Consider the following 115,106-nt stretch of genomic DNA (forward strand, 5'->3'; position numbering starts at 1 on the left):
AAACTCAAGTAGGGGCAAATCGAGCACCGGCACCTCGATTTTTTTTCTGCACCACCTAGGAAAAATACCACGCGACGCACTGGTACATTGCATTGATATTTTAGACAAAAATTTTATGTTTCTAACTTACTATACACTTATTTTTCTAACCTCAGAAAAAAAAAATTGTAACTGCACAAAAACTGTCTTTATGGTTTTCAACGGCCAAAAATAATAGAGAATTATGTTAAATTCCAAGTTTGAACTTAAGTAAAATGATTATATTTGATTGTTACAATTCTAGCTATTCTCTTATATCAATAATTATTAAAAGGTTTTTTTACTGATTAAGAGTACAATAGGCAATTTTATTTCAATAGATCTAGTAAGAATTAGTATGCCTTTTAGAACTAATTCATCAAAAACAAAATGAATATTTAGTACAAAAGCTATTGTATTTCATAGTTTTCTAGTTATGTCATCTTTCTTTTACTGAAAACTAATACTTCTACTTGATTTTATATCAAGTTTAGTAAAATTTATAATTTCAGCAAAAAATTTATGTGAAGAAATTTTCTTTTAACATATTGTTTTTTTTAAACCTTATCTAGTATATCAGTTGCTTCATGTTCGAACAAGTAGTTATTTTGTTACTAGCTTTCAATAACTTATTGATTTCAAATTTACTTCATTACTTAAAACTTAGTTGGTTTAAGTTATAAATATAATAAACTGAGTTTATTGATGATTCAAAAATAAACCTGGAGTGTCTAACAAAAAACAAGTCAACTTTTTTTGAAAATAGTTTCTAAACTCAAAACTTTATTTACAAATTTAATAAAGAAAATATTTTTTAGCAGAGTTTTCTGATTAGTTATTTACTATCTTTAAAACAATTGCTTTCCTTGTATTTACAAACATTTATTGATTTCGGTTTAAAAAGTAGTTCTAAAAATCTAATTATTTTAGTAGTTATTAATTTTCATGAACAATACACTAAACAGGGGAACGGGTCAAAATTGCACGAAGGGTTAATTTTGCACGAGTGACTATTTTGTACCGAGGGTCATTTTTCCACAAGAGTAAAACAAAACTAAAAAATAATTTTATTAAAAAAAAGTTACCGACCGAGGGTTAGGGGTGATAGTAAGAATAAAAATTAATTTAAAAAGAAAACAAGAAAAGTAAATTAAAAAAAACTACCGAGGGTAAGTGGTAACATTGATGCTAAAAAGTACGCTTAACTTTTATCTAGCTCACAAACTAGTGGTAGTTAGTACAAGAAAAAATAATTAAGCTTTAGTTATACAATCTCATTAACTTTTAAGAGTTCAAAAAAAAGTTAGGCAATGAAAAGATGAACAAAAACTGTTTTTTTTTTTAATAACACAGCGTTAACAAATATGAAATAAGTTTTAGTAATAAGCTTCTTTTTATTTTTAAGATTCACTTAAAAGTAGTTTTATTAGAATTTTTTTCTTTGAAAAACTTTTATGAAGTTATTTATAAGTGCTACCGAGACTACAACTCGGTTCACAGTTCTGTGTGCTGAACATTACACCATAGTGCCGCACATTCTGAAGATTTAGCAAGTTCTTACATCATTATGAGAAATGTTTTATTAATAAGTACCATAAACAACTATCAAGTTTTGAAATGATAAAAACAGAGCGAAGCTTAGAAATATTGATTGAGGAAGAACGGCCTAAGTTAAACACGCTAATATTATTAAATGGAAAAGCAAAACAATCATCAAATTACTAGTTGAGTATCTTTACTTAAGTTTTATTTATATAATGTACTTACTTATTTTTGTTTAAATCCTTTATTCATTCGTCATAACTTTCAAACTGTCTACTAAATATCTTAAAATTCATTTATTAGTTGAAAAAGAAACGTTTGTGAAATAAAGAGTTATAAATACATACATAGTTGCAAATGGTATATAAATACTTAAAAAAACTTTAATGATTTTTTTTTTTCCAAAATTTCGGAAAGAAAGCACAAGCAAATTCACTAAAACAAGTAAAATTATATAATTAAACTATGTTTTTGTTAAATAATTAAAGTTTTCTACTTTTTCAGTGGTCGCACAGGCTGAAGGAAACTAGTCTAAACACGCCCCTGAAGAATAATAACTTATTATAATTGTTTAAGAAAAATTAAAAACAGTATATGTGCTAATTTATTATTTCTTACCTTAATACTTTTTTTGGTAAAGTTTAAAACGGAACATCATTTTATTTGCAAACCAACGGAGTTGTTACCGGAGAAAATGTATATTTATGAATACATAATATTACAAGTCACAACAACTTTTAAAAGATCAGCACCCTATATAAAGTTATATTGGTGAAACTATCTTTTTAACTTGATCAAGAAAAACCACAGACAAATTAAAAAATTTTGTCTGAAAAGTATGACTTGAACCTTATTTTTAGAGAAATTTCTTTTTAATTTAAACATAGAACTAGAGTTTATCGATGTGTCACACCATAAAAGAATATAAAAAAAAGTTTGAATTCTATTGCAAAAATCATGTAAACAAACCGCTAGCAATAGGGTTTGTATCAATGGAAAATCTTGTCCATTTACAAATTTTCTGTATTTAGCGAATCAGTAAAAAGGCTGTGTGATTTCTTAGAAGCTTTGAGTATTTAATATATTTCTAAGAACGTATGCATAAAGTCAGACTTTTAAGAAGATTTTGTAACGTCGTACTTTTTCAAATTCAAAAAAGAACACAATAGTTAATAAATCTAAGAACGCTTAAATCAAAACATATGACGTATTAATAGATAACATTTGTTTTTGAAAGACATGTTTATAACTTGTAAATGCTGTTATTCTACTGATATTCCTTATTTGCAACTTTACATTTATAATTTGTTTAATAATAAAATTTAGTAATTTCACAGTTGTTTATAATGTATTAGTGATCTTTACTAGTAATTTAATGATAGTTTTATTTATCTGTATTTATATATAGTTATTTAAAATTATTAAGATGTTACCATATTCATACTATTATTAAATTTCAGTTTGGTATTCATATTGGTTTTCAAATTGGTATTAAATTGGCATTTATAAATCTCATTCTCATATTTGTTATCTTGTATGTAAGAGTATATTTTGATGATCGCAAGTGACTTTGAGGTTGTTCCGCTGGACGAATTCTAACCCTCGGTTTGTATATTTCACTTGTATCAAAACTCGATATTCACAATGATAGTTGTGAAAAGTAAAAACAGGACTTAAAAACCTAACTAAGTAGTAAAGATTTTAATAAACTTTAAATAAACAGTTAATAGACTAAAAGATATACCACAACAAACAAAATAGTTTTATTTTTTATCTGATCAATGTATTTGTTATAAACCATTAAGTTAATTTAAACATAATGGATTAAATAATTATATAATTGTAATAAAATCTTAACTTTTTTACTTATTTTTTAGGATTAGTTTAATTTAATAACGACTAAATAAAGTTAAAGTTTTAATCGTAATATCAGTTATTAATGTGTACTAAAAAAGAATTTAACATAAAAAATAAAGTTGGAATCGTCTAAATAATTTGAAATCAACGATAATTGTTCTAAAGCAAACTTTATAACTTAAAAATTTTTTTTACAATAAAAAGTAATTGACGTTAACAAAATCGATCAATTAATAAGTAGTTAAATAAATGTAATAAAATATTAACTTTTAACTAATTTTAAAGTTTTTAGCTAACTTTTTAAATTTAATTTGATAATAACTAAATAAAATTTTATTGTATAATCAGTTATTAAAAACTATTACAAAATACTTTTAAGTTTGTTAGTGAAACTAAAATTGTGTAACTAATTTCAATCTACGATAAATGTACTGAATTAGAGTATGTATTGTAAGATAATTTTCAAAGAACAATAAAAATCAATTAATTTTTGAGATATAACAATTTTTGTAAAATAATTCCGATACAACCGTACTAAATTGAAAATTTTTGATGGCTATTTTCTCAAAATTTTAAAAATTCACTGAAAATCTGTCTCCTTTTTCATTTTTAAAGCAATTTAAATTAAAATTTTAGGAAGTGTACTTTTCAATATTACAAACAACTTGTAGGATTAAAAAAAAGTCATAAAAAAAATTATGACCAAAATTGAAAAAAAAAATGTTTTTTTTTTTTTCTATAAAAAAAAACTTGTTTAAAAAAGTTATAAAATCTGTTTCATACAAATTGTTTTAAATTTATTAAAAACTAAAACTACTCTGAAAGTTTCTTTAAACAATTGCTCAAAAAATAAATTAAGAGATAGATTTTTAGTGAAATAGTCTATTTTTGCTCTTTTAGTTTGCACATCCTATAAGCTAAAACAAAAAGATACTTTTTTTTGGTATACACTTAACTTTTATATGACAAATTATTTTTTGAAAAATACTTCGAATACTTGGCGAATACTACACTAAATGCTGCAACGTCATTTTTACTATTATCAACTTGTTGACATTTATAAGTTTACATACTTGCTTAGTCAGCAAAACAAGGGGAATTCCGTAGAATTAACAATCGGACCCGTCGGGAATGGTTTTATATTGCACGAAGAGAAAATTGCCCGTGGTTAATAAATTTCATGAGGGGACTAAACTGTCCGAGAACAAAACTGCACGAATCCAAATTTGCGCAAAGCCAAATCTGCATGAGGGCACAAAACTGCACGACACGATTTTGCACCAAGGGTCAATTTTGAACGAGCTACATTTTTGCAGGAAAGTTAAAAAATGTAAGCAAGAAAAAAAATATTAAAAAAAACATGAAAATAAACTTAAAGGTAATTTAAAAAAAACAGAAGAAAAAAAAACTTAATAACCTAGAGCAAGGGTTAGGGGTAACAGTGATAGTAAAAAAAAACTTATAAAAGTTATTATTTAAATAAAAAAATAATTAAAAAAAAAGCTATCGACCGAGAGTTATAGTTAAAGGTTACAATGTTAGTGAAAAAAACCTAATTAAAAATAAAATTTACAAAATAAAAACTAAAAAAAAGCTACCGACTGAGGGTAAGGGTTAGACTTAGGGGTAACAGTGAAAGTAAAAAAAAAACACTTAAAACTAAAAATATAAAAAATAAAAACAAACTAAAAAAAAAAAACTTACTGACGAGGCTAAGGGTTAGAGGTAATAGTGATAGTAAAAAAAAAGAAAAAAAACTAAATTGAAATTATGAAAAAAAATAATCCGTGCAAAAATGTCTCCGTGCAAAAGTGCCTTCGTGCAAAAGTATCTTCGTGCAATATTGTGCACTCGTTAAATTTTTTACGCTTGTGCAAATTTGACAGCTACCCAAAATCTGCGGCCCGCTAGGTACTTTTTAACTAAAAATATGCCTTTTAAAATTTTGAAAAGAAAATATTTTTCGGTAAACACTTAAAATTAAATTTTTAAATTAATATCTAGTTTATTGAACGAGAAATAAAAACAACGCTCAAAATATTTGGTCCTAATACTTAGTGTACAAAGAACCTTGCGGTTATCGACTACTTTTAATGACTACTTTTACTAGTGCTTTTTATTGTTCAAATTGCTTTTTTATTAAATTGTTTATTTTAAATACTACAATAGTTTTTAAAAAACTTAATCCGTGGAAAAGTTTTTTTTCTTAAGATTGCGCCCCGCGACTTAAAACAAGCTGTCGAGTGCCGTTCCCTGATATAGATACTAATGTAAGCAGCTGCTAGTTTCAATCAAGCATCTTTAAACATCTACTGAAGAGTGAACTAATTAATACTATGCATGAATGACTTTACTTTAACTTTTGTTTGGGAGTGGGCAAGTTATATATAAAACCAGGAAGTCATGTGTCTTCAGGATAATGTGTCTGGTATCCCTTCATGCTACTGTCAATTTATTTGATAACTACTTTTTTCTTAATAAAAATTTGTCAATAATTTTTATGAAAAATGAATTGACTATTTTGTAAAAAAATATCGTGTATTATTTATAAAAAAAAAAAATTACATTGTCAATTTCTTAGATTGTTAATTAAAAGTTTCAATTTTTCAAAATAAATAACTTTGGATTAGTAGCAATTTAAATAAAATATTCAGAGTTAATTAGAAATTGTGAAAAAAACATGTATTTTAAAAATTTAGTAAATATAAACCTGGAATTCGATATTTTTTGAAAAAAAAAAATATACAAAAATCATTAATAAACCTAAAACTTGGAGTTTTAATTAATTTTTACATGAATTTTTTTTTTTGAAAATTAAGCTCAATTGAATTTCTAAATAAGTCTTAGGCTAGTATAACATAGTATTTAGGTTTTAAAGCTTGATTAACAGTGCTTTTTTATTTTTTTTGCCTTTTATTATTATTTTCATTTTTTTTTATAAGATATGTCTAGCCTTTTTGCTTCAAAGAATCGCAACCCTGACTAAAAATTGCTTTTAAAAATTGTCTTCTTTTTTAAACTTGTTGAAAAATGTTTTAGTAAACAATATTTAGTAAATAATATTTAAAAAAGATATTTACTAACATCCAAAACTAATGTACTGGGATGATAACTTGCAAATATAAAAAAAAAATCCGATAAGTTAAAACATAATTTTATTTTTATACCTAGAAATTAATAATAATCTTCTGGTAGAAGAAACTAGTAGTTTATAGGGTAACAAAAGATTTGGCAGTAAAACAAACAAAGTAAAGAACATTTTTTCCTTTACCACCAGAAAAACATCAAGACTTACTCTTTACTCTACAGCAGGGTTTCCCAAACTTTTTTGCAAATAGCCCCCTCTAAAGAAATTAAAAAAGCCATAGCCCCCTTCAACAAGATTACTCATAAACTACCTTTTTTTTTTGTTTTTTAATCTTCATCTGCAACTTGAGAATATCTAGTGTAAGTTTCTAAACTACTATAAAAATCCCCTAAGACCTTTTTTTTGCTCTTCATCTGCAACTCAAGAATATCTAATGTAAGTTTCAAATTATGACCTCATGGCCCCCCTGTGGATCCTTTATTGCTCATGGCCCCCCCTCTTGCCCCTATGCTGCTCGTGGCCCCCTGAGTATCTGTCATGGCCCACTTTGGGAAACCCTGCTCTACAGCAATAAACATATTTTGAAGGTCTGTATTTTGTGTAAGAAAATAATAAATTTATCTGTAGTTTGTCCTCCCCCTTTAAAATTAAATTTAAATTATCCAAAAATGAATAAAAACTATCCATTTAAGTAAAAAAATCCCTTAGTGACACATTATTTGACAAACACTCAAAAGGTTAAAATCTAAATGTTGAAGACCTCAAAGTGTAAGAAAATAATAAAGCTCAAATCTCCAAGCAAATATCTGCTGTTGCTGCAACAAAAAACACATCAACAATCCAACCATATGATTACTGCCACCACTAGGAACTCATAATCAGCTGTTATTAATTTTTAGTAAAGTAAGTTACAAAAAAATATTATTGTCTATAAAAATAAAGCAAGAAAAAAAAAAGTTTACAAATTCATTCAGCTCCATCCTTTTAGTTCATCTACAAAATATTTTCTTACCTCTTTCATTTCTTTCTGATAAAGAGGGCTAGTTGTTATGTTGATCAATGTTAACATTTTCAGGTTCTACTTGCAAATTTATATTTCTATAGTAGTGCCTTTATTACTAGTGCTCAGGAAATTACCTAGCCTGCATTGGCTGAGGGTAATGTAAATAGGGGAACGGGTCTAAATTGCAAGAAGACAATAGTGCACGAGGTTACTAAATTGCACTAGAACAAAATTGCACAAAGACAATTTTGCACCAAGGTTCAATTTTGCAGGAGTTAAATTTTTGCACAAGAGTAAAAAATTAAAGAAAAAATAAAAAATAAAACAAAAAAAAAGATAAAAAAAAAGAAGTTACTGACCTAGGGTAAGGGTTAGGGGTAACAGTGATAGTAAAAATAAAAAATAACTAATAAAAACTATTGTTAAAAAAAAGAAAAGCTACCGACCGAGGGTAAGGGTTAGGGGTAACAGTGATCGTAAAAAAAAAACAAATAAAAAACTAACAAATAATAATTTACAAACCGAGGGATAGTAACAAATAAAAAAACTAAATAAAAAATTAAAATTAATACAGAAATTGAAAAAAAAAAATAATCTGTGCAAAAATGTCTCCAGACCAAATTGTCTGCTCGTGCAGAAGTGTCTTTGGGCAAAAGTGACCCTTTGTGCAAAAGTATTTTCATGTAATTTTATCTTTGTGCCCTTGTGCAAAAGTATCTTTGTGCAGTTTTGTCTCCTAGTGCAATTTTGTACGCTTGTGCAAATTAGACAGCTACCCGTAAATAGTGGTATAACTTGTCTGTTTCAGCATTTTTTTTGTTGCTAATCTATTATTGCAATCTAGTTACAGGATACGATACACACAATGTATTGTCAATTTTAGCTTCCTTTTAATAAATGTTTGACAAAGTCCATGTTTTGCTCTTGATCAACATAGGTAGTATTAATAATTGACTTTGTGAATGTATTGTTCAATGTTTATGTAATAAAAAGGGTTTCTACCACATCAAAAAACTGAAAAAATAATATTTTTTGAAGCTTTAGTAAAAAAATATTGAAATAAGTAAAAAAATGTATTATAAAGTTTATTAGAATTTAATTATCTAAAATAAAGTTTTAAATGTAAGTAAGATATTGAAAATAGATAAAGATTTTGAATATATGATAATAGTATTAAATAAAGCTTAAATATAAATACACAAGTACTTTAAACATAATTATTTTTAGTCTAGGAGTTTAAAATTTTGTTTAATTTCTTTAATCTTATGCAAAAAAACTTCACAACAAATAACTTAACAATAAATAAAATAGTATTTTAGTTCTTTAAGATAGATCAATATTTGATGGCTTTCATTTTGAATATATGTTTCAGTTTAATTCTTAACAATAAATAATTTAATAACTTAAATTTTTTGTGATAGAAAAGTCCTTGTATTTTGTAAATTTATCTATAAAAGCCTCAAGTATTTTAGATTTGCTGATCTGTTCTTAGTAACAAAAGTTATTTTTTCAGACTACTATAATCTCCTTTCTATAAGATTTACAGTAATACAAATAGTGGTAGACTTTTAAATATTGTTGTATTATAAATTTTGTTGTTTTTTAGGATATGTTTACCTTAACTACAGGTTTCATACAAACTTCTATGCTGGTTTTTTTTTTCTAAATTATTAGTCATATAAAACTAAAGGCCAGAATTATCTTTAAAATTTACAATGCCTTTGCACAGAAGTAGAGTATATTTAAACATCAAGTTATAGAAAGCTTATGTATTTATATACTACAATTTAGCAGATTTTTTCTAACTACATCTTAAGTATGAATTTTTTTTTTCTGAGGGTTTTTTTTTATACAATGTTTACAATAAATAAACTAATTTAAGTATTTTTATTAAATTAGCTCACAAAATTGTGTTATTTTTATGCATAAAAATAACTTACTCTCAAAAAAAAAAAAAAAAAAACTTTAAGAAGTATGACTCCTATATACTTTTCTACTTTAAAAAATGAGCACTAGTGGTGACTTGTGAAGTCATAAGAGGAATAGAGAGTTTAAGATTACCTTAAATACAGTTATGTCACAAATCGTAATTTGTCTTTATTAAAATTTTTTATACAGTTTTATGATAAATGCTTACTGTGTGTTTTAATTAAAAAAACATTTTAAATTGTTTAAATTTCTCTGCGCCCCTGTGGCATCAGCATGCAACATTTAAGCATGTAAAATAGATTAGCAATATCAGTAAACTTATCTTAATTATTAAAACCTTACTACATTTAAGCATTTAAAACACATCTCTGTTTCATATTTATTTTAAAACAGCAGAAAAGTGTTTAAAAAAAAAAATTCTGATATTTTTTGAGTATCATTGAATGATTTTTCTCTTTTCAATTAAAAAATATTTTGTAACCATAATAAATATTTAATTTTTCCTAAAAATAAACTAGTTGTTTTCTTATTTTGCTGACTAAAAGTGCATCCTAAAAATATAAAGGACTATTCAATGTTTAGTGTTTTCTGAAATGAAATAGTTTTTATTTTTAGCTCTTCTAAAACAAAACAATTTGTTTAAAATACCCTACTTTCATGCATCAATAGTTAATTAGCTTCACATTAAAGTTATTTACATGCACAGAAGTTGTATCAAAAATGTTTATGCATGCTGCTGCTAGAATTTACATAATTTAACTAATTTTGTGTTTTGCCACAAGTACTTTAATAAAATTTAAGACAGTTTGTAATTAGCTGGCTGTAAATATAAAATCAAAGTTTAGAGTAAAATCTAGTTTTCAACTTACAGGTATATAACTTGTTTCAACTATTTAAAAAATTTTAAAGGTAGTTATATAAAAAGATTTTTTTTTTAATTTAAATTCCTATCAATTTGAATTACTTTGTGTATTATGAAACTTAGTTCATGTGAAATAATCAAATAAAACGGTCTCCAAGTGACATCTTTAACAACTCACAAAAATTTTAAATTTCAGAAAAAACTGGAAAGATTCATTTTTGTCTGAACTTTTTAGAAGCATTTATAAAAACTCTTGCAAACTTTTTAAATATTTTATTTTTTAAATTTGTAAGAGGCTAGTATTTTTGTTGTAAAATTAAAACTAGTTTTTATGTAAATTTTAATAAATTTATGATTAAAATTATGGTAAAAATTTTGATTATTTAAAGCTTGCCACACGTTCAGGATAACTCAGGATATTTAGTATATAATTTTTAAACTCAGGCTGACTCAGGACAGTTTTTCTAATAAAAAATCCAGAATATTTTTGATATTATTACATATCTCAGGATGGTTTTTTTTTACAAGTTTCGATTGAGATTTAGTTGATTAGGTTGCAGTATTTGGTTATTTTAAAACTAGTTTTGTTGAAGAACTTCATTTTTATTAATTTTGAAAATAGTTTTTTTTTAAGTTTTGAAAAACCTCAGGACAACTCAGGACAGTTTTTAGTCACTCAGGACATATTTTTGACTCATACAGTGACAAACCTATCATTCAAACTATTTTACATCTCATTGTATTTAAGCTGTAATCATTATTATCTTGCAAATACTACTACTCTAGGTATTACAATTTTATTACTTAAACTTATAATTTAAGCTTGTTTATAGTGCTTTAAAGTTTTTTATTTAAAAGAGTAACACACCTTAAAAATAGTACCCTATTAATAGTTCCTTTATCTCTATTCAGAATTAAATATAGAATCCTATAGTTTGTTAAAACTTTAGGACAATTACATTGTATTTTGATTATTAGTTTTCAAACATGGTACTTTTTGCTTAAACACTTTTTCAAAAGTAATATATAGTCATTTTACAATCTTCTATTTGAACTTGTTTACTAACTTTTGTTTCAATTTTTTGTAGTTATGAAATTTTATCCTTTACTTTTGTAAGTAATTTAAGGCAGAAATTTAAAATAATTTTTTTTAGAAAACTTTTTTTAGACCTTTAGTTTTACTTATAAATTTTTTTAAAGCTTAAAAACAAGAATTAACAAATATAGATTTTAGTATGATCATTTCTTTATAACAAAGTATATTTTTGCAGAAATTTCTTAATAAACCTTTAAATATAAGTTGGAAGAATGGTTAGTATACTTTTATTGTTTTAAGTTAAATATACTACAGTTTAAAATTAATCAGAAATTCTTTATTTAAGAAAGATTGTTGATGTATAGTAAACTAATTTTTTCCTTTATTTCTAGAGGTAGAATTTAAATTCTTACTATAAAAAAAAGATAAAATTAACGTTTTTTATATAATAAAACTTGATATGAATTTAACAGGTTAAAAATTGTTTATGATTACATATTTGTAGTAGTTATTAATGTACTTAATCTTTTAAAACCATTTGTGTTTTTGTATTTTTTTAAAGTAATTGTAAGACAATCTTTTTAAGTAGTTAATTATTGTAATCCTGAGTTTAAATAAGAACTTTTTACTAATAATAGTTAATTAAAATAAATTATTATGTATTTAAATAGATATTGTGTTTATATAATAAGTTTAACAGTTATATAGCTTTTAAGTTATTTATGATAGTAAATACATTATGCAAGGTGTTCAAAAACTGATCTACTAACATACAACTAAATAATATTTTTAATTTTTATAAAAAATTTAAACATTTTTATTGTAGTTCAACACTAATATATTTTTTTATAAATAAGAACAGGTTTCTCTTTAACGCAAGCTACATTGGCTATTTAAGTCTCTGTAGAAAATTTTTGAAATTTGTTTTTTTTGCTATGTAGTACTCATTTGTTTTATCAAATAAAATTTTCTTATGGCCCTTGCCATATCGCCCTAAATTTTTTTTTTAAACTTTTTATAAGGAAAATTTTTACTAGTTGGTGCTAGTTTTGACAAGTTTTTGGTAGTTCAGACAAAATGTTTCTTTATTAAATTTCTATATATAAGTAGATGTATTGTTATTATTCGAGTAATTTCCTATATTAAATCAAAATATATTAAGTTTTCATACATTTAGTAAACATTTATCTATATACATTTAATTTTATCACAATAAATCCAGGAAACAGTCAGGTGGTTTGAATAATTTTTGAAGTTTCATCAAATGAATTATCAATAAAAAACTTATTATAGCAATTTTATAAAGTTGCTTTTGCAAATTAAAAGTTTAAACTTTTTTAGAGTTATTCTCTCACTCAGTAAACATTATATAATGTATAACTTGGAAGAGTACTCTAAAGTACTAAACACTAATGATGTGCAAAAACAATTTTGTATATTTTTTATAATAAGAATTTTTTAATTGAATATTCATACAAAAAGTACAATTTTAAGATTACTGTTACTATCTTAATGTATCAAAAGTACTAAACATTAAAAAAAAAATCCTTAATTGAGTAATTTTTAAAACTTGTTTTAAACAATTGTAAAATTTTATTCAAATAAAAATATTCCACTATTAAAATTTCTTTTGTTCAGTACTTAATAAACACAGCAAAATTATGTGCAAATATCTAATAGTATTTTATTATATTTGTATTAAAGATGTGATTGGCTAAGCTATTTGAATAATGCAAGCTTGAATAACATGTAAAAAATAATTAAATAATAAAGTTGTTTTATCCTCAAAAATGTTAAAATTTTTTTTTTGCTAAAAAATTTGCAGAATAATGTTTTACCTTTTTTGTTTTTTTTATTGTTATGTTTTTAAGATTTTAATTTTACAATCATTAGTGTTGTTTTAAGTTTATGAAGTTATAAAATTAAGAAAGTTTACAAATGTGTATTACCTTATTTTTCATTGATTTAACTCAGAAGCTGGTTTCTTCGTAACTTAATAAGTTTACGTGAACTGCTAAAACCTTTCTCTATTTAATTTTATGGGTTTTTAATAAAAAGTATTTAACACAACAAAAACTTCATAGTTATTTTTTTTCAGGCGGATTTAGATCAGCAACTTGATGCAGCTTTAGAACTGATGAGGAGACTTCCTCCGCAAAAAAGTGAGAAAAACCTGTCAGACATCATTGATTTGGTGCCAGAGCTGTGCGAGGATTTGCTCGCCTCTGTTGATCAGCCATTAAAAGTACTAAAATGTACTGAGACTGGCAAAAACTTCTTGCTGTGCGACTATAATAGGGATGGTGATTCCTACAGGTTAGCATCAATATCTAGATTTTTACTGTTCTCTCTATGTAATCTTGTTTTAAAATATTTAGATGTTTTTTTCAATTATATTGCTTTTTTCACGGCTGCACTACTATTCAAATTCAGACAGTTTAAATTCCTTTATTTCAAGTGTTAATAATTTCGTGTTATTGTTTATATCTTTATTAATAAATGTTAAACACCAAATATATTTACCATCATAGTTTTACTAATTTGATCTACATTCAGTTTTTTTTGGGAAATGGTCAAAATAAGTTTAAAAATATAGAAATTTTTAGAAATTTTGAAAACTCTTTTATTAAGATTTTTTTTCTCATTATCATAGTCTTAATAATTAGAATATTAAGTTAGTATAAGGTTTTTTTTAATATATATTATATTCTGAGATGTAGTTCTATGAATATTTTTTGAGAGTTTGCATTTTCATAAAAACATTTTTTTTATTATTATACAGTTTTGTATACGTTGTAAGATTCTATATTATTATGTTTTTTTTAAACTTAATTTTGATAATAGGCTGTCTTAAAACCACCAAAATATTGTGTTTCTAAAAAAAGTTTTTGATATTGTAATTTGTTCTAAATTAAACAGTATTAAAGTTCTCAACTTAAGTAACTTTACACTGTTTTGTTTATTATAATCTGTGAGAATAAAAAACAATTTTTTGAGACTAATAAAAAAAAAGTCTACTTAAATGTTTTAATAATAAAGAAACCCTATAAAAAAGATAAATATCTGTTTAAATTTTCAAATTATTTCATTTATAGGTTTTATGTAAAATGTTTTTTGGGTCATTTATTGATAAAGCTTTGAAAAATATAATTTTTTGTTGGTATGTATATTTTATGAAAATGTATACTAAAGATTTAATTGTAAAATTTTGTACTTTCAGCTTTAAATGTTCTTAACAAATTTGGTTATATTGTTTTTTAAATAACTTTTTTAAATAAATTGATAGTGTTTTTTCAATTTAATTCTTAAACACAGGATTGCCAATATACCTTGTTTTCAAAACTGGAAAAACCTGGAGTTTGACAATTTAGGCTAAATAACCTGGAAAAACATGGAGTTAGAGAAATTTTATTTTTTGTCATCATTAAACTTTTTTTTATTAAAAAATCTATTTAAAATAGCTTTATAGTATATTTTCAATGTTATATACTATTTAACAAAGTTTCTTACCTTAAACTTAATTTAAAACTAAAAATTGATCCAAAGATGTGTACTGTTAAAAACCTGGAATGTAAGTTTGAAAACCTGGATGAAATTTGCCAAAAAAATTTGGCAACCCTGTGAAAACTATTTAAAGTTTTGTGCAGAAAATTATATGTCTAAACTAAAGAAAATGTTAATGAAAATTTACAAGTTTTAACTTAATAGTTCAAGTTTATACATAGTTATACCTCCTATATATAGTTAATACTTTGTCAAATCATCTTATAAAAACTGTAAAACTTTACAATACTCTACTAGAAAGTAAAACAAGTATTTCTTTAAAATATTTCCTACTTTTTAACTTAATGTGTCGATCTAAGTAAGTATTTGAGTACATAGAAATAGCTAGTTTATGGTAAACATCCTAAAAAAATAACTTAATATGTTACCATTGTAGACTTAGTTGTAACACATAGTTTCTGTTGACTTTAATATTAGTGAAAAAATGTTTTAAGCAGTAAACATCACTGAGATGTTAGATAAGGATAATTTTAGATCTTTCTTAAGATGATATCAAGTTTAGTAAGGGCAAAGATGCTACATAAATGTCATAACATTTACTAATGAATTTTTCAATAGTAAAAATAACTCTTTTTTTTTTGTATTTATCTATTAGGTCACCACATTCGAATGAGTATCAAGATCCAATTGATGATGGAGCAAAACCTTCTGATGAAATCAGAGAACTTGAAATTCAAGCTAACCAAGCCTTTGATTCATACAGAGATTTGTAAGTAGTTAAAACTAGAAATAGTAATTTTTTGGTTGAAAAATATATTATTTTTTTTTATCAAATTAAATTAGCTCCGTGACACCTTGTTCTTTAAGTTTTAATTTACTTAACTTTGTGATTCGTTCAATTATAAGTCACTGAAGATTATTCTTGTTAGTGAGTAAAAATTTTGAAAATTAAATTCCCTACTAGCATTACACTGTAAGTTAAAAAAAAAATTACTTGTGAACAACTCGCAGGTACTACGACGGCGGAATATCCTCGGTGTACCTGTGGGACTTGGCAGACGGTTTCGCTGGCGCCATTCTCATCAAGAAAGCTGGCGACAACAGCAGCCCGATCAAAGGGTGCTGGGATTCCGTTCACGTGATCGAAGTCAAGGTCTTTTTTAGCTTAGATATTTTAACTGAATAACTTTACTGCATAACCGTCACGATATTTAAATTTTGTGGTGTTAGAAAGTTTAAATGCCACAGGTTGTTTGAACACAACTTTTAATGATTTTGTTACTCAATGTTCAAAACGTTAAACTTAACAATTAGATATATTTTTTTTGCTATTTATTTTTTATTTTTTTAGTATCAATATACAGTGTTATTATATTTGCAAGGCAAAAATAAGCTTTATTTTTTATTTCTAACTATCAATAAGTTATATCTAAAAAAGCAAGCAAGTATTTCTTTCCAAGTTTTATAAGAGTTTATAAAGACAAATTTTTATTCAACTTCCCAAAAAAAAAAGATACAATATTGCTTTTTTCGAGAATAAATCTTTTCAGCATTTTTGTTAAAAAACATTTTTAATTCTGAATAAAATTTATACAAGTGTTGGATTTAAGTACAACGATTTATATTTAGTTACAAAGCGTACATTAGTCGTCTTGTTTATTTGCTTTTTAGTTAAGTGTAAAATTCTTTATTTGTTATTACATGGTTGACAAAAAACCTTGAAACCTAGGATTTGACAATTTAGGCACTAAAAACTTAAAAAACCTGGAATTTGAGATATTTAAAAAACATGAAAAACCTAGAAATTTGACCAAAAATTACTAGCAAACCTGGAATTTAAACAATATTTTCATGAAAAATAAGTAAATTTAGATAAGATACGAATAGTTTTATTATATAATTTTTTTTTGTACTATTTATTTAATTATATGTGTTGTAAAACACATTTAAAGTAGCATTACAGAATATTTTTAATGTTTCTATCTTATTGCATACAGTTTTTTAACTTTACACTAAATATGCACAAAAAAATGTAATTTAAAAAAACCCGGAGGAAATTCAAAAACCTAAAAAATATTAAAAGAAACTTTGGCAAATCTGTTATATTTCAAAAAATTACTAGCTTTTGGAACTTTTTTGTTTGTTTTATTTAATAAAAAGAATTACATAATTCTTTCACATTTATTATAATTACAAGTTTAAAATAGACAAATTCCTTAGTTAGCGGTCGATCCAACCTTTATTATACTTTAGTTTACTTTTTATTACAGGTGAAGCCTAAGGTTAAATCAGCCACTTACAAGCTAACATCTACAGTTATATTGTGGCTTCAAACTACCAGGGCAGCTTCTGGCATAATGAATCTGTGTGGTCAGCTTACTAGACAGGTAAACTATTTTTTGGTTTGTAAATAGTTTTATTAATTTCTGTACTCTTTGCTTTGATAACACCATAAAGTAATTAAAGATTGTTATGGCTTCATAGTTATTATACAAAAGATAAGATATCAAGAAGACAATTATTTTCTGAGATTTAATCTATTTAATTATGTATTTTTATATTTTTGGCATAAACAGATCTTAGAAAAAGTTGTTGTGCAATATATAAACATTTTCTAACTGCATTATAGTTGGATTTATTAGCAGTTTTATACTATATCTTTTATTTCTGGATTACAAAGCGTTTTATTTGATATTTTTTGATAAGACCAAATACAAATTTATACTGCTTTTTCACTAAATTTACATTGAACTTAGAGCATGAATTCAATGTAAACTCAGTAAAAAAAGTATTTATAAGTTTTATTTGGTTAAAACATTTCATAAAAAACTTTAATTTTATGTAATACACTTTTAAAACACATTTTATGTGTAATTCTTTATTTGTTTTAAATAGATTTTGAATATTTTTACTAGAATTTAGTTTATATACAACTTTAATTATTGTTGCTATTTTTTTTCGTGCTTGTAATATATGAATACTTTTTGCTCGATTTCTTGAATAAGTTTTTTAAGAAGATTGATATATTTTAAAGTTTTTTAAATTATCCTGCTTTTATTTCTTGAAAGTGTTTACACTTTTCTTCTGGATTGGCTAATTTTGATTAGGTTAATATTATTAATGACATGGGTTAGTTAAAATTTTTATCAGGGTTATAATGATTTTTACAAAAATTACCAATAGCTTTTATATTATTTGCAATGATTGATCAAGTTTTATCATAAATATATATTTATTGTACGTAAATTATTCCAAGCTTTTCTAAGCTCTATATTCTTATTTTTTACTATAACTTCAAAATGACACCGTTTATTTGGAGTATATATTCTTGTGAGAAAATACTAAGAATATGTAGATCAGGGTTCGTGCGCGTCAGGCTAAGTCAGGCTAAATCAGTTTTTTTTTTTAAAGTTGAAAAACGTCAGGCTAAATCAGTTATTTTATTAAAAATTTGTCTTATTTTATTGAGTTGTAACTAAGCTATGAGTTGCTTTTTGCAGATTTTTAAAGCTCAAAATATTTTTGAGATAAAGCTGGTTGAAGTCGGAGACTACAATAGTACTAATCAAGACCCCCCAATACCTAAAACGACTTCCAAAGGGTATTTTCTTTACTTTGAAAAGATGTCAGGCTAAATTGGTCTCAGTTAGGCTAAATGAAAAAAAATTTCGCGCACGAACCCTGGTAGAAGTATTTTAGGGTATAAGCATTTTTAATGCACAGAAATTTTTATTGTAAAAAAAAAATAAGTAAAACTTGTTTCTTATCAAATTTATTAAAATTACATGGTTTTTCCTATAATTTAAAATTAATCTTGATGATTTAAGATGTAAGCTAAGAAAAAATACAAATTTAAAAGATTATATAAGACACAAACTAATAAGCTTTAGCAGATGTAGAATTAATTTAGGAAGAAAAAATGTCTAACATTACCTTATTTTTTCTAGAACTATAATTTTTATTTTATTTTAATAGCCTAAAAATAAACAGTTCCAGTGTAGTTTTTAAATAAAGTATTTTTAATTTATACATACATAATTTAAAACAAATGTGTTATTTGAGTTGAAAAAACTCAATCCATAAACTTCAAGCTTGTAGTTTAAAATTTTCAAAATTAGTTTAGTCTTGAAAAGATATTAAATGAAGTTTTCGACCTGGGAATATATATATATAATAATAAGATTTTTTTTATCCAAAATAATATTCAAAATACTTATGATTTGTTGCACTCAAATCTTACTTATTTCACTAATTAATCTTAAAATATGGTAAATATCAAAATACCTGTCTATTCTCTCACTGACAAAACGAACTTTATACTACTTGCACTGCGAACTTTAGGTGGAGAAAGACGAGAAAATAAACGAGAAAGACGCGAACCAGCACATAGTGAACATCGGCAGGCTTGTGGAGGACAACGAGAACAAGATGAGGAACACATTGAACGAAATTTACTTCAGCAAAACAAGAGATGTCCTCAACGATCTCAGGTTACATATATTTAACATATATAAGTGTTTGATGGATTACAAAATGATTAGATTGGTAAAAAAGTAACAGTTTTCAACACAATAAAATTGTTTAAAAAGTATTTTGTGATTAAGTATTTTAATCCGTGGTAATTTAAATGACTGTATTTAATTAAATTAAGTGGTTTTAATCTTATGCTTACATTACTGGTTTATAAGTAGTTATTAGATAGTAATCTTTGTTCTGTGTTTATCTTCATACAAAAAATGTTTATGTAAATCTCTCAACAAACATAGCTGAACAAAAAAATGAGAAAAAAAAATTCTTTTGCAAAAGCATATAACTTTAAAACAGTCTTTATGAAGCTTAATCAATAACCGTATTACTATTAATATTTTTTACTTGGACTTTAACCTCAAGAGTACACCATAAGTGTAAAGTTCTTTGTTTGTAAAAATGGTTTTAGAATTTTTGAATAGATTTTCTTAATAATTTTAAATTTAAGAAAGTTTAGCAACTGGCTTAATTAAGGCGTAGTTTGAGAAAATAAGTAATGATTTTAATATTGTTGCCTTAATGATTAAAATAAATTTAAATTGTTGCTTTTACATAAAAATCTGTTGTGACTTAGAAAACCAGGTAGTTAGATAAAGAGACTAAAATCTTTTTTTTTATTAGTTAAAAACGCTTAGTACTAATTGACATATTATAGCTAAACATCTGGAAGTTGAAACATCTTTGATTGAGAAATTTATTTCTTTATTATTGTCTCAATATTTTTTAAGTATTTTAATATCACAAATTGTGTTTTTAAAAGATTAGATTTAAAAACGGCTTACAGTTTATATAAAATTATAAATAAGCCTTTTTGCTTGTATACTTTTTTGGTAACTATGATATGTGAACTTTTAAATTTATTTTATTCAAGTATCAATATTAATAATGATTATAAAAATAGTTAGCCAATAAAAATAGAATCAACTAAGTTAAATGTTTTCTTAAATGTTTAAATTTTTGTAAACCTGTGTTAACGTAATTTATATAGCATTATCAGCTGTACAAATAAGTTATATTGAAAATCTAACTATTTTTATTTTACCTTTACTTATTTGGTAAAGAAAATAGTTGCATACAATGTTTTAATTTTTTGTAACTTTTTAGGTTAATAATACAAAAACTTGAAGTTTTATTTAACTAACTATAATTTATTATTATATATTTGTGTTAATAATAAATTTGCTTCCATTTTGACTTTTTATTTTAATGCAATCGTGTTTTATTTAAAGTTTTGTAAATTGTGATATTTTTGTTTTGACTATTAAGATTATATTTTTTATTGGTTTATACACGAATAGCTTATTATGCATGCACAAAAATGAAAATGCGTTGAACATTTTGTATACTACAAGTAATAACAAGTTAGTTAAATATAATGTAATGTAATATTATGATTATACATATACTATAAAAGCAGTTTAATTTTTTATTTTGTAAGTAATGATACCGGATACTTTCAGATCTTCCTAATAAATTAAAAAGATAATTTCCTTAGCGTTGTAGTTTTAATTTTGTATTCTTGTAAATTACACAATAAATTTGAATTGTAGCAAAATACAACAGTATCGATAAATCAAACATGCCTTTAAACCTGTTCTCTCTAGTTCCTTCAAAATGCGTTTTCTAAACCAACAAAAAATAACCGTCTTTATTTACCTAGTAAAAAAAATGTAGCTATCAAAAAATTGTAGCTATCGCTAAGGACCTATGATTCTAAATGATTTAATGTAGATACATTTTGTACATGTGATACTCATTAAAAAAATATAACTAAGCGTTTTAAAGCAAATACTCATACTATATAATTATTCTCATCAGATCCACTACATCATTACAAAATAACTACATTTTTAACATTTATTTTATTCTTAATTATTAATTTTTTCTTTCGTTTAACCATTTGACATGAATTTTAATTACAGCAAAATACTATAGTATCATTAACTCAATATTTAAAAAAAGATGTTCTGACTAATTCCTACAAAATGTGTTTCATAAACTTACAAAAAATTGAACGTCTTGTTTTACTTCTTAAAAGGGTATTGCTAGCTACCTATAGTTCTAAATAGATAAATAAACATACATTCTGAACATGCGCTACTTATTTAAAAATAGTATGTGATTTACCTAAACGTTTAAAAGCAATCTCCTGTACTGAATAGTTGTTTTCATCAGGTCCACCACCTCCCTAGCTGAAAAGGACAATCAGAAGAAGGTGGCCGAGGAACTGAGACAGAAGCTTTCAACACAGCAAAGTGCCAAATAAGACGGCTGTATTGATTACAGACCCACAGCGACCAAATCTTCCGTTCACACAACACAACGTATGAATTAAATGCAGCTCAAAATTTTCGACCTGAGTATTTTTTCTCGCTCTCTTGAAAAAAGGTTCTTTCTATATCAAGTTTTTTATACCAAACTTTTTCTGACAATTTTTTTTCTGAAGTTAAAAAGCGAGTGTATTTTTATTTTGGTTGCCTACTATTATTATGCTTGTTAGCTTTTTCTGCATCTATTGACAACCAATTATAGTCAGTACTTGTTTAATTGTACCTATGGTAGTTTTTTAGTTACATATTTTCAAATACAGAGGTTTATAAGTTCTTCAATTTTTCAAAATAAATTTCCGAATAAAACTATAATTTTTTGATATTTTTACACTTTTTTATAAACGAATTGCAATCAGTTACAGCTAAAACTAATTAAACAAAAATATACTATAATTTATTATGTTTTACATTTTATTTCGTTCGTATTTTATTTAGTCGGTGAATTTTATACTTTTTTCATCTACAAAATAAATAGTTTATCATCTGCTTTTCTTTATAAAGTATGAAAAAATTATATTTATTATGTTTAGAAATTTAATAATAATGTGTTATGTTGTAAATTCTATTATTACTCATCATTGATTACATCATCATTATAATACAAAGGCTACTTTTGCAAGCAAATTTTTTTAAGTTGTAAAAGTTTGTATTAAAAAATATTTTAATTACATAAATTGAACTCCTAGTATTACATAATTGAAACTTTTATAAATATAAATCGCTATGAGTATTTTTTATATTTTACTTTTCATTAAAACAATGAAATGAAACAATTTATTAATATATAATTCTAAAATGATATTTTTTATTTCTTGATAATAATAATATTACTATTTAATTAACATATATTAGTAAAATATTTTGTTAGTCAACATAATGATATACCCATTAAGTTAATGCTGTACTTGAATAAAAAAATAGTTTTAAATTATTTAAACCTAGATTTATCATCTCAACACATTTTATTAGTTTACGCAAGGAGAAAATAGATATTTACAAATTCATATAGAAAATCAATGAAAACTTTCTTTAATAGTTGCAACAGAGTTACAATCAAAATAACTAATCTCAAAAACTCTTTTATAAAGTTTTTGATTTAAGTTGAGTGTTATTTTAAACTTTACTGAAATGATTAAATGCATTACAAAATTGAAATAAAATTATTGAGAAATAATTTACAAACGTCTTAACACTTTCTAACAAAGGATAATCAAATTGTTGTGTTAAGCAGAGCGTTTTATACAATTAGTAACAGATTGTCCTTACTAAGTCTTCCAGTGGTACCAACTGTTTACCGCTGGCTCTCACATCTTTAGATGGGTTGCTCAAGTCTACGTCTGGTTTTTGTACCTGAGTGATTAAGACAATTTTACAACCTCTACAGAAATATGAATGTTTTTTAAAGAAATGAAAAATGCTAAAATATTCAGAGACACTATATATATATAAACTTGAAACTCAAAACACCGAGTAAACCTCGCTACAGATTCATAGCATGTAGTAGAATTTTTACCGTATTTGTAAGTTGAACTAGTTGCTGCAAATTTTATTTAGCTAAATGAAATTTAAAACTTAAAAAAAAAATACTTTTTAATAAAGTTTTACTTATTTTTAAGCAACTGAGAGTAAAAAAGACATTTTGACTTAAAAAATCGGCTTTAAGACTAAACTAAAAAAGCCTCTTGGGAATAAATAAAATTAGTTATTTTTCTAAAACTTTCATAAAGATCATTTAATAAAAAAAACAAACCTTAATTAGTTGGTCGTGTTGTTTGAGATCTGATATAAACTGTTTTGCTGCAGCCTTAGCCAACTCATTGCTGAAGTTGTACTTAGTATCGACTAATTGCAAGTTACAAGCTGGATTGGGTATAAAGTCCACAAAAGCATTGAAAAAACTCCTTAATTTCGTTTTATGATGTTATTGCAGATAACGAAATTATAAATATTTTTATTCCTTATGCTTTTTAATAGCTCTATGTATGATAGTTTTAGAGTTGAAATAAATTTTATAATACACAAACGATGAAGAGTTTTTTAGAAGTTTTATAAAGATGTTTTTACATGTACAAATTTTTATAAAACTTAAAATATAAAAAAATAACAGAATAAACTTTTACATACTAAAAAGCTATGGAATAAGTTTTTTTTTTAAGTTTTACAAACTTAAATGGTTTCTTAGTACTTATAAATTCTCAAAGCTTTAATTCGTTTTTGTAGATTACTATAAATGAAACCTAAGAAAACTTAGATATACCAACAAGTAAAACTAATTTACAAGGTATTTAAAAACTTTGCTATTTTCTTTTCAATTTTTATAATGTATACCTGTAAATAAAGTCAATATGTATATTGAATAAAAACGGTGCTTGACTTTCGTTGTTACTGAGTTGATCGGTACAATTCGAATTTACAGATTTTACATCAACTTAACTTACAACTAAGTAACCGAGTTTTTAAAATAAAAGAACGCACCATATATTTTTATTTAAGAAGATCTGTTACTATAATGTGTTGAGCAGGGTTGTCACACACTTAGAAAAATTGAACATTTTTGAAATTATCAGGCTGACTTATGCTAAGTTTGTTTTTATTTGAATAACTTAGACTAGTCTTACGATTTTGCAAAATCTCAGGTTTATTTTTGTTATACTATAAATGAGCTTTAGTACATAAAATTTTAAACTTAACTTATATTCTACTGATTCATTTTTGTTAGTTTCAAAGTGTTCATTTTAACTGCCAGCTAAAAGTTTTAGTCTAACGACTGGATGTTCTTAAATACAACAAAAGTGTTTTTCATAGCTCCTTGTTATTAGAAAGTGCCTGCATGTATTCCAGTTTTTCAGATTCCAAAAGCTAATAGGTTCTTACTAGATAAGTAGTAAGGTATAAATTTGTAAGGCCCTAAAATAACCTGCTAAGTAAATCAATGATAAAAATTTTATGCACAGTAGATAGTTTAACTTTTTTATTAATAAAAACTTTTAAAAAACTTTAGCTGTCTTTGTAGTTGAATAACGCGTACTAATACTAGCTAACAACTATGATGAAGAGAACAAGAATGATTAATTTTATATTTAAGCTTTATTTTACATTAAAATTATTTATGTTTGTAAAACTAAAATACATTATAAATCTAATTAGTGTGCACAATGCACACTTAGCTTAAAAATATGTGCTTAAAGATATTTCTAAGGTGTTCTAATAAACTCAAACTATGTGTTTTATCTTAAAGTATACCTACCCTACTTAACTAAACCTATAAACCTAAGTGCAAAAATGAAAGAGCAACAAAAAGAATTACAAGCGTATTCAAGTCCCACGAATTTAATACTTCTGTCGAATGTAATTTAATCCAAACGGATTTTTTAGACATTAGCATGAGCTTAAGTAGTAACACCTTTGCACCAAATAAAAAGGATAATTCAAACGTAAAGTACATAAATAACGGGTCTAATCATCCTAAAATAATAAAAAAAGGCCTAAGCTCAATGATTAATAACAGACTAATCAAACTCTCTAGTAACAAGAAGATATTTAAAAGTATCAAAATAGATTATAATGTCAAGCACTAATATAAAACGAACATGATAAGCTAAAAGACTATGATAAAAACAATCTGAATTCTAACTTGTAAAAAAAAAAAAAAAAATAAGAAAATCATATATTTCAATCCTCCGTTTTGCAATTCTGTAAAAACCAATACAGGTAAGAAAACTTTGGATTATGTTCGTCTACATTTTTCCAAAAATTAAATTTTTATAAGAATTTTGACAGGAAAACAATCAAAATCTCGTACAACTGTTTGCCTAATATGAGAAAAATCATCAACTCATACACCAAAAAAAATTTTAGAGGCTGAAAACAAAATGAACAGAACTTGCAACTGCTAAAACAAGATGAACTGCCCATTTAATGGAGAATGCCTCTTAAAAGGTGTATAAAAAAAGTTAGCGATAATGAGTTCATTGGTTCTACAGGAGCTTCTTTCAAAACAAGGTGGCAACAACGCAAGCACAGCAAGCATCCTCAAGAAAATAAAAACAACAGCCCTGGCTAAATTTACCACATCAAATAACATTAAATTCTCCGAAATCGAGTGATAAACACTATTTAGAATAAACTGCTTAGTACCATGAGAGACAGATAATTGCTCCAACTGCAATCTATAAAGAATGGCCATTGCCGAAGCGGACAGAGATAAAGCACTAAATATAAAAAAAAGAACTAGTTTCGACATACCCCCATTTTAGATCTAGCTATTTTTAATGTTTTATTATACCATCCTAAGTTTTATTTATTCAGTTGTTTATAAATGTCAGTTTATTTTTCAAAGTATTACATTATTTTATTTGTCGAGTGTTTTTGCTAAGTTTTCTTTTTACAATTAATTAATCAATTTCCCTTATATTTACTTAAGCACGTAATTACAATGACTAGTTAAATACTAACTAATTACTTTCTCATTACCTGATCTCACTATATATATTTGTGTGCTTTGTGTTATTTATTGTTACTTAAAAAGCTCTAAAGATCCTTTTAGGAAAAACAATGTTAGCTTATATGACAAACGTTGAATAAAAAATTACTTTATAAATTAAGCTCTTATATATTGAGCACTCAGTTCATACAGTTTAATAACTTATGTAAACCTATAAACTAAAAACTGCCTATTATTGTGAATGCTGTACAAGATCGACTTCTAGATCTCACCAAAATTGTAGAAATATCATTATATTTTGATATAAGAGTAAACAAGTTTAAAAAAAGATTAACTTAAGCAAAATCATTACGCATTTTGTTTTATATGTGCTTTTAGTATCAATAGTAGCTTTTAGTTGAATCTAGTAATACAAAGTATAAAACATAAGGTTTTTTTTTCAAATAAATTTTTAATGATATAACTTGCAATTTAATTGCTGCTACTCTGAATCAAATTGGTTTTGTGACTTATGTATCTAAAACTTTATGGTATATTTAACCTTAGGCTTCAGCTAGTAACTTATTCATCAGTTTTTTTTTATAACTAACAGCGTTTTATACTTTATACTATTCGAAAAGTATCATTTTTTTATGCCACAAATCACCTCGTCCTCATTATATCACCAGTGTCCAGCAGCCAATGTAGGTTTGACATGATGTTTTTCACATCAGTAACGCAAGGTATGTCTTTCAAAACCGAGTTCCAATGCTCCTTGTCGTTGAAATCGACAAAAGGAAATCTGAGCGAAATACTCCCGTGCTTCCATCCGAAATACCGTAAGAACGAGTTGTGATCAGAAAAATGAATAACTCCTTGCTGAAATAATTATCTAAAGTCACAACTATGAAAAAACGTTATGTTAGAAAAGTACTTTTTATGACCAAAAAACTTTTTGACAAGCTTTACTACAAATCGTTTTAAAGGGTTTCTTAGTTTTATTTGTATAATAAAAATAAACTTCTTAAGTTTTCGCTACTTTCAACGTATTTTTCTTGTTAAATTCAGATTGTTCTAATTTTTATGAAATTGTTTTGGCACATAAATATATTTTAGGTTTTTTATAGGCAAATAAACTGTTCGGGAACTATGTTTGGGATTAAATAACTTAAACTGTGTGTAAAACAAAAGGCCTAAGCTATATAAGGTTTATCTTAAAATGTTTTAGTTTTTATAAACAAAAGTTTCAGCTGTTTTTTGTATAAAATATATGTTAAACATTTATAAATAAAGAAAACTGTTTCTACTTCAACATATTAAGTTTACGAGTAAGATATGACAAACAGTTTTAAATATTAAAATTTTCACCTCAATTTATCAAAAGCCAACTTCATAACTTAGTGCTTTTCTTTTTACTATAAAAGGTCAAAAACTGTTTTTCAATAGTATAAAAACATGATTTTAATGTTAAATGTTATTGTTTTGATTAAATTATAACTTAAAAATGTGCTTGTGTATAATTTTTAAGGTTAAGAGATAGATATTACAAATAATAAACACAGAATATTTAATATAAACTACACAACTTCAAATTTTTTCAAATAGAAACTATTGTTACTATTTAAATGTAATAAATTAGGAACAAAACTTATAAAATACTGTTTATACCTTAGAGCTATTATACTTTTTGAAAAAATACTTGGTGAAAAAGTTGTCTGCTTTTAAAATCTAGGTCGTATGATCAAAATATTCTATTTAGTTTTTTAAGTGTTATGTCGGAAGTTTTTAAATAGTTTTTACATGTTTTACATAACAAACATGTTTTACATAACAAACAAACTTGATGTATAAATGTCGTTATACCATTTATCATGTCAACTCTATCGAATCTTGGAACATGTTCAGCTATTTTCTTCGAAAAACGTTCATACTCCTCTCTAAATAAGTGCATTTTTGTTTTTTATCAAACAAATTTATTACGAAAATTCTCTAGTAAGTACAAAACATTAGTTTATCTTACTCTAAGTGCTTTGAAAACCTACCTGTCAATTAGCGGGGCAATTGAAGAAACAAACTTTTTAACTACTTTGTAGTATCCATTTAAATAGTCCATGTAAGGTATCTAAAAAACAGTTAGCATACTTTTATGCTTATATAAAAAAAGTAATTAAAGTCTAAAAACACTCAGGTAACTAATGAAATAAAAACTAGAACTACTATATGTTATAGCTCTATGGTAATTCTTTTTATTTTTTAATTAGAATTTTTTTTAATCTTTATAATAAGTTGCCTTTCATATAATAATCTATATATACTTAACTATATTTATTTAAAATTTACTTTGTTTATACTAGGATCCGATGTAAACTGTGGTGGAAAAATCATATGGTTTCGCTGATCTTCTGTAGAATCTGAATCTTTATTGCCATCTTCATTAGTTTTTTGCTAAAAAGAGTTTTTAAACATTAATTAACTTTTTTGTATGATAAACTTTTTCTTGTACACTTTTTTTTTCTGACTTATTTTTACTTTTAGTATAAAAATGTTCGATTACTTCAACTGCTGAGTAATCTTGGTCTCCGAGATGGTGGTAATGCTTTTCACACTTCCTCGCAACACCGACCACAAATTGCTCCCTGTTGATTGGGAATGGTTGCCACGTGACCACGGTTTTGTCCAATAAGGTGTTATTGTTGTCCGTTGCCTGACCGACTTGCAGAGCCTTAATATATTTGCTTAAGCTCGACAATAATTAATTTAATGTTTAAGAAACATGCACAAATAATAAAAGTAGAAATTAAAAAAAAAGTTTCCATTTTACCTGAAATACTGGAAGCAAGAGCTAACCTGAAAATTTATGGCCGTCGTGAACCTTAAATGCGGTGCAAGCAAGTTGTACAGGACTCCTTCTCGGTTCAACACCTGATTGGCGATCACACTCACAGTGCTTGGAAAGACAAAATGAATGTGGTTGTGTGCAAGACCAGGAGCGTAGTGTGTCATGCATACCTTAGTTGTATTTTTTTTTACTGATAAGTTGTTATTGAATATCATTGCAGTCTAATTGAAAAACTTAAAACAAACTAAAGTGTAAAAAATTTTGCTTTTTTAAATATTGAGTATTGAATCTAAATAGTTCATTAATAAAAGTACTAATACCAACTTTTTTTGATGAGTTATAAAAAGCGAAAAGGTTTTACCTGGAGGTGAAGTTTAGCTTGATCAAAATTTGCTCTTTCCTCAAAAGTGTTGCAGTCGGAGCTATACTCTTTGCCGTCAAACATAACAATAACTATTTTCTTTAAATCTTCAGAAATGTAAGCTTCTCGAGCATCCCAGTAAAACCCCTGTAAAAAAGAAGGTAACTAAAATAAACTCTTGATAGAAAAAAAAAAATAAATACACAGCCAACCCTATTTTGTTACAAAATAGCTATTTGTTTGTGTAATGGTTTTTTATTTCCGAATGAAGTAAGAACTAGTGAATTGAAAAATTTTTAGATAAAATTTAATTTTTTGTTGCTTTCTTTGAGCTAAATTATTTGAAAATAGACTCTTAAAAACTAAAACTGTGTATACTATCTATCCTTTTATGAAATAGATATATCTACTTTTATTGCTATAAAATAAAAGTAAAAAACATATTTCAAGTTAATTTATTGCACATACTTGGTATAGAACTAGTTCATCGAAACCAATCATTTTAAAGTGAAACATTTTTCTCTCCTCATTCCAAGTTGTTGAATGACCAAAAACGGTATTCAAGATTGAATAAATAAGTTGTTCATCACTTACTAAAGGGGCAGTTTGCAACCTAAAGGTGTTCAGCTTTACAATTTTTTAAGTATGTTAAAAAAAAGTTATTAAAAAAGCTATCATGCTGCAAAGTTTACTCATGCTAATTTACTAATTGGTAGTGTATAGTATAAGTTTAATAACTGAAAACAAGTTTACTAATTAAGCATGTAAGTTGTTTATTATAACAAAGTTTTCGGAAGTTTTGAAAAAATAAACTTGAACACAGGTAACTATTTTTTTAATTTGTATAGTTTTATGAAAGTCATATGTTGTTTTAGTAATAATTTTATGTAAATTTTATTATATCAAGTACCCAGAAAGCTTCTTAGCAACTTCAAGCTGCGACCATAGAGTGAGTCGTGAAACATACACTGGAGCTCTGTGTGTCACAAAGTCAAGATGCTCTTCAGTAGATACTTGTGCTACGTCACTTATCTAGGCATTATTTAAACTTTTATATTTAAAAATTAAAATCGAATAAACAATAAATTTATGATTTTCATGAGTTTCTTTTACATTTACATTTCACATTTTATACCTTTTGAATTCTTTTAGTATTAACAATTTTGTATCAATATAAAAGAGTCTAAATTTTATTTATACGAAGAGTTAAAAAATATAAATGTTTATAAATACGAATGATTTTGAGAAAAAAGTAACTAAAGTTTAGTGTATAAATTTAAGTATGATAAGAAATATTTAGCTTAAAATGTATTATATAAATTTTCTTGTAATGAAATACTTAAAAAAAAATAAAATTAAACACAAAAAATTAGCTGAAAGCGATTTTTGATAGAAACTATAAATAAATGATTCCATATTTTAACTAAAAATTTCTATTTCGTCTTAAAGCTTTACTTTTAAAATAAAAGAATATTTAAAATTCACAACATTATATTAATTAAGACATATAAATTACCGGGTACTTTCTGCAAACTTTGTTCAACTTTGCTGGGGTGTTTTCTTGAAACAAGTACTTGCTTAATTTCGTTTTCATAATCTTACACTTAACACCAATGTTCATCACAGCGTACAAAGGCACGTACACTGGAGTGAGAGCTACTAGCCAAACGTACTTCATCAAATAGCGCACATGGTCACGATTGATCCCCTAATAAATTGTTTTGAAATTGTCTATTTGCGCATTTACTTGTAATCGATAAATAGAAAAACGAAAAAAAGTAGGTGTTTTTATCGTAATAACTTGTTTCTTGATAGAATGTAGAATTAAAAAACTTAGGTAACAAAAAAAATTCAAAGCTCCAATTTTTTTCTAGTTGAGATAACAGTCAAAGTATTGAAAATAACTTAAAATTATGGCTTCGCATTTTTCTTAAGTGACTTTCAAGAATAATTAAAAAATATGCTTTTAATTCTGTCGGTTTTAAAATACTATTTACTTTAACAAAAAGTTGTTTTTTTTTAGAAACTATAATAAAAAACAATTTAGATTTTTTTTTAATATACAAGTATGTAAAGAAAACTACAAGATCTAAAAGTTTTATTTCTAATATAAAAAACCTGTAGCAAACTGTTTTTTAGAACCATGAATTTCTTATAATTTTAAAATAATCTTTAAATCAAATAGCTGTTAAAACAAAATATATTACACGATAACAAAAAATACCATTTACATATTAAGTTTATTAACCAAATTTTTTATGTAACTCGCGATAAAAATGCTATAAAATTCAAATACATAAAAAAAATTATAATTTTATTTCAAGAGCAAAAATATTAGATAATTATTTAAACCTAAGTATAAACATAATTAAAGTTATATACTAAAGAAGACATTATAAAACTTAAGATATTCTGTTTTAAGTTAGTAACACACCTTTTTTATTAGTTGTTAATAAAAATGTTTTTTACAAGTTTACTAGAAGTAATAAAATTAATAATTGAACAATATTTGTTTACCTCTATAAAGATTTACTAATCACCATAGTTTCTATTAGAACTATATGCAACAAAAACTGAAAGTGTAGAGATTTTACTAACCAATAAGTCAGTGAGGAAAAACCTGGTCAAAACTCCGTTGTTTGCATAAATTCTACTTTGAAGGTTAGAAAAATGCATTTTGTATATTAAAAATAGTCTTCAGACAAACGTTTTTCTCAGTAATATAATTTCTGTTTATAGAGTTGTGAATATACTTATTTATTTTCTTTTTATGTTTTTTATATCGAGAATAATTTTTATAACTGAGTTTTTGTATGTTATTTCATATAAAAAACAACTTAATCGGTTTAAAAACAGCTAAACAATCTGAAAAAATAGTTTTTTTTAATCATGTGTACAAAAATATTTTTTTGACCTTTATATACAAACGAATTTAAACTTTTGTTTTTCAAAAAAACAATAAGTTGAAATTGATGTTGTTTTTTGGAAGACAATTCTAATCTGCTTTTTTTATTTGTTGTAAACTTTAACTTTGCAACAGCTGAGTATTAGAATATTGCGTGTAAAATATTAAAATATATACATTAAGTTATGCAAATGAAAGTTATTCATTAACAAAGTTGTGTTGCATTTCAATATATAAAAAGCTTTGCTATAATTTTGATTAAAAAATGCTTACAAAAATTTGTTTAGATCTTAAATTGCTTTAAGATCATATGTAATTTTGTAAATGATATTGATTGCTATTTTTACTAATCACGGCATAAATTTGTTTGTTTTTAATTATAAATACAAAATTTACTTATATTAAAGCTACTTGTTAAGTATAATATTAACTATTTATAGGTACTTAAAGCTAATTGTTATTTAAAGTATTATTTTGATCAAAAAAAAAATTAAAAATACATGTCATACATATTGTTTATAAACTTTTTCATAAATATTTGATTATAACTTTGGATATACTCATATAGAATAAATATATCTCAAATCGTTTTTAGAATAACGTATTAAAAGTATTCACCATAACACAAGTTTACTGTCATTTTTTTCTTAAACATTACTTTGTAAATTTGCCTATTAACAAGTTTTATTGTTTAATGAAAATAAAACGAAAAAAATCGTGCTAAAAAGTTATTTTCAATTTTAACTGCTACCTTAAATAGTCACGACAAATAAAAATAAAATATTTACATTAGTCGTATTTTGTGAACTTTGGCTGAACTGTTATAGTTATTCCAAAATACATGTATTTATACACTTCAAAAAAAAATCTGTAACTAGTATTAAAATGAGAAAAAACACATTTTGCGTACTTTTAAACGTAAAACTAACGTTTATAAAATTATACGCAAGTTTTGACCTACCTATTTCCTTTGTAGCTCATAATTAGTTCTTTAAAAAAATCCTACACAAAAACTTTTTATCAGTAGTATCTTATTTGAAAATAACAGTAAACAAAGTATTATATTTCTAAAAAAATACTTTTTTTTGTTTAGTACATTAATAAAAGAAAATTGAAATTTGACCTTTTTTTATTTGTGTTTTTTCTTCTCTTAATAAGCTCATATCTAAAAACAAGTTAATTGAGAAGCAAAAACATTAAAAGTTTTATTTTATAACCGGTCAGAGGTGTTAAAATAATGTTGAAAGCATACCATTATGTTTTTTATGGAAGCTTTTTCTAAAAAAAGACGCTGAAAACTACTAAAAAAAGGTTTAAGTTGAACTTTTTCTTGACAAAAACAAACAACAAGGTTTTAATAAGTTTTGTCATTCGTATTTCTTATTAAATGATAAAGTGTAAACTAAAATGAAAAGTTTTTAGCGATTAAATTGTATTACTTTAAACAGTATAATGCAAACAATAGCTTTTTAAACTGGTAGCTAAGTTTTTCTTTATGCATGTAAAATTGAACAAGTTTGATGCAGCTATGAACTATTGGTATTTAACTTGACCTAAATAATAATTCACATCTTAATTTTCATGTAAATTATACGCTAATTACGAAATTAAAAAAAATGTTTTACATTCTAACAATTTATTGATGATTTAAAACAGTATTAGCGTTTTTTTACAACTAGTTCTAAACAAGTGTTTATATTATTTAACGCTTAAATGCTTTTTTTATACTTAATATAAACAGTTTAACACCTAATAAGCTTTAAAGTCATTTTTAATCTTTGTATTTTTTTTCTTCCAGGGAATAGATATTTTATTATGTTTTTTTATTGAAAATTTTGTTACACTAAAAAAATAAGTAGAAATCTCCGTTTTCAAGACAAATATTTAAGTAATTATATGATGTTATTATAAACTCAACTAAATATATACTGTTTTAAATAAATCGTAACACACTTTTTCTATGATGTGATCAAAATTTCAAACTTAGTTTTTTAAGAAACTAAGTTAAGCTTTTTCTCTTAATGTTTTTATTACTTATTTAAATTATTTAAACTAAGATATTTAGCTAATTATCTTCTATTATTTTTATAATTTTAGTCATATAAAGTTAAATAGAAAATTATGAATTTTAAAAAATTCAAAAGTACTTTTATTAGAATCAACTAAAACTACAGTTGTTTAAAAAACTCTTTATATGTATAAATAACTTCATGACACCTTCTATGATTGATAAGCTTTGTTTTAAAAGACACATTTTTCAAAACGCAGTACGTTTAAAATGCAAAATAAGCTATACTGCAGCCATAAATATTAGGGTACTTAGTAGTACTGTAAAGTATTAAAACAGTAAGTTTTTGTTATTATGTTTCATTAATTTATACATAAAGTAGGTTTTGTTTCAGTTAACTACATCAAAAAGTTTTGCTACATTTTTAAGAAAAATTTATACATAAAAATTGTTCACAATTTTTTATTAAAACCTTTAATGACTGCAATATAATTTTGAAACTATTTGAAATATTATTTATTACATTTAATAAACATAGTATAAGTTAATTTAGTTATGATTTTCTTTATATACTAAAAATATTTATCAAAACTTTAACTTTTAAATAAAGTAAACGCGAAATATTTAAGTTATACTTTACGTTTATAAACTTAAGAACAAAATTATAAAATTTTAGACTAATTTACGTAAATGCAATATGTCTTAAAAGTTTTTAAATATAATATTTTAATTTTGATTACAATTTTTTAAAAAGTATTTGTTATTATTTTTTGATACATTTTACAAATAACATATTCTAATAATTTATCTTACAGTGTTTTTAAAACATAATTTTTTCATTCTATTCATCATTACAGATCTTTTACTTTCATTTTATAAAATATTTTCCTAAAAAAATTTGTTTTTAAATTTACCTGATAGTAAGTTTTATCGCTAAATGAAAAAAAAAAACAAATAATGTTATATTAAAAAAAATAGTAAAGTTCTACCTTAAAATACCTTTATTAAACTCAAACCCACGCTATTTATAGTAAAAAATCTTCATCAATTATTTTTTGTGAACTTTTTCTGACTAAACTGTTATAGTAGTTTTAAAACACTGGTATTTATACTTTTAAACGAACTTCTCTAACTTGTGTTAAAGTGATAAGTCATATATTTTGCGTACTTTCAACGTAAAACTTACATTTAAATAAATCAGTATGCAAATGTTGACCTACTTATTTCCTTTTATGCTAATAATTAGTTTTTAAGTTTATCTCACTCAAACAACCTTTTGTGAATATTTTTTTATAATATAAAACATTAAACAAAGTACTGTCTTCCTTATTTGTTTCAATTACTATACTTAACAAAGTACAAACTTATATAACTTAAAATTATTTTCTAAATATTTTATTGCTTTTTATTTAAATAAGCTAATATTTACTGATATATTGTTTAGGATAGATTTTTATGAAACTCAAACAGAAAAAATAAATACTTTATTACCTGTCGGAGGTTAAATGTGTAAAAATTTTTAAAGCATAGCAATTTTTTATAAAGCAAGTTTTATTTGAAAAATAAAAACGCTGACAACTAATTAAAAAATTATCATGTTAAAACTATTATGATGAACAGGTTTTTAATAAATTTAGAATACACATCTTTTTTATTCCATGGTCAAATTAGAAATTTTTTGAAAACTTTTTATTTAAGTAATTTTTTTTTTTCGAAATTGTAATATAAAGTAAATATAAAGTTACATAAACTGTTAGCTAAATTACTCATAAGGGATATAAAATTTAAGAAGACTGTAAAAGCTATATACAGGTGTTGAACTTGATTTAAATCATAATCAACACCTAAAATTACATAAAAACTTTACGCTATTTTAGAAGTCAAAAACTCAACACTATCAAATAAAAAAATTTAAATGCTTTATATTGGTATAAACATTTGGTTACAATTAATTCTAAAATTTTGTTTAACATGTATAAATGAAAAATGCTTTATTAACTTGTATACTTGAGATATACAATCTAAAACCTATAGAAGTATTAGAATATTTTCGAAGTTTCATTTTAGTTTGTTTTATAACGAAAAAAAATGCAAAAAATATGATGAATAATTTGAGCTATACACACTAAAGAGCATAAATCAAATGTTTATAATCTTTATGTAAGTTTGTTGTATTTTTGTTTTTTTTACTATTTCGCTTTAAAACATGTAAAAAACTAAATTCAAGAATAGGTTTTGTATAAAACTATGCTTATAAAAAAGTTGTAAACCAAGCTTGTCATAAAAGCAATAACATTTTAACTTTATTAACTCATTTAGATATTTTTGCAGCATTAAGTATAGTCTTATAAACTATTTTAAATAAGTTAATAAAAAAACTAAAAATTAAAATAAGTACTTAACTGAGAAAAATCTGACGTAGAAAAACTATTGAAAAAGTCTAAATAGTTTTTTGAAAGCAAAAATAACCTTTTTTTTTGTCTTTGATCAAAGTTTTAATTTAGATTTTTTAAATGATTAGTTTTAGTATTTTAACTTACATTTTAGTCCAAATTCTAACGATTTTAAACAAGATACAATGATAAATATAAATTATGCTTTATCATTTTTTATTTATGATGTAAGTCAAATAAAATTTTCATGATATTAAACTTGTTTAGATCACTAAAAATTTTTATAAATTAGATTTAACTAGAAATAAACTAGTTGAAAAACAGCTTTTAAAACTAACGATAAATTAACTTTTAGTGCCAAAATTATAATGTTATATTGATATTTGACTGACAAATATATGCTACCTAGCACATTCTATAGAAAAAAATTTGTTGTTGACAGTTAAGCTTGTTAGATGACACATAATTTTTTTCTAAACAACTGCAAATTATCAGATATACGTCATGTATTGTTCTAATTTTTAATAATAGGTTAACGTGAATGACCTAAAATAATGATTATGAATCATATCTTTTTAATTCTTTAATAGATTCACAATTGTGCACGTAGTGTTTTGTACAAAATTACGTATATGAAAAAGTTCTAACATTTAGTTCTAATATATCACCAGGTTTTGAAAGCTGACATTAACTAGGTCACTAAAACACATTGAAGTAACTTCATAAGCTATGTTTAAACAAAACTATGAGCATAATGAAAAGTTTAATTTACAATTTAACAGCAAAGCGGCTTAGTTTTTAAATAAATGTAGCTTTTACAGTAAAAAAAAACAAATTGAATACATTTTTTTTTTGTAAAACCTAAACAGAGCTATGTTAAAAGTAGTTTATACAACAATTAAAGTTTTGATAAAAGCTATTGTTATTACGATAAGTGCTGACATATAAAACTTTTATCTTATTAGGTTTTATAATTGTTATTTTAAAAGCAGTTTCGCGCAAAACGTAATGCTTTACCTTGTGATCCAAATTTAAAACTTTTATTACATTTTTCAAAAACATAAAAAATATTGCTTCAATATATTTTACTTTTAATATTCAAAAAAATTAGTAATTGTTTTCAGTAAAACACGAAATAAAGCGTCTTTAAATTTAATAACTTTAAGTCCGCGGTCAAGATTCGCCGCAGAGCAGAGTTTTGTCGTATGGGACAATTATTTAGCTATAAAGCAACAAGCGTAAAACAGGCAATTTTAAAATTTATTTTAAAATATGCCAACAATTTAATTTTCAGCAAACATTAGGGCTTTTAAAAACTTATTAGTCTCTTAACAAACTTTCTAATAACCTGCAGATAAAATGTAAAAAAGGAATTATAATATTGCAAAAAGAATAAACAAACAGTTAGAGTAATACTTCACAAGTCATTACTCTTTTTTAAGTAAATCTAAAGCTCTAACTTTAAATAATTAAAATTTAATATAAACTTCAAAAAATTTTAAACCGAACTTATCTTCATGTAGTCTCGATTTTGTTGTGTATACTTTTTTGCAATAGTTTAAAAGTTGAGCTGTCTAGCGAAGACTTTTTTCTAGAAACTTTTTACCACAAAATTATTTTTTTACTTAATATCACCCGTCACTTGTAAGGCTGCTGACGCATTCACAAAAATAACAAAACTTATTCTAAAATATTTTTTAATGACATGTATAGTTTGCTAAATTTAAGAAACATACATCATAGAATAAATTAGTTATGGCCGTTTTTTACTACAATTTTAAATTTATAAACATTAAACACCATTTTTATGTGTTTTTTTTTTCTAACAATTAACAAAACAACTAAACATATAGTTATATAGCCTTTATTTAATATGTGTAATATATTGGTTAGACAACTATTTATTTAATTATCTTAAATATAAAAAAATATTTAACATTAAAAGAACAGTAAGCTAGGTAATTGGAAAGGGAATTAGTAACTAAGTTAAACCAATTGTTCTATTAAGTATTTGGTCCTACCAAAACTATCCGTTTACAAACTAGTAAAGTCATATGAACTAACATTATGAACAAATAATACTTAATATAGTTAATTTATAAGCTTAAATAAAAAAACACTATTCTAAGAAATGCGTCAATTTTATTTTAAATATTCATTTACTATGCATAGAAAATCATACCAAAAATTCCTATTTTTCAAATTTTAAGTACTCATAACAAAGTGTTTTGTTCATCTTTTTCCATACGAAAAAATTAACAGAAAAGAAATAGATGATAAAAGTTGCTTCATAAATTTCATACTTCTAATTAAACATCCTTTCGTAGTAAAATAAGTAGATGCATGTGCTTTAAGTGGATACTCAAATATTCAGTTTGGTCTGTAGGCTTACCTGAAATTAGTTAGTATTCAGACCACTAAATAACATACTCTGCTTCAAAAAAGGTGAATATTTTGCTAGTCATAGATCAAGGTCTGCTACAGATATTTCTCAATTTTGTGATTAAACTATGTTTAAAAAATTAACGTGCTTAGTACAAAGATTAGAAATAAAAGTGATTTTTTGCTATTTCAAATAACTTAATTAAGTAAACCTATAATTCCTAAACCCAAGTATAGTCCCTGCTAAGTATGTAAGTTATTTTGATGACATTAATCCAGTCTAGGTTGTAAAAAGCACGATCATTTTATAGTTTGAGTATTTCATTTGAATTATATTAAGACTATAACTAAAAGTTATTTTCAAAACTTAATATTTTGTTCGCATAAGTACAATTAAAAATCTTTAATACAGTTGATCTAAAAATGTTAACCAATATTTGTTTCGGCTATAATCAACAAAGTAGAGATGTTTGCGCCATAAAGAATAATGATCTTCACCATACGACCAACAACAACAGTATCCGAGACAACCTACGACCGGTTTTGACCTTATTAAGACTAACTAAACAGGCATAGTCGCGAGAAACCGCTGTTAAGATCCTACCAAGCGGGATTAAGCAAAAAGTATTGAAGCGACCGTTTACGGTTAAAGTTGAAAAAGTTGCTGTTGTTGGTTGTGTGGTGAACTTCATTATTTTTTCTTGACGCGAACATCTCAACTTTGTTTATAATAGCCGAAACAGATATTGGTTAAAACTGATCGAACGACAACAGACTATAATCTCACAACAAGCAGACAACTTATGAGACTTTGAGCTGTGAACGATTTAGCTGTGTCAAATTTTCAATTGTACCCACAAACGGTCGCTTCGGTACTTTGTAGCGGTTTTTCGCAACTATGCCTACCTAATGAGTCTTAATAAGGACGAAACCGGTTGTAGGTTGTCTCGGATGCTGTTGTTGGTCGTGTGGTGAAGTTCATTACTTCTTTTAAATATGTTAAGTAATTAAACTATTAACTAAATTACTGTTATTAAACAGTTGAACATATTATAAGTAAATTTGTATTTGTTCTTTATTAAGAAAATGTTGTTAAAAATGCTTAGTGTATTTCATATGCTTTTTTATTACGTTGTTTATCTTGATATAATTGAATCTATAGTTGTAGGCATATATTTACAGTTTTATAAAAACCACCTATTTTCAACTTGCTTACAGCTGTTTCAAAGCTTAAATGCGTCTTTTCAGTCTATTCTCTTCGCTCTGAATATGTTTACAGAACTTTTTGAAAGACAAGAGCCCTAAGTTATTGTTCTAGACCAGGTTTTCTCAAACTTTATTTCATAAGACCCCTTTCGAAGAAAATATAATGCAAAGAACCCCTCCGATAAGTTTATCAAAAAACTACCCTTTAATTTTTTTGGTCTTAATCACCAACTCCTGAATATCTATTTTAAGTTTCAAATTATGGCCTCCTAACTTTCTGAAATTGCCCACTTTGGGAACCCATAGCCTAGTGTTAATTTCAAATTTTCCTGCTATATCTGGTGTAATTTTTTTTAAAGTACCCTTAAATACGCTAAGACCTTTTTCTGTTTTTTTTTGCTCTTAAACATCAACTCCAGAATATATAATATAAATTTCGAAACAACCCTTAAATACGCCTATGACCTTTTATTTTTCGCTCCTCATCATCGACTCCAGAATTTCTAGTATAAGTATAAAAATTACCCTTAAGTATGCCTAAGATCTATTTTTGCTCTTGATCATCAGACCTTGTAGCACCTTTGCTCGTCACGCCCCCTTTGCCCATTTATAGCTGCTTATGGCCTCTTAAGTTTCTGAAATGAATCCTAAGGGGACCACAGGAATCCACTTTGGGAAACCCTGTTTTAAGCAAACATTTATTTCACCTACTAAATACACTTATTTTTTCATGATAATTTATTCTGAGTGGAATATCATATATATTTTTTTTTAATCTTTTAATATGTTTTTCTTCTTATGTATTTTATTTCATAAAAAAACAAACTTTTTATTTTAAATGATACATTTTTATTTCTCTTTATTTTATAACATAATATATATAAAGTAAATAATTGATAAGTTGTGCAACAAACAAAAGATCTTTCTGTTAACCAAGTTCTCTGACCAAAATTTTTGAACTAACTCTTTTTTGAAGGATTTTTTTCACTGGCGAGAGTATGTTTCTTTTAATACTTTAAGCACTAGTTTTTACCGATTAAAAAAGTCAATTTATACATTCATAAATTTTATTGTTATACATACCAGTTGCAAGCTAAACAAAACCGAAATAAGTGAAATAGGAGGGTTTATTTCCGTTCTTTATTATTATTACTTGGTTATAAGTTATGTCATATTATGCATAAAAATACCGATAGTACATTTTAAGTTCAACTGTTTTTGCAATTACAAAACAGCGTGATGCATCCTTAAAAAAAAAAAATTAAAGAAGACTATACCGAAAAAAATATTAAAGGCATATGTACGAGAGCAGACAAATAGATGATAATTAAGATCTTTCTTAATCAACGACAGTAGTAAGTCTTACCTCATACAGTATTTTAAAAGTTTACTTTAAAAAAATTTAAGTTGGAAAACTAAAATGACTCTGCACTAACAACAGCGATGGACCTAAATCAGGGTTTCCCAAAGTGGGCTAATGACAGATACTTAGTGACTATGAGCAGCAAAGGGGCGGGGGATGAGCAGTAAAGGAGCCACAGGGGGGCCATGAGGTTATAATTTGAAACTTATATTAGATATTCTGGAGTTGTTGATGATGAGCAAAAAAAAGTCTCAAGTGTTTTTAATGGTAGTTTTTTGAGTAATCTTGTTGGAGAGAGCTATGGCTTTTTTAATTTCTTTAAAGGGGGCCATTTGAAAAAATTAATTGGGAAACCCTGACCTAAACTATCCTTTCCAACAAAAAGTCTAATGATCTACAAAATAATACACAGTGACCATATACTTTTTTTTCTGCTTTGAAATATGCCTTTTTTTAACAGTTTTATAACCTTTTTATGTAAAATATGGTTTTATAATGAATATAAATTCAGGAAGACACAACATTTTAGAAAATTAAAAAAAAACTTGGACATACTTTAATCTGTAAAGTAGTTTTGCCTCTCTCATAATTTGTATATATACATATACTTAAATATAAACAAACATACCTAGCTGTCTCTTACTGGTTTTCCTTTTTGCACTGATTTTTTATCCTGTGTAGTCTTTTAAAATTTCATTAAAACAAATATGTTTCTTATTCAGCCGGATAAAAACTATTCAATTTAAACTAGGGGTAGGAGTTTGTATGCACGAAGAGACACTTTTGAACGGATTAAATTTTTTTTTTTTAACTATCACTTACCTCTAACCTCAGTCGGAATTTTTTTTTTAATTAATTTTTTTTGATTAATAATTTTTTTTTGGTATATATATTTTTCTTTTAAAACATTAACCCCTAACCCTCGCTCAGTAACTTTTTTTGTTAATTTTAATTATTATTTTTTCTAGTTTTTACTATCACTGTTACCCCTAATCCTCAGTCGGTAACTTTTTTTTTGTATTTCTAATTAATCGTTTTATTCTCTTATTAATTTTTTTACGTTTTTATTTAAATCTTTTTTTTTTTTCTTGTAAAAATGACCCTTCGTGCAAAAGTTTCTTCGTGCATATTTGATTCGTTCATGTAAACTGATATTACTAGATTTGTTTAGAAATAATATAAATGCTAAATAAGACTACAAGCTATTTAACTTACAGTTTTAAGCTTCTCACAATCTTTCGTATGTAATCTTAGACAGTTTGATCTGCGTTTACCATGTCAAATGGCAGAATACTGTGGTTTGAATTTGATGGTTATAGCGTTTTAATTTTTTTTAAACAGACTTTTTTCAAAAGATAAGTCTAGTTATCAAAAAGGTTATTGAACACAAAAACCAAAATGCTCAAAAAAAGGTCTAAGGACTTGCAGTGCAAAAAGACTTCTCGGTCAAAAGTAATAAATAGAAATAAGTGATAAATTTGTATTTTCTATTAGAAATGTATGTTTTAACAACTAGTGTTCAAGGTTTAAAAACACTTAATTATAAACCCAAATAGTATATCGTATGTTTTTATCACAAATTAAAAAGCTCAGTCAAAAACGCTAGATGTTTAAAGTAGTGGCTACCACATTTTTATTATAACATACATTATGTTTTTTTCAATACTTTACAAACTTTAAACTAAGTTAAAGTAAAAGTTAAAAACAGTTAAGTTACAAGTTAAATAAAACCATTTTATTTAAATGATTTAGTTGAAAAACAAGTTTTAAAATTTTATAAAAAAAAAAACTTTACGTCGATATGTAATAGCTTTATAAAACATTCACATGCACTACAAGTATTTTTAAACTATTACAGACTAAATTGATAAAAAGTATACAAAAATTTAGAGTTCATTACAGTTCTCATTTTTATAGGTCATAATTTAACAACAAATCTTACAGCTTTATATTTAAAAATTCTCGACTAATTTAAGCTATATTTTTGAAAATCGCGATATTTAGGACATGGTTATTTAACTAAAATAGAATAAAAACTTAAGGTTTTCTTATCTTGGAAATTTGTTTTGTTTTTTCAAAATTAAAAATAAAAGTAACTTTGTTTTTAGAGCACAAAAATAATACAATAGCAGCCTAAGAAAAAATATAAATCGTTCTGCTAGTAAACATAAAAACTAAAACATAATACACAAACTTTAAAAAACATATAATTGTGTAGCAATTTTATAAAATTGGCAACTTAAATACATCTTTAAAGTATAATAGTTTGTACAACTATTTTAAAGTTTTGACAAAAAATATTATTTTTTAGCAAAACAGTAAACACTATAGACATTTCTCTAAAACTAAATATCAACAGCAGTCTTTAGTGAGCTATTTTTATTATTAGCAAGAAAATATATTCTTTTTTAAAGATGTTAAAAATGATAAATTTATAATTAACTAGTTTTTTTCATTGAGTTTTAGTAGTTTTGTTTTTGACGAAGTCAATTGAACATATTACTGATTGTAGAATTGTTGACTTCGTTGCTGGGCATGTATCCTTGATATGACTTGTTTCACAGTCATTTTTCTGAAGCTGGTCAGAATTTTCGTCAAAACGGTGCTTGTCCACATACTCGTATTCATCCATTTGTTCTTTGGATAAAATGATATATATTCAATATAAACAAAAATATATAAAAACTTAAAACCTTTCTACTTTTACCTAAACATTAATAAATATAGTTTTTTAACTCTTTCAGGCATAAAAAATTAGCATCAGCGACTATAAACTAGCTTTTTTTATTTAAAATTCAAAAATAAATTTTAGCCTTTGTACACAGTAGTGTGCATGCTTGTGGTATACTTCACTGTGCATAAAAAATACTATTATTAAATCATTAAAAAATTGTTTGAATAAAACGTGAATTCAGCTTTATTAAGTTTTCATATTTTTAATATTTAATGCAGCTTTAAAAACAACTAAACCTTAAAAAGAGTTAAAACTTAATTACCCACTACGAACATATTTTTAAGGAGTCGAGAAAACATACTTAACTAAATTTTGAATCACTAGATCAGAACTTTAAATATACGTTTTTACACTTAAAACTTGGAAACTTTAAATTATTCAAGAAATTTTGTAATAATTAACAGGGTTACCAAAGGTTTTTTTATACATTTTAGAGGTTTTTAAAAACAAGTTTTCTGGTACATTTTTAGTAAAGAATATAAGGTAAAAATTTTTGTTTATGAATATAACAGATAATGTAAAGCTACTTTAAAGTGTTTTTTAACAAAAAATTTAAATTAACAAACTGTTATCTTTATGGTATATTTTTTGTTACTTTAATTGATAGTATAATAATAAAAGAGCAAATTAACTTTTATATTTACTACCAGGTTTCGGTGTGAAAAAAATCCGACCTTGTCAAGTAAAAAAAAGTTTACTATTTTTTTGTACTTGACACGGTGGGACTTTTTTTTCCTATAGAAACCTGGTAGTACAAATATATCTATTTGCTCATGAATTATTAAATTCAAATAAAAATTTTACTTTCCAGCAATATTTTTTAGTTAATACAAATAACTATATTACTTTACATGTAAAAATTGTTTCAAATTCCAAGTAGTTTTCAAAAATTTCTCAATTTTCAGTTTTTCGAGGATTACAGGCTTTTTGGCAACCCTGAATTAAGTAGAGGTAGCATCAAGGCTAAAGTTAACCCAAATAAGTATTAAAACATAAGTTATTATGAAAAATTAAATTATTTAGAATTAGATGAGATCAAAATAATTAAATATATAATAAAATCTAGTCTGCGTTTTTCATAACATCTCAAAAAGATTGAAACTAGCATAGTTTAGCTTGAGATTTTTACCAATTTTAAACAAGTCTGAGTATTTAGAGCAACTCTGATATATATAAATCTTTGTAACAAATTCTATAAGACATACATAACACTTAGTTTTAAATTAATTTCATAAGTACTTAGTTTGTAAAAATTAAGCTTAAACATTTTTTTGCTCTAAAACTGTAGCAATATAGAGTGTTCTTTTCAGTTTTGATTTTTTTTCTTAATTAAAGGTATATATTAGAACAAATCATTTTAATTTAAATATTAAATAACTAGTTTCATTAACAAAAATTTCTATTTAGTTAGGTTTATAGATTTTGTGTAACAAAACTATTTTCATTGTTTCAAAACAAAACTAACTTTTTAAGGAGTATGCATTTAACAATCCAATTATAAAATACAATATAAAGAATCCAATTATTGTTCCGGATATCAAAGAAGGTATTACAAGAGCCCAATATCTACGAAAATATATAACAAACTTGAAGAAATAAGTTGATTATGTATCACATTGTAGCAAACATTATCTGACAAAAGCAGTTGAATAATTTAAATCAACTATTATCTTTTATGAGACATAGATATCTTAAATATAAAATTGTAATACCTTAATTTTGAAACTATAAACTGCTATACGTTTATTACCAGTTTAACTTAATTTAAATTATTAAAATAAAAAATAATTACCAAAAAATTTTATACAACAAAATGTATAAAATGTTAAGAAAACTGTAATTAAAAAAACCTTTTTAGTACTTAATTTTCTAACAAAAATCGAGTATATAATATTAAAACTAAACATTATATGTGTATACTATTAGTATGTCTTCTCTATAGAATTGATTTAATTGTAGTTAATTTTAATACATTCAGTGAACTATTTTTAACTGACACTTTCATTAAAAAATAATAACTATGCGGTAACTTATATAAGATACAGATATCACTTGTAAATAAGTTTTTTTTTAAGATTTATCTAATTAGTTTACCTATTAACAATAATTACTTTTTGGGAAAATAAGTAAGTTCAAGCTCTCGTAACTTTTCTTTTGGGACAAAGGCCCATATGCAGTAAAGACCTGAAATTATACAACTATAAATATAGAATTATTAAAAAAAAAATTCCAAACTTTATTTCTTAAAATTAAAACATTATCTAAATCTGTGTGTTTCAATTTTTTAATTAAAGTTTATTATACATTACTGTTGAGACAGAAAATTATTGATCAACCTACCGAAAAAAATGTAGCTGAATAGGTACAAAACAAATCCATACATGGCTCTTTGAGGCGTAGGAGCTGGGCTAATAACAGCAGACATACTAGTTAGTTTGTTTGAATATCACATATCCTATTAAAAGAAAATAAATAGTTTAAATAGTTACTTAATGTTCTGTAACCTAAAAATATATAGCTAGCAAATTTTAACTATTTTACAAAAAACCATACCAAATTACATTGTAAATAAATAAAAGTAAACTAACTTAATTTAAATCTTTTTTTTATACAAAACTGATAAAGAACTTTAGAATTTTAGTAAACTTATATACAACAAATAATCATCAAACCATTACAGTAATTTTAAGTTTTCAACATTTTATTTTAATCACTACATTTACCAGCATAAAATATTCATTTTATATAATTACATCACATAAATAGTTTAGACAAACTTTATTGTAACTAAACTAAAAGCTATTTCAGAGTTGCCACAGATCAAGCTGAGAAAAATTTTCTGACTTTTTACTAAAATTTTCCTGAGTTTTCTAAATAAAACTATTAATATAAACTTATTCTAAAATACATAATTAAACACTTGAAACTATATAAAGATTTCAGTTTTATTTTTTGACATATAAAGCAACAGTATTTTTGCTGAATTCAATCATTATTTTAATAGAAACATTTAGCAGTTTTATAATAGATATCTTACCAATTTTTACCAGATGAAGGCATTGAAAACTAAGCAACTTCGTAAATTTCTAGAAAAATTTTGCAATTTTTGTCTGACTTTAAAGAACTTTTTACCATTTGAAGACTTTGACAAACAAGGAATTTAGTAAATTTGAACTAACTAAATCTGACGTTTTTTCAAATTTTGTCAAATTTCCTGACTTATTTTCAAAAACCCCCCTTTTTCCTAACTTTTGTCATTTTTTTAGTTTATCCTGACTTTCCTGACCTTGTGACAGCCCTGCTAATACTATATATTAACAAAAAATTTAAAGATTAAAAATTGTTAGTATAAAATATTTTTTTTAATTTACTAATTTTTTTTAAATAAAAAAGTATACAAAAAACTAACTACAGTTTAAATTATTTAGTCAACAATATTTTAAGACTAAAAACTAAAAAACATTATTTTCTATATAAAACTTACTTAATATTATTGAGTAAAACTAAAATTTCTTTAAAAACAATCAAATTAATCTAATGAAAATACAGTTGGTTTATAAATATCTTCAGGCATAAAACGTTGTTCAACTTGAGTTCTATTTAAAACAGATATTCTTCTTCCTTTTTCAATATGTTCTCCATTGCATACAGACTCTTCATCTTTTAATATTTCATGGGTATATTTATACCTAGCATCTCCTTCCATGAGATACAATGATCTTCTTGGTAAAATAACTTTGAACCACATATTTTCATCTTCTTCGTTAACAAACTTCATTACTGATGAGGATAATAGGCTTATACCGGCAATAGCTCTACCACAAAACTTTACAGAGTCTACATGTGGTTTGATAAAGCCATTTTCAGATAAATCTAGTACATGTGTTAATGATAGACACTTATCATTTTCGTTAAATGCTGTTAGTTTTAAAGAACTCAAAACTTTTGTAATATCTTCAGACCAGTTACGATCTTGGATTTCCAACTCTCTATACCCCACAATAGCATTGTCCCAATGACCCTCTTGGTATGATATTCTTGAAATTCTTTTATCTATTTCTTCGACAAACTTATTTTCCAAGTCAGAGGTTATGAAGTCTTTCCAAATCTTAACTCCTTTTATGTCTTGACACTTCATCTCATCAGAAACTTCAACTAGTTGTTTTATATCAGAGCAAGTTGATATGCTTCTTTTAAAATTTTTATCAACAAGTAAAAGTGAAACACTTTTTCTGCATCTAAATGAAATCATTTTATATTTTTACCTATAAAAAAAGTCTTATGAATTCAGTTATCGAAACAAACTAATATTTAAACACATATGTTAATATTTTTATTTACTGATTTAAGGTCATAAGGAAGTCAACAATTTTACTTTACAAAAATTAACATTGGCTCTTACATGACAACTTTAAGTATAAACTACAAGCCAGTTTTTATAGAATTTAAAATTATTTACTTACTTTTGAGATGTTTAAACGTTTGTAACAAGTTTTCTGTACAAACATATGGACCACAGATTTTTCAGAGTCAATTTTTCTGAAATTTAAAGATTCACTAAAAATCTATCTTCCCCTTCATTTTTGAGCTAGAAACTTAAACTTTTAAGAACCATTTCTTTTATACTTTAAAAATCTTCTAATTTGAAATTGAAAAATATTTAAAAAAAGCGCATTTTTTTTATAAAAAACTTGTTTCAAAATTAAAAAAAAATCCTGCATTGAAAGGAGTTTGGTATAAGTAATGGGCTAACTGTAAAAATTTAAAGAAGAATAGTTAAAAATGAAAGAGAAACCAGATTTTAGTAAAATAGTCTTTTTTGAATTTTTAGTTTCCTTCTTCTACAAGGAACCTATTAAGTTCACTAACTTTTATTGATTATATCTTTAAAGTTACTTTTAATTTTGATAAGAATTTAAAAATATCTGTTAGCTAAGATAAAACTCTAAAAAATACAATCAAGTTGTTAAAATCAAGGTGTAGCACAATTTGGCATATATATAACATTTTAAAACAATTTAAAATGCATATTACAAACAACGAGTAAAGATTATTTTAACTCTAAAAGTTTCTTATCTAATTAAAGTTAAACAAAAATGGACTCCATAAACTTTTGACTGGTAAAGTAAAAGAGCAATTGTATCTACCAACTGTGAATTATATTTATACATCCTTTTAATTCTTGTTCCAAAACTTTTTCAGTATTTAGAAGGTTGCCTTTCTTTGAAGCAAAAAATCTAGTTTAAGTGAACAAAAACTAGCTTTAATTTGTGAAAAGGCTAAATAAAAATATTAAAAAACTAAAACTAAACAACTTACTTATAACCAAGGTTAAACATTTTTAAAATTGTATTAGAAGCAAAACAAGTAATATTTAGAAGAAAAAACTTTGTTTTTAAGGAAAAAAAGTCCTTAAAGCAAGCCTAAGATTTCCAAAAAAAAAAAATTGACTGGCGTAACTTACGCGTAAATTTTGCAAAAAATTGCAAACAAGCCTGAATCAGGTAAGTTTTTTTTAACTTGAAAAAATTTTACTAGCATGACAATCTGAGTCAGCCTGGGTACCCTAATTGTGTGGAAACCCTGAGTTTTTTAGACCGTAAACAAAAATTAAGTTTTTTTAACGACAACCTTTCTAAAATTGGTGGTTTGTAATTTTTTGTCAACACAAAATGTACATTAAGGATTATAATTTAGAAAAATCATCAATAAAGTATTTAATGTAATAAATGCTATGTTAATTAACCAATTAAAATAAATAATGTACAAAGACTAACTAGTTTATGTCAGTCTGTTTAAAAATTGTTAAAACATAAACTTTATATATTTAACTTTAATCAAGTTAAAATTGTTGAAAAAACTTCATAAAAGATAGAACAAGAGAACAATATACAACAAAAGAAAACTTAAACAGTTTTTTAGGCAAAAAATTAGACTTTTATCAATAGAAAAATAATAGTTTTTTTTTAATTGTCAAAAAAACAATTAAAGTATTTATATTAAATAAATAAAGGGAGATTTTATACAGATTTTTAAAGTATGTAATATAATCTTTGATTTAATAAAAAAATAATTAATAACTAAATAATTTTTTTTGAATAAAATTTTACAATTGTTAAACTTTTTTGATAAAAGCCAGTGTTTATACATATTCTAAAAATAAACATTGTTCATTTTCCAATTGTGTTATTTAATGTATGGCATCTTAAGAGCTTTTAGTATAATGCAAATTTTTTACTTATATTTAAAATTATTATTTGTAATGAAAAGGCTAAAAAATTCAATTAAAGTTAGGCATATTGGTATTTTATGGTTGCCTTACACTATAATAAAAATTATTAAAATGTTTAAAAATAAAACTTATCCTGCCTTATACAGTTAATGTTCTGCTTGTAACCAAATGGTTTTAACTTTCATATATTATGTAAGAAATGAATAATTCTTCTTTTTTAAGGTGGAGTACAAAGATGTGCTCTTCAAATTTATCTTTTTTATTATGATACTAAATTCTATAAACAAAAAATTACTTTAAAGTACACTACCTCTGGTATAAAGTTTAAAAGAATTGTCTTCATTTACGAATATTAGCAAATTTATAATTTAAGTTATTATAAAACCAAGAAACTTAAAAAATAGAGCATAATAACATTTACATATATCTTGCTATAAATATAAATTTGTCATTTTTTCAAATAAATAAAAAATATTTTATAAAAGTAACTATAAAAGCATTTTAATATATGTTACTCAAGTATTTATATAACAGCTTTTCTCTAAAATCTAGATAACTTCTTGCATATCCAAAACCTTAATTTTACACAAAAATTATCTAATTTACTAAACAAAACTTGCAGGGTTGCCACTTTGTAAAAAAAAAAAACAGCCTACCCTGTATAACATCAAAATAGCTTGAGTTTATAAAAAAACAGAAAAAAAAAACGTGAGAAGTTTACTGTTACTTAAGCATAAATACTTTGAAAAACACTATCAATAAAAAAAGCAACTATTCTTTAAAAAAAGCTTACTAAATTAAAACAACACAAAAATTAAAGTTATACAAACTGACCTGGGGTTATGGACAAATACCAAAACTTGCTAAATTTTGCAAAAAACTTTAAAAAAGGCCTTATTCACCTTGGTTTTTTAAATTAACCTAGGAAATGTTTTAAACAAGTCTTAAGTATTTTTTTATCTTGAACTGAATTAAGTTAGCCTGAGTGTGAAACAACCCTGAAATTGAAAGAAGAGTTCCAGACTTACAAATCAACTATACTCTATATCTAAACAACCCCTTTTTTAAAATTACTATAAAAAGTATCCTAGTTGTTTACACACTAATGAATATAAAATGTAAAACCTAATATTATTACTTCTATCAGGCTAAATTGACCTACATTTTAACATAATAATTTCTATAAATAAAAAAAAGTTTTTATTTATTTATTTCATATAAAACTTTTTCATCTATAACTGCATTGGTCCTTACTAATCGGCACCAAATGTTGATTTACATGCACAGTACCCCAAATTTCTCAATCTAGTGACTACTGTTTTAACGCTTGGGAGTTCTTGAGCCTGATCTGGCTTGAATATCAAAATACTTTGCAGTTTGGTCCATTTTCAAACTCCAACCTTGATTGGTAAATTGGCTTTGAAAAAACTTATATCTTACTAACAAAATATCTTCTTTGTCAGTAACTATACTTCTTTTACAACAATTTAAAATACATGGCAACATGCTTTTAGGAAGACATAAACTTTCAAAGAGTAAATTTCTATACAGATGTAAAGTCTTTGTGACATAAGCCACTTTTTTAAGTAGTTTGAACTGCTCACTAATTAACTTACTGTTATAATTTTTCCACTGTACAAAAGACGTAGTAAAACTGGGCTCAGTTTAGTGTTTTGATTTTTGAAAGAATTGTCAGCTTTATCAATAGTGTTCAAGTACTTTCTTTAATCTATAAACTTCCACTGCATGCTCCAACTGCAATGAGCCAAATGCTTAATCAATTTGCTGCACTTACCAACCAGCTTTACGTCTATCCTCACCTCACACACAACGCAGGGTTGCCACTTGTTTTTTCAATTTTTTTTCCAGATTTTCCAAATTTCTTCCAGGTTTCTAAAAGTACACATCTTTTGGTTTGTTTTTAGTTTTAGGTTATTTCTATAAAAGAAACTGTATTAAATAGTATAAAAACATTGAAACGATATAGTGAAGTTACTTTCATTGTGTTTTTTAATAAAAAAATTTTTTGATGATAACAAAAAAATCTTATTTATACGATAGATTTTAAGTGTCAAATCAAAATTTTACTACTGATAAAGTTAAAATTATCAAAAATTCCAGGTTTTTCCAGGTTTTATGATCAAATTTCCAGGTTTTTCCAGGTTATTTTTGCCTAAATTGTCAAATTCCAGGTTTTTCAAGGTTTTTCCAGGTAAAGTGGCAACCCTGATAACAGCAATACTACCATTATTTGACGCTGCACAACTTTTTACATCAATCCCCTTGCTGAACTTTGCTGCTGCCCTGACCATGTTGCAGACCACTGTCCTTATGTTCATCTCTGCTATGTACTTCGTTGTTTGCAGTGTGGAGCCATACAGCTTGAAAGTTGCTTCAGGGTCACTGCTGGTCAACAAGGGCAAGTCATACACTGTTACGACAATGGAGCCTTTGTTGTTGATTGACTTGAAAGCTGCTTCTAAATATTGCATGGTTGACTGTAAAGGTGCTAAATAAATAAAATCAAATATGTTCTCTTGCAAGAGCATGTTTGTGTCTTCATAGAATACTTTGTATTTCTTCAGAGTTAGAGGAGTTTTTTGCTCTTTCTCAAAAATACTATTTATTGTATTCTTCACATTCATGTTTATATCAACTTGCTCTTCATTCAACAAAGATGCCCATTGCAATGGAGCCATTTCTAGACCTGCAAATCCGTCAAACACCTTAACTTTGCCAGTTTTGTTTTTGCAGAGGACTAATAGGGAAGTAAGAGCAAATTATCTGCTGAAGTGCAATGATTTCAACTTTTTATATGTTTGTTGAGAAACAAATGATTCTTTGCTGGAGTGAGAAGCTGTGCTCTTCATAAGTGACTTTATTCATGTTTAAAATATTAAAGTCTATAAAGTAAAAACTATTATTTTTTATGTTTCATGGATCAGGGTAAAATTATACTATTTTCATATACTTAACTTTGACTTAGATCTTCAAAACTTTTTATTTTTTTTACTTTTAGGTCTTATTATTAAAGGGTACTAATGTAATTGATTATTGGACCATTTTTTTATGAATAGTGATGTGTCTAATGTATAGTATTTTTACTGTATGATTTATTGTTTAATAATAATTTAACAATTGTTTTTATTTTATTTCATATACTCAACTTTAATTTAGAACATTGAAATTTTTTATTTGTACACTTTTAGTTCTTAACTATTAAGTGCATAGTGGGGTCCACCTTGATTTTTACAAGCTGATCTTATTTTATGGAGTTTTATTTGAGCTATCAGACATTTTTAACCACTTGAAAAAAACCAAACAAGTTTTTGAGATATGAGAGACCAAAGTCAGTGACCTCAGTTTCTAATTGAAGGCACAATTTAAAATCACAAAAAAAGACCATTTCACTAAAAATCTATCTCCTCCTTCATTTTTTAAGCAATCTTCTTCAAACTTTCACAGAAAGTCTATTATAAATTTAAAAAGATTGAATGCAGAATTTTTTTAATTGAGAAAAATAAATTAAAAAAAAAAACCACCTATTTATTTTGTTTCTTTTTTCTACAATTTTTATTTTTTAATATTTTAAAACCGCAACATCCAATGTTTTTAAACTATAAAAAGAACATTTCCTAAAAGTTTGAGTTCTCTAGCTCAAAAAATGAATGAAAAAATAGATTTTTATTGATATTTTAAATTTCCAAGAAAATTGACCACAAAATATTTGCTGTATTGGAAACTTTTTATTATAATTATAATATCTCAAAAGTTGAATAAGATTTTTTATTATTTAAAAACTAGCTTGTAATTTGTACTTCAAGCTTTCATATAAGATCCAATTCTATTTTTAGTAAAAAAAAATGTCAGACTCCCCTATTTCCTTAATTCAGTATTAATTTAACTGGTCATTGGACTGTTTTCATGTAAATGGTGACATGTTTAATACAAAGCATGTTTACTACTTAATTTAATGTTTAACAAAAACTAAACACTATCCTACCCTTCTTAAAGTTCATTCCAAGGTTAGGTAATAAGGTAGAAATTAGTAAGAAATTTGGGAGCGGATCAGAATTAAACTGTACATTGTTTTAACACAATGGGTCACTTTTGCAAGAAGGATCACTTTTGAATTGAACTAACATGCTAAAATGACACTCTGAGCTAAAGTTTTTTGCTCTGCTATCTGACACCCACACAGAAACTCTGCCAATTCGGCTTGAGCAGGCCAGTAAAACACAAAGTGAACTAGCCACTTAAGTTATGACTTATATTATTTACACAGGACAAACCATTTAAACTGAACTGTCTTAAACTTACTTCTGTTTGTCAGTCAGAAATAGTCTAGGGAAAAATGTAGCCCACCTCTACTTAAAAATTAAAAGGGTTCTACAACTTTAATGTTTAAGCAAAATGCTTGATTATATTTAAAGTTTATTAACAAAATACACTAATTTTTAGCACAATAACCAAGTTTTTCTAGAACAATTGTAAGAAAAAAAAACTTTTTTACTTAAACAAAATTAGTTTAACTAACAAACCAGTATTCCAAAAGAAATTAAGCTATCAACAATTGGGAAAAATCTTGTCATGGACAAGACAAAAACTGTATCCAATTGGTATACAACTTGATAACCAAAAATTTTCTTTTTGTACAGTAGGTACCTAGACCAAAATTTTTGGGTAATTATTTATGCTATTCAATAAACAATTATCTATTATGTCCTGGACATGACAAGGTATCCATGGTGTGCAACTTGATAACCAAAAGGTTCTTCATACACCAGGTCCTAGGACCAAATATTTTGAGCATCTTTTTATATCCTGCAATAAACTATATATATCATGTAATAAGATGTAACATTAAAAGGCGTTAAATCCTAGAGATCCTGATAAGCTAAGCTTAACGGAATGTATACCACATATGTTTTTGTATTAAAACTTTATTCTGACCAACGGCGTTTCACTGCTCTCAAGTATGTAGATCTGTTCTTAAATTATTTTGAGAGCAGTGAAACACCGTTAGTCGAATAAAATTTTAACACAAAAACATATATGGTATTGTATGTAATATAAACTAATTAAAGATTTTTATACGAGCATAAAGTTAATTTTATAGGCAAATTTATTAATTTTTTAAAAAACATAAAACTTTTTATAGGAAGGTTTTTGAACGTATTTATATACCATTTGCAACTTAATATGAATAATTTATTCATTTTGTTTTTTATATTTTATTACACAAAGCTTTTCAAAATCATACAAGATTTCTTTGTCAAGTGATAAATTTTAAATGAAATTTGAAAAAATGTTTGTTAAGTGAGTAGCTTAAAAAATAACTTTAAATTATGACGTATGAATAAATTAAAATAAATACAAAAATTAGAGATTCAGTAATTAAAACTAAAGGTATGTTTATTAATAGATTGTTAATAATTTTGTTTTACCATTTAATGCTACTTGCGTATTTAAGTTAGGTCGCTCTTCCTCAATCAATATTGATTCCAGGCTGTAAAGTTCGCTTTTCTTACATCGTTTTAAAATTTCAAAATTTTGAACAATGTCAGATTTTAATTGCACATCCTGTCAAAACTCTGACATTGTTCAAAATTTTGAAATTTTAAAACGATGTAAGAAAAGCGAACTTTACAGCCTGGAATCAATATTGATTGAGGAAGAGCGACCTAACTTAAATACGCAAGTAGCATTAAATGGTAAAACAAAATTATTAACAATCTATTAATAAACATACCTTTAGTTTTAATTACTGAATCTCTAATTTTTGTATTTATTTTAATTTATTCATACATCATAATTTAAAGTTATTTTTTAAGCTACTCACTTAACAAACATTTTTTCAAATTTCATTTAAAATTTATCACTTGACAAAGAAATCTTGTATGATTTTGAAAAGCTTTGTGTAATAAAATATAAAAAACAAAATGAATAAATTATTCATATTAAGTTGCAAATGGTATATAAATACATAAAACTTTAATGTCAATTATTTTCCTTATCTTAAAAGCTATCTAAATATTTTTTATTTTATTTTAGAGAACGCACCTTTGTCTTTAATTTAAAAAAAAAATATTTGGTTTGGGGTTGGAATTATTTCATGGGGTCCCTCCAAAAATAAACGTTTTTTTTGTTTTTTTTCCTTAAATGGTATTAAAACCAAAAATAAATATTTTTTTTTTAATTTTATTTTCTTTTTCCCTTAGTTTGCATGTTATTTAAACTCTTAAATGTTTTTTTTATAAATAATGTTAATACCTTTTACGATTTGGCCCCAATCAAAATGTAGTATATTACACTATCATTTGCCTTGGCCATTTCCTAGATAAAAAATTGATAAAAGGGAAAAAAAAGTTATTAAGAATGTGAATTACATCAAATTTAATTAAAATAAAATAATTTAATTAAATTTGTTGTAATTCACATTCTTATAAATTATTTTTTTCCTTTTATCAATTTTTTATCTAGGAAATAAATGGCCATGGAAAATGATAGTGTAGTATACATCATTTTGATTTGGGGCCAAATCGTAAAAGATATTAACATTATTTATAAAATAAACATTTAAGAGTTTAAATAACATGCAAACTAAGGGAAAAAGAAAAAAAAAATTAAAAAAAAATATTTATTTTTGGTTTTAATACCATTTGATGAAAAAAAACTAAAAAAAAACTTTATTTTTGGAGGGACCCCATGAAATAATTCCAACCCCAAACCAAATATATTTTTTTTAAATTAAAGACAAAGGTGCGTTCTCTAAAATAAAAAAAAAATTTTTAGATAGCTCTTAAGATAAGGAAAATAATTGACATTAAAGTTTTATGTTTTTTGAAAAAATTATAAATTTGCCTATAAAATTAACTTTGTGCTCATGATTTTTATTTTTCTTCAATTTTTTTTTTAAATATAGCTTTAAACTGTTTCTAGATAGGGAATTATTGAAGTATTGCAAATGTACATAATGAGTTCTATGCAACGAGACTGATAATTTTAACATTGACTGCAGTTCCAAGGTCCCTTCTGAATGGCTAATATTTTACTTATTTGTACTTTAAGTTTTAGGTAACTAAACTTTTTTTTTTGGTTTATTTTTTATACATATAAGTAAGTTAGGTTAGGAATAAGGGTTCATAAATGTTCATAATGTTCTGCTGTATTATCAATTTTCCCATTTGCATAAATTTGCATTATGTATGAATGAAAACAGTTCCAAAAACTTACAACGACGGGTAGCTGTCAAATTTGCATGAGCGTACAAAATTGCACGAAGGGTCTTTTTTGCACGAAGAAACTTTTGCACGAGCAGACAATTTTGTGCAGAGACATGACATTATTGCACGGGTTTAACTTTTCTTTTTTATTATTATTTTTTTTTTTACTATTACTGTTGCACCTATGACCTAACCCTTAGACTCCCTTACCCTCCGGTCGGTAGCTTTTTTTCTTATTATAGTTAATAATAATAATAATTTTTATTACTTATTTTCTTTATTTATTTTTACTATCACTTTTACCCCTAACCATCTCGGTCAGTAGCTTTTTTTTTTAATTTTTATTAGTAATAACAAAAATTTTAATTAGTAATTTTCTTTATTCATTTTTAATATCACTGTTACCCCTAACCCTTACCTTCAGTCAATAACTTTTTTTTTTAATTATCTTTTAGTGTTTTTTTTTTTTACTCTCGTGCAAAAATTCAACTTGTGAAAAATTGACCCTTGTCGCAAAATCGTATTTGTGCAACTTTGTAACCTCGTGCAGATTTTGTCTTCGTGCAATTAGACCCGTTCCCATAAGGGATGTAGCAAATTGATGTTATAATAACGTGTTTTTCAAATTTAAACGCAAAAAATTTTTGAGAGATTAGTGGTATACTTTTACTTCACCTTTTTTTTAATAAAAAAACTAATTAAAAAAGTGGGGGAAAAAAAGTTTTAAATTTACTTCAATTTAGTAAAGTATATGAGAAAAATATATAGACACACATTATCACAAAAACTAAACACTGCATTTAAATAAGTAGAATGAAATATGTCCTTGACAAGGCATTAAACTGTATTTGTGGAATATGACTTGATAACCGAAAAACATTTTAGTTTACCATTAACCAGATCTGAGAACCAAAATTTTTAAGCGCTTTTCTTTTCGCTCAGTTAACAATATGAAAAACTTTACTTTAAATAGTGATTCAAAAAAGTGCAAATTTCCACCGATTATTAAATAACTATCATAAGTTTCAGAACTTGAAATTTTCTGGTCAAACAACTTTTCAATGAAAAACAAAAAATATATTGATAGGCAAAAATATATTTTTCAATAGTTTTTTTTATTAAAGTTTATAGTTTTTGTGTAGTTTATTATAGTTTATTGAACGACGAAAGCTAAAAATAATTGGTCCTAGGACTTTTGAGATGTAATTATTTTTTTTACTAAAATATATTATTAAATTTTTAATTTTATAATTTTTTTTTTTAAACTTATAAATAATTTACTTATACTTAATTTAGGTTTATAAAACACTGCAAGCAATATTTAAACATAATAATGTTATATTTTAAAGTAATTACTAAGTGTTTTATTAATTTCTCCTAAAAATATCAAAAAAAAAGTTTTTATTGAAATAAAAAATGTGTCGCTTTTAAACCTTTTAATGTTTTTTTTTACAAACTTAGTATTATATTTTGCAGGTATTATAATAACTCAATATGTTCATTGAAATTAATTAAGTGTTTTATATTTAAGTTTAAAGCTCCAGTTTTTTCAATGCGTAACATGCACAAGAGTAAAAAATTGAAGTAAATAGTTAAAAATAAAACTATCACCAACATTTCGTAGGTTACTTTAAACATATTTTGTTTCTACTTATAATTTTTAATGTTTTTATTTATTTAGAACATAAAGTTAATTAATAACAAAGTTTTCAGATTCCATGTGCATTTCCCTTTAAAATTACTCGAGGATGATATTTCAAGTAGAAAAAACAACGGTTATTCTGTATTCCAAATTTTTTATATCTGGAATTCTGGCATCCCTTTTTACTAGTATGCTACAGGTATAAAACCAGTTTATGCTTTATCAATAAATAGAATAGATTGTACTTGTTTAAATTTTTGTGTGTTAGATGTTACCTAAACACTCACACACTTGCTTGTCCCTGAAAACTTTTACAGTTGCAAAGGGAAAAATTTGATACTGATATTTTTACTATAAAAAAAGGAACCAGTCTTTAAAAAAAATTTCCAAATTTATTTACTTAATCGTCAACTTGGTCGGTTAAAAATTACCCACTATGACTGACTTTGTAGAATGCTATTTAGTTTAAGTATAGTTGAGTTTTATGCTACTGAATTTTTATGATTTCAATGTAACAAACTATAATGTTCTTTTTCGTTCAAGTTTATACAAGGTCAATCAATAAAATAAAAAAGTAGAATAGTTTGTTTCATTAGAATAACTGCAAAGACTTCTCTGCTCTATTTCTGTCTCTTCTTGAAGCCGCTCAACTTATTCTTACAGAATTTATTGTCTAGTTTGAGAATCATTACTATTAACAATACCTCTGTAAATGGTTGTATTTAATTTGAGTACAGAGGTGTAAATCACCGCTTTAAATTGTTTACAGTATACTAATAAACGGTTAAAGTATATACTTTGTATTATTACAAAGAATATCATTTGTATTAAATTTTTTTCAACTGCGTTACTTTTTATGCTAGAAGCAAAACTTTTTATAATCAATAAATATTGAGCAAACTGTATTTTTATAGTAGTTAGTTATAAGTTATTGTTAGGATTTTACTGATTAACGAAAGCTTTAAAGTTTAAATGCCAACGACAAGTCAAAAAAAGTTTTTTTTTGAAATTACACACTTAATAATTTCATATTTTATATACTGAAACTAAATTAAAATATATTTTTTATATTAAAATGTTTAACTGCGATTACACTGGATATAAAATTTAAACAAATAAAATAAAGACAAAGGACTTTAAGTTTTTGCTTAATTGGTCCGCACTTTATTTTGTTGTTAAACTTTTTTTTCATAAAAACCTGAAAAAAATGTTTCTAGGTGAACTTATTTTAAATGAAAATTAGCTATATTGAAATTGTATAGTTATTTCACCGTAACATGGCGTTGAACAAATTCTCTTTCATTTTAACTAAAAATTTTCTATAAATCGGTGACCCTCGATTAACTTTATCTTTCATACCATAATGTTAGATTTTTGAGAAATAAATTTTCTTATAAATCCTGCCTGTTACTTATATAGTTACCGAACTTTTAAAAATTTGTTTTTTATGCATCATGTTTCTTTGGAAAGTTTACATAGCAACAGAATTTAAATTTTAATAAAGATTTATATAACAGTTTTGTATACTTTGTTCATTTGTTGCCTTGTCAAATTTTGTACCAGTTTAACTTAGCATGTTATTTCCAATAGTTTGATCAAAGTAATTACAAGTATTCGTTGCTCAACATGACTTACTCGCTTCAGCCAGGAACATTTGAAACCTACTGGAAAAAAATCCTTCATCAAGAATTTTTGAAGAGAATTCAAAGAACAGCCAAACATGATTTTGACGATGCTGAGTTTCATGGGTTTGATATTTTTATACTTAACTCATCTTTGTTTGATGATAGTTTATAATTTAATTTTTTTTTAGTATAATTGTTTATATGTTTCAGCGTCCATTGTAGTTTAAGTCTCTCGAAAATTGTTAATGTTATCAAAAGTTAAAAAAAGCTTTTTTTTATGCAAGTTGCATGTTTTTCTACTAAATTTACTTTGATTTAATATTGTTTATTTAACGACAAAAAATCCGTCAAAAAGTATGGTCTAAGGACCCGGTGTACGAAAAACTTTTCTTGCTCTTTTTACATAAAGAGTAAATCTTATACACACGTTATTCATTTTACATTGTAATATCATTTTATTGACCTTAAGCTTTTACATCGTTTTGTTAAAAAAAACTTCAAAGCAGTATTATTGTAAGTTTTGAAAAATAACTGTTAGACCAGAAGGATATGGAGATCAATCTCCTATTCGCCCGATAAATCCTGAAGCATTAACATACGAGACGTCTGATCGAATAATTGAGCTTTCTAAACCAAAACCTGACCTTATGCACGAATGCCATGTAAGTTTGATAAATCAACTAATTAATTGAAACATAGATAGACATAAATTTTAACTCCTTTAACTTATTGAATATTGTTTTGAATTCAAATTATGAAAATATTATGTAATTTTTTATTTCTATTACGTCAGTGGTATGAAATTTGGAGAAATAATTCATTTAGGCAAAAGTTTAAGATTTATTTAATGATTTTTACAAACTAATTTTGTGGAAACTTTTTAATTGCATAAGGATTGAAATGAATTGACAAGTTTCAAAATGTTTTTTCCTGTTTTTGAAAATACTAAAGCATCATCTATAAACATTTTTACAACTTGCCATATCAATTGCTGCTTTAATTTTGTAGTGTTCAAACTGACTAAGTAAGTACTTTTACAACCTTTCCTTAACTTCAGACATTTAAATAACACAACTTTATGGTTTAATTAGTTTTTATTAAGCAATATGTCTTAAACTTTATAGCTAGAGCTTGTTATAGTGTTGAATACTTAAATAGTTGTAAACAGCGAAAGTAATGTTTTAAGATAAAAAACTTTAATTGGTTTAAGTTATTATTTGTAATTCAGTAAATACTCATCATTCGCTATTTGATATTTTAACATTTGATCTAGTAAGGTTTGTGACATCTGAATGGGAAGTAGCTTAAATCATTTAAGTGTTATCTATCATATAAAACTGGTATTTTAAGAAGGTTTGACATAACTAAAAATATTAATCTTTGGATATTTTTTTCATTTTCCGTTTGTATATAACTTTATGTTGGGAAATAAATTAATGAAAATTAATATCAAAATAATGTGTTTGTAAAACAGTTTTTTACTCTTACAAAACACATTATATTGTAAGACATTTTGTTTACTAAACATTTACTTTATTAAGATTTTATTATCTATGTGTGTAATTAAATTCTTTATATCTAAAGTAGCAATAAAATGTTCTTAATGTTTAAAAATTTTATAAGAAATAGTAAAAAGTATTGTTTATTTTTAAACCAAAACTATAAAAAAAGGATTAACAAGTTTAATCAATATAGGTCTTTCTATACGTATGCAGTAAAGTTTTGTAGATTTAAAATTATTTTGAAGTTTTTCTTAACTTTATGTTTTTAGTATAAAGCTCTTATACAGTTTTGTAATAAACACTTTTATCTTTATTTAAACTAAAATTTAATTATAATAAAGTACATTTAAGAATAATGAAGTTAAGTATTAGCATCAAATCGAACTTTAGGACCATCAACAAGAATCCAAGACATTCTGCGACCTAATTCGACCTCATTAGTACTTATTTGAACCAAGTCACAGAATGTCATGTTGATTTTTGTTGATTTGTTTACGGTTCAGTACAATCCTAATTGTAATAGCGGTAAGACATCTAGGTTTTACCGAAGATAATGAAAAAAAACGTTACTACTAAGTTATTAGCTGAAATTTAATCTGTAATAGATATTATTTAGTTATATATATATTTACATACTTAAAAAAATTGCGACTGCTATGATATGCAACTGTTTATATATATTTGTTTGACAACAGAAACCTGCTGTCAAATCATACATTTCAAACAAAAATGGAAATAAACGGTATATTACAGAACATATGAAGAAAGCTGTTGAAAAGTTTAGTAAACCAAAACAACACTTGTCAACCGAAAAGTTAGTAAAGTTTTGTAGAAAAATAAAAATAAAATTCGAGAAAAATACTTAATTTATAACTTATATCAATGTATTGCTTGTGTAACCAAATAAAGTATACATAAAGTTAAACAAGTTAGAATTTTACAAAAAAAAACCAAGTTTGCAAAAATTATTACTTAATTACACTTTTGCTTTATAAAATATTTGTTTATTTTACTCTTCTACAGGGTAACTTCTTCTAAAACTAAGCAGAAGATACAAAAGTCGAAAATAAACAAACTCTCTAAACCAAAAGAGATTAATCAACAAGAAATGTGCCGTACAGTTAGCAATTGTTTATAGATATAATAAAGAAGACTTTTTTATTTTCATTCTTTAACTTTTAAAGTGACTAAAACATATTCTGTTTATAATAGATATTAAGACAGCTTTTTTTTTATGACGAGTGATTTTAAGTTTTAAGGTTAAAAACTAGTTTGAAAGTAAATTTTTGACAGACTTCATTTAATTTTGATAACCGTAGATTAAGAAACACATACACTAAATAAGATTAACAAAAAATTTTAAGTTTCCTGGATAATGACGTTAAACTGTATAAAAGTGGTGTTTGACTCGATAACCGAAAGGTTCCTTAGTACACCAAGTCTTTGGACTAAACATTTTGGGCTTTTTGTCGTTAAGTAAACAATATTAAGCCTTCTTTTTAAAAGCATAAACAGATAATGTAGTTTAGTGTAGTAATAAACATTTAGAGTAGTTTTTTTTTTTACTTTTAACAAGTTTTGTCATAATGATATTTTAAATAACTATTGCTACTCTTATTGCAGATGTTATTACAAAAAATGGTTATAAGGTTAAACTTTCTAGCTTTCTAAATTTATATAGCGTTTAAGTGTTGAATAAAGTAAAATTTAAACTTTTTTATATTAAGAATTCCTTCATTTACAAAGTAAAAGAGAATGCGTTATATTATGAAGCCTCTGATCGCGTTAAGAATCTTTCAATTCCAAAAACATATACACTTGATAACTATTGGACGCCTTCAAAGACGCAGGTTTCTGGAAAACAAGTCAACATGAATCGTATTAAAAACCTTGCTAAACCAAAAGGTTAAGCTATGGTTTTTAAAATTTGAATAATATAAAGATTTATGTAGTTTGAGATTAATTCGCAGGTTTTTTTAATAGAAAATGCATGTATATTATTTTGGATTACATTAAATGAAGCTAAAGCTTTTTAGTAGTAAAGTTAAATCGTCTTCTAATTTTATTCAATTTTAAGACTGTTCATTAGGGAAACATTAATCTCTTAGACTTACTTACAAAAAGATATCTTTAAACTAAATGGAATTAAACAAAACCTAATTTCAATTTATTAAGTATAATGTTTTTTGATTTTATATCATAAAAAACTTTACAGTTCTATTTTGTGATATGTATGGTAGAATGATACAGCAAAATTATATAATAGATCATTTATAAAACAATATACAACTTTTAGGATTTCATCCGGATCATAAACCATCCAAAAACCTAAAAGAAGCGTATGAAGTTTCACCTACAGCAGTCAACTACCACCCTAAAACTAAAAGATTTGATCAGCTTTCACAACCAATTTCTAGGTATTGAATTGTCTCATTAGTAAACAATTTTGTAAAAGGTTAACATTGACTATAGTGTTTATTTAACAACAAAAAGCTCTCAAAAAACCTTTCGGTTATCGAGTCTCACTTTTGTTGGATACCGTTTAACGTCATGTCCAAGACAACATGAATGTTAGATTAATACTATATAATTAGTTTAACGTCTTGTGACTAAAAATTGGCAAAAAGCTATTTCAAAAACTTCAGGCGACATTTCTAAAGATTCTTATTCAATTTAAAACGATGTATTATTTTGAAGATTAAGCAACCAAAAAACAATAATCAAAAAACAAGTCCGAGTTAATAATCTCAAATGTTAAAATTTATGTTTGTTTGTGAAATGTCTACTGTACTATCTTAAATTTTCCAAGGTCAACGGTCTTTGTAAAAAATATAAATTATCTCATGATCTAATTTCACATATGGTAATTTTAAAGTTTACTTACTCTTTTATCAAAAACTTTAGTCTTCAACAAAAAACTTTTTATTAATAGCTAAAATATTCTTATTTTTAGGATAAACCTTTGACAACACTGCTTTAAAAACCATAAAAACTAAATTAAAAGAGTATTTTTAAAGTGAGTTTGTAATAACATTGTTTAATTTTTCTCCTATAACTTTTGGTTGTTTTTATAAAATAATTTCTTGTTGTTTAGTTTATTTTTTAGAGTTTTATCTGCTAAAAGCACTTTTAATTTTAATTATATTTCTTTAATGTTAGTTTTCATTATTATTCATTTATTTTACTACAGTTTAAAAATTTAAATCAGTTTTTATACAGTTTTTACACTTAAAATAACAATTAAAAATAAAAGTTTCAAAAATAAATAAGTTTAAAAATTATGAACGAAGTTATTTTTTGATCTGATTAAATCTAAAAAAAAAGTTTAGTTGTTTAACCTGATCTTAAATTATATTTTAAACTATTTATATCAATAAAAACACTTATTACTTTTATGTTTATTGTTTCTATTTTAAGTTGAAAATAATTTAGTATAAGTCAGAATTTTTAAAAACCCAAAAAAAAAAAAAGAGTAACCTTTTTTTTTTGAAGCTAGTCTGTAGTAAATAATATTTTAATTTAAAATATTTTGACAGACCGAACCCAAGAATAATAAGGTTTAAATCTGATGCATACTTAATATCTCCAAATGCACTCAAGGCTGCACCAACATACAGAGTGGTAGAACTGGCTAAACCTATCACAAGAGACTGATAAACAATAAATGTAAATCTTTTAATTTTTAGCATGATCTTCTTTTTAGTTGTAGACAAAAACGACCGAAAAAAACATAGAATAAACTTAAATACCGTAAGCTTAAAACTTTAAATGTTATATGCTATGCTTATAAAAAATTTTAAGTTGAAAACTAAGTCTTTTTTTTTTGTTTAACTGTAGAATGTTTGAATTTTACAAAGTAAGTAAACTTTTATAAACAACAAAGCATTGTAGGGTGCTTAAACAATAACTCTTACGTTTAAGTGTAGTGTACAACCACACTCTACACCATAATTAAACTTTCAACATATTTTATACTAAAAAATACTTAAAGCTATTCTCTACTACTTATACTAACTAGGCATTACTTTTGGTGGTTATGTTTTATATTAAAGAACATATCAAACGCTATAAAAAAGAATACCATACATTAGAAAATACTTTAAATGTGGTCAAAACTTTCATACAAGAATTAACTCTAACAGGAATATAATTTAACAATTTATAATTAAGTTGAGAATAAACTACTTAGAATTAAAATCAAAAAATTGCTTATACGAAATAACATTGTTTAAAAAACAGCTTTACAATAAACAACAAATGTTACAAATGTCTAGTTGTAAATTGGTAAAACCAATTAGAGGTTAAGTTTTAATCGAAACTGTTCTCTGAAATTAAGTTTAGTCTTACTAAGGTTTTAGAAGTACAGTGTACTATAAAGTTTTATAAGCTTTTGTACAATTTATTTGTTAAATAAACAATGCAGTTAGTTAGAAATAGTACTAGTCTAAAAATACCTTTTTGTATAATTAATTAAATAATTTTTGACAAAGTGAGATAAAAATTATTTAGATTGCTAACTTTTTGAAACTGATACAGTAGAAATTTAAACAGTGTAATAAAAGTCTACTATAAAAAAAATTAAATTTGCACATTTCAATCTTGTGAATTCATCAAAACATCTTTGAAATCGATATTTTCAAGTAAACCTACCTAATGATCTATAATTTTATTAATTTTACTGGTTATTTACATATTAATTTTATATCCAGGTAATCACTTTAAAAATAAACTTTAAATAGTAACTTTACTTATTCTTTTACATACAAACCTTTACATAAAAAATGCTTACTATTCAAAAAATAAATCAATTTATAAATAGGGTAGATACTTATAAACAACATTCTCCAAAAAATAACTTAGTGGGCTTATCTGCGTTCAAAAACTTTTTTTCCGAAGAGTTTTATTTGTATGGGATTTTAGAAGTAAAACGCCTTATTACTCTATCTCTAATATTAACTTACAAATAAAATTTTAATTAATTTGAATAATTTGTCGGAAATTCAACTATAAAAATGTAAGATAAATTATTTCACGTCATAATTCTGAAAACCTTAAGCTGAATTCGTTTCTTTTTGTACATATTTTGTAATTCTACTTAGCTCTGATTTTAAAAAAATTTTAAAATCAAGATGCAGATAGAATGAAATTTTGTTTAATTATAATATAATTTTGTGGAATGAAACGGTTTGAAAACAATGCCTAAAAAAAAAAAGAGTTCATCCAATTTAAAGAAGGATAAAAAAAAGAAAACTCCTTCAAAACCATCAATTGACCCCGGGTTAAATAGCCAAAAAAAAGAATCTGAAAACAATGTTCAAAACGATGAAAGCCGTAACAAAAAGGTTGGAATTACAAGTAGTTTAAAAAAACCTTCAAACGAAAATAATCCGTACAGTTCTCATAGTAAAGTGAGCTTTCATCCAGATGTATCGAACAGTCATAAAACTAGCAAGGCTGATTTTAGCAGCGATACAAATAACCTTTCTAAAATAAGTTCGTTTGATAACACAGCAGACCACCATAACAACTTCGACACGGTATACCGTAACACAAGTGAAGGTGAGAATGTTTCAAATGTAAGTTTAAATGAATCTAAACAAAAAAGAGACAAGGAATCGTCAGTTAAAAAATCACATGACAGTTTAGTTGAGAAAAAAAGTAGCACTCGGTTCGTCAACAAATTAAAATCAAAGCTTTCCAAACTGAGTTTCAAAAAAAAGAAAAAAAATAAGCATAATGAAACGCATACTGATACAAGCAGAAAATTTAAAACTATGTGCAATAACAATCCTTTTAACAGTTTTTGTTTCCCTGACTCGTTTTATACATACAGTTTGATGAACCAAGACTATGCCTGCAGAAGTTTCACTAGAGACATGTATCCTTGTGATAGAAACAATCGTTCTTGCTCAAACACCGGTCCTCACAAAGAAGAGAAAAGGTTGAAAATTTTTGACATACTTCCGCAGAAAAAGTACACCCCGGAAAACCTCAAAGATCTGCAGATGCTTTCTGAGAACCTGGTCAGATTTTGCGAGGACTTGTCGGAAGCAGAGAGGATCGTGAGTTGCAGGGAACAGAGCCAGTTCGTTCACATTGAGACGATGGTGGAGATTGCCAGCAGAAATTTCGTCGAAGACTTGATCCGGCTCGACGACAGCTTGGAAAGCACTCTTGTTGACGGTCGTTTGCATAAAAGGTAGTTCTACACTTATTTTTATTTTATTGATTAAAATTGAAGCTCGGAAGTTTCAAGTCGAGTTTTAACATTGCTTGACTGGGTTTCCATTTGCAGTTTATTCCATTGCCGAGGTTTAAGTTAACCTAAACCTAAATTATAAGAAGAAAAAATAGAGTAATAAGCCCGTTTCCAAAAAGTAAAACTGTTTTAGTGTAAGAGTAAAGTATGTTTTGTTCCTCGTGTAAAAGGTCTTGTTACTTACAACTATTTCCTTTGATAATATTTTTTTAGTTTATTTCTTTTGATGGCACTATAGATTTAAAAGGCACAGTTTAATAATATTAACTTTAGTGTAATTATAAACCTCTCCAAAACAGAAATACAATTGTGAAACTTTTTAAAGTTTGTTAAAAACGATTATGTTCTTAAAACAAAACATTTAGAATATTTAGATATTTTTTTTAGTTTACCTATCAAAAACTCTAAAATGTTATATATTTTGTTCTATAGTACAAGGGTAGGCAATATACGGACGCAAACTAGATTTTTAGTTTTTATCTTAAAATTTTAACTCATGTTTTCGATTTTTGTATAAAATAAATGTTTTGTGTTTACTTTTCGTTTTTGTCTCTTTTCGTGTATCTTTCAGATTAGGTGACCCAGGATTTAATGCCTGGGTCAATCGTTTAACAAAAATTTTTTTAAATTTATGCCATCTCTATTCCATTTTAGTAAGTACTTTTAAGAGAATAAAATATGTAGCAACAGGTCATACGCTGGTATATTATTGCCAAAATAATAATTGTCATAATATTGCCAAAAAGCTTCTAATTATTTTATTAATAAAATAATTTTTTTTTTTAGTTAACTATTCTATTACAGATCGATATTCGAACTGCGCAACAAAGTCAACGACTCAAAAGGAGTGCTGCCGAAAGACATGGTCGAGATGGCGTTCGGAATAATGCGGACTGTCAACAACTTCCCCACAATACAATCTTCCCCCGGGTGCGCAACCGTCCTCGTAACGTCTTCGCTGTCAACCTACATCAAGGGGCTGTTCAGGCAGGTGTTTCTCCTGAACAAGGAAGTCAGCCTGCTCGCCGACACCGTCGTCAGGCTGAACTTATACCGCGGCGACCGCCACGCCTTTAAAACTCGCCGCAACAAAAGAAAAAAGAGTTCGGTTCGAAAGCTCAGCCGCAGCCTGTCAAAGTTGTCGAAGAAGATTGAGAAGATGAGCGATGCAAGTTCGAGAGAAAACAAATATCACAAGTATAACAACAGCAGTTTAAACAAAAGTTCTTCATGTGATTGTAGTTTGAGCAGTTGTTCGAAGAGTTTAGGCAGTAGCCGGTCTGCCGCGAAGTTTTCGCAAATAAGTAGCACGACAGGTGATAGAGAAGAAAACACTTCGAATTTTTCGGATGCTTCTTGTCAGTGCGACAAAATACCTTTGAAAAATAAAAGGTACTACAACATAGAAATAAAATGTTCAAGAAACAAAATCTGTAGTATCTCGGGCTCTTGCAGTGAAAAATCGTCAAGTAGCTCAAATTAAAACATTTTGTCTAAAGACTTCTTCCTCTTTTTTAGAAGCAACTAGTTTTTAGAACAAGTTCGATTAATAACAATATTTAATTTTAGATCTAAGTTTAAGTAGTGTTTTAATAAAAAATATTTTCTGAAAGATTTGTAGCTTTAAAAAAGATATATATCACGCAAAAACGGTATGACTAAAAAAAAACTATTCAAAATTAGAACACAAGTATTAAGTTATTTTGCAACGTTAAAGAAAGATAAATATAATGTATACAAAAATGTTGGCTACTAATCTTATGGAAAACTGTTCGGTCAATTTAAGAAATGAAGTTATGTTGACTACACTTTAATTAGTCACTAAACTTTCTGTGTACAGTATAAACAAATTGTGATATAATTGATTAATATTGCATTTTTAGATAATTAGAGAGAAACTTTTAAATTATTAGTAAACAATTTGTACATGATAACATATCAGAGGTTTTAGTCAAAGAAACACTTCATACTTTTAAAAGATTGTTGTTTGACTAAAACTATTTGTTTGTAAACATTTATCAGTGACAGTATATGATTTAACTTATTATATAGTTTTTATAAATGTTTTCGGGGAACAAGTTCATCACGATTAATTAGGATGCATTTTAAAATTTTTCTTTCAATACGAAAAGAGATTTGGTTTGTAATTAGTTATATTTGCCTGGAAAAAAAGGTCATTATATAAATATTGATCTACTAATCCCTGGGACGTAGATACTAGAAAGGATTGTCAAATGTTTAAAAAAAAAAAATCAGGTTTTCTAAATTTCTTTCAGAATTTTTAAAATATAAGTTTTTTAATCTACTTTTAGTAAATAATTAAATTAAGGTCTAAAAGGGTATAAAAATGTTATTAAGCTACTTTAAATATGTTTTATAATAAAAAATTTCTAAATACTACAAAAAAAGTCTTGTATATGATAGATTTTTCATACCTAGTCTAAGTTTTGTTGTTTTACATGTAAAAGTTGTTTAGTGATGCTTGTTCTAAATTTCGGAATTTTTTCATAACTACTCAAATTCTAGAGTTTTCCTTTTTTTTACCTAAATTGTCACATTCCAGACAACCATGTATGTACCAGACTTAAAATGTTGGTGTTCATCGGACTAGGTCTAATGTTATTTTAAACTTCTAGTGTACTGGTAAAAGTTGTATCTCTTCTAAAAAACATTTATTAAGTTTAAAAACATAACATTTTTTAGCCTAAGTAAATGTTTAATTACCGTAGCTTTTATACAGAAAATTAAGAAAGTTACATGTTATTTATGTTACATTGTTATAAATTAGCAATTTTTGGTATTACAATTAAAATTTTGAAGACTCTTTGACCTTAATAACGATTTGCCGACGACAATAGTAAAAAACAACTAAAAATCAAAGATATTAGTTTGTATAACAAGTATACTATCTCGCATACTTAAGTTACTAATTTACAAAACTTTATATTTTCTATGCGTATATTAGGTTGTGCTTGACAAAAAAAAAACCAATCTATAAATTTTTTAATAGTTTATTAAAACTTCAAAGTATAGTAAAACAAAACAAGGACACTTGGTTGTTCAAAAACTGCAAATAACCTTCGTATTATTGTGCATTTAAACATGATAATTATGCAAAGTTACATACGCATAGGCCGGATATAAGAAGGACGGAGAAAATAAATAAAAATTATCAATTTTGAAATAAAAGCGAGGTCTGAAGTAAAAGTTATCGTTTTGATATGAAACGTTAAAAACACTTGTACCGGAAACAACAGTTGTAAAACCGTACAACAAACGAAAAAATTAAAACAATAAACAAGAGGTTTATGATTTCACTCAACTTTGTAAACATTAATTAATGCATATCCATAAAGCTTTGATATAGAAATTAAGTCACCATTAAACGAATTAATCTTTAAGTACATCATTGTGGAAAGCGGTAAAAACAAAGAATATTTTAAATTTGTACCTAGAAACAATGTAAGCGACTATCAGACATGATTAACAATCGCTGTAAAGTCACAAAAAGAGCAGCAATTCGTGACATGATAAAATGCATTCTAAACTTCTTCACTTCTGGAATTCACATTATCAACTCCCCGAATATTTTCTCCTCACATTTGGTCTGCAAACTCGATTGCTACTTCGTAGCAGAACCTGTATTGCTCCTGTTAAAAAAAAAACTTAAATTTTAAGTAAAACGTAACTTTTCTGTAAAAAAAATTGCATTTAATTAGTTTATAATATAGAACTTAATTTTAAAACAAATGTACAGCTTTCTTTATCTACTTATTTCTGAAAAAGAGATCCTTTAAAAATAAAGCAGACATCAAAAACAAACAAGAGTTTCGACGAGGTGGGGCCTGATGTTTCTCAGCCTCTGCACCACATTGAACACGTCACAATGGTAATTTCCGTCGGCAATCTGCTCGCACAAGTTGTGGCAAGCCACGTACGTTCCGCTCCTTCCCGCGCCAGCTCTGATATAAAAAATCAGTGTTAATACATAAAAAAACGTAATAAAATAAGATAATTTTGTATAAAAATCGAGCAAACTAACACGCAGTGCACCAACGTCTTCCCATTGTCGTCTCCCTGCTTCATGTTCAGCTGCACGATCCTGAGCAGGGCGTTCCTGTTGTACGGCACCGGAGCAGACGCCTCCCAGTTCAGCAGCTGCGTCTGCCGCACGTACCTCGACTCCTGTGACGTCATAAGGGTCAGCTTGAACGTGCGGATGACGATTTCGAGTTCGTCGCGCTTGTCGACGAGCTCCACTCGGAACAAGTTGCTGTAAATGGCGCTGCCTTCCTCCGGCCAGTACACTGCGCATGTCTGTGAGAAAAAATAAACTGAAAAGTTTTTGTTTCCTACTAAATGTTAAAACTTTTATCTTTAGATTAGCCTTGGGCAGTTAAAATATTTTAACTTAGTTTTAAATATTTATATAAATATCTTATTGTATAATCACTACGCGGTTTTCTAACACTTTCAAAATTCGAAAATAATTTAATTTAAAAAACTAAAATTCTAAATTGGGAATGTCTTGTTAGCTCAAGAAATTAATAAGTGATTATAACACAAAATAGAAAACTTTTTATAACAAAACTGGTAACTGTAGAGCACTGTGAAATCAAGTGAACCATTGTATTCAAAATAAGATCACCTTTTGTTTCAAAAAGATTTTTGTATTTTGAAGGAAAAAATAAACACAATATAAATGAGTTAGTTTTACTGAAAACAGGTTTGAAATCATAGTTTTTTTTATTAATTAATTATTAATTATAATTTTTCAATTAAAGCAGTATAACAAACACAAATGTTACACATTAAACAGATAAATAGATATGGTATTTAGAAATATATTTTCTCTATGTTAACAATTGTCGTAAAATTAAATTTATACCATTAAGTAATAGTTTTTTTAAAGTAAAAAATAAACATTTAACTTAAATTCTGCAAATTGGCAGCGCAAAAGTTATTTTTAACTTACATGGTCATGTTCAGTGTGATGATTCATGACGACAATATTTTGAACATCGTGATCCCATATAAGTCTCCAAATGTCAATCACTGTAGACTGAAGTGGCATCTGTGTCACTATGAAAGCATTTCTTCTCTTGTAGCTCTGCAGATAAAAATAACTCGTATAATATTTTTTCATTCAACATACTTTTCAAATTGAAATATTTAACTGATAGTTATGTAGACTTATTTTGTAACAACAATTTCACAGTAATTTTCAAAAGCTAGTTGTAACAATATAATGTTCATTTACGGTTTTTTCTCTTTGGATTCAGAAAAGTATTAGCATAGCCTTAAGAAATATTTTCTAAACTAACAAACACCTTAAAAATATTCAAAATGTATAACTAACATCGACAAACACAGCGTTAATGTACGAGTTGCTACGGTCGTTGCTGGGATCAGGAGTATTTAGGTGGGCAAGATATCGGTCGTTAGGAAGGACATCGTTGAACCTGTTACAGTTTCTGTTTCTTGGCAACCTGGATATGGAGCAGTCTTCGTCTTGGAGACGCGGAGTAATCAAGTTTAGTGTCTGTATAAATTTTGTACACATTATTGAAATACTGAAAAGATTTAAAATCTTTCGTAAAATATTAAATATTTTTATAAATATATACCAAATCCCAACAAAATTCTTCTTTATATTAAAAAATTGTTCAAATTAAATTTCAGTATTGAAATATTATATCATGATTGACTATAAAAATATTTACTAGACTAAAAACAATCAGTTTTATTTTTCAAAATATGAATAACTATAAATCAAAAAAATAAACTTCTTAGCCATACTTTACAAATAGCTTTACCTCAAACTCGTCTTGGATTGGTGCAAGTCCAGTGACGTCATCAAGCGATATAATTTCGTCATAATGAAGAGCTAATTGATCGGGAGTGACGGAAGTTTCGCCGCAAATAAGAGCTTCTAGTACTGATTCATGAATGAAAACGTATTGCTCCTGTTCAAATACGAATCATTATATATTATAATTTCGATAAAGCTAGAGCTGAATTTTTTTATTTTGAAAATAATGTTAAAAAGGATTTTTCTACTACCCATATATTGGTTACAATATTGATTTTTTAAATAGTCAACTGCTTTTTTTTTAGTATTTATAAAAGACTAAACTGCAATATTTTTGTTGAAATTGGAATCAACAGTTTTGTTAGTTTTACGGTATTTTTGTCTTACTTACAATAAACATATTTTTCTAAAGTATTAAAGCCTTGAAAACCTTGTTTTATATATATATATATACATTTATACCTTACTCTGCTGATTTACAAATTATTTTTTTTTGGAAAAATCATTGTTGATTTTACATTTAATTAAAATAAAAACTTTTTAATTATTTTGCAAACGGCAAATCTTACAGGCGAAAGCTGATTATGCAACAAATCTTACTTCTGTTTGCACCATGTCCATCCTGCTCTTTCTCAACTGCTTGACAGTGTTGTACACGTCCACCACTTCCTCCTCCCGCGCCATCTGCAACGCCATGTCGATTGTGACGTAACAGCCGCTTCTGCCGCTTCCCGCGCTGCAGTGGACCACCGTGGCCCCGTCTGTTTGCAGTTAAGTGGATAGTAGTTATTATTATATTTTTTATTGTACAATGTTAAACTCAGGCATTTTAAACCTGAGCCACTTAAACAAGACACACAAGATTTTTTTTTTAATTAAACATTTTTTATCACCCTGTATATAATTTTATGATAACCGTACTAACTAAATATAATTCAGTAAGCTTTTACTCGCCATTGTTAAAAATAACTTTTTATAATTTTTAAGAATTTGGTCAACATACCGTTAGGCTCAAAAGACTTGACAGTGGATATGAATGTGAGAATGTTTGTTGGTCTGGATGGAAGGCCGTGATCCGGCCACTGAAGGAAGTGAAATTGCCTAACTTCGCGAACATTAAACTTTCCTTGCTGTGAAATTATACTAGTTGAGAAAAAAAGAAATAAATTAATTAAACAACTTTCGAAGAAAGCTAGTTGTTCATAAACTTTAAAAAAAACCAAAGCTTGAAAGTAAAACTATTAAACTGATAACTATTGATTTTGTTAAAATGTTAAGGACTATAAAATCAATACTCTTGTAATTTTTACAAAGTTCAAGTATCTTTGGTTTTTGAGAGGTACAGAAATGTTTTATAATAAATACAATATTCACAAGTGTTTCATAAATGTCAACAATAGTAACTTTACGAGAAAAAAACTTAACTTACTGTAATACTTGTTTTCAGAAACGATTTAGAATACTTTAAACAATCAAAAATTTTAATTGTACTTTTCTTTAATAAGCTTCATTTAAAACTAGTTTTGCAAACGCTAGAAAATATTACATTTTTACAACTTCAATTTTTAATAACTCTATGAACAACTTAAAGTTTTTTTAACTAAAGTTATAGATGCTTATATTTGTTCGGTAGCTATAATAATTTTAACACAGCAAAAAAAAAAAAACTTTCCTAGCTATACAATGAAAATCAATAATCTTCATCTCAAAAAATTAGCACAACAAACCTCTCTGACGACAAAAGTTCTGACAACATAGTCGGCAGTTTTTTCTTCGCAAGTGCAACAAACTTCGAGGTGTCCGTAGTGGCACTCGTCACCTTGAGACGTTATATCGGGCCAGTATTTGTAACATTTCATCTGAAACGTAAAAAAAAAGTACTGATGCATTTATTTCCTGACAAACACTCAACTTAAAATAAAAATTCAAACAGCAGAACTTATTTTTTATTCTGAAAGTAGCATCATACCTTGCCAACTTCCATGATGTTGCAGAGCATGATGACAACAGAACACTTCTCCTGCCAAATCATCTGCCACATGTCGTTAGCTGTTTCTTCGGTTGGTGCCTGGGTCGCTATGTACGTCTGCGGAGTTTTGTATCCCTGTTTGTGGTTATTAATGATTTGATAACCATCCTCTATGTTACTGCTTTATGTATCAGCGTTATGTTACTAAGGGATTAAGTAAAAAATATATCTTAGAAATTCGAAAATTTTGGAAAGCTGGAAACGATTTCAACTTAAATTCGTAAAATTTTCAGGAAAAACTTTAAAAAGATTTATTTTACTACAGCCTCACTCAAACAAATAAAAAATAAAAGGTATCAAGTTTGGATATTAATAACGACAAACTTGTAAGTAGGAAGCATTGATGTAGTCCGATTGACTGTTGTCAGAAGAAGTAGATCTCTTGTTACCGAAAAACACCTGATCTTCAGCTGATGACGTAACGTCTTCCCTATTGTGACGTAACACAACTCTACTATGATCGTAAGCCATGACGTTCGTGTACCTATTCCGACGCTGTAAAAATTTATAATATTTGATAAAGCTTTTACAAACTATAAAGTTCTACAGTAAAATAAATAGACTATAAAAATAAAAAACTTTTAAAAAATGTTTTAAATTTTTCAAATAGAAAATAAAGTATTTGTTAAATTACTGTATTCTTAAATTTACTTATAGTTTTTTCAATTCTCTATATCGTTAACACATATACTTAAAGACATACTATCTAATAAATATTTTTTTGTTGGCAAAAAATTTGAAATAAAATTATTGGTAAAACTTTTGAATTGCTTTAGTGAATATAATTAAGGTAAAGTATAACAAACTGCTTAACAAAGGTTAACATACAATAAACTTTAATTTATTTGTCTTTTGATTAAGAAGTTAAAACCCAGTTTTTGTTACATTATATAGATATCATGACTTTTTTAAAAACTACGTTCTTTGAAGATTTTGTCTTAATGAATGCACAAATTTCAAAAAATTATAAATAAAAATCAATCGATAAAAGGTTCAAAAACATTTTATATGCTGAACCTAAACTTTTGTAAAACCAAACACTCGTGACAAAATCCAACAACTAAAAAATAATTAAAGCAAATACAAAAATTACAAAACAAAAAGCATTAATTAACACGAACCCTGTTAACGGTGTGCTGGGCGACGGTGCAGGGAAACTTCTGACCGTCGGGCAGCAGCAGGAACTCCTCCCTGAACCCGAAGTAGTCCTGCTGCTTCATCTGCTGCACGTGCAGGTGGAAGTCGTCCACACGGATGGCGAACTTCTCCTCCTCCTGTGACGTCACACCGGCCTGGAAATCGCCCTTCGTCGGCTCGCCGTCTGCGTAACGTCATAATGCGTTTTGAAATTTGTTAAAAGTAATCAAAACGTATATTTTGGACCAATTAAGCATTTCTAAAAGGTATAGAATTAATTATAATAAATTTGCGATTCAGCTAAATCAAATTAGATTTCACGAATTAAGCTGTTAAAAATTATAGATTAAAAGTAGACTTTATAAATTACAACTAATCGTTGGTGTTTATATTGTTTTAAATTGTTTTTTTTTTTTGGTATGTGAATCTTTTGTTTAATTTTTAAATTATAACTGCCGAATATTTTAAATAAAAAATTTAAAATATAACATTTAAGTAGTTAAGTAAATAAACAAATTAAGAAGTTACCAAATGAACAAAAATAACACACTTTTTTTGAATAAAATTCTGGCATAGCTAAGTTATGTTATCAATAAAACTTAAAACAATATTTTAAGTTTCTTACGTAAAACTAGCGTTCATTCTCAAAAACTAATTTTATACTAACACTTAAAAATGAGTTTTCACATCAACTAAAAAAAAAGCACCAAAGTAGGGGAGAAAAATTCAGTTTTAAGACAAAAATTTCATATTCTTAAACAAAAAAAAAAGGGATCTGATCACTTTATACCCTCACTTGAATTAGAAACATGCTAAATTGAAATCATTACGCTTAGATCTGATTTAAGATTAAAAAAATGATGCTTTTAAAAAAACAAAAAAATTAAGATGTATAAACTTATGCTACGCGACAGGCATTAGTGAAATCATTTTTGCGTACTTTTTAGATAATAAATTCAGTATTACAAATTTTTAAAATTCAGTTCAATAAAACAAATTTTTGGTTGTTTTCAGACTATATGATAAAAATTAAACCACTCAATCATAACTCTAAAAAAAGTTATAAAGACTAAAAGCTAAATGATTGCTAAAAGTCGAAAACAACAATCGAATTCCACCACAGCTAACTATGCCACACTTTTTATCTTACCAATTTTTTTAATTTGATTCCGTCTAAAAGTTGAAAACTCCATTTCACCATTTGAAGTTCTCACTATTTGTTAAATTATTAACTAAAACTATTGTAATTTGAAATAGTATGTTTAATAATATAGTCTTTTTTCACTTGTACTTACAAAAATGCTTGATCGTGTGAAAAAGCAAAGCAAAGAGATAGATAAAATGTATTAAAATTTAATTGATAGCTCTTATCTTTTGTTTTACCGATTAAGAAGGAAGTTTTTTTTAACATGTTTTACACAAAAACTACGGTTAAGTGCTTTTACCAATTGATAATTTTTATTATTTAAATTTTTATACAAAGCTTTTTACTTTAAAAACACGTTTTGAGCTATTCTACGTTAAATCAAACAAACAACACAAAATCCATACAATCAAACGCACCGATATCGTCCTTGTACTCTTGGAGCATGAGAGTGCCTTCCTCGTTGTAGCTGTTGCCGCTGTACTGTGACGACTGGATCCTGTCCTCCTGACTCCTCCGCACGTCGGTCAGCATCAACCGCATCTCGAACGGGTTGTCCGCGTCCCTGTCCTTCTTCTGCTTGCTCTTGCGTCTGCGTTGGATATAAAACTTGTTTCTGCTTTCGTTGTGAGTTTCTTATGTGGTTAGGTGTTTTAAAGTTAGGCATGTTTTAAGTAACTTTGCTTGATACTCAAACTTGCTTGTAGAAAATAACTAGGTTTGACTTGAGACAAACCAAAGATTATTTCAACGTGTTATAAAAGCTAAACAGTTTTTTGGGTAAAAACTGAATTAGTTTTAAAACCGACAAGGGAAAAAATGAGTATTGGAGCTTTACAAAAAAACCATAAAATGAAGAAAAATTACTTTCACTAATTTATAAAACTTATATTAAAGCTGAAAATACTAGAGAAACTCAATTGTATTGTTTTTGATAAAGTATAGTTCTACTGTTAAATTTTACAGTATGTAATAGTTCCGCTCATATTTGAATTCACTTTGTTTTCAATATTAATCCAATCAATGTAACTTTTTCTTAGCAGAAGCAACATTAAATCAGCAACACAACATGACACTTTCAACCGCAGACATATGATTAAAACTTGACTTGAGAATTTATCTAATCCGTAATTAAATCAAAAAAAGTGTAAAGCGCTCGCTGAGAAACTTTCTGAAAAACCTACACATTTAAACGAGCAACCTAAATCACTACGGCCACAACTTTAAAATATTTACGCTTCAACAGAGCATTTTAAAACTGTTGGTTTTATAAAACACTACTAAACTATTTTTTACATTAATTTACTTTGAAAAAAAATTCCGATAGTTTATTAAAAAATGGAAACACACGCCCTTTTTGTTTAAATGTGCATTTTTTACGCGCCATTTGATTTAAAAATATCAAGTTAAGAAACAATTAGAGAATTTCTCGTGAAAGACATGTAGTGCTTTATGAAGCATGAAAAAATAAGTAGAGTTTTCAAATAAATTAAATCTATTGAATGCATTATCCAGTGTTCATTAAACGCATTAGCAGATTTGTTTGAAACTACTGAACACTTCTTTCTTTTTTCGACGAACTCGTAAAAAACAATTAAAGAGTAAATATTTTAAACAATATTTTTACAAAATTAAGTATGTAATAAAAATAATAGTTTAAAAATTCTCAAATTAGTTTACTTTAAATTTTTGAACAATGACTACAAATAAAATAAGATGATTCCTCGTCAACCACACAAAACTTGTGTGAAACAATTTGCTTATAATTTTAAATTACCTGTTGATTCTGAAGAAGACGATGCAAATGACAGTGAATATGATGAGTGCCAGCAGACAACCACCGATGCTCGCATATAATATCAACTTGTCCTCATCGTCTACTGTGGCGGTCTTTGTTACTTCATCTAGAACAAAAATTAATAAAAGATTATTAAATATGACATAAAGACAACTAGAAACATTAAAACATCTTTAATTTACTTATACAACTAGTTTGTTGACAAAGAAATGCATATACACTTTTACTTTATACATAATTAAATACATGCAAAATCATCAAGTTTTAAATGTAGCCTAACTTTAGTTGTATATAATAAACAACAAAATTAAATAGTGTTTTACGAATTTGGGTTGAAACCTTAAACTTTTACACAAATAATTAATAGCAATAAAAAAGTCACCTTCAGGTTCTTCTGGTGGATCAGCTTTTTCTGTAAAATATTTCATAAGTTTTATACATTTTTAATATTGCATTTTTTACATTTTTTAACTTAGTTTAAAGAACTAATTTTACATGGTAAAACTCATAAATAAATATTTCTCTAAATTTAAATAAATTAATAAATAATTTCAGTTAAAATATTATATTTATAAATTACGGAAATATTAATAACGGAATAATTAATTTCTTACAAGTCTAAAAGTGTTTGAAATTTACCTTTAGTGTACAACAATTGACATGATTTTTTCTGTATACCATCGACTTCTGACACGGCAACAAACGTTATTTTGTATTTTTTATTTGGATCCAGTGCATGATTTGTATAACCATTTATGTTTTTACCATCACCAATTACAAACGGCGTTTCCTAAAAATAATCAAGTTTAAAAAATAGTTAAAAACATTAAAACAATACCTGACACTAAAACATACTTTTATAATTCAAAATAATGTTTTATTTTTATTACTGAACGCATAAAATAATAAAAAAGCTATAATTAAAATATATACTTAATCATCTATACTATAAAAAGCACTATCGTGTTAAATAAACAACAATTTTATAAAAACAACCTTCTCCAAATCACTTGGATTCAACTTGGCCACTGCGAATTTTGTGCCGTTGTTTTTCTTGGCAGTCTCGTAATCGAGTATGGGTTCTTCATTGCACTCAACTGAGGGTGAGGGTGATTCAGGAATGATGATTGTGTTGTTACCAGCTGGTGAAGCTCTACTTTCCTCAACTAATATTATATATTTTTGTTGAGACTATAAAAATATTAAAAACAAAATTTAAAATTTTCTTATTTTTTACAAAGTTAAACTTATTTTTAGTCAAAAAAAAACTTCAGTTTGAAAATCTTACCAGTTCTCTTCTTTCTGCTAGCTTCATTCTGATCGGGTTTGATTTCTTCCACTATGACGTAATAGTTGGTGACGGGGGCGCCGTGAGGGGTGGCGGGAAGCAGCACAACTTCCACGGTGGTGTCTGTCACGTGACTTTCGTTGACGGGCGGCTGGAAATCCGGCATTGTGGGGGCTGTTGATAAACAATGTACTAAATAAAATATTGGATTTATAATAAACTTGAGTGAAGAAATATCTACAAAAATCAGGTTGGTAAAATGTAACTAAACTTTTATGATCTTTGTTGAACATTAGCATAAATAATTATATCATTAAAAAAAATTAACTCATTTATGAGAGTTTTTATCTGTTAACATGCTGCTTAAACGCGTGCTGTTATATATCTGAACCAGCGCCAATTTTTATTAAAAATTTGGCCAGCATAGTATTGCATTGCAGATGTTTGTTTAGAAATTATTTAAAAAATATTTAAATGGAAACTATTAAACTTTTTATTTGAAAGTATCATGACCTCTTTTTAGATATGAGAAAACTTAGTTTAATTATATAATTTTACAAATTTATATATATAAAATATGTTCAAATTAATAGAAATTAAGTTATATGACTACCTAGATTTTGCGAAATGTCCATAAAAACTATAAAAAAACACAATTAAACATAATTAATTTGTATCAACATTTATGGCTAAAAGATATGTATAAACTAAACCTTCAAATAGTATATTAAATACAATTATTTAATTTTTTTAAACGCCAAATGACTAAAATACTAAAAACTGTTGTTTTAATCGCAACTTTTAAGACACCAACTTTCTGAATTTATATACATACTACCATAAACTTAAACCAAGAAAAAGTAAAAGTTTTGAAGTGCTCTCGACACTTCGGACTTTTCACTTGAAACTTAATTTGCGATTACACGCATTCAATGAAAAGAAGGGAAGCGTTTTCACTGGATAAGTGGCTTCGAATGATATAACTTAGTGGATAAATTGTCTACTGCGCCAAGTTTTAAACTTACAAACGAATTTTTCAGCCACAAATTGAAATGACATTGTTTGGTTGGTTTTTATTTTAAAGTTGTTTTATAAATTAACAGATGATGTTTTGAAAACAGCTGTGTTCGTATGTGAAACAAACAACCTAGCTATAAAATGTAAACAAAAGTTTAAAAAAAAACAAAGATATATTTATGGCTGGATTAAAACTTTTCAAAATAAGTTACACCATTAATTGGTTTTAAACATACTTTATATAAACTAAACTTGATCAATTTTTTAAGCTACTAGTAAACAAAACTATACGAAACGCAACATTTTGTACCTTATGAATTAATCTTACTGCGGTTTTTTATAAAATAACTTTATAAAACAAAGTAACAGCATGTTTTTGTATATCGCAGGGTCTAAAATTACAAAAAGTACAACCTCAATCAAAATCATTATTCAAACTCACGGGCAATGTCAGTGGTGACTGTCAGGTTCCTGTAAGACCCGCACCCGACGGAGGTTTCGGCGCAAACTGAAACGTCGAAGGTGGTGCCGGGCTTCAATTGCTGCAGAAGCACCGAGGTGTCGGGGAACAAGCGCTGTATGTGCGCTGATTCCATCGCAACGTCAAATGAAGGGTCGTGAGTGGAAATCGCTTGGTAGGAAATCTGTGTAAATAAAAACTGAGTTAAATGCTGTCGAAATATATGAGCGCTTCATTTTGTAAACAAACTTTTAAGATTATTGTAAAAACAATAGAAAATTTTGGTTTAAATAAAACTTAACTCAAAGTAGTAGCATGAAGTTTAGTAGTATATAAAGAATAATATTAAGCTGGTTAAGAGATATAATTTTTTACTATCATTCGTGGACTCTATACTTTTAGATAAAATAAAAAGTGAAAAGCGTAAATCACATTATCATATAAAATTATAAAAATTTTATATTTGTAAAGACATAAATATGTGTATTTATTAAATTTTTATGGAAAATTATTTAGTCTTAAAAAATAATACTAAACGATGAAACTAAGTTTAAACTTATTTAATATAACCTTAAATTGCTAATTTAACATTAAATTTTCACAGTTTGTAGTAAAGTTGGAGAATATCTTTCTCAGAAAACTAGAATTATTTTAGTTAAAATTTGTTTTAAACCACTATTTTAATTTAAACCGACTTACTTGATAATTTTTAAGTACACCATTTGGTTTTAACGGTTTTTGCCACTCCAATTGAATTGTTGTTTCAGTGACTGAAGAGTACAAAAATGAACGAACTGGGCCGGGCACTGTTGAAAATATTATCAATTTGAAAGCTTTATAACTATTTATTTGTAAAACAAACTTTGAAAACTGTCTTAAGAAGATTATCATTAAAAACTATATGTTTTATTTTGTATGATAGCAACTAAAAAGGGTTTTTAAAATCTTAGCTTTGCAGAAAAAACGTATTACAGTGCTTCCTCGCTAATCCGGCCAAGTTGGGCAAGATTTTTTTGAAAATACGGCCGGATTTGCCTTTGGCCGGATAAGAACAAAATATCGCATTTTTTACAAATTATCTACCTTAGTTATATTATGAATGTATATAACAAAACGTACTATAAAATTTCTGTTAATTTAATTTATTTTACTTTATTCAAAGAAAAAAGAATTAAAACAGACAAAACTAAACGAAACAAAATTTTATAAGTTCAAAATTAATGGAAAAAAAACTACACTGTTAACACTTTAACTAAATTAATAAGCCTCCCTCTACTTTTTTTGCCGTTTTAGCAGCTCCAATTAGTCCCAGCTCCTCCTTTTCGGCTTTAAACTTTTTGAACTTTTCTTCGCCTCTCAAAATGTCATTTAAAGTTGACTTACCAATGTTAAACTGGCTCATTATAACAGCTTTAGGCACATTATTGTTTGCCATTTCGCAAACTTTTAACTTGTTTTCAATTGTTTGTTGAACGCGTTTTCGTTTCTTTGCTGTCTTATCCATTTTTTAACCAGAAATGTTGATTGTAGTATATTAAAGTGTAACTTGCTTAGCAAAGACAGAAAAATTTCAAATGATTAATAAACAAGTTTGTTACAACTGAGCGGGAAAAGTGTGAAAAAAAATTAAGATTATACAAATGATAATTTATTATGACGTAACAATATATTGCTTACATACTTATAAAACTTAAATTGAATACTTTTTCGAAGTAAAATGAAATTAAACGCTAAAGTAAATCAGTCGACTTCTCGACTAAAACCGGCCGGATTAGCGAGGAACCGGATTAGCGAGGACCGGATTAGCGAGGAAGCACTGTATAGCTAAAACTTTATTTAACGTAAATATTTAAGTTTTATTTAAAATAACAAGTTTCAAACCTGATTCTTTTGTCAGTCCGTAAAACTTTTTACTATCCACAGTTCCAGCATTGTTTACAATACTAACTATTATCTCATATGAAGTATAAGCTTCCAAGTTCGATATAAGGGCAGTACTTGATTTCTAATGAATATAATACAAATAAAGCCTTTCTCAATGGTAACAACATTAACTAAACACAGAGCTTTTTGCTAGTAGCTTTTTTTACTATTAAATTGAATTTTTTACATTTATTAATCTTTGTATGACAGCTTTTTATTAACTCATAACATTTTTGTAGTTGATATTATAAGTTACTAGGATAACATGACTTACTCCAACTTTTAGTAGTTTGTAATCTTGACTGGAGTAATCTTGATCACGTGACTGTCTTTTTTGATACTTTACTTGGTAGTAGTAAGTGTGACAATTTATTTGCGAGTAATCATAGTTCTGAAAATTAAAGTTTTTCTTAAGCTAAAGGCATTTAAATATTTTTTTTACTAATCATTAGTTAGGTTAGCTATTTAACACTTATCAAATAAATTTAAAAAAAAATGCAGTTCAATTTAGTTATATTATACCACAAAACTCTTTATTTAAAGATTTTCTTGACTTTAAATTGTTATAAAACTTAATAAAATATATTTTCACTACAATGTAAGTTAAAATTACAAAAAAAAAAGAACAAAATAAATACAAGTCCATACTAGTTTCGAAAGTTTGTATCTACACCGCACAATACTTTCAGACTTAACAAGCTCAATAACAAATTCACATTCCTACCTCCCAAGTTACAAGCAGCTCCTGATGCGATGTAGAGTTGATTGTGACGTCACTGGCTCGGTAGGAGCTGGGCGCGCAGGAAGTTTTCACGGTGGTCGGAGGACCGCGAGACACCCCTCCCGCTCCCGGCCTCCTCAGGGAAACCTGAAAGTGGTAGCTGGTGTCCGGCTGCAGGTGGAATATTTCCAGGACGCTGTCTTCGGGAATGCGGTGAATTTCTGTGAAGAAATATGTGGGCGTTTCATTTTTTCATTTAAAAGAAATTGTTGATAGTTAGTTGTTGGAAGATAATTTAGATTTTTTTACCTTTGTTAATTGCTACTTAGTATAAAAATTTTTAATTAATTTGGTGAGTTTCTATGATAAATAACTCGTTATGCTGGTTTATTTCAACATTTAAAATTATTGTCGACAAACAAGTAAAATAATTTAAACTTTAATTTAAAGCTTTGATAATAGCTACTTAGTATACACAATTTAAAATAAAGTGCGTAATCAATTTTAATTGTTAACAATTTTTTTGGCATTTTACAACAGTAAATAGCTGTTTTGCATGCATTCTTTAGCCATTACGAAATCGTACCAACACAAAATTCGTGAGTGGTTTTGAAACCGAAGCTTTGTTAAACATGAAAAAGACTTCGACAAAAGGAAAATAAGCGTCGTAAAAAGGGAGTACTTTTTCATATACTTTTAAAAACTAGTTTTATTTTTCGACTTAGAACAACAAAGAGACGCTTTTTTGTTTCTCATGAAAAAGTTGTTAAAAACAATTCTAACAAAATAAAAAAGTATTATTTCACCAAAACATGTTTCTATAAATAAATAATAAATTGTGCTAAAAGGCTTATTCTAAAAAGATGACGTTATTAAACGATAAAAATATTTATTATTAAGAAAAAACATTTAAAAGTAATTTGAAAATCTAATTTACCTTTTCATATCAATTACATTACTTCTTACTATGTTTATTACAATCGAACAATATTTATAATTTCAATTTTCACAATTTTAATAAAAAGTTTACATTTAAAGCTAATTTTAACATTTGAAAAACGCGCAAGAAAAATCGGCATACTTGTGGCAAACGAAACTAGCACAAAGATAACGCATCACTGAACACCTAATGTGACGTCATATATACAAAAAGTTGTGAAATCACAGCGTTCATTTATTTCAGTTCATTTACTATAAAACTAGCAATGAATATAAATTTACTTAACGCATCAATTTTTAACTTATTTATTAGCAATTTGAAAGTTAATCAATGAGATTAATGAGATTTTCAGCTACAATTAATTTGTTATTCAAAAAAAATTGTTGTAATGACTAATTGAGTGAAACATTGTTTTATATAAAATAATTGTGAATTAATAAATAGGATTCTAGTTGAGAACTTGATTCTTACTATCTAAAATTATACAAACTAACTTTAATAAAAATAAAATTATTAGAAAAGTCTTAAAAATTTCATTGATAGTAAAATAATTTGTAATTTTCTAAGTTTAACTTAATTAGTGCTTGACAGCACTTTTTGACAATATATAGCAAATTTGATGACTAATTATCATAATTAGCATATACATACTAACCTTATTTTATTTAAAAAAAATCTTTTAAGACGTTTTAAGACTTGGCATAACACGTATACTATATAAATATGACATGAACATTAATAGTAACAAAAGTTATCATTAAATCAAATGATAAATTATTATAGTCAAATGTTATACAATACTTTATTATGATAAACACATAGAAGTATGTTAACAAAATTTAAAAAAAGTTAGAAATGCTAGAGTTTTTAAGGTAATACTCAATAGATACAAAACATAATTATTTTAATAAGAGTTATGCTTTTCCTTATTTAGATAAATAAAAACTGGTTGGCTGCCTCAGGCGAAAAACGCAAAACACCGGCAAAATTTGTGAGAATTGTTTATTTATTTTTGCTATATCAACAACTTTAATTATTTAACGATAAAGATTGCAAATACTTTTTAACCCAGACAGTTAAAAAATTAGTAATATTAAATTGTTAACATGTTTTACCCCGTTAACACGTTCTAACTTTTTTTTTACAAAATTGTTTTATTTTATTTTATTAATTAATTATTTAATATTTTGTCAGCTTCATTAGTTACATAAAGAAACTCAATACAAAAAGATTTAAAACAAACTATGAGATACATTAATTTTAAAAACTAAGTAAGTTTATTTTTAAATAGTCACAAAACATAAGAGACATGGCTTAAAGTACTTGTTATTGACCACAAAAAAAGACAAGTAGTAATCAATAATTTTCTAAATGACAGATGTCATTTTACAGACACGTGTTGAAATTAAATATTTAAAGATTTTTAAAGTTTAAAAACTATTTGTAATTAATTATTTAACAGCGAATAGAACGGCTTATGCACCAAAACAGTTTTTTTTTTCGGAAAGTTTAGTTTTTTATAAAAATATCTTATACCTAACATTAAGTGATAACAAAGGAAACACCATCTGGTTATTGTGTATCAAAAAATTATTAGTATAACTGAAAAGTGTTACAATAAATATACAACATATTTTATATTTTGTTAATAAACTTAAACTATGGCATAAATGATTTATTTATACCAATCTATAAAACTTAATTACTGTTAAAAAACTATAAACTTTATATTGGTATATTTATAAACATAAAAAAATATACCACAAAATTTAAAATCTCTTGTTGAAGGAAAATTTAAAAGAGAAATGTAGTAAACATGTTTATCCTCTTTTAACCCAGTAAAGTAGTCTGTCGTTTGAGTTTGTTCTTTAGGCTGAGTTCAAAGTGTGAACTCAACTAAATCTTGGTAATGTATTTAACCTGTTCTCAGCAGTTTATACTGTATATTATTATTACTTTAGATTTAAATGTTCAAATTAGTTCTTTAATTGGTTGGAAACATTGTTCTTATATATAAATTATTTAAATACTATAACAAAAGTAATAAATTCTCTTCTAGACTTAAACCACAAGCTACTATAACAGTCATGTTTTCAGAAGCATCCAGTTCTAAGTTATTGTAACTTTTTGTTATTTTCAATAAATAATAAAACTTTAATAAATCTTGTTTTTTTTTTTCCATGCTGGGTAATTTTATGTGCACAAAATACTCAATCAAAGACTATCTAATATATTTGAAAAATATACGTTGTTTTAACTAATTATAATTTACGGTTACATTCATTAAAAATGTATCAAGTTGAATTAAAAAATATAATTTTTTATTACTTATTTTCAAATGAGGTTATTTTTATTAAAAATTGCATTTAAAACACAAAGTTTTAGATCGAAAAATGCAGAACTCAACCAGCAGACTAACTTGAGTTCGCTATGTGATTAAATGTGACTGAATGCTAAACCTTGTGAAAATTACACAAAATATCTTAAATGTGTATAAAACGCAACTTTTTGTTATACTTATTTTTACATTGTTTATATATACAGATGTCTAAAATATCTGTGATTTGTATAAAGCTTCGTATCAAAACCATATTTAATCGAATGCTAATGAATCATTTGGTTTAGTTTTTATAACAATAATTTACAACAAAAAACTTACGATCATAAATATGATTTTCAACGGGATAATAAACTAATTCACGACTTATGACAGGTCCTTCACCTTCGATCAGTTGATCATTGCAGTCAATCTTTATATAGTGAGAAGACACATCACTCACTGTTGGCTTGTTAACCGGTGTCGGTAATTCTGTAGTTAAAGTGTTACATTACTGACTGCGATTGCTAAGTACGATCAACATAAAAGTACAAAAATAAACAATAAAAGTATATTGTTTAAAATTATTAAGCATGTACTAAACAAATTTATAACAATTACAAACAACTATGAAGCTAATAACATTATTTGACCTTGCAGGTTTATAATAAAAACACTTGGCACAGGTTATGGTTACATGTGACCTTTGTTAATAACCAATTACTTTTAAATACTTTTGTTTGGTTTCATGAGAAAGTTCATTTAATTTATATTTGTTACTTTTTTATTTCACTTTAATTACTTAGACCCTATGCCTATAATTTCTGGGATCAAACAAGCTTTAGAACATTTTTTGCCTAGTTTTGACTCTAAATTTAAATTACTATTTATAAATAATATTATTGTTAGCGACTTTTGCTAATACAAATAAACTATGATATTTATTATAACTGAGGAATTAATTAACCTTATAAAATGAGTGAAACATTGGTTTATAAATAAAATCGTGAATCAATAAACTTGTAACAATAATAACTTAACACAAAAAAAAACTCAACTATAAACAGTGAAGAAAATGGGATTAGAAACGGCAACTTCGTGTGTGTCTTGCGTATGGTCGGGTGAAACCGCATCTGTTGGCTTCTTGCTGTACACGCATCTGTACCATCCTTCGTCGGCTTCCTTCAGAGATTGCTCAACTCTGAAGTAAAAATTATTTTTAATTTTTAAATTTTACTGAGTTATGAAAAGTAGCGCAAACAGATTTGATGTGATTTATCAAAATAAAATGTTTTCCAATGCAAATGGTTTTTGTAAAAAAGCTTTGTTTTACCACAAATGGAAATACAGCATACTTATTGTGGGAGAAAAAAACTTAAATATAAACCACCAACTAATTTAATTCTTAATGAAAAGTTTTAATTAGAAAACAATTTTACAAATAAATTTTACATACAATTCCAGCTTAACTGTAATAAATTTATTTTTCAACATTTAATAAGAATGAATATATAAGGGTAATCAGTTAAAAAGCTTTTAGTAAAGTTATTATTACTTTTGAAACTATACTAAGAAGTTGTTGTTAGGCTGCTTCCTATATTTAGGTCGTTTTAACTTCAATGAACTTTATAAAGTTCAACAAAAATTATTTTTAATCTTAAAATATGTAAATTAAACAACATGTATACTTCTTACAACAAATATATTGTAGAAAACTTTATTAATTAGCTCTTTACTATATAAAAATTTCATAGTTTTTGTTAATAGTTTTCAAACAAATTTTAAACAATACACATATAAGAATTAACTAAAAATAATTATAACTTACTATAATTACGAAACTACCAAAAACTTCCATATGTTTTTACAAGAGTTATACTTGAAATATTACTTAACTACTTATAGCTGTACTAACCTATCAATACTAATTAATTAAACTTGTCAGCTTACTTGAACTTGTACAAAACGTTGTTGGCGTCATGCACTTTTGTTTGAAAGTGAGAAAATCTCGTGACGTTGCCGTCATCACCTGCCCTCTGCAGAATGACGTCATCGTCTGCGAGTCGTTGCGATTCGTCGACGAACAGGGGACACGTGATGATCGCTTCGCTTCCCTCGTTGGCTGTTTTGTCGGTGAGCAGCAGAAAGCGAGGGTGGTTGTCTGTAATTTGTAAAACATTTAATTTTTTGTATTTTTGTAGAACTTTAAAATATTTTTAAACTACAATTAATAAATGAAGTGTAAAAACTAAATATTTTTTGCTAGTTTTTGGAAGTCCGTGGTATCTAATTTAGTTTTCTTTCAAAAATAAAATAGATTGTGTAAGTGTGATTTATTTACTAGTAGTGTATTTCAAATTTATAAGTAGTTATTAGTAAATAAAACACATTTTGAACGTTGAACGGTAAACAATTGTTCAAATGCACATTAAACCCTTATTTTGTTAAAAACCATTCAGTCGTAATTTAGAATTGACTTTATCACTAAAAAAAAGAATTTACCAATGTTTGGATTAAAGTTTAATTATCACTAGATTTATAACACTAAACTAATGATAGAAATTAAACATAAAATACTTCCTTAGAAACTTACAAGTGGCTACGAAACTTTGAATTAGTATAAAACCTAAGAACCCAAAATAGTATTAAAATACATAAACATTTTTTTATTGTATAAAAAAGTAATAAAAAAACTTATTAAAAATCTTTATACAATACTTGAACATAAAAAAATAATACTTAATTTATATAAAAAAAATAAAAGGATTTCTTTAATTTAAAACACAAAAGCAAAAAATAATGTAGTATAAATTTTGTAATGTTTCCAAGTTTATACATATTATTTTGATAAAACTTATCGAAATCAATTCGTGCATTAATTGAGTGAAAGAACAATGAACAAATTTTTATGACGTACATACATCTGTTAAGTTAACTGTCAACTAAGCAACTGTTATGAACTTTATCAATAGCTTTAGATCTATTGAAATTAAGCTTTTGTTTGAGAACTTGATTGCAAAAAAATACATGACTTATGTAAAAGGTTAAGTGCCTTGAACTACAAAAGCTTTAATTTATTTTTTAAGAGTTTTTTTATAACAAATTTTCTATATTTAATTAACAAACTGGGAAACTTAACAACATAGTAATTTTCTATCACAAAAAATTATCTTAAATACAAATCAGGCTCATAAACATTAACAATTTAAATACCTTACTGTATAAACCTATATACTGCAAAAATATAAGTATTCGTTGGTCTGATAAAACTACATGTTTCGCGATGAGATAGTTATTAAAATTTATAGCAGATAAGACATTTTACTTAGTGTAAAAGTTTTGTGTTTGGAATTATGCAGTAGACATAACTAAACTCGGCTTAATGTTTATATAGTAAACAAAAGAAGTCATTTCGGTTAGGCTCAATATTTGTGAAAGCTACCAACCAAGTATTGCTTACAAGCAAATAGCTGCAATATGTTCTGGTCAAAAACTCACATAAAGTTTGCATATTGTTCAAAAAATAATTATTTTTTAATAAAGTATATTATATATATCAATAAATTATCATCTTATAGAGATATATTACAAGATAGAAACATTTACAATTTAGAAATACAATTACCGGATTAAATAAAAAACTAAAATTATGGTCAAATTCAGTATTTCTTAATTTTTTAAACATTTTAGTAAAGTAACAAGAAACAAGCACAAAAACTTTTCTTTATAAATAACTGATTACAGAAATTGTTTACAGGCCTAATTTTTTCTGATGCTATAAAATCAATTTATTCATTAGTACAAAACTTACAAATATAAGACTTTCAGCATTTCAACATGATGTATTTGCTTCAAACTTTTCATTTAAAATGAAAAACTAAACTGTTGTACTTACTAAAATAAACCTAAAAGTGTTCTGAAATCTTTTAGTATATAAAAAATAAAATACTTTTTAAAACTGGTAATTGACTAAATTCAAAGTTGGAAAGCAATTATTTTTTGGTTTAGAAAAAGTGTTTATTGATATCTACCTAATTTTTAATGTGATAAAGAACATAATTTTTTTTTCAGCCGCAGCTTTTTTTGACTATTTCGTATATCTAACATATATAACAAAAATTCATAAACGTTTTACAATTATAGTTTTAATACAAAAACATTGGATATGATTATAAATATAAATTAAACTAAAAATAAGTTAAAAATCATGAGCTTAATATAATATCGAAACAAAAAGAATCAAAATAATTTATTATATTTAATTAAATTCATAAATTAAAACCCTACACTAAATACTTATAACAAACTAAGTAAAATTTTATAGAACTAATCACTATTTTTGTATAGTCTAATGGTAAAAGGAATTTTAGTCTGACAGTATTTTAAATGAAGTTCTATTATATCAAATTTTGTAAGATGTAAAAGTTTATAAAAAATCTTAAATAAGCTAAACAAAATAACAAAAATATAAATTTCGAACAACTTTAGCTAATAGAAACTGAAAAATAACTTTCTAATTTGTAATCTAGTTAAATTTTTCAATCAATTGCTTACTTTATAACTATTCAACACTTACTTGGGGATATGTATGGCATTTATTTGCAACTTTGAAATCAAAAACATCTTAAAACTCAAAAAAAAAGTTGTTACAACTGTATATTTAATTCGTGAACACACTATCATTCACAATCTAAATAAACTTTTATCGGAGAAAGTTTTGTTAAATGTTATATTACCAAAAATAACTGTGCAATAAACGTTGTCTTTATGGAAAATTTAAACATTACTCACCTTTACATACAGTTTCAGAAACTTTTACTTGATCCATATCTATTATATAAGTGATGACGTTTGCTGTACTTTCTTGCAAATAGTTAACATGAAATTTGATCTGTATAATAATCAAATATTAGTATATTTTAAGGAAGTTCAACTTTTGAATTGCTTCCTTTTAAGTAAACAATGTATTTTCTATCAAAAAATAACTAAAAGTTCTTTGTAAAAAAGTATATGTTAATACTTTTAAAATAATAACAATAAACAACATTAAATTATCATTTCAATAAATTTGCAACATGTATAGGAAAAAAGTTACAATTTTAAATTGCTTATTTTTTTGATAGCAAACTAAATTTTGCTGAAGCATGTATTTAAAGTTTGGAAACACATGATATTTATATTGAAATAAATAAACATTTTTTTTATTGTTAACATAAGTCCTTGTAAATTCTAACAACTACGACACATAAATAAAGTCTCAAAATTTGATCATCTAGCACATTTTGACTAATGGGACACGTTCAAAATCCACCCAGTCAAATTCGAGAACAGCTTACCAATCGAGGGTAAAGGTTAGGGGTAACAGTAATATTAGTGAAAAATAAATAAAAAATAATAATAAATGCAAAACATATACAATCTAAATTAATTAATAAACAAAACATAAAAAGAATTGGGTGGATTTTGAACGCAGGTGAATTTTGATCGGGTAGATTTTAAACGCAGGTGGATTTTGATCGGTGTATACCTGACTAATATATAAAATTTATTTATAACAAATACATTGTCTTATTTATGTTGAGTAGTTATTCATACTTGCAAGGACTTTTTATTATTATTATTACAAATTAACTGATCATATTTCATCTCTTACTTACATCATGTGATTTTTAAAAACAAATAAGAAAAATAAAAAATCAGTAAATCAATAGTTTAGAATAAAACAAGTTTATGACGTTTATAAAATCAATCTAAAAAAATATACTCTATATGTGGAAGGACTGAGACTCATTTCAACTTGTTTCCAATCGCCTTCAATTTGTGACGAGCTATTAACTTCTGATATGTTGTCTTTTAGACTATTAAAATTCAAAACAACTCCTTGAAATGTGACCTCCTCATTACTGTCTTCAGCAATTACCTAAGAAAACATACAATTAAATGTCAAAAACAACTTTTTTTGGGTAGCATAAAAAATTAATTACAATCTAAAAAACCAATTAAACTCATATTAAGTTATAAATTAATGAAAGGTTATTTAGTTTCAAAAACTATATAAAAAAACATTTATAAACCAGTAATTAAAAATCTAAAAAGTAAGTCTAGTGATTAACCATACCTGGAAATTAACTTCACCATCTTGAACCGGAAGATCTGGCTTTAATGTTGAGTTTGTGGTGCTATTGCTTAACTTTTCAACAATCAGCTTGGTAAAGCGAAATTTGAAGGTAACACAGCTGCCCTGTTTTTAAAATTTTATTTTAATAAAACTTACATTTTGTAGATACTAATAAGTGTTTATTGTTTTTAAAAAGCGAAACAAAAAACATAGTTTTAGAAAAACGTTTAGCTCCAATAGCTATTTGTTTTTTTTTTACTTATCTATCATGGTCAATTTAAAAAAATCCAAATATTCTATTACTTTAGTTTTTTTTATTTTAAGAAAATGTATATTTAAGTATGTAATCAATTTGAACAAACTAACATTGTAAAAAGATAGGTTTAATAGAAAAGTAACTGTTTTATCAATCTGAAAACTGAGTAATACATAGTTTAGCTTGACTTTACTAAATCATATATCTTTATGTAGTACTCATGTCAAGCTTTAATAGTAAAATCAGTATAAAATAAAACTTTTATATCTTAGAAAACTTACAGAAATTAAAAAAATAACAATTATAACTACTTTAAAATCACAGTGTTAAAAAGTTAAGGTTATAAGGGGTTAAACATTTTGTATACAAATATCAAAATTGACACTTATTTGAAAACATATAGTATTATACAATAAGACATTTTTGATAGAATAAAACAACTTTAAATAACTTTATAGACATTATTGATTTTTAAAAACTATTCTAAATAATAAAAATCAAATTTTGAACCTAAAATAATAAAAAATAGTTTGTTTATTGTTTATTAAAAAAAATTGAGTTAAAAGTTATTTAAAACTTATCAAAAATTGGACCAATAAAGTTTTAAAAACTGAAGTAGGAGATAGTTTTATTCAAATATTCAGGGTTGCCACTCGTTTTTTCAAAATTTTTTCCTAGTTTTCCAAATTTCTTCCAGGTTTTTAAAAGTACACATTTTTGGGTCTATTTTTAGTTTTAAGCTTATTTCTATATAAGAAACTGTGTTAAATAGCTTAAAAACATTGAAAAGATACTGTAAAGTTACTTTAAATGTTTTTTTTATTAAAAAAATATTTTGATGATGACAAAAAAATCTTATTTATATGATAGAATTTTTACTACTGAAAATGTTAAAATTATTAAAAATTCCAGGTTTTTTCAGATTTTTTGATCAAAATTCCAGGTATTTCCAGGTTTTTTTCAAAATTTCTCAAATTCTAGGTAATTTTTGTCTAAATTGTCAAATTCCAGGTTTTTCCAGGTTTCCAGGTATAGTGGCATCCCTGAATATTCTGTTTTGTTTTTGCCTTTTTGTTTGCCTTCTATTAGTAACCTAGTGAACTCTCTAACTTTAATTGCTTTTATCTCAAAATTTCCCTTAAATTTGAAAAAACAGTAAAAAACAACTGGTAGGTTAGCTTTTAATGTAAAATACAAGATAAACCTTTAAAAAATATTTATTTCTTTTAATTAGATTTAGGTATTTTAGTTTTTTTTTTTTTTTAATTCTCAAATTCCAGGTTTTTGTAGGTTTTTGGTAAACCTGCTAAATTATAACATGAAGGCAGTTTATATACTTTAACTTAAACTGCACAATGTTTTAAAACTTTAAAAGTTGTATAATATTAAAATTATGTCATACACTATTATAAGATATTACACTAGCATACTTTACAACTACTAAACAAAAATTAGTTAAGTTTTACTTAATCATTTTTTACTAAACTTAAGTAAAGTATTACTTTTTTAACTGGCATAAGAGGACTCCATATTTGTGCTGAATCATTTGTGTAAGCGCCAGTGGTGTTCACTCTCAAAAAACTTTTGTCCTCACCACTTGACTCCACTTTAATCCACTTGAAATTTTGGTTTCCTGAATTGTGCTCATAATTGCACAACCCCCGGTCAAATCCACATGATCCTAAGAAAAGCAAGCTTTCAAAAATTAATAAATTGTTTAAATATACATTAAATTTAGAAATCTATTAGAATTTTTATAGCTCAAAAGTAGCTGACCATGAAGAATTAACCCCTTTGCAGCATTGCATAAAATTTTAAAAGAATAAGTAGTTTTAACTTAAGTCAAGAAAATAAACTTCTTCATAAATGCAATACCCAAGAATAAAATTAATATTTTTAAACTTATTACACTAAAACTTTTTAAGTTAAAATACATGTAGTAAATTAAATAAGTAACCAGTTGTGCGACAGGTTGAATCTTCTACAAAGCTTAAAACCAAAACAAATAGAAAGGTTTGGAATAAATACCCATAAGTTTTATTCATAATTTACAACAGTATTAAGGTTAGATATTTTTATTCTGTAAAAAAATATGGTATTTACTATGTTTTTAAACATATTTTTGTAGTTTATGATTAATTTTTACAAGTTTTTATTTAAGCATTAAAACACATATTTCTAATAATAAACTGCTTACTTATCAAAAAGCCTACTTTAGTAATATATTTACTTCTTAATTAAGTAGCTTTTTCTAAAGTAAAAAACATCATTCTCAAATTTTTCCATTTTAAAACTTTCAATATTTACAAACTTTTCAAATGTATAATTAGATTATAAAATTTTTTATAATACTTTATTACAGTGCTTCTGAAATGGGGTTCGCAGAACCCTAGGGTTCCGTGACGCCTCTCAGGGGTTCCGTGAAGCCTTTCGAAATTTAAAAAATTTCATTAAAAGATTAAACATTTTATGTAAAACTTAAATTAGGGGTTCCGCGGAAAAGTTGAACTTTGGAAAAGGGTTCCGCCACTAGAAAAAGGTTCAGAAGCACTGCTTTATTACTTATTCAAATTAAACATTACATAACATTTCGTTCGTTGAATTTAAAGCAAAGTTACTTCAACTAATACTTTACTTAAAAAAACCATTAATTATTCTCAAATAATATTGTGTAGCTTCAACTTTAGCTTCTTTTGATTTTAGCTTTTACTTTTAGCTTTAACAACTGGGAGGATAATTTCGATAATGAGAAAGTTAAACATTAGGCATTCAACTTAGTTCGGAAATAAGTTGGTTCAACTATAAATCTCAAAGCATATAAATTTTGACTTTAAAAACTAAGCTGTTCGATCTTTTTTAAATATAACTTTAAAAATCAAGTAAGATTGTCATTTTTTCTAAAGTTCTTTAAACTAAAACATTTTTTCTTTAAAACTCAAAGATATCATAAATTTAAAAACTATTTTACTTACAATATTAATTAGTAATAAAACTTCAAATATAAAACTTTTAAATTTTTCTTCAAAAAAATGATAATTTAGTATGTTTGTTTAATTATATTTGTTTAAAATGTATTTTCTAATCCTGTTATTTGATGCTTTCAATAATTTTGTTTTATCTTGGTCCCTTTACTTTTAACGTATTAGTACTTTTTACTTTTTTCGATGTTTTATAATATAATCAAGCAGAAAAACTATCTTTTTTATTATTAATGAAAAAATTTTAACAAGTTTTATAAAATACTATATTTAATTTTTCTTTTTAATGTGCTTTTACATCGATTTTTTTTATAATAAATAATTATAAGTGATATATTTTAACAGGTTTACTATCATTTCTAACTCGCTATAATTTCTAGCCCGCTATCATTTCTAACCCGTTCACTTCTAACCCCATCATTTCTAACCCGATCACTTCTAACCCGATCACTTCTAACCCGATCAAATCTAACCCGATCACTTCTAACCCGATCATTTCTAACCCAATCACTTCTAACCCGATCATTTCTAACCCAATCACTTCTAACCCGGTCATTTCTAACCTGATCACTTTTAACCCGATCATTTCTAACACGATCACTTCTAACGAGATCATTTCTAACCCGCTCATATCTAACCCAATTTAACACAATCATTTCTAACCCGATCATTTCTAACCCGATTTAACACAATCATTTCTAACCCGATCATTTCTTACCCGATCATTATAACCCAATCATATATAACCCGATCATTTCTAACCCGATCTAACCCGATCTAACCCGATCTGCATTAATATATTTGTTTATTATTGTTTTTAAATAAGGGTTTGTTTAAAAAAAACTTTATTTTCTTATAGCTTTTGTTAAGATTTAATTTTCAATATTTATTGCAATTGGAAGTTTGTTATCCTACGCTAGACCCAGGCATCAAAATCTGGGCCACTTAAACCGAATGACACTTAAAAAAGAGACACAAAAGAAAGAGACAAAAACTTATATACCTTAAAATCAAAAACTACATTTTTATCCAATATTTATAGATTAATAGCAAAAGAAATCAACACTTAAGTGTTATACTAATGGACTTATTTATGATTTGAACTAAAAGGTTTTTAACAAATTTAGTTTTAACTCCGTAATAAGCAAGTTTAACATCAATTATTTCATCGATTAGTGAGTTCCAATAAAACCAAACACAGCTGCACAATCTTTCAACTTAGAATTAACTTCCGATTATTTTTAACAAAAAACCTTCTCTTAAAAATTCAGCAACACATATTGAGACGATTTAGTAACTTATTTCAATAATTTCAGTGCAGCAATCAGCAAAATAGTCTGAATCACGCATTTCTTGATTAAAATAAGATTCATAGTTACTTTTATAAAGTTCATTTAGAACATACTAAAATGACAGAATTCAAACAAACTACAAAAGTTCATAAATTAAATTTATTCTTGTTTAAACATTAACCGGATATACACATCCTGACTTTTAGAGTTAAGTTATGTACATTTGTGCAACCGTTTGGTATTTCAGTGTTTTTTTATCAATTATTTTTGTCGCTTTGCCCAAGCGTAATCGATACAATTGAAATAAACGTTGTTGGAGTTAAGGTACAGACAATTGTAAAAAAAATTAAAAATTTAAGTTCATTGACTAACCACTAAATCTAAAATTTAAAGTCCAAAGCACATTAAGAATACAGGACAAATAATATCTATCAAAAATATTGAAAAATGCTTACAGAGGAAAGGCGCTGCTAATAAAATCAAACTATAGAATGAACCAGGTTCTACATATTAAATCAATGTTTTATAAGATTAAAACTTGTTAAGTTACTGATAGTTTTTAGTATAAAGTATCTTATCTTAAACGAGTAAACTTAAATCAAAATTGTTAATTTTTTTTGCAAAAATTAGTTGTGTTTTAAAGCTAATTCCACATTTAAACTGAAAGATAATTATGACTGTATCAGTTTTTCGATTTATTTTCGTGTAATTTATTATTTTGATAAGGTTTTAAAATGGATTATAAATTAACTGTAGTTAATTAGTTTAAAAAAGCATTAGGAAAAGTATAAGTCTTTTGAATTCTAAAGATTAAGTATTTAGTTTTGATAGTCGTCAATGTAAGAAATATAATGAGTGTTGCAGCTGTTAAAGACTACTCCGTACTTTTTCTTTAAAGAGATTCTATATGGTTAATATATATATTTTTGAAATATGGAGACCAGATTGGCAAGTTGCATTCAAATTAAGGGCAAATTTATATGAAACACGACTTTTTAAGAATATTAATATCATTATAAATAAAACTGGATATTGTACATTAATGAAATTTAGTTATCGTAGTTAGTATGGTGGTTTCATTTAAAATTATTATTATTATTGAATTCTAAGTTCTTCAAACGAAAGTGTATACTGTTTAATACAAAGTCAAAAGTAGAGGTAGACGTTTGTTTAATATTTAGAACCTGTCATTTACTAAGACTTAAATTTAATTTTCTTTCTCAAAGCCAATGGTAAATTAAATTTAAAGATTAAATAAGATACATCTTATCATAAACAAAACTATAAAAGTTAAGTGTCGAAAACTTATTATTTTTCTTTTTTTCTTTCATAATATGATGTATATATAGTAAAATTAATTTACATTTATCATGAAAATTTAAAAGTTTTCAAAATTTAAAATTGCAAAAACAGTTTCTCACGATTAATAGTAGAAACTTCTTTAAAAATTCTTGGTATCTTTTAAAAGGTATTGTTTCATAGGTTTCCAAAAAAACAAAAACTTAAAATTATTAGAGATAATTAAATATGAAATATAAGTATAAGTTATTTGATTAATTTGTATAACTTGAAAACTTATAATAAAATAATAAAATTTGTTTGCATTGTGGAACTCTAATATAGGTTTAAATTTCTAATGAAGAAAAAACTCATGACATTTATAGAAATTAAGCGGTGCAAAAAAACACCGAGAATAAAGTCAATAGACTTCAAGTTGGCTTTACTGTAATGAATAAAAAGAAATATGTTGCGTGTAATAGTCGTCTGAAAAAATAGTTGATTAAAGGAAACAAAGAACTTAATGAAGTTTTTATAAACTTCTGCTCCTAGTTATACTTAATTTAACTATAATTAATTTATCACTCTATTTCAAAATATTTTTTCAGTACCTAATTCGTTTTTACTCACGTTATTTCAACTGTTCATATTAAAGTAAATTTTAAAGAAATTTTCATTCAAATAAAGTACTAATTTAAGTCGTAATTGAAACATTTTGTATATTATATAGATTTAAGTGAAGGTTTTTAAAATGATTACCTGGGCAAGATTTGATTAACCTCGGACGTGTTATACAAATAAACATGTCTGTTTAATTATTACTGACTTTTTTTGCTCTAGGACTAAGTAGGAATTTATTAATGATTATAAATCAAGATGGTCAATCGACGTAACATACTTTTGCGGCTTCTTATATGACATAACTTTTTTAATTTCTAAGTTATACCTAAAAATCATGCACTTTCACTTAATATAACAAAAGTATTTAATTTCTCCTAGTGTTTGTTTGAATTCCATTATCTTAATAGGCCTATGCAAATTGTACAACAATTTGTAAAAGTTATTAAAATGAAACTTAAAACTAACCTACTATACAACGTTAACTCATTAGTCAGCAATAATACAACATTTACAACATGACTTACAATGTAGTTTTTAGACCGTAATATAAAGATTTTTGTATCGGAATACTACAATTGTAAAGTTTTACTTTTTAAAATTTGCTTATGTTAAAATTATTATAGTCACGTGAATTATTATAAAATCCAACTTAAATATAGTTATAACTGCTTACTTTAAAATCCTACAAAGAATAGCTCAAAATACTGTAAAGTGAACGATTTAGTGAATTGTATATGATTAACGAAAAACGTTAAATTAGTTATAGTAGATTGAAAGAACGAAAAAATATGAAATAATGAAAAAAATTGAATTATGTGTAGGATGAAATATCGAAAAATGAGGTAATAAAAATAAATTAAACTTATGTTAAGTTAATACTAAAATTAAAATTTATACTAACAATGTTTTTACGTAACACATTTAAATCATAATATTTAAAATATCTAAAAAAAAATTAAAATACTTTAATAACTTTATTAAGACTCGTTTGTTTTTGCATGAAATCCAGATTTAATAAACAAAAAAAAAAAATAAACAAGTGTTAGAATGGGTTAGAAGTGATCGGGTTAGAAATGATTAGGTTAAATCGAATTAGAAATGATCTTGTTACAAATGATCGGGTTAGAATTGATTGGATTAGATATGATCGGGTTAGAAGTTATAGGGTTAGAAATGATCGGGTTTGAAGTGATCGGGTTAGAAACGATCGGGTTAGAAGTAATCGGGTTAGAAAAGATCGGGTTAGAAATGATCTGGCTAGAAGTGATCGGGTTAGAAGTGATCGGGTTAGAAAAGATCGGGTTAGAAGTGATCGGATTAGAAAAGATCGGGTTAGAAGTAAACAGGTTAGAAATGATATCGGGTTAGAAATGATCGGCTCTCATTTTAACATATAAAATTTAAATTTTTCAGTTATATGCAAACACAATACAACAAATAAACATTAGCATTTTGTTTGAAAACTTGATAAACTAATTTTAATTTGATAAACTTTAGCACCATGAAGTATGTTATTAATGTTTTTTCTTACATTTCTACCAATTTATACTTAGAGCTTAAATTAAACAACACCAGCCTTTAGAAGTATAAAATAAAGAATTTTTTATAACCCTATTAAAGGTGTAAATAAGTATATTAATAGATGTTTTTTAATACACTTCTCTAAGTTTTTTACTTTTCAATTTTCGTTTATACAAAGTTCGTTTCAAAACTTTGATTTTGGTTTAGGCATGGAAAGTATTTTTATTGTTTTTAAAATATGTTTTATATAGAATTTATAAGCTAAGTTATATGGCTAAGAAATTTTTATTTTTTTCTAAGTTAGGGATTATTGGTTTGGTAACTGGGGCCCATAGATAAAAAATGAAACACTTTGACTTTTTCAATTTTAGTAACATAACTCAAAAAAAATCTAGTTTATTATGTTTTATTTTATATTCTTTTGTGAACAAACTTATGTGTTCATTTTGATGTAAACTTAATTTTTTTGAAAGTTAGCAATTTTTTGTTTTTTTAGTTTTAGTATTTTATTAGAGTCTTCTAAGAAGCCTTCTTGCTTGGTCAACATATATTTTATTTACAAACATCTTTTTTTTCAGTAATTACTATTTTTTTAAGCAATTTAAAATAAAAAAATGCTGATTTTAACCTTTATAAAAAAGGATGTGTTACTTATAACCTAGAAACACTTATAAACCCTTTCGTGCTTTTTATTAGAAAAGAAAACTATATAAATTGTTATAGTAAAAGACCGAACTATTTTGTTGTTATATGTAATAGAAATAAGTAAAGTAAAATTAAAAAATATCCATCTCATACTAAAAAATTATTTTAAGAAAAAGCGAATTTATACAAAAAAATTAAGACAAATAAATCACTTTTGATAAAATACAAAAACAAGTCTAAAGAATATCAATTAGCTGTTAAAAAATACAACTTTGTATATGTAAAAAAATTCTGCAAAAACCCAAATTTAAAAAAGTTTTATAGCTACATGGAATCTAAACTTAAGTTAAATAATTCCATACATCTCTTATATGATAATGATAAAAACAAAACAGTAACCTCAGATTTTGAAATAGCCACACTTTTTAACATAAATTTTCAAAAAGTTTTTAAAAAAGATGAGAGTAACCGTGAACCTTTGTATAACCATTGATAGCCGTATGATACAGTCTTCTGCAAAATGTATGATATTGAAAATATTTCACCTTTGCTGAAGATAGCTAAAATATAGCTACTGTTTTTTTAAATAAATCTGATATATTATAATTGTAGATGACGTTTATTATTTTTTATTTACTAACTTGTTATATGTTTAGCTGGCAACAAATAGTTGTTAGTGACAAATACTAGTTTAAAGCTATAAACTTTAAAACTTGCTTTTATTATTGTGTTTTCGAATAAGAATCAAACTAAATAAAAACTTTACTAAGAATTTGTATACGTAGTTTTTTACTGTTCTTATAATTTGAAAAATATATCTTGTTTTGTTCTAAAAATTTAGTTCCTTTAAAAGTGTATTGTTTTTATAATTTTTTTAGAAAATTAAAAGCTAATATTTTTGCTTACAATTAAAGTATTTGTTGTTAAGTTTAAATTCTTTTTACATTAAAAACTAATATAACTACAAACGTGTTTAACAATACGAAACTTAGATACTATTTTGTTATTTTTTTATAGACACGGTGTTAACTGAGATATGTTTAATGTATTTTATATGTATAAAACGTATTAATAAAGTTTTAATACCAATTATTTAACAAAGTAAAAATTAAAAGATAACATTTTAATAAAACCTTGTTGACAAAAGAAAGTTAAAAGAAATAAATAACTTTAATTACAAATATTTAATAAAATATCATCTTTTTGTTAACTACTTAACATTAAAAACCTGAATAACTTTTACAGCAGTATATAAACTAAAATAAATTACTACTGTTTAAAAAGAACATTTTATACTAGCACAATATTTTAGCTAGTTCTTTTGTTTAATTCAATTTGCTAAGTTTAAAAGTTTTTATGTGTTGAATAAAAATACAAAGTTTTAAGGTACTTAGGTGTATTGTTTATTTTTGTGCATTTAAAAAAACAATATTTAAGTTGCGTGTCTGATTAAGTAAGAATTTTATTAGTTTACAAAGGTATAATTGAAATATAACTTAAAACGAAGCTACTAAATAAAACAAACTTTTTTTAACGATTGTATTTAAATTATTTTTTAAACTTAGATCATAAGGTAGGGTGAGGCAGGTATTTGGTGGTCGCTCGCAAAACTTAAAAATTAAAAAAAAAATGCTAAGCTCATTGTAGTTTTAGTTTTTGCTGTTTGTGAGAGACCATAAACATCTAGTATAAGTTTCTAACTCCCATGTAATGATCTATGATCTTTTTTGCTCGTCAATTCGAATCCCAATATATCTAGTGTAAATTTCAAAGTTTTCACTTGCGGACCGTTATTACAAGTTTTCTGGCTGTATCCTATTTAAAGTAAAAACATGGTTGCGGGCTGCAGTTTACTAACTCCTGTCATTGCGTTTAAAACTGACGATATAAGAACAAAAAATAAACTTTAATACCGATAAATTTAGATAAGCCTTATTTTTACAAAAATCTATAATTGACTAAAATTAATGAAAAATATCAACTGCGGTTGACAGAACTTCAAAACAGAAATACACTAAAACGGTTTAAAATCTTGGTCAAAATACAATAAATTAAAGTATCACAGGTTTAAGTCGATCTTACTATTAACTATTTTGTTTAAATATTTAAACACTACCAAAATATGTTTAATAGCTCTTAGTTTTGATTAACTTTGTATTGTGCTTAGTTTATATTTAAAAAAATTCAAATTAATTTATAGGTTTCAAAGTAAAGAGAAATAGAAAAACTTCAATGTTTTTTTAATTTTTTCAATAACAATACCTATCTTGCGTTTATTTATTTTTTATTTATAAAATGTTTACTTTCTAACGCAACTAAGTGTAACTCTTAAAAAATTTTAAGATGCCTTATCATGGTACTTTGAATTTTTTTTTTTAAATAATACTTTTTATGTTCGTCTAATAACGTGTTAAAATTTAAGTAACTAGAGCTTTAATGAATATTAAAAGTTATACTTTTTTTTGCAGTTTTATCAAAACAACAAAAATAAAAGTAATTTTAATTTTAGTTATTATTCAAATAAATTATACAAATAAAAGAAACAAAAGTTTTGTGTGTACTTTTATGCAGCTATCTATTTTGTTGTTTTATTTTTGAAACAAAGTCGATAAACTAAAAAAATTAATTTTTAATCTTAAATAATAGAAGTAGTTTGAAACTTTAAAAACAATAAGTAAACACTGTAGAATGCTAATAAATTTTGTAGCATTGTTTAATTTAATTTTTTAAGAAGTTAATTTTGAACAATAAAGAAAAAACAATTGCAAAAAGCAAAACAATAAAAACCTTTATATGACGGAAACTAATAAGCGTTAAAGTTTGTACAAATGTTTAAAAGTTTTTTATAATTTTTTTCAAAAGGCTTACTTTAGAGAAAAAAGCTATGGCCCCCTCCAAGAAGATTGATCAAAAAACTACCAATAGAACCGCCAAAGACTTTTTTTTTTCAATTCATTATCAACTCCAGAATATCTAGTGTAAGATTCATATTATGATCTCATAGCCCCCTGTGGCCCCTTTACTGCTCATCGCCTCCCTTTTGCCGCTTTGCTGCTAATGGCCCCCTAAAGTTTTCTAATTGCCCTCTTAGGGGGCAATTTTGTCCAATTTGGGAAGCCCTGCCTTAAAGCAAATTATGCATTTTATTTTGGCTTTTAACAAAACCCATTCGTCTTTGATGTTTTGTGTTTGGTTCTTTTACAATAATGTTAAGTATAAATCATTTTTGGAATTTAAAAGAAAAAATTAAAAACTGTTTACTTTATTTCATGAGTAGTAATTTCTGGGTACTTTATTAAGTCTGAAAGTTATTAAAGCTAATTTTATCAAAAAACTTTAATTTCATATAGCTATTGCTTGATCTTAAAAGAATCACACTTGTTTTTATACACGTTTATATTTATTTTACGAGACGTAAACAAGTAAAGATATATTTAGGTATTGAACTCGATTAAATTAAAAAAAATAAATTATAAGCTTAATTAAAACACAAAATCTGTAAGCTATCTGTAAACAATCTATAAACATATAATCTATAAACATAAACTCCAATTTTAAACGTTGTTGTATTTGTTTAGGTAGTGAAAGCTGTAAAATTATTCAATATTCCAATTTAAATTAAAAAAAATTATTTACCCCAAAAAGCCATTGGGCTATATATAGGCATTTCAAAAAATCTATCAGAAGACTTGTAACTTTTAATGCTTTCCAAATCACAGAAAGCCCTTTTGTACTTTTTGATATTCGGTAACGTGCTGAAACACCCGGGAAAACACAACTCCATATGGTCGAGAATTTCATATATTCCAAAATCGACGTAAGTCAGGTTTGGACCAACTGCCCAAGTGCGCTTACCAAAAACTTTTTCGAGACCAGCTAACTTGTTTGGCAGTTCTTTAAGGAAACCATCCTTCATCTTTTCAAATTCAGGGTTATAACAAAGCATTGCAAAAGCGAATCTGAGATTAATAAAATAAATTAAAGTGCTACTATTTTAAATGGTCATTAAAGTTTACAAAACGTTTTTTTAGTAAACATTTAGTAAACATTAGTTAAAATTTTAGTAAACAATTAGTAGAAATTTTTAATTTATTTTTTCTAAGACTTTGTTCTCAACAAGCACCATTAAACAATTTTTAGTTTCAAATTTAAACAACAGTTAACTACTTAAATAAACAGTTAAACATTCAAACCAACATCTGTTAAATAATTTTTTATATACATGTAAACCTAAATAAATTATGCTCTAATTTTTTAACTGGTGTATCATGTCCGAGACAAGACGTTAAAAAGTATCCAAACAGTGTGCGGTTTTATAACTGTTATCAGTTTATTTCCCACCAGAGTTTTTTTAAAATAAAAGTGAATATATCAAATTTTAAAAATTACCATTTGAGTTAAATCATTTTGTTTAAAAAAATATAACAAACATCTTTAAAATGAACAAAAGTCAACTATCTTCACAAGTTAAAGACTCTGGAAGTTAAAGGATCTTTAAAGTGTTATTACAAACAATCTTTACCTTTATAAAAAACTACCTTCATCAAAAAATATTTCTTAAACTATATTTGTTGATGAAAAAGTTAAATTAAATATTTTACTATTTATACCAGGGTTTCCTAAACTTATTTTCAAAATCTTCATTTGGCGGAATTTGAAAAAAATAGCTAGTATACTGGTTATTTACTCATTTACGTTTTTGCCCTCTTATAATCCAAATCGCCCTTTTTTGAAACGCAGATTTAATTGATGCTTGTTTTTATAATAAAATTATAACAAAGAGTAAACTTTGAATACATTTTTTAAACTAAATTACAAAAGTAAAACTTATTCTAGATAGTTGTTCGAAGTATGTTTTGACGGTATAAGAGCTTTGGTTTGAAAAACTTACTAAAATATTTTAATTCACAAAAAAAAACAACTTTGAACAAAAAGACAAAGTTTTTTTTAAGCTAATGAACTAATCGGTTTTCGATTTATCACATCAACCAAAAAAACTTAAATATGTTATGTATTAAAACTATTAAACTTTCTTTTATTGTTTTACATACTAGTAATTTGTCTATCTTAAACATACAATTCTTATTACTGTAAATGTTCTTATTCAGACATTTTATACTCTACCTACTTTAAACTGAATTAAAAAGTTGTAAAAGAACACACTTTTTTGTTAAGATTTGTTGACTACATGAGATATTTAGAAAACTTTAGTAAAAATAAAAACATAAAATAAAAACACCTCAGATCAACAAGTACTCCTTCTGCCTGGTCGATTCGTTGCTGTTCGATTTCACCGGAAGGCAGCAATTTCTTGTGTTTACGTGCCAAATACCGCATGATAGCATAGCTTTGTGTCAGTTTAACTTCTCCGTCAACTAAATATGGCAGATTCACAAGTTCAATATCAGATTTAACTTTTTCTTGAAACCAATCCTCAAAGCTGGTCTTGTACTTGTTTTCGTACTTCACTCCTAAATACTCTAGCATCATGCGAATTGGCTCTCCTAGACCCCTTATCTTCCAATAGTGTAACTCCATGTTTTATAAGTTTGTTAAAACTGACGTACCTACATACATTATAAACGTACTATTATATTTCTTTTAAAATAACAACGACAAATATTAAAAACTTTTTTTAAAGTTGTTAAATGTTTCTATGCTAAACTAAAGCTATTATGCTTAACTAATAAAGATGTTTTTTTTTCACTAAAACTTATTGCAAATATTCACGTGTTATAGTACTCGTTCTAAAACAAAAAAAAGTGTTGAAACTTTACGATAGTCTGAAGAAACTATATACATATTTTTTTTTCTTTTTTAACTTTAATGAAATACAACGACTTTGTTGATAATATCTTAGAGTTTATAAGTCAGACATCATTGAAGTAAAAGCGTTTCATAATGCAAGTCATTGTTTATTATTTACACACCTTTTGTATTGTGAAGTAAAGCAAATATTTATTTTCACTTTTCATTTTTTTATATTTCAGCATAAAAATGCGAAATACAACTAACTTATCTAACTTTAATAACAGTAGTAAACTAACCTAGTGTTGAATTATTTTTTTAATTTTTTAAATAGCTTTCTGGAACAAAAATACTTTAGAATGCAATGTAATTTGATTTTGTTCAGAAAATTAAAAACTTTCTATAAACAAAAAAAATAATCTTGATAAAAAATTTGTTTAAAAAACTGATTCTACTTTTTTGATTTTATTCACATAAACTTTTTTTTTAATGTTTCAATATGTATACAAAAAATCGATAAAAAAAATAATAATACAATTTTAATAAACTGTAAACGTAGTTAAAAACTTTATAAAAAAAGTAAAAAGCTTTTTTAACGATATTCAAAATATTACATATATAGTAAAGATATAAATAATTATTTACAAAAAAACTTTTTTGTAAAACTAAAGAGTCAAAGTAATGTGTTAACTGAACTTGAAATAAACAACGTGCGACTGGTAAAATATGTATGTATTTTTTTCAACAATATTTAATATTCATATGTAAAGTAAATATTTAATCTTTAATTATATTTTTTAAGCTAATATGTTTAATTAAAAAAATCTTTATCTTTAACTTTTTCCGAAAAAGTTATAAACTAGAGATTTTTTTTAGTGGTAGAAAATTTCATAAACTAAGTACCTTTTAACCTATAACAAATCCAAGTTGTTTACTAGCTATAATGCTTAAATTTTTTTCAATAAGCTTGCTTCTTTATATACGTTTATAGTTAAACTAAAGCTGTGGTAAGACATAACACTTTTATAGAGTTTTATAAAATATATTTGATTAAAATAAATCCCATTAAAAATTATTTATTTTGAAGGTTTTGACAAAATATATTTTAAACTATAAACAAAATGTATTTATTTATCTAACTAAATAATTTAGTATTACAAATTAGTGCATGTTCACTGTGCAGTGCTAAAGAAAATAATTAAAAATGACGTACAAAGTTTTAATAAATTAACGAGTTTAATTATCTTAATGTAAGAACTCTTACATACAATCAAAAAATTAAAAATAATAAAAGTATAATAGTCTTTAAATAATATATGTTTTTAGTTAAAAAATATTATAATTTTTTGTAAATTGTACTTAAGCATATCTCATACCAACTATTTTAATAAATTTGCCTTTAAGAGAGCAAAGAAAATAGGCAATAAATATATATTACCACTTAAAATCGCTTTTAAAAGCTTTGATGCTACAAAAAAAGCCTCAAAGTTACAAAGTAGTAGCTACTAGATTAAAGAAAATATATATTCAGGCTCAATGTTTAAAGTTTAAATTATCCTTTGAGTTAATGAAGACTTTTGCTAAAAGTAAAAACATCACATATTTTTATACTGTGCTACTGTTTTCTAAATTATACCCTTTGTTTATTATTTCAATCTATCCTCAAAGTCCTTTATTTTATAAACTTATTTTTCAGAAATTAAAACTTGTTTTTCAAATAATTCGTTACTATCGATTTTATATTCTGTTATGTTTTCTGTTATATAATATTATAATATATTTAACTATTCATTTCAGAGTTTCTTAAAAAGTTCTAATTTAAAACTCACAGAACTAATTCGTAGCTTTTTGTAATTTTTAACTTTATAAAGATTTCAAGTTCTATGGAGTTCTTGCTAGTTTTGTTTTTTAAGTGAAACCCAAAAATTAATAGAGAATACTACTTTTTGTTTTTTTTCCTTCAGCAATTAATTTAGGTTAGGTATGCAATTTCACAAAATTAAGCAGATCAGTGGCCGGCAAAGTACAGCCCGTGTGCCGAATTAACCCTGTTAGTCAAAATCCTTCTGCCCCTGACTTATATCATATCTAAAAAACCTGGTTCGTGGCTACCAAAAAGTCCTGCTAACCTAAATACCAAAGAATTTCTTAGTAGTTTAGATTAAAAGCGAAAAATTATTGTTGTATCTACATATTTATACAGAGTAGTTTAGATTTTTAGGTTTTAGACAGTTTCTAAATACATACTGTTTCTTTTGACTCGTGCAAGTTAGACTGGACTCATATTAAAATTTTAGGGTAATTTTTTTTTTTTTTTTTGCAATAACACACGAAAAATTAATTAAAACTTTACGAGTTGCTTTTTTTATAATGAAAAAAATACTTAAACATTTAAAACGTTATTCGACATAAGATAAAAACTTGTTTTAACCGTAAGCTAAGTCATTTTAATTAGATATTTTTTTGGTTCTATATTTCGTTTTGCTTTAACATTACAAAACTATTGTAAAACAAAAATTAGTTAAATATTCTTAATACTGTACAGGTTAAGTTTGTTTATTAAAAAACCAATAGTCAATAGATGATAAATAACTGTGAATTTTTTCGTTTTCTCTGTACTTCTACTCTCTGTTTTCGGTGAGAAAAACTAACCAAAAATTTAGATAATAAAGTAGTAATCCGACGGATCAACTATCTGAATACTAATTTTGTGCATTCGGTAGATCACTAGTTTTAGCGCTTGTTATCCAAAAACAGATCGGGGTTAATTCATTTACAACGAACAATAGTCAATTTTTGTTGAAAAAGCTACTTATATAAAGAAAAACAACACTAGAATTTTTCGTAAAAACGCGCAAGAAAACTACCGAGCGTAAACAAGTTCGAAGTATCAGTACTTTTTGAAAATCGTAGTTGATGTATATTGTAGGTGTACAAATGTTTGTTCGTATTTCTCGTTGCAATCAAACAAAAATAATTATTGAAAATAATAGATAGTTTTTCAAATTGCTCTTTACTAGCATACCAAACCATAGCTGTATAATAAAAGCGTGTTGATTGATTAATTCATAGTAATTTTGCTTACTTCCTTACATGAAAAACTGATACTTTTCAAGTTTTAATAGTTTTCTTCTTAAATAAATCAGTTGGAGTTCATTTTTTTAATGTTATATAAAAAGGTTAGGCAAATTCAGTAGTCGGTGTCACCGATATGGCACGTTTTGTATATAACAGGCGTTATTTATTCAACATAGACATTTGCGCAAAGCTTTACTTTAGAAAAGCGATTCTTAACCTTGGGTAAATTTACCTATGCGGGTTAATTCCCTTGTTTTGGAGTTTTTTTTTACAACAAGTTATAAAAATTAATAACTATTAACTGAAGCATTAATTTATAAGTTAGTATCTAAATTTAATTCTTTTAAGTTAAAAAAACTCTTTAAACTTTACAAAGTTCAAAATATCTAGTTTTTAATCGTTAAAACTAAATTAAACATTATTTTGAAAATAGGGGTAAATGTGGTAATAATATTCCAAAAAGTGGTAAGTATGAAAAAAAAGGTTAAGAACCATGCTTTAGAAGTAAGCTATTTTCAAAAAATCTTAACAGATAGGATCGAAAAAAAAACATTCAATCCTACACTAAGATACTATAGGATCATACACTGCTATAGGCATTGCTTAAAATAGACAATACAAAACACAATGGATAAAACTAATTAGCGTAAAAGATAACTAAAATTAAAACTAATGATCATTTATCTATTCATAACTTAGAGCTAAAAAGTTTTTATTGTGAGATTTGGCTGGATCCTAACACTTATAAAATTAATTCGCTTCCGGTCGAATTCTTATTAAAAAATGGATCCAGTTCCTGCTGAATCTTAATCTCAAAAACAGATCTGGATCCGACAAGATCCTGATTTTTTAGATCTGGTAAAAATACTTTTATAATTATAAACAATGCAAATTTTTATAGATTATATTTGTAAGCCTGGTAGTTGTTGTCAATTTTTAAGGACTTTTTGAAAGAAATTTCATTAATATTATTTCTATTTAATTCTATTTGAATAAGACTTGTTTACAACAACTGAGGATCTCCTATATGTAAATATATGAGTGAGACATTGTTTTATTAGTAATAAATTGTTAAAATAAATAATAGTTAAATTTTATTGTGTAAAACTAAGACTTAAGTTATGCAGAATATCCTTAAGGTAAAAAAAATACAAAATATTGTTTTTTTTCTCTAAATAAAGAAGTTTTTTTTGCAATATCTTAAACGGGTAGCTGTCAAATTTGCACGAGCGTACAAAATTGCACGAAGGCACAAAGATAATTTTGCACGAAGACACTTTTGCACGAGGGGATAAAACTGAACGAGTTGAATTTTTTCATAAATTTTTATTTTAATTTAAGTTTTTTTTTTACTATCACTGTTACCCCTAACCCTCGGTCGGTAACTTTTTTTAAAATTAATCTATCTTTTTGTTATTTATTTTTTTCTGTTTTGTTTTACTCTCGTGCAAAATTGACCCTTGGTGCAAAACTGTCTTCGTGCAATTTTGTTCCCTCGTGCAATTTTGTCTGCTTGCAATTTTGACCTCCCATCTTCAATATGTTTAATGCTAGGAAGATATTAATATTAGTATGTTTAGCACAACTTTATCTTTAAAAACAAGTTTAGCAGTTGTAAAACAATTATACTTCTAAAACAGAAATATAAAATTTACAGCTAGGCAACTAAGATGAAAGATTGTAATTGTAAGAGGTTGTATAATAATTTGAAACTTGCAAGTTGCTATAATTCTATTTTTTTCTAATTCTAACAATTGTAAGCACTGTGTTTTTACACTTAGATCGACATGCGCCTTATCTGGACAAATGCAAAAAAATATTATTTTAGAGCCACTAGAATTAAGAAAACTACATCAATTATAACGGATATGCTTTGAAAACAAGTTGACATTTAGCCCTGAAATTACAGGAAGTTTTAAATTCAAGTTGCAGGTGAAATCAAATGTGATGGTGATTATACTCTTTATAAACAAAAAAAAGTAAGTGACTCTATTGCAGAAAAAAAACATTGCTCATATATAAGTTGTAAAAATCATAATTCAATACACAAGTGTGGTAAAGCTTTTAGGCTAAAGAAAGTCTCAAAACTATAACTTCAGTATGTTTGTAACAAATAAATGAGACGTAACTGAAAACAATACAGTCAATCAGTTATGCAAATTTAAATATTATTTTTATCAAAAAAACAT

At 25.8% G+C, this 115,106-nt stretch overlaps 7 protein-coding genes across 8 annotated transcripts; 1 reads left to right on the forward strand and 6 right to left on the reverse strand.

The window, feature by feature from the left end:
- The first annotated feature begins 11,568 nt into the window (after positions 1 to 11,568).
- On the forward strand, positions 11,569 to 22,182 carry LOC145842743 (F-actin-capping protein subunit beta-like). The gene is made up of 7 exons (XM_082950222.1): positions 11,569 to 11,610; positions 13,434 to 13,651; positions 15,495 to 15,608; positions 15,851 to 15,992; positions 17,110 to 17,226; positions 19,181 to 19,329; positions 21,542 to 22,182. The coding sequence occupies exons 1-7, from the start codon at positions 11,608 to 11,610 to the stop codon at positions 21,630 to 21,632; spliced, it is 834 nt and encodes a 277-aa protein (XP_082806348.1). The 5' UTR covers positions 11,569 to 11,607; the 3' UTR covers positions 21,633 to 22,182.
- A 759-nt stretch (positions 22,183 to 22,941) lies between these two features.
- LOC145842965 (uncharacterized) lies at positions 22,942 to 32,045 on the reverse strand. Its single transcript, XM_082950438.1, has 13 exons — positions 31,918 to 32,045; positions 30,836 to 31,027; positions 30,230 to 30,351; positions 29,788 to 29,932; positions 29,320 to 29,466; positions 28,967 to 29,128; positions 28,674 to 28,841; positions 28,460 to 28,564; positions 28,162 to 28,241; positions 27,960 to 28,056; positions 26,787 to 26,998; positions 23,447 to 23,597; positions 22,942 to 23,046 (listed from the first exon to the last, which is right to left on the reverse strand). Exons 1-13 carry the CDS (start codon positions 31,993 to 31,995, stop codon positions 22,942 to 22,944), a joined length of 1,764 nt encoding a protein of 587 aa, XP_082806564.1. The 5' UTR covers positions 31,996 to 32,045.
- Positions 32,046 to 43,692: 11,647 nt separating this feature from the next.
- LOC145842688 (phosphatidylinositol N-acetylglucosaminyltransferase subunit P-like) lies at positions 43,693 to 48,790 on the reverse strand. The gene is made up of 5 exons (XM_082950165.1): positions 48,774 to 48,790; positions 46,651 to 46,765; positions 46,422 to 46,494; positions 45,776 to 45,876; positions 43,693 to 44,213 (listed from the first exon to the last, which is right to left on the reverse strand). Exons 2-5 carry the CDS (start codon positions 46,733 to 46,735, stop codon positions 44,029 to 44,031), a joined length of 444 nt encoding a protein of 147 aa, XP_082806291.1. The 5' UTR covers positions 46,736 to 46,765; positions 48,774 to 48,790; the 3' UTR covers positions 43,693 to 44,028.
- LOC145842411 (RNA demethylase ALKBH7, mitochondrial-like) lies at positions 47,688 to 48,571 on the reverse strand. Its single transcript, XM_082949847.1, has one exon. It carries the CDS (start codon positions 48,560 to 48,562, stop codon positions 47,840 to 47,842), a length of 723 nt encoding a protein of 240 aa, XP_082805973.1. The 5' UTR covers positions 48,563 to 48,571; the 3' UTR covers positions 47,688 to 47,839.
- A 3,072-nt stretch (positions 48,791 to 51,862) lies between the features above and the next one.
- Positions 51,863 to 53,241, reverse strand: LOC145842967 (tRNA (guanine(27)-N(2))-dimethyltransferase-like). Its single transcript, XM_082950439.1, has 2 exons — positions 52,788 to 53,241; positions 51,863 to 51,942 (listed from the first exon to the last, which is right to left on the reverse strand). Exons 1-2 carry the CDS (start codon positions 53,239 to 53,241, stop codon positions 51,863 to 51,865), a joined length of 534 nt encoding a protein of 177 aa, XP_082806565.1.
- An 18,556-nt stretch (positions 53,242 to 71,797) lies between these two features.
- On the reverse strand, positions 71,798 to 97,838 carry LOC145843351 (receptor-type tyrosine-protein phosphatase kappa-like). 2 transcript variants are annotated; one of them, XM_082950817.1, is made up of 32 exons: positions 97,714 to 97,838; positions 97,259 to 97,437; positions 95,501 to 95,623; positions 95,147 to 95,302; positions 94,174 to 94,273; positions 91,333 to 91,543; positions 90,441 to 90,583; positions 89,725 to 89,874; positions 86,129 to 86,346; positions 85,679 to 85,795; positions 85,363 to 85,486; positions 84,181 to 84,287; positions 83,464 to 83,665; positions 82,005 to 82,178; positions 81,713 to 81,882; positions 81,356 to 81,506; positions 81,099 to 81,128; positions 80,696 to 80,822; positions 79,338 to 79,510; positions 78,925 to 78,987; positions 77,759 to 77,958; positions 76,962 to 77,132; positions 76,578 to 76,712; positions 76,336 to 76,467; positions 75,612 to 75,738; positions 75,209 to 75,369; positions 74,613 to 74,762; positions 74,156 to 74,338; positions 73,772 to 73,906; positions 72,839 to 73,113; positions 72,620 to 72,758; positions 71,798 to 72,446 (listed from the first exon to the last, which is right to left on the reverse strand). In XM_082950817.1, exons 1-32 carry the CDS (start codon positions 97,799 to 97,801, stop codon positions 72,393 to 72,395), a joined length of 4,668 nt encoding a protein of 1,555 aa, XP_082806943.1. In that variant the 5' UTR covers positions 97,802 to 97,838; the 3' UTR covers positions 71,798 to 72,392. The 2 variants fall into 2 exon arrangements, with proteins under 2 accessions (XP_082806943.1, XP_082806944.1); XM_082950818.1 differs by lacking the exon at positions 78,925 to 78,987.
- Positions 97,839 to 107,666: 9,828 nt separating this feature from the next.
- Positions 107,667 to 109,644, reverse strand: LOC145842545 (glutathione S-transferase 2-like). Its single transcript, XM_082950003.1, has 2 exons — positions 109,331 to 109,644; positions 107,667 to 108,050 (listed from the first exon to the last, which is right to left on the reverse strand). Exons 1-2 carry the CDS (start codon positions 109,627 to 109,629, stop codon positions 107,720 to 107,722), a joined length of 630 nt encoding a protein of 209 aa, XP_082806129.1. The 5' UTR covers positions 109,630 to 109,644; the 3' UTR covers positions 107,667 to 107,719.
- Positions 109,645 to 115,106: the final 5,462 nt, after the last annotated feature.

This window comes from Thalia democratica, chromosome 8 (genome assembly GCF_965202585.1).
Source record: "Thalia democratica chromosome 8, ktThaDemo2.hap1.1, whole genome shotgun sequence".
Classification (NCBI taxonomy): domain Eukaryota; kingdom Metazoa; phylum Chordata; class Thaliacea; order Salpida; family Salpidae; genus Thalia; species Thalia democratica.

What these genes read in the sequence shown, in the direction of transcription:
- LOC145843351 (XM_082950817.1), bottom strand. Translation starts at nt 97,801, where the DNA reads ATGAATAAAACTTATGGGTATTTATTCCAAACCTTTCTATTTGTTTTG. An exon ending in AGAGTACAAGGACGATATCG is followed by an intron (nt 78,988 to 79,337) that starts GTGCGTTTGATT and finishes TTTAACAAATAG; the next exon opens with TGAGAACTTCAAATGGTGAA. An exon ending in CCCAGCACACCGTTAACAGG is followed by an intron (nt 77,133 to 77,758) that starts GTTCGTGTTAAT and finishes AAATTTTTACAG; the next exon opens with CGTCGGAATAGGTACACGAA.
- LOC145842411 (XM_082949847.1), bottom strand. Translation starts at nt 48,562, where the DNA reads ATGATTTCATTTAGATGCAGAAAAAGTGTTTCACTTTTACTTGTTGAT.
- LOC145842743 (XM_082950222.1), top strand. An exon ending in TTTGATTCATACAGAGATTT is followed by an intron (nt 15,609 to 15,850) that starts GTAAGTAGTTAA and finishes AACAACTCGCAG; the next exon opens with GTACTACGACGGCGGAATAT. An exon ending in TTCACGTGATCGAAGTCAAG is followed by an intron (nt 15,993 to 17,109) that starts GTCTTTTTTAGC and finishes TTTTTATTACAG; the next exon opens with GTGAAGCCTAAGGTTAAATC.
- LOC145842967 (XM_082950439.1), bottom strand. Translation starts at nt 53,241, where the DNA reads ATGGCTCCATTGCAATGGGCATCTTTGTTGAATGAAGAGCAAGTTGAT. An exon ending in TTGTGCAGCGTCAAATAATG is followed by an intron (nt 51,943 to 52,787) that starts GTAGTATTGCTG and finishes TTACCAATCAAG; the next exon opens with GTTGGAGTTTGAAAATGGAC.
- LOC145842545 (XM_082950003.1), bottom strand. Translation starts at nt 109,629, where the DNA reads ATGGAGTTACACTATTGGAAGATAAGGGGTCTAGGAGAGCCAATTCGC. An exon ending in GGAGTACTTGTTGATCTGAG is followed by an intron (nt 108,051 to 109,330) that starts GTGTTTTTATTT and finishes TATTAATCTCAG; the next exon opens with ATTCGCTTTTGCAATGCTTT.
- LOC145842688 (XM_082950165.1), bottom strand. Translation starts at nt 46,735, where the DNA reads ATGTCTGCTGTTATTAGCCCAGCTCCTACGCCTCAAAGAGCCATGTAT. An exon ending in CTTACTTATTTTCCCAAAAA is followed by an intron (nt 45,877 to 46,421) that starts GTAATTATTGTT and finishes ATATTTTCGTAG; the next exon opens with ATATTGGGCTCTTGTAATAC. An exon ending in AAATGCATACTCCTTAAAAA is followed by an intron (nt 44,214 to 45,775) that starts GTTAGTTTTGTT and finishes TTTTATCCAAAG; the next exon opens with AACAAATGGATGAATACGAG.
- LOC145842965 (XM_082950438.1), bottom strand. Translation starts at nt 31,995, where the DNA reads ATGCATTTTTCTAACCTTCAAAGTAGAATTTATGCAAACAACGGAGTT. An exon ending in ATTGCCCCGCTAATTGACAG is followed by an intron (nt 28,057 to 28,161) that starts GTAGGTTTTCAA and finishes GCACTTATTTAG; the next exon opens with AGAGGAGTATGAACGTTTTT. An exon ending in TAACGACATTTATACATCAA is followed by an intron (nt 26,999 to 27,959) that starts GTTTGTTTGTTA and finishes TAATTATTTCAG; the next exon opens with CAAGGAGTTATTCATTTTTC.